Raw genomic sequence first — 132,081 nt, 5'->3', positions numbered from 1 at the left:
TTGGGGTGCAGAGAAAAGAGGTAGAACAAGTGGTCCTTTATTTTCTCAACCACAGGACATGGGTGCTGTGCTTGGCAGCAGCTGCAGCAGGCCAGGCTGTCTGCAGCACCAGGAGTTTGTTGTCCCCTCCTCCTCCCCATTAACCAGTGGCAGATGAGTGAAGACCCAGGCTATAAGAGCTGCAGGATGTGGGTCAGCTTGACATGCAGTACCCAGCAGGGAATTGTGTTTTCATTAAGGTTTATTTTAACCCATCTTTTGTAGTCCCTTGTGTGTGCCTTTGCAATGTTCTATGTCCCTCTATCCCTTGCTTGTATGCCCACTCCCACTGGATTATACAACTGTTTCCCCTTAGATGGCCATGTTGCTCCCAAAAAGGCAGCCATGAGATTCCTTTCTGGCCACTGTAAAGGCAGGTCAGCTATGGAGTCAAACTCTGCTGGGGTCTGACCTGCTAAGCTCCTGTTTGGCTGCACGTTGCAGGGTCAAGTCCTTGGAGTGTTTTGTTATGCTAGTGGAAATTTGTCTCTTTAGAAAATATCAGTTATGAAGAATTCTTCCCTTTTTCTATACAAATGTGCAGGTTTAATTTCTCTTCTCATTTCTTGTTTCATTGTTTGCTAAAGCATGGTACTCTAATGTGCTCAAAGCTCAATCATATTAATTAAACACAGCTCCCTAGCAAAGGAAAGTGGGAGCTGTAGAAGGAAGAAAGCTCACACTTCCCATGAGTTAGTCTTTTGAGAAGCTCTTCTAGCTTCCTGCTAAGTCTAGGCAGGTTTATTCCCATCTATAGCGTGTTCTGTACTGGGGCACTAATAGCCTTCTCTGCCTGGGAGCCCGTCCTGCTGAGACTGAACTGATTGGTAAATTTAGGTTGGCAGGTAGGCTCCAAGTTTGTTGGCAGAAGGCCATACAGATAAGTGTGTATCAAGACTGTGGACACACTGTCAGACATCAGGGTTGAAAGTATAAGCTTTCTATTTTTTAAAAAAGAAAAAATGGAAGACAGGAGCCTAAGCTTATTGTCCTGTGCTACAGCATGAAAAAAACGTTCTGGCAAGCGCTCACAAAGTATGTTCTCCCTCTACTAAAGGTTAATTCTGTAATATGGAAGATACAGAGGACTCTTCTTTTGATTAGAAGAAATTCCATTTAATTAGGCAAGCTCTACGACTCAGAAGACTAGTCAAACCCTTGTGAGCTCACACAGCTCTGTTCTGATCAGAATTTTTATGGAATCAATTTTCTTTCTTTGGGCAGTAAAGTTTCATTACAAGATGACCAGGTGAATTTAAATCTAATGGATACTAAATGGAAAATGAACAAAATATGAAAAAGCCTAAGATTCATTAGAAATGTAATGAAAAAACAGGTATAGCCATTGAAAATTAGAGTTTCAATGTTGATATCCTAATCTAAATGAACAAAAGATATGGGGTGGAGTATATAAATTCTTAAATGTATAAGTTTTCCTGAAAGTATTTGGATAAATATATTGAATCTAGGGGCAGTGTCTCCTCTACACCTTGGCTGTTATCTATTTCTTTCTCTGATTAAGTTGGTACTGATTTATTTTGTGTGTTCTTACTTTCTCATATATGTTTCTACAGCCTGGTACTCCTTCTTTCTCTATAAGATGGAAAGACAGATAGACTTTTGTGTGATTGACTTGTAAAATAAAAACTGGCAAGAACAGTAAAAGAAAGAAGTGGTATATTATGTATTTTTACTGCATGTAACTGTAAATATTTTAGATGTAATTAAGCTCAGAGATCAGTTACTAACATTGGGAGGCTTATGTACAATTTGTCATATTTATTGCATTTTATGAATGTTAAAGCAATGCCAAATTAATCAGAAAAGAGAAAGCAATTGAAAACTTTCATCGATAATAGATAAAGCTGGTAGCTTTTTGAACATACCTATTTTTGTGCGAGACAATATTATTGCTTTAAAATAAAAGTATTTATTTAGAGTGATTATTAGACATAACTCTTCTGCAGCAGTAAATGCAGAAGAAATTCATGGATTAAAACCACTGACTGCTCCTCACTATGCAATCTTGTATTTTTTTAAGCTTTGCTTGCTTATCCTTCAGCTGAAGACGCAAGTCATGTCAAAATGATTGTAATTTGCAGTGTTCTTTTTGCCTTTGCAGATAGAATGATGCGAAACGCTATTCTTTGGTGGAGCAGCTTATGTGTCAGACTGATGTTTGTCTTCTGGCCGTTTGCATCAGCTGGAAAGCAATGTCATATCCAAAATGAAATGGCTGACTGCAGTCACCTAAAGCTGACTCAAATTCCCTCTGATCTTCCAGACAATATAACGAGTTTGGACATTTCTCATAATCAGCTAAAACAGCTAGGTCCTGCAAATTTGACCAAGTACAGCCAGCTGGTTTACTTGAATGCAGGCTACAACAGCATCTCTAAATTGCAACCAGAATTGTGCCAAAATGTGCCCCTGTTGCAAATTCTAAAGTTAGAACATAATGAATTGTATAAGCTCCCTGACAGAGTCTTTGCTTCCTGCACCAACCTGACTGAGCTCAATCTAGGATACAACAGACTAAATATAAAAAATCATCCTTTCAAAACCCTGAAGGTAAGAGTTAGAAATGCACCTTTTCATGTTAATAAAGTATAAATGGGAAATTTACTGTATTTTCCGGTGTTATACAGAACTGCTTTGTTGGTATCTCAAAATACCCAACATATAATCTTTCACTGATTTTTGCTGAAGAAGAGGCCTTGTGGCTTCTTCTGTTATAGCATGTTGGAGTCTCAGTCATCTTTGTGAGTGAATGCTCTCCATTCCTCTTTCTGTATTGCATCACTTTGAAGCACCTCTCCCATGCAGGATGTGTGCTGAGCCAATAGCAGCACCAGATGATGAGAATATTGAAGTGGATACTGTGGAATCTGAGCTGCCGGGGTAGCTGGTAGCCTCAATTCTCAAGGTTGAGGTTTAAATATTCAAACCAGGAAGGCCAGTGCTTAGGCTGAATGTATCTCTCAGGACTTCAAGAACTGAGAAAGAGTAAAAATGTTTTTATTGTACCTTTGCTTTCTCTGCTAGTTTACATGTGGTTAAATATTCTTGTCTGTGGCAGAGATTGGGGGACCACCACAGAAAGCAGGAAAGGACTATTTCACTGTCTTTGTACCAGGCAGGCCTCATGCAAAATGAAGAGCCTAAGGATAAAGAACAGTAAAGTAAGGACAATGTGTAGGTGTGTTCCAGTGAGTAAGCATGTGGTTTTGAGTAGGTCTGAACTTTCCTGCTAAACTCAGTATTCCAGTTCAGTTGCATGAAGTGTACTTGCTTGCACTGTAGGACCACTGGCACAACTAAATACAGTGAGTGCAACCACCTTCCATGTTCAGGGAACTTCACCTTCCTCATTCCATTTACGGGGCTGGACCACGCTGAAAAAGCACAGAATGCAATGTCTAATCATGCAATAGTTGTAACTACAGCAACCTGTTGGCTTTTGCATTTATCACTTTATATGAGTGAGGGCCTTCAGTGAATCAAGGACCGTTAACTAAATCTACTTTGGGTTGCAGTAGATACTTTAGCAGGTTAATACCATTAATACCATGAAAGTTACTGGTGTGAAAAATATAGAATACTTCTTTCAGCAGGAGCTTGAAAGCTGCCATTTCTGTATTGCAAATTTATTTTAAGTGTAGTATTGCAACTAATTTTTAATCAGTTGTACTCTAACAAAATATTTCTAAATTTTTTGTGTATTACATAAAATAAAGATTAAAAATAATTTTATAACTTTTTTTCTTGCATATTCTCTCCAGAACTTGAAAATTTTGGACCTATCTCATAATTCTTTGAAGTCAGCCAATTTAGGATTGGAGCAACAGTTGGAGAAACTTCATGAACTCATGTTGGGGAGCAACCAAATCACTGAGTTGAAAAAAGAAGACTTCAGTTTTCTTAGCAACACCTCATTAAATAGTCTTGATTTGTCATCAAATCCACTAAAAGAGGTAGGAAGTATTTCAACAGAAATTTAACAGGTGTAAGTATAAAATGGAATTATTCTGATTTGCCCTTTATGGTTGTATGGTATTTACATTACAATTTTGATCCAGTGAGGTCCAAAACCCATTTTATACAGCATTCCTGCTGACCTCCAGCAGTGATTTACAGAATCACTATTTTGCCACTGAAATCGGCACAGGCTGGTTTCATATGGGCTGGTTCCATGTAGATCAGAGGTCTCAAGCAAGACCTAAATTGAGACGCTCTTAGAATCCTTACCAGGTATTTTCTCTGCAAAACTATTTTCACACAGGCTGAAGGTGAAGGGCTGACACACATTCTAAGTGGATATAAATTGTGGTAATATGCAAGTCTAGTTATACAATCTAGGTTTCACTTCTCAGTTAATCAAAGAGAGTGTTCAACTTGTGGCTATGGGAACATCAGAGAAATAATCATTCCAGAAACATATACCTATTCTTGAAAGAAAAACCCACATGGGTGCTTTGTCTTCCATCTGTGCTCTCTGACCTGCTTCTCAGTGTTTCGATTCTTTGAAGAGTGATGGTTAAGTGTGGCAATTCTAAACTGGTTGACTCTCAGCATACAAATACTGAATATGCATTGAATTTCCTTGGTTCGTTTGGTTTTTGTTTGTTTCTTCTGCTTTGTTTCCCAGTTGATTGATCTCTAAAAAATATGTACACTGAACCTACAAGAATATTTTAAGGTGGTATAAGTTTGTATCCATGCTAAGAATGAATCCCACCATCCTCTTTTGCTTGGCCTCTTCATCCCTCCCTCTTTCTGATACCAGCTTTTATGAGGCTTTGTGCTGGATCACTGAGGAAACTCTACAGGTGTTTTGGCTTGGTTAGCTTGTAGTCACACTGGTTCCCTACCTGGTTCACTGTGTGACTGCAAGTGGGGCTATTCTGGCACTAGGGCACAGGGTGTGGATAAGTAAATGGCACTACTCCTTTCTTGGGCACTGCTACTTTGTGCCAGTTTCAGCTGCTCTGGTTTTACAGTACTGCTATCTAAAAAGCAGCCTTATGCATTTGAATCATTCTGAAAAGTGGAGTATTTAATCCCTCAGCTGATATGTTAATCAAGATGAGGGGCCAGCACTATGATAAAAGTTTGTGATCCATATTGTGAAAGCAAGTATTAGGTTTTATATTAGCTTCAGTTTGCACATAGAAACTGGGTTTCTTCTTGTCTGTCTGCAGACCTAATAACTAGTAGATTAGTATACCTAGCAGATATCAATAAAAGAAATTTGAAAAAAGATATAAAAAATTTTAAGATACTTCTAGAGAAGAAGTTTTGGTTAGATTGAAACTTGCATCCCACTAAGCCACTTTCTGTCTTCTAAAATAATACTACTCAGATTTATGATAATCATATTATAAGTGATAGAACTATTGTCACAATAAGTGTAAACTCCATAAAGTGTTTGTCTGAACTTGGCTGTGAAGCAATCTGCGTGTAGGAGTTCTATTCTTCTAAGAAATTGCATTTGAAAGCCTTTCCAAGTTTTCGTTTTATTGGTCAACTTCCTTACATCTTTCTTGTTTAGCTCAAGTTTTTTTTTCTTATCCTTTCAGTTTCATACGGGATGCTTCCATACAATTGGAAATTTGTGGGGCCTCATACTGAACAATGTTGAACTTAGAGAAAATCGCACAAAGAAACTTTGTACAGAATTGTCAAACACAGCAATTCGAAACCTCTCACTAAGCCATGTGAAACTTTCCTACATTGGCAAGACAACTTTCCAGGGACTACAAGGAACAAATCTTACAATTTTAAACCTTTCCCAAAATTCTCTCTCTGTCATAGAAAACGATTCATTTCAGTGGCTTTCAAGTTTACAATACTTAAACCTGAAGATTAATAATATTCATGTAACTTCGCGTTTATTTTATGGATTATCCAACCTTAAATATTTGAATCTCATAAACTCACTTGCTGGGAAAATTGAAGATTTTTCTTTTCATTGGCTATACCGCCTGGAGTACCTTATAATGGATAATAACAATTTTCCAGGAATTACTGCTAACATGTTCACAGGTCTGAATAACCTGAAATATCTGAGTCTCTGCAACTGCAACATAAACTTACAAAGAATAACTAATAAAACATTTTCATCACTTACTAATTCTAGCTTACAGGTTCTCAACCTCACAAAAACCAGAATCTCTACAATAGAAAGCGGGGCATTTTCTTCCCTGGGACACCTGAAAATTCTTGATCTTGGTCTCAATGAAATTAGTCAACAGCTTACAGGTCATGAGTTTAAAGGTCTCAATAATATACAAGATATTTATCTTTCCTATAATAAAAACTTGACTTTGCAAAGTGAATCATTCATTTTTGTCCCAGGCCTTAGAAAACTGATGCTGAGGAAGGTAGGCTGCAGTAATCTGGCCTTTTCTCCTTCACCTTTTCATCCTCTACGAAATCTGACTGTCCTGGACATCAGCAATAACAACATAGCAAACATACAAGAAGACTTGTTTGATGGACTTGACAAACTTGACATCCTGGATTTGCAGCACAATAATTTAGCCCGGCTTTGGAAACATGCAAATCCGGGTGGCCCTGTTCTTTTTTTAAAGGGTCTTCCCAATCTGCAGATTCTTAATTTAAAATCAAATGGGCTTGATGAAATTCCAGTTCAGGTTTTCAAGGGTCTGTTTCAATTAAAACACTTGGACTTAGGCTCAAATAATTTGAATTTGCTTCCGGCAACTCTGTTTGATGACCAAGCCTCTCTGAATTCGTTGAACCTTCAGAAAAATCTGATAACCTCAGTTGAAGAAAAAGTATTTGGTCCACCTTTCAGGAGCTTGAGAAGACTAGAGATGGATTCCAATCCCTTTGATTGTACCTGCGAAAGCATTGCTTGGTTTGCTGATTGGCTTAATGAGACCCAAGCAGATATACCTGGATTGAGGTCCCAGTACATTTGCAACACCCCACCTAAATATCATGGTAGTCTGGTTTTGTATTTTGATAGCTCAGCCTGCAAAGACAGTGCTCCATTTCAACTTCTTTTTGTGATCTCTACCACTATTGTGACACTATTCATTTTTATTGTCCTTACCATCCATTTTGAAGGGTGGAGAATAGCTTTCTACTGGAATGTTTTAGTCAATCGAATGCTTGGTTTTAAAGAATTTGAGAGACAACAGGAACAGTATGATTATGATGCCTATGTTATTCATGCAAGAGAAGACAAGAATTGGGTGTCTAAAAATTTCATGTCTCTGGAAAAAAATAACCACTTTGAAATTAAGTTTTGTTTAGAAGAACGGGATTTTGAAGCAGGTGTATCTGTATTTGAAGCCACAATTAACAGCATAAAAATGAGCAGGAAGATTATTTTCGTTGTGACTGAACACCTTTTACAGGATCCCTGGTGTAAAAAGTGAGTAGGATTTGAAATTTTATCTGTAAGAGGAAAAATTTCTTAAGCGATATTAAAAAATTTCTTAAGAGATATTTTACCAAGATAATTATTTAGTTGTAATTTAATAAAAAAATACCATTTAATGAAAAAAACCAACTCAAAATCTACTTCAATATATTTACCTAATATATTGTCATGTCAAAATAATTTCTAAGTTAATAAAGTTAATTGTTTCACACATACAGTAGTGTACATTTGAATATCTAAGTCAATGTTTTAGGCATTTTCTTGGGTGTTTTTTGTGAGGTTTTTTGTTTGATTTATTTGTTTGGGTTTTTAGGTTTGTTTTTGTAGTGGTTTTTTGGTTGTTTTTTGTTTGGTTGGTTTGTTGGGCTTCTTTTTGCTTTTGGGGCTTTTTGGGAGGGGGAGGGGTCTTTTGATTTGTTTTGTTTGGTTGGGGTTTTTCCCAAAAGTCAGGCTGATACCCTTGCAAATTACTTTCCTTAAATCACACGTTTGAAGAAGAGCAACAATGAGTGAGACCGCTAGGACTGAAAGTTGGTTTTTTTTTCCCTTTAAGTTAGTCTTTTCACTATTCTTATATAGTAGACTCATAAAGAAAGGGATTTTGCTAAATAAGGCAATATCAAGACAGTACACTTAGGTTATATTTTTAGAGCGTTCTTTTATTTTTTTTAGTTAGAGGCAACTAATTTAAGGAAAGTAATAACCATTGTATATCACAAAATAGATACTAAGATCCTGTTAATCTTTTCTTTCTCTTTCACATAAAAGAAAACACTGATTTTTGTCTTATTTTTGCTTCAGTTTCAAGGTATATCATGCTCTCCAGCAAGCCATTGAACAAAGTCGGGACTCCATCATACTGATCTTTCTTGATGATATCCAAGATTACAAGTTGTATCATGCACTTCACCTGAGAAGAGGAATGTTCAGATCTCGCTGCATCTTGAACTGGCCAGCCCAGAAAGAACGAGTCAGTGCATTTCATCAGCAATTAGTGATGGCACTTAAATGTAGAAGTAAAGTGCACTGATTTTTGAACTAAAGATTTGAATTATGGGGCCATTTCATTGTGTACTTTCTACCACTGGAAAACTAGCAAGCCTTCATGAAGGTCTGAAAAAGTTTGTCATCCTGTAAATATATGTAAGGGGCACTATCATTTAAATTTATTTGTTTATAATCCTATTTTTGCTAATATTTTAATTCAGCTGCACTGAAGTGATGTTAAAAGAGATCATGGTGGATAGTCATTTCAATCAATGTATTGAAAATGTGGTAGAAATTCTCAAAAGCAGTAAGAATCACTGATGTTCTATGAAATGATGTAGGATAGAAAATGACAGACTCTCTAAGGGGATATACAAAAGAAAATGCATTAATGATAAAACAGCAAAATCTTTATAGAAGGTAGAGTGGACACTAGTTCTTGCTTTTGAAACATGGGGGATTCAATGCCTCCAGCTGGAAAGCTTTCCTTGTGAAACACATTAAGCAACACAGAAAATTACTTCTGTAATTCAAAACAAGAATTTGCAGTTCAAAAGTGAGTTTCAAAGTGAGCAGCTTCAAAGTGGGTTTTAATGTGTTTGTGATTATGCCTTCTGGGGGGCTAATTCTGGTTGCTATCAAAAAGTGACTTTCAGGCTGATGAGTCAAATGATTTAATAAATTTGGTATCAGGAAAAAAATTTTTGCTCTTCTCTGGTGAAATTCAGAGAGCTGGCAGGACATTAACACTGAGAGATGTCACCTTGATTCTTAGAATGCACACAAAACTGTATGCAGGCCTGTACACAGAACTTGAAATCAATGTGAAACATGACTAAGGCACAACTGCTGCACCTATTTAAAATAATAAAGGCACAGATGTTTCTATAATATAGCCAGAAGACAACTTTGTGGAGAAAGTGGTGCTACTACAATTTCATTCCCAAAAAATTTGTTAATGGTAAAGCAACAACAACAAAGGAATAATTTTAAATAGTATCAGAAACATTATTGTGACCACAGGTAGAGGTGGAGTGGGAAAAAAAAAAATTCAGCAGTAGATTAATTTCAATTTTTTTGTATCCCTTTATACACAGTTTTGCCTTTGATAGCTAAAAACAAAACTGTAAAAAAATCAGATAGAATCCTGTAGTTTATTTCTTGTATATTAAGCTAGTGTTTTTCCTGAGCATATTTTACAGAAATGTGGGCTAGATGGCAATTGCCAGTACATTAAGCTTCAAACATATGGGCTAGTAGCTTGATCTGGAGAGAGAGCCGAGGCTGAGCAAAATGTGCTTTCAAGAGTGTTTATAATGTTTAACGCTGGCTAAAATGATGGTGAATCTGAGCACAAGTTATTATAAATTAGGCACAAGTCAGTCATTTGTATAGTTTTGTTAATATTTAATTGCTACTGCAAGGACCTTTAAAAACTTTGTCAGCTTTTAGTAGGTCTGTGATCCTTCAATAGCTCAGGAATATTTTTAAATTGCTTTTTTCCCCTAGCATTTCCCTCATCAACTTCAATACCACTGTTGCTACAAGAATGCTGTTTTACTGCTTTAGAAAACAGTTCTATACTTCACATTTAAAACAGCTTTCTCATTATTTGCTATATATGTAGATGAAAAATTGGGTTTAAATAGGTTTCCTATTGTCCCACGATGATAAAAACCTAAACAAGACAAATAATTAGTGAAATAAAATTTTTTTCATGCACTGGAATAGTGAAGGGGGTGCAGATGTCTTCACTTGCCTGGGAACTCCTGAGTGAAAACAAAACAGGCTTTGTTTACAGCTGAAGTGATAGATGATGATTCCCTAATTACAGTAATAGGATTATCCCCATTGTGATGCTTTCATCTCATCTTTCTCACCTTTTCAGGTGAAGTGACAAATTCTTTCTTCATGCTTAGGCCATGAAAGTTGAGGAGGCAAGTTGGTAATTATGGTGTGCCGGGTATGCACGATATCAACTGTTCTTTCTCTTATTTAAAGACTAACATGTGACAGGGTTCCTATCCTGAATCTGCAATGACACATAGCAGCACAATTTCTCTTTCCACATTAACATAAATTGTTTAGAAAATGCTAGTAGTTCACATGGATATTATTAGTATTCACACGGATATTAAAAATGATGTAAAGATGAAGAGAACACATGGAGAAATGCAGCGGTGAAATGTGATACAAGAGGTCAGACTAGATTATCTAATGGTCTTTTCTGATTCTTAGAGCCTGACAAATGATAGCATGTCTAAATTCTTAAAGATTTTTCTAGTTACTACAAAAGTCTCCAAAATTGGTTTCAGAAGAGTTAAAAAATCTTATAAATGCTTAGTTTTGTAATACAGCTAGGAATACAAAGAAGTACTGGGTGATGAATGAAAAATCCCTTTAAATTATAAAAATATGATGAATACATTCTAACCAGTTACTTTAGTACATAGATGCAGTTTAAAATAATCTACCACAATAATAGACATTATAAAGGTTCACAATGTATAAAATAATAAAAAACCCCAGTTCATAATGTAGAAAAAAAAAGGCACAAAAATAATAATCACAGGGCCAGTGGTAATCATCAGTTATACCAGACCTAAAATTTTCCCATAAATATTCCCTGTTTTTCTGAAATTTACTTCTAGTCTGCTCCTCTTTGTTTGACAATTTTATTGAGATTAAATAAATGGGCTTAACATGGCTAAGAGTTGTAAGTGCTTTCAGTATTCACAGTCTGTGTCTGAGCTGGGCAGTCTCATTACAGTGAGAAGCATGATTTTGTATTATGTTGATTTGCGGATGAGTTAAACACCAAATAAATGAAAAGTAGTTCCAAACTTGTAATATCAAAGATGTTACGTAAGACTAAAGAGGAGCCATTTGTATTGAAAGCAGAATATACAAAGGACTTGAGTGAGGTAGAATGCTCAGGTCTGGAGATTTGGAGTGGAACCTGACTGTTTCTGCAGATCTTGAATGACAGGGTGTCATGGGTTAGGAATACTATTCCCCAATTTAGTATTCTAAACTGTGTGCTGCTCGCTCACTCCTCCCTCCCCCTGGCAGGCTGGAGAGCAGAATTGGAGACACAAAAGGTGAACATCATGGGTTCAGATAAGAACAATTTACTTGAAAAAGCAATGAAACAAAAACCAAACAGTAATATGAACGACATTAATAACAAGAGTGTACAAGAGAGGTGATCGAGTCACATGTGAGTTCTTACCTCATGGAACACAAAGGACCCCTGCCCCTCGCGGTTGATGTGAGGAGACACAGAATGACCTCAGGGTCCTAGCCGTGCCCCTCCTTGCTATTGCAAACATTAACCCAGTCCTAGCCAGAACCAGGACACAGGGAGTAATGAACAAGTTACAGGTAGTGATGTTCATATATATAGCTGAGATGAATATACTACCCTCCAATGAGCTCAATTATGCTACTTTCACTGTGGCTTAGGCAGGGCTTTTTACCTTGGTAGGAATAAATTCAGGTTGTGTTACTGTTAGATTTAAGTGCACCTATTCCATAAGGTTTTGTCAGAACATATCCTGGTTTGTAAGAAAAAGGCCAGGAATACTCCAGTTTCAAATCTCAGTCCTCTACTTGGTGGTCTGTGTGCTCTCTCTGCCACCTCATTGCTCTCCTTGATGTGCTAGGAAGACAAGGCAGACATAAAATTCCTCACTTTGTACTCCTGGTTGTTGTGGACCAGCACCTGCCAACTTAACATCGATACTACAACTAGTTGGTCGATGTACGATCCCAGGGCTCACATGTATAAAGCAACTGGTCTAACTTTCAGCCTTCACTGTTCTCTTGGGCACTCCAAGGGCCACGTAACCTGTCATGTTCTGAGCTGGCACAACATTTGCCTTGTCCATAATACTAAGAATTACAGTGTTCCCAAACTGCTGCTGGTTGTTCATATTGATCTTCAGTCAGGCAGACAACCCAGTGTTGGAAAGCCAGGGCAAAGTTAATAATTCCCCACTGTGTGCCCTCAGCTGACTGGCTTGTGCCACTGTCACCCTCTAGTGCTCTCCAAACTGCCTAGGATGGCTGGGAGCGCCTTTAAAAGCCCGCGAGCTGTTGCTTCCCCACAGCTCCTTTCTGCATCTGCCTGCACGGTGATAAAGATGTACTGGCTTGGGTCGCTCTCGCTCCCCACTTCTGGTTAATCCCTCCCTACACACAGGTGTGTGAAGAGGGCCCTGCTGCCCTGGCAGGTGGGCTTCGTTTTTGCCCCGTAACATTAGACGGAATTCTAACTGGAGGGGAAATGTGACGCTTTGCCGCGGCCCGGCGCCCCGCAGGAGCGCAGGCCGGTCGGGGCTGCTCCCGGGCCTTCCGCCGGCGCGGTGCTCCCCGCCCAGGGCGGTGCGTGCCCGGCGGGGTTTGTTTCGCTTAGCAACGCCTGCCGGGCCGCAGGCAGCGGGCAGCTCCCGCCGGAGGCCGCCGGCCCTCGACAGGGCTTGCGGCGCCGGGAAGGGGCTCCCGTCCCAGCCTGCCATGAAGGTGGCGGCCCTGAGGGCGGGCGCCCTTCTCTCCAGGCTGCGCCGCTCCCCGCCAGCCCCCAGCCCGCAACCCCCGTCCGGCGGGGGCCGCGCCGAGGGCAGGGGCGGCCGCGCCCCGCGCCCGGCCCCCAGCGAGGCGGGCAAGGAGCCCGGGGGGCGGGCGGCGGCCAAGGGGTTGTTCGTCACCCTGCCCGACATCGGGGAGGAGGCGGTGGCCGAGGGCGACGAGGCGGCCGGCAGCCCACAGCTTCCCGTGTGAGTGAGCGCCCCGCGAACCTGGGTACGGGGGAGGTGTGCGCCCCTCAGTACTGGGGCTTCCTTCCACCTGGCTTTTTCTGCCTCTGGGCGTCCTGAGAGGTACCGAACATCTTCGTGGGCAGGGTTTTCCCTCCCCCGGCAGTATGTCAGAGGCAGGGAAGCGCATCTTCGCGGGCAGGAGCGGTGGCTCGCACCGCTGTGTGTGTGCGGCGCCGTGAGGAACGAAGAGCTGCAAAACGCTCGCGTGGAAGGGACCGGAGTGAGAGCCCGGCCCTGCACGGAAAATTGTCCCGGCCCCTCCTGGGGATGCGCAGGGAGAGAAGCCGAGGTGCAGAGGGCGCGCAGGGGATGGTGAGCTTGAGTAGGTATCGTAAAGGTCCCGCACGCAGGTGTGCGAGTTGTATCAAGTTCTGTCCCGAGGCTGCTACTGCGCATCAAAGCAGATATTTCAGTCACTGCCTAGTGAGGTTCTAAAGTGACAGTAACAGGTGTGAAACTTGGTTTGGATGCTTCTGTGTTTAATTTTCAAGTCTCACCTTGAAATATTTAAGGTTTGCTGCGTATAAAAGAAGCCTGTTAAATATGTGCTTCCATTTGGTGCTATTTTACTACAGCAAAGGTATACTGAAGTGGTTTCTTAGTGTATTCAAACCACAGGAATTTATAAAAGTGAGCAACAGTTGCATTACTGTATAGGTGGAATTTTTCATACTATTATAAAAAAATAAAAAAGGAAGGTTCTGCATATATTTCATGGACATCTATAAATGCTGCTTTTGTAGTATTAAACTGTGCTAACCTTTACAACTGACAATCAGAAAGAACGGTAATGTTTTGTTAGGTGTTGATGGGAATGAATGTGTATTTAAGTTTTTAACTCTAAAGGACTGGAATCTCTTTTAGTACACTTAAATCTTCAGATGGATTTTGGACATTCTGCTTTAAGTTCGGTTTCCATGTAGGATAATATTTAAAGTAGGAGCACAAATCCTCCCTGATGTGCTTCTTTTATTTCCCCCTACTCCAATCTAGAGCTTTTTATTTTGTTTCAGAACATATTGTAAGCTCTTTCAGGCTTAAAACTTTTACTGTATTTGTAAAATAGTAGCCTTTTATGAATAGGGAGGTTAATCTGGTTTTATGTGTAGTAATAGAGCTCTGTTTCTAAGATGTTTGGTGCTTTACATAAACAGTGCCAGAACGAATCAGTGTTATGTCCATGTAATTTCCCCCTAGCTACTTATTTTTTTCAGTACCAAAAATAAAGCCGAGTAAAATGTCTATGACTTTTATCATTAGAAAAATCTAAAGAATGGAATCCACTCTTAAAACAAACTGATTGTATTGGGATGAAGAATAAACCCTATTATTTTAAAACTGATTGTGTCCAGCAAAATACTCATTTTGACTTGCTATTGAACCACTTCTAATTGATATCACCTTATTATCCCCTAACTTAAGCTTTTGTATGCATGGTGGCATTTCAAATATTTTATTAATAGCAGTCAAGGTTATACTGATAAGGTATTGTCTGTCTTCAAAAAACAAAACCAAACCAGAAAGAGGTAGAAGAAGGAAAAAAATACATCACTGACAAGGAAAGTCTATACCTCCACATTAGCATTTTTTTAATTAGATGGTTTCACTTAAGCTTTTAGAAGAAGCATCTTAATTAAATATTGAAAACCTTAGCATTCCTTGCTTAGAGTTGAGAATTTGTGAGTTACAGAATATGATAATGCATTATTGATAGTTATACACAGGAAGCTTTTGCTTACATAAGTAAAATTCCTTCATTCCAAGTTTTATTGCTGTTTAAAATCATTTAGAAGACCCCAATGGCCAGTGTATTTTCATTGATAGCAATCTATGATGAATAATTGGTTAATGAAGGAAAGGATCCATTTTATATCTTAAGTACATGTAAGCTGATAGCAATGACAGTACATGGATAGTGCAAAATTGTGAAAATCCAGCACTGATTTCTTTCTGTCTTTCTCAGATATACTAAATTTTCTGATTTCCACAACTACAAACTATTTGTTCTAGTAGTGTATAGGGCTAAACTATGGCAGTACATTGTGAGATTTAACATTTGCTATTTATTTACATAGCAATTTCCTGTTCTTCAAATTGGAGGATTTATAATGAATAAATCTTTTTCTTCATAATGGAGAAAGAAATTCACAGTTTTTTAGTCTTATTTGAAAGAAAATATATTCTGCTAAAAAAGACCATGATATTTCTTGAGATAATATGAAGATGCCTTATGCTACACTTGCAACAATATGTTAATGTACCAAGATACACAGATTCCTTTTTAAAGAAACATTATTATTGCTATCCTAACATGTTGCAATAGGTGAGGTGAGATAACAACCCCTACCTAATTTAAAGATAAACTGGGCAAAGCTTAAGTTATGTTGTTTAGGGTGGGTAATATTTTGTAGAAACTAATTTTGCTGCTCCCTATTTTCAGAATGGTTCTGACATATCGAAAAAAATGTTTGTGAACTAGGTATGAAAAGTGTAGCTTTTTCTGTGATGTACCAATGTCATTATCTTTTGTCAATTTTTATTTCTTGAGGCTGAAGCTTTGGGTTTCAAAATTACTAATTACTAACTTTGAAAATGTGGATATAAGTAACCTGATGAGCTGCAGAAGAGGGTGGGAACTCTGATTTCCTGTTTTACCCACTAAAAGCACTAGATCTCTTTCACACTGTAATGCATACTAACCTAGATGGGGCATTGGAGTGTTACCAAGCTGTCACTTCCCTTATTGTACTGATCTAAAGGAGTAAATACAGTAATGTGGTGGTTTGCTATGGTCTGTTTTTTCATTGCAATTAAGTGCACAAGAACTCAGAAGTAAATTTTAATTTCTCATGGTGCTACACATTCATCTGCACTCTCTAGATGGATGCAGCTAAAAATAATTACTAACGTTTAGTAATATTGTATATAAACCTCAGTTTTTGGAAAATGTTAATGGACTTCCAACAATGGTTTGGGTTGCAAGGGACCTTAAAGATGATCTAGTTCCAATCCCAATGCCATGGGGCACCTTCTACTAGACTAGATTGCTCAAAGCCCTGTCCAATCTGGTCTTAAACACTTTCAGGGATGGGCCATCCACAGCTTGTCTGGGCAACCTGCTCCAGTGCCTCACCACCCTCAGAGTAAAGAATTTCTTCCCAGCATCTATTCCAAACCTGCCCTCTTTCAGTTTAAAGCCTTTCTCCCTTGTCCTACCACTGCCTGTCTTTGTACAAGAAGTCCCTCTCCAGCTGTCCTGCAGGCCCCCTTTAGGTAGTGGAATCCTTCTCTGAGGTCTCCCCTTTTCTTCTCCAGGCTGAACAATCCCTGCACTCTCAGCCTGTCCTCATAGGAAAGGGGTTCTGGATCTCTGATCATCTTCATGGCCTTCCTCTGGGATTTTGCTCCCAGGGGCTGACATCCTTCTTATGCTGGGGGTCCAAAAGCTAGATGCAGTACAAGCTAATCAACTCGAGAATAAATGTGGAAAAGAAAACAAAAGGCAACCACCGAGCCCTAAAACCCAATGAATCTCATTTTAGCTTTAAGTCTTTTAATTGTTCTTAGATGCAAAGCACTTGTGTTGTTTGTTGGAAACTAAGATGATATGTTTACAACCAGGCATTTTATTTCTGATCCAGTGCTCAATAAACAGGATTATTAAGTCAACCATGAAAAGAAGAGGAAGAACCTTCAGTCCTCATTGTTACCTTCAGTCTTCATTGTTACTCTTAACTGTTGTGAACTCCTCTAAAATTTTGTGAGTTAGGGGACTATTTTTTTTTAAATTGTATTAATGTGGAATTCAACATGCATTGTTCATGGGAGTCATGCTTTTAGTTAAGGTTTGGGCTCATAATGGGCTTTTTTTTTTCATCAATATTTTGGTAAGGAAGAAGGTTCTTGGATAATGCAGTAGTTTGGTGGAAATTTGTGGTCTTTTCAGTGGTGAGATAATTCCTCTCAGTTTTGTCAAATGCTAAAGGAATTAGAGATTTCTTGTCTCATAAAATACATGACTGACTGAATCAGTCAGGCCTTACTCACTGTTGCTACAGTTTTGTTGGAAAAGTTTGGATGTGGTGTGAATGTGTACTTGTGCATGTATGAACACTATATGGATAACAGTGTGGGGATTTCTGTGCTGTTTGGACTCCTTCACTTGAAAACATTTGTTTGTGATGTTCACAAGTTGGCATGTGATAGTTTTTACATCCTTACTCTAATGACTTCTGTCTCCTGAGTAGATGCTGTGTTTTGGATTCAGTGTGAGAATGATGCTGATCACACACTGATGTTTGGTTGTTGCCAAGCAGTGCTCAGCCCAAGTCAAGGACTTTTCAGGCTCTGCCAGTGAGGAAGTGCACAAGGAGCTGTGAGGGAGCATGGCCAGGACAGCTGGCCTGAACTGGCCAAAGGGATATTCCACACAGGTGGTGAGCAGTGGTACTGTGCAATTGCTTGGTTTTTATTTGCATTTTATTGCTCCGTCTCTGTCTCTCTCTCTGTTTTGTAGGAGAGGAGTTGTGGTTGTGGGATGAATAAAGGATCGTTATTTTGTTTTTTAGTACTGCCTTTCTTCTAGTACACCACCATGGAAGTCACACTATAGCAAGAATAGAGGAAAACTTTCAGGTCCTCAAATCTGTTTGGCTACATAATGGTTTAGCAATATGATTGCACATCTTGACATCTCAAGCCAGGGGTGTTTGTGGTTAGTATGCCTGAGCTATGCAGACTAAGGTGTCCCCACAATTGCATTGTTTCACTCTGTGCTATAGAACTGTCAGATTTCAGATTATTTTTGGGTTTTTGTTTTTTTTTAAATTCTGAGAGGATAAAATTCTGCAACTGTTCTCAGTGACTCATTATATGTGCAATATTCTTCAGAGATCAACGAAGAGAAGGGAAAATGTGTTCCAATCTCTATGATGTTATGCTGCCCAAAGAAGTCTGATTAAAAAAAAACAAAAAACATTTACTGGATTTCCAAATTTACATAAAAAGAATACACAGGGAAAGTCTTGTGGATCACTTCCAAGTGTTTTGTTAGGGCGCTACTCTGTCCCTGTCTGTTCAGTCACTTGATCCTGCAGCAGTAAATGCCTCCTATCAGATCCAAAGAAATAAAACACCTTCTCTAAGACACTAATTAGCATTCTTTATTATTGCAGTTAATTAAGATGATAGTATTTTTCTCAATGTTGATTCATAATTTATATTAAAAAGTCAGATTTACTTCTACAGTATCTTGCACTCAGAAATTGCTTATATTTCCTATAACCAAGAATTATACTTGCAGTAGCATTTTCACAGTGAATCAGAATTACAGCTAGATTTAAAATTATATATATAATACCTTGCAAGCTCATGCCATCTTGAATGCATTTCAAAATTACAAAGCCTTTAAAATTTGCAGAAGAATAAAATTACTATATACAAATAAGCCTGTGACAGTTTTCACAGGGGGTCTTGGACGAGGGAAGAGATGAGAATGTTGACTGTATGTTTAGAAGGCTTGATTTATTATTTTATGATATATATATTACATTATAACTAACTAAAAAGAATAGAAGGAAAGATTTTCTCAGAAGGCTAGCTAAGAACAGAATAGAAAAGAATGAAAACAAAGGCAGCTGGCTCGGACAGAGAGCAGGAGCCAGCTCTGCCATGACTGGTCACCAAATCTAAACATCTACAGGACACCAATCATGGATCCACCTGTTGCATTCCACAGCAGCAGATAACCATTGTTTACATTTTGTTTCTGAGGTTTCAGCTCCTCAGAAAAGAAAAAATCCTAAGAAAGGATTTTTAGTGAAAAGATATCTGCGACATAAGCCTGTCTTAAAAATTGGAGCAGTTTATCTTACTTTGTTTTATAAAGATAGGAGCAGAACTCAACACAGATCATGGCTGGAAAAGCTTTAAATCTGTTTCAGGATTCAATATGAAAATGTCTAATAGGAGGCATTGCACTTAAGTGTATGTACTACAGATAGATGCCTGAGATTCTGTGTTGTGTGCACACAGATTGAAATTGTATTAAAAATGATGGCCTGCTTTCAGTGTTGTCAGTGATTCAAGAAAATAATTACATTACTTTTTTATTATTTTTCTTCACTCCAGATGAAATACTTGACTCTAAGGGGAAGCAGGTGTTGGGTAAAAGAGGTGATTTTGAGTGCGCCTAGTGAGCACTCTGTGCAGGAGGCAGCCACAGAGGACTGACAAACTGTAGATGGTGATGTAGGCAAGCACAGAGAAACTTCCATGCTTTTGTTCCAATGCTACCTACTTTTTGAACCAAGTGAGGCTTTTATGTTTATTTACAAATAGAATTTTAGCAACATATGAAGAAAGTTCACATTGTGGCAAATTATGGTAATTTTGTCAGATCAAAAAGGTAGACAAAGGAAAAACTCACCGAGAGTGCAACTGTACAAATGCTCCCAAGGTAGTTTGATCATCAACACATCAGTAACCCATACACAGCTTCAAAGACAGTAAGTGACATTTTTGTAGGAGGAAAGGGCCAATCAGGTGGTGTCATTAAACACTATCAGTGGAAAGACTCTGATAAAGATTTGTATTTTCATGCTTCAGATATAGTCAGTTCAGATATATATTTTCATGCTTCACATATAAACAGTGCTTCATTCATTGACCAGCAACCAGATGACTTGAAAGCACTGAAACACTTCTGGCAGTGCTTATTAATAAAGATGAGAACAAAATGAAAATTATCTCCAAGTGACACTCTCAAATGGGGACGTACTATAATTTTTGGAATGTTCTTTTGCTAGCTGTCAAGCCTCTGGCATGTTCAGTAAGAGTAATGATAAAGATGTGTTGCTAGAAGTTAAGATGATCAGCATTTACTGTATTACCTTTCAAGGCAGGTTTTCTTTTTCATTCTCCTTAATAAGCCATGCCATTTCTAAACAAACAAGCCAAACATAATATAGCTGCCTTATAAAATAATTTACTGCAGAAGGCTAGATGAATGTTCTATTAAATCTCTCATAATGCTGTTTAATTTACATGCACCTACTGGAGTTACGTCAGCTAAACTATTCCCAGGATGCTTTTTCAAGATATGCCACAATGAGCCTGATTTTGAGAAAGCTGAGGCACAGGGATTATAAGCAGGGACAGGCATTGTTGTCATCTACCTGGATTTTCTTTGTATTGCTGCAGTAAGTGATTAAATGCTGAGCCAAATGCTGACTGCTTTTATGAGCTGTAAAAGTCACTGGATATGTCTCATAAAAGGTCCAGACCGCTGAAGGAGTGTCGGGTTTTCTCGGCTGTTTGAGGGGCCTGGAAAGGCCCGAAGTGGCCTTGGGACAGCCCGCGTATCGAAGGACGAGAAGAGGCTTCAGTTCTTCTTTCGGTTTTTATGTTTATTAATTGTTTATCTAAAAGATGTTCTTTCAGCCGAACAGAGATCTGCTCAGCAGTCAGCCATGAGCACACTGTCTGCCCTCCGGGGCAGCCACGTATCTTTATACCCATTGTTACGTGTACAATATTTATCATTTTTCCCCAATACCATTTATTCTTATTGCTGGGTGCACTTTCAGTAATAACCAATCCAAAAGTGCCACCATGGCCAAAGAAGATGGAGGAGAAGAAGAAGAAGAAGAACAGGACACACCCCAATTCCTCCATCTTACTTCTCTAAACCCCCCTGTACATAAATCCTAAACCCTGTGTCTCACCCTCTAATTAGCTAATCTCTTCGCCATTCACCCCGGTGATGTCCTCTTATCTTCATACAGGTGTCGTCTCCCGTGTAGGGTCAAAGTCCTGCCACCAGACACTTCTGGCAACATTCCAGGACTCCCGGGCCCCCCAAGGGTGGTCTCGGTGGCCCGGCATCTCAGGACTCAGATCCTGAGATCCCACAAAGGAGGAACTTGGTGCTGCTGTATTAACCAAGTGTAAGCCCTGGCACAGTTGTTACAGCAGTCTTCAGATGGTACTACCTCCTCTGGGCTCTGCCAATGACATTCAATCCTGTCTGTTATACCTGCAAGTTTGTGGTCACTGAAGTTGTTACAAGAGAGTGAAAGTGCTTTTCCTAAAGATCCTCTCAATCTTGAAAAAGATGTGTTTTGTCAAGCAATAGAGGGCGAGCTTACCATGGCTGACTGCAACCAAGTTGGACAGATGACTGCCTGACCTAGAAGGAAAAGGATGTGTGTATTTCTTATGAATTTTGTATTTTCTGTGGTATAAACATTCAACTACAATACTGCAATGCATGACTGGAATGTTGTACATTATCAATGTGGAAAGTAGCCATGTCATGTCTGTTTCTTGCTTACTCTGAAGATGGAGCAGCATTAGCTGGTGAATGTGTGGAAGGATCATTTTGTGCAGTGACAGTTTTTCAGTGTTGTTTGCAACAGTTTGTACGTTCTGCTCAGTGAACATGATACTGACCAGGAGTGTCTATTCACTTCCAAGAAAATGCCCCTGACAGGTGGGTACTGTGTTGAGTGAGCCTTTAAAGAGGAATATTTGAGCAGGCCGGATTTGTGGTGTTACGCTTCTGTTTGCTGTATCACTTCAAAGAATAAGAAATAGACTTCCGTGGTAATTGTCCCAGACCAGTTTAAGAAAGATTGGTGTGATTTCAAAATCTGTTTTTCCTGCAGATATATTTCCACATTTATGCTAGAGAGAGCTTATAGTTTAATTTCTTTTTTTACATACTCCACATCAAAGTTTTATAGAAATCTGGCATACAAATAGTTATGTCTTGGTTTTACAAACCAAGAATGGGATAGACAAACAAGCAGAAAGTGAGAATATGAGTGAGATTAATAAAGAGACTCATTAAGGTTGGAAAAGACCCCTAAATCATTAAGTCCAAGCATTAACCCAGCAATGATGTGTTCTCTGTTAAACTGTGTCCCCAGGTGTCACACACACTTCCAGAGTTGGTGATTCCACCACTTTGCTGAGCAGCCTACTGCAAGGCTTGACCACCCTGTCAGTGAAGAATATTTTTCTAATATCCAGTCTAAACCTCCTCTAGCACAACTTCTGCTTATCCTGCCACTTGCTACTTGGGAGGAGAGAACAACCCCTAGCTGGTTACAAACTCCTTTCAGGTAGTTGTAGAGAGTGACAGAGTTGTAGAGCGTTCAGGTCCCCCTGAACCCTCTTTTTCTCCAGGTTTAAGTGCCCCAGCTGTAAATGGTAGGTTAAAAGATAAAGATGTCTTGTTATGAGAACATGATGTGGTTAGTATGTTTACATTTGTTACAAATCATACTTCCAGAATAGTAAAGAATGTGTAAAGATGTGAAATCTAAGAAAATTAATTATTTCAGACAACAAGGCAGCAGCTTAATTAGAAATTAGGATATTATACCTTGTTGGCAAGGGAGCAATGCATAATATTTGCTATTGGGGCTGTGGCTACAAAACAGACTTTGAATCATCTGTGAAAGAGATCTCATAGCATGTGTGACAGATAATAAAGTTAGCATTTTTCTCTATTAATTGACTTTTCTAAGCTCCTTTGGTTGAATGTCTTTTGGCATGTCTTTATTAGTTCTCTCCAGTTACAAATTAGAGTGATGGAAGTAGTGTTAATACTAATAATATACTCCTACACAATTATTTATCCATATAATTATCATTGTGTTGGTTGGAAAGGAAGAAGGGGCTTGGTTTAGAGAAATGCAAATGATATTGTGGGGTTTTGTGGTGGTAAGGTGTGGGGATGACCACTGGCTGAATCTTGTTGCTGCAATGACAAAAAGGCCTTCCCAAACGGTTGCACAAAATTTAACTCTTGCTCTCCACTGTGGAAATATAGGAGAAGGTGGAAGGTTTAAATTGCATTTTCTTAACCAGGACATAATTTTCTATTCTAGATTTCATCTGCTCGGGTAAGATTTTCTTAACAAAGTACTCTTGTTTTTGTGTGTGTGCATGTGTCCGAAGCGTTGGACAAACCTGCTCCTGTAGAAGAATGATTGCTAAGGACAAGGAAAGTTGTAATTATGTGTGCAGTTTCTTAATGATTTACTGACACGGAAGAATGGGTCTTTGAAGAATATGGAACTTTCCTTACTGAACAGGTTAAAAAAAAATTATCATCAGAGAAAAAATGCTAGACATTTTCTGTATGCCTTTCTTAGCAATATTTTGTTTGGTTATGAAACTTTAAATATCATTTAAATGCTGCTGTTTGATTTCCTGTAAGGTGAGGCTTCATATGTCTTGCTTTTTCAATCTTAATTTTCAGCATATTTAATGGTGCCTTTATTTTTATTTTCTCGTATTTTCTTTTTGCTTATAAGCATATCTGTTTCCTCCTTTAAGAGATGCTTTCTGCAAAATACATAGACGCCAGAGTTTTTATGTCCTGGAGCTAGAGATGAATGAAGCTAGTGGATCACTGGAGCTAGTGTAAATCTGCAGCTGACAGTCTATGCTCTGCTCTGACCCATGCTAAAGAAGATCGGTGACGTGCACAGAGGTAGTTCAGACAGGAACTCAATTAACAAGGGAAAATCTTTATGTAGTTGGCCAGCACAGCATAACCATTGTTCATCTACGAAGGCGAGGGAAACCTCCTCTGGTCAGAAAGACCAAGCTCGGCGTTCTTTGGCTGCGTGTTGCGAGGCGAGAGATGGGGAGATGGCACAGCTCCCGCCCAGGCTGAGGCTTTACCTTTTCGTGGGGAGGCCCGGAGGGGTGCGAGGCCTTGCGGCGGGGCGTGGCGTGGCGAGCCGCGGGTGGGCGCTGGCAGCGGGCGGTGCGGGCGGTGTGGCGCTGCCGCCGCCGGGGCGGTGCGGGGGGCGGCCGCCGCGCCCCCATGCGCAGGGCGCGGGGCGCCGGCCCGCGGGGCGGCTGCGGCGGGGGGCTGCTCGTCCTGGGGTGAGTGTGGCGGTGGGGCCGGGGGCGGCTCCTCCCGGGGTGAGTGTGGCGGCGGGGCCGGGGGCTGCTCGTCCCGGGGTGAGTGTGGAGGCAAGGCCGGGGGCTGCTCGTCCCCGGGTGAGTGTGCCGGTGGGGCCGGGGGCTGCGGCCCGTGGCGGGGCGGTGTCCGCGGCCCGCCTGTTCTCCTGCCGGGGCGGCGGGAGCGCTGCCGCGGTGTTGTCCCCGTGTAATGCCCGTCGTTGCGGAGCTTTCGGTGAGCAGCCGGGAGCTGCTCCAGCTTCTGGTGTTCGCCTGCCAGCGCAGGGGAAGTGATGCTATAGATGTGCTGGGAGGGGTTTTTCCTATAGTTTTATTTTATTGCAGTGATCTACCGGCACGTCTAATGGCGTGTGGTCCAAGGAGTCAGGAGACGTAGTACAATAACATGCAGTGGAAAAATGTGGCAGAAACACTACTTTGCTCCAGCTCACATCAAGAGAACAGGACACAGCCTGAAATTGTGCCAGGGGAGGTTTAGCTGGGGTATTAGTAAGCAGAAGGTAACAGTAAGTGGTTTCCTCCTCCAGTGATGTTTCATGGGAATCCGACCAGGGCAGTTTGAGCAGGTAAAGAGCAGTGAAGCGTTAAACCTTGGTGGTGGTATTACGTTGTGAAAAAATACTAAGAACAAGGGTCAGCTGTGAAAAAAATTGAAAGACCTTATAAAGCTCCCTGAACAATAAATAACATGGCAAATGTTAGCCAGAGAGGGATGTACGGGAACAGAAGGAAATAGCATTCCATGTAGAAGAGAGACTGTGGGCTCGCTGTTACTTCCTGGGAGATAGATTTTGGTGTTAGGACAAAATGAGACTCAAGTCATGGGACCGGACTTTATGAATATTCATTGAGCCTCCTGGTGCTTACTGGCCAAAAGCAGATGCCTAGGGAAGAGATAGGATATGAAGTGCAAACATATGGAAATGCTTTCCACTGCTGTTTAACCAGCCTCGAAGAATTTTAAATTTAAGGTCTTCCCTGATGCAAGTTCAAGCTGATGGTAGGTTTTGTTGTTTTCTCAACCAAGACATAGCAGTAGGATGTGTGATGTGGTCCATTTGAGTAGAGAGTTAGATTTTGACATATGTGTCTTTGTAATATGTGTAATGGAAAGATAAATCTACAGTTCTTGTCTAAAAGAAATGAAGAAAATTCTTGGAACTGTGAGCTGTTTTCCTATAGTTACTCATTCACAAATGTACTTCGATGCCGTCATGCTGCTGTGAGGGTTTTATGGCATGAAAATAGGTGAAGCAATCAGTTGTTCTAAGTGCTTCCAAGGAGCACTTTCACACATCTGTGTATGTTCTGAAGAGCTGGGTTTAACATATTAATGACCCAACTTCATGCATCGAATGTAATATGTAATTATGAACAGTTGTGTAATTATAAACAATTTCCCTCTAAAAAAACAAACAACCCCCCCCAACAAAAAGCCCTGCCCTCCCAAACAAAGAAAAAACATTCCTTCGTTAAACTGTTCTATGGGCAATTACCGGTTTGTGCCTTTGCTCTGTTGTTGCAGTAGTGAGGTGCTGATTCATTTGTGTGTGCTTCTTGCGAAGTTTGAAGTGCAAAATCCAAGGAGGATGGAAATGGAATAAAGCAAGTCTCAAAAGTACATTTTTTAAAACACACTTTTGTAAGTAAGGCAAATAAAAGCTATTTGGTTGCTTCAGGCAAATGTTTGTCTTGATGGATAGGACTGAAAAATGGAAAAATTCAACAGAGTAGCTGTAGTAGTTGTCTTCCTCCTCCTTTCCCCTGCCCTCCTCACCCCTACCTTTCCAGTGGAGATGTGAATTAACTTTATTTAAAACTATGGGATGTTATGTTTCTGTGTTTATAGGAAGGGACTGTCCAGAGGTTCCCCAAATCGGTGTCTCTCTGGAAAAAGTGGAGTGTCTCTTCCATCAGTTTTTGCAAGAAATGTTGAAGAAGCCATTGACAATTATACCTGGTATTCATGTACTTCTGAAATAATGCTTAATTAACTTACTTTTGACTTAGATATTTCCAGATTGGAGTTAATTTTCACTAATCATTCTTCCAATAATTCTCATGGATAATAACTATTGCACGATATAATCCAGGATACAAATTGACCTAACCTGCTGTTTAAAGGGTTTGAACTTTATTCCTGGTTTGTGATATGGATTTAATTATTTTAAGACCATAGTAGAGGGCACTGATTAGGTCTGGAAGGGAAATCAGACTTCATGATTAAATTGAAATCATGCTTGCCCATGTCGCAGGTTAGTTAACTTTCAAGAAATTTTATTCCAGATGACACTGGTTAGGATTTGCCTGCACATCCAATTACCACTGCTATCCCTGCATCCTGGGGTGGGTGGTAGCTGGAAGGGACCAGCTACAACTTTGGGGGCTTGGGTTGCCGTTTCTCAAATTTTAAAGTGCGCCAGATTTAGCAACATAAAAAGTGCTGCATAGGGACATGTAACTCAGTGCTGTTTGAAACATCTGTAGAGATCTTGTGCTTAGTTTTGCAAAAGTTTTCTTGTGGAAGCTTCTAATGTGAAAGAGTTAAAGAAACCTTATGTTATCTTCCATCTGTTTTTCATGTGATAACTAGCTAACGTGGAGAAACCAAAATAATTGTTTGTGCTCGAAACATAGGTACATGCATATAATTATATTCAAATACATATGCACATTCAAATGCATATTTGACTGTCATACAGTTGCAATGGTCTAAATGCATGCAAAAACTTAATAGTGTAGAAGGAATTGCCTTTGAGGTAGTAAATAGTACTAATGGGAGCATGTATTCACTCTACTTTAAACTATCTGCTTGCACCATTTACTTGATTTGTTGCTTTATTTAAAAGATGTTTATACAGAAAATACATGTGTTCTTCATTTTAATTTGTCTTCTTTTCAGTGAGACACTTTCATCCCTTTCACCTAGTGATTGCACAACACCCACGGAGCTGAATTATTCTTGGTCTGGAATAAACAGCTATACTACTAGTTTGTCTACTGAAAGAAGTTCGATTTACTCCTGGAGGGACGATGTATGTCACAGAAACTTTTATATTACTCTTTCTCTAAATATTGTAGAAATACTAGTTTTTCACTGATGTTGGACATGCAGCATCTCATCCATAACAGCCTAATGAATAAGTGTATTAATTGAATATTTAAAAAATAGTTTTATTTGCATGTTGGTATTGGTGCAGCTGATGTGTAACAAAGGAAAATAGAATAAAATGATAAATGATGAAGTTTGGGAAAAACAAAGCTGTTTTACTGAAGAAGGTAGGCTTAGGTTTTTGACTGCAAGCCAATTATAAAACATGTCTTTTCAAACACTGTATAGTGCAGGCAATGTCTAAATTCAACTTTTCTCAATGTTCTCAGTTATGAAGTACATTCATTAACATGCATATAAATTTCCCAGTCTTGGTAAACATTTAGCTCTTTCATGAACTCAGTTATTTTTTGTAGATGATGCAAAGAGAGGTCCTACTGTTACAAAGGCTGACCTCTGAGGCATACCTGGTGCAGGCTGGAAGTTGCAGCACTGCAGTTGCTGCCACTTTCATTTCAGAAAACCTTCTGTGGCTGGTAGTGGTAGTTCTGCCATTCTTTCTGCATAATGCCCTAACCTTTAGCGTATTGACCTGACCTGTTGCTGCCAGCCCTTCAGGAGAAAGCCTGACTCTGGATATTACAGTAACCTGTGTGAGAGTTATTTTCTCATTCCGTGTGATCCCTTCTGTGGCCTAAAGTGCTTGGAGGCATTCAGCTGGAAGGGAACAAGCATAATTTGGTCCTTGAGTTTTATCAGTTTTTTAGTGTATCAAAGTGTCTAAAGTACATGGCAAATGTCATTACAAATAGTGCCTAGCTGAGGAACCCTCAGCCAAGTGCTTGTCTCCCCATCACTGGATAAAATCAGGCATTTCTCTACTATTTTCATTTGCCTTTGTGTTTACCTACTATCTAGTAGCACTGAGTTGTAGGTTTAGTGAAGAAGTATGGAAGGGCATTTCTCACACTGACAGCTGTTTCCTAAGCCCTAGACTAGGTCACCCAGGCATAAGGTGCTCCCTCTTTGCCCTCTTAGCTGTTGTACTTAGGAAGAAAGAAGAGCACTTCTTGAAAGAGCAGGGTGCCCTGGGTGCTAGAGATGCAGTGTGTGTGCTTCACATTGGCACAGAGAATAAGCTGTGAGTCTAAACAACTTAAAATGGTTGTTTCTTTTTTTCTTTTTTTTTTAATAGGGCTAATTCTAGGCAGCTGTATGTTATATGTTAATGTCAAAGAAATACAGTCTTGTAGTTCCTTTTTGCTAAATCATCTTGTTCAGGCCAGCTGTGTGGGATTTTTTGGGTGTTTGTTTTTTGGGTTTTTTTCTGCATTGTGGTATATAAATTGTGTCAAAAATACATAGTCTGAACATGCATTTTGACATGTTCAGTGAAGTTGATTCATGTTGTTCTGTTCTTTAAATATCACAGAAATTGTAGTATTCATGCATATTTGCTAACAACTGTTAACTTAATAATATATAGGAATTTGATAAAGCCAACACACAGAGAGTGCAACAGTTGTTTTGGGAGATTGATGAATTGCTGTTTGAAGGAAAAGTGACCTCAAAAACAGAGAACCTGCAGGCAGAATGTGCAGATTGGGTTGAACAATTTCCTCATATAAGGTAAGGAAATTCTTGCTAGTGGTAGTTTAAATCAGTTATCATTGTAATTTGAGTTTTTGGGATAACCTCTTATAGTTTGGGCATCAGCAACACTTGTGCATTCAGATCTCTGTCCCTGGGACTGAGCTGTGCCATAGCTGTCAGTCAATCTGGGCAGTGGTGCTTTAGCAACTGATGCCCTTCATTTTGATTATTAAAATGATTGCAGGCAAAGTTGTTCAGAAATTATTTTATTATATAATTTAGTGTAAATTTGTTAGAGTTAGTTTTAACCTTTTCACTCTTCCTCTCTACATTATGCACGTTGGAGTTCACACATTTTCTGAACTTTAACTGTAGCCTTAACTTTCCATGTAAACACTTTTGATTAGCACTTTTACTCACATTAGGTGGATACTGGAGTTGGATAAGTCAAGTCACAGATGTTGTCTTCTGCATCCATTTTAAAACGTATCTTACATAGTTTTTTCATAAGGGAGGAAGTGTGTTTACTTTGTCTGGCTTTAGAACAATCTAACAAGTTTTACTATTTGCTCTTAAAATTTGTAAACTAGAATCTCATATTGTGTAAATCAGCTTAACTTTAATGACTTAAATAATAGGCAATATTAAGGTAACACACAAGACTCTGGCCCCTCAAAGCAGATGTAAGTTGTGCTTTTGCATTGCCTACTGTTTGCAGGTGCTTATATTCTGGATATTTGCATTTGGCTAAGGTTTCCATCTATGACACTGCTTGTTCTCTCCTTTTTATTCAGGGTTCTAGGAAAGCAGCTCCTAGTGCCAAAGGATGAAGGCTTTCAGCATTTTCAGAGCAGAAATGATGCCCATGTAGATACTAAGTGCGTGCCTGGCCTGCTTGAATGTAGTGGTCATACAAAAGAGTATGTTAATTTTTTAAAGTTTTCGTTTTGGTCTTCCCTTCAGAAACATGTACAAATATTACTTTTGTATTACTGAAACATGTCAGTATAATTAAATATGCACTTTCTCCTTTCTCTGAATGTTTAATTCTCATTTTCTTGATATTTTTTTCAGGCTCTGCATCTCAGGCTCTAAACTGATCCCAACAGTATCTCCAATACACACATCACTTCATTCAAGTTCCAATAGGATTTCTGCACCAGACTCAGCCATGTATTCCTTCCTGGAAGAAGAAATTTATGATGAGGATGGAAAAATAGAGGAATATCTTGCCTTTGACAACAAGGAACTGTAAATAAGAGATATATGTATTTTTAAAGAATGTAATGAAAAAATATCAATGAACTGAGTCAGGGTTACTAAACTGTGCTTCTCTTCTGCCCCTGTGTTCGGTAACGCAGTGGTCAGGAGACTCACTGGGCATGTGGAAGATTAAGATAAGTGGTTTAAAGCTCACATCTCCCATTTCAGAGGAGTGTCTTAACTAGTTGTTTTGAGGTATTTGATGCATGGAGATTCAGTAAAATGAATATTTAATTTTAAGATTATTTTAATTTTGAGGATGAAGGCATCCCTTCTCCCCAAGTGAGTGCCTTGATTGTCAGGGTGTTTAGTGTCATTACACTGTTTGTGCTGTCACTGTCTGCCCTAATGAGTCTTAAATTCTTTCTGTGCGGAGTACAGCAGCTTTGTGAGGAGAGCTGCAGGTTACAGCCCGCATTTAGAGCACTCTTGTGAGTGACGAGTCATTCAGTCATCTTCCTCACAGTGCAGCCTAGGTTTCCTGTGAGCCAGTTGAATGTTCCAGCAGTTAGGCTACTGGGTGGATGAAAGATCATCATGTGCTGTTTTCTAAAAGGCCTCTAAAAGGGGAAAGCTTTGGTAGCACTCACTGGGCACAAAGCTTTTTGTGCTAAGGCCTTATCCACACTCAGAACAAAGACATGTTTGAGAACCTGAGGAACTTTTCAAACAGAGACCATTTCAGTGCTCGTTTTGAAAGAGAAGGCTGGGATTGCTGCCTTTTTAGGAAGCATTTAGGTTTAAGAATGCTCTCAGTAATTTTCTCTGTTTTAATAAGTAAATAAACTTAATTTGGGAGGGAGATTTGTCTGAAGGTATGTTTCTCTCTTTTGTCTCTTTCATATGCTTTTTGTTTCCTTCAGTTGTGAAATACCTTGTTCTCCATAACTAAAACATTAGGTGTTATAAAGCATGACAGGAGAGTACCATGGTCATTTTGTGAGTTGGACTAATCAGCCACATCTCACAAGTTAAGAATTACACAGTGTGGCTTGAGGAAGAAGTGAAGAAGTGACAGAGAAGAGAAAAGGAGGTAGTAGAAACCAGTAGGAATTTGGAAGCATCTTTTTCATCTCAAAAAAAAAAACCCAAAAAACCCCTTTCCTTAGGAACAAATACAATGGCATTAAAAAAGAAAAAAATAAAACATTCTTCCTGAGAGGGTGTACTAGAAGACCAAGTTAGGAGATGTTGCTAAAACATATTTCCCTAGAAACAGAGGAAACAGAAAAAAAAATTAAAAAGCCTAACTGTTCTTACTGTAGTGCATAGGAAGAAGGTATGTGCAAGGCTATGGGCTCTATTATTCTTGTCATACTGCAGAAATCCTTTAAAGTTGTTCCATCTTTGATCAGTGGTGGAAAATTGCAGATGTGTGCAGGTACATAGGGCATGCTGAGAAAGAAATTTTCATGTGAGAGTCCTCTTGACAAATACAACAGATGTTGCCTATTTTATTGTAAAAAGCATAGGATTTAGTCTCAAATGACTATGTGCCACATACAAAACTTTTTCCTAGACCTGTAGACCTTTCTGTTGTAATGCCTTAATGGGATTTTTAAATTTTTCAATGGCAAGCAAATGAAAAAGAAATCAGTATATGTATTTGATGGGTTCTCTTGCCTTACGTGAATTTGAGTTTGGGTTTTTTGGTTATCTCCAGCTGACTGCCTTTTCTTCCATATGTCTGTTTCTCTGTTGAAGGAGGGGGTGGGGGCAGGAAGTCAATTCCCATGGGAATTCTTTTGAATTTGTTTCCTTTATTAGTGAGGATGAGATTTGGGAACAAAAGAAAATGCGTCTTTCTGAGAAGAGGTGTAAGCGTGGCATTCCCCCTGTTTCTCCCAATGCCTGTATCAAAGATGCTGTGGCTTCTGAAGTGTTTGATCATATCTGGAGCAATGTCATTGGAATATTGGAGGAACTGATTAAAAAAAATTGGGAAACTAGTATCCCAGGTATTTGATATTTTCATTTGAAAATACGGTATTTGTTGAATCTAATTCAGAAAAGTCATCCTTCCCTATCTGCTTAAATTAAGCAAATGTTCCAAGCTTTAGTTAAGATAACCAGTGCTGTAGAACTGTAACATATGCAATGCCTTGCCGCAAGAATGCGTGCACACACATGCACCTAAAATAAAACTTTCTTCCTAATTTTCAGGGAGTTTTGTAAGAGAGATGTAAAAACAAAAATACTGAAATAGCTTCATTGCAAGAGAGTGTGTTTTAAAAAATAAAAATATTACTCACTGGCTTGAAGATGCAAATTGAGGCTGTTGGTCATCATTAGTCAGGGGATCACTGACAATGTGATCTGGAACCTAGGAATCAGAGTCTCCTAGTCCTCGTTGTTTAAGCTTTAGAAATAGAAAGAACCCTTGGGTGGTCAGAATGTTAAAGTGAGATAGACAGTCTTGCTGATGTGCAGGAATTCATGACTTGACTATAGGAGGAAGAAAAGGTGACACATGTAATTTTATTTTATGTTTTCATATTCTAACAGACTGTAGTGAGGAAAAGGAAAAGCTAGGAAAAATAAGTAGAAGTGAAAATCTATTTAGTGTGCATGTGTTATCTCTGGAGGCTGAGGGGAATTTCAGTTCTTTCAATGTATTTTAAAAGGACAGAAGTAACAGAAGAATAACTGAGGGTGGATTTTGGAAGTTACCTCTAATGTAAGGTACACCTGACCTCAAATATAAGAATACAACAAAGTAAGAAATGGCAAAATTTTTCTGAATGCTTGCAGCATCAGAATGCAACATTTCAGGTTTTTCTGTAATTTAAAAGTTCTTTTGACAGCGCAGGTGGATTGTTTAGCTCTCTGTATTATAGTTTAGGGAGGATCATTTAGCAGTATTATGATAGGTTTGCCCTTTTATATTTTTAAAGGTCATATAGCTAGTATTTAAACTAGGAAGGAAAAGAATTTGAGTTTATAATAGAAATGAGATGGTAACATATACCCAAAAAGAAACAGTGTATAGCTGCTGTCAGACGAGGCTGGTATCAATAGACTTTTTATTTGATACATATTTTTATTTTTTTTTTACTACTTAGAAAGGAAAAGCTCTGGGGATTTTTAGACAGCATTTCAAAGGTCTTATCTGTGTTTTCTTAAACAACCACCTCTGAATCTACCTGTATAGGCCAGCTTGTATGTCAGTGTCAGAGAAAGCAAAGACAAATGGAAATGCTTTCAAAAACCCATAATATATGTTAGATTTTAAAATAGCATGGAAATATAAAACTATGTGCAACTCTTTATTTACTGTGTCATATTGCTTGAACCCCAAGAAATGATGGCTGGTAAACATAGAAAATACTTCTTGTTCCCTCTACTTTTTTTGCTGTTGTGCAGAGTGTGACCAACAAATAGAAAAACTGAAAACTGTTACAGCAAAACTGCTGCATTTGCCAGCCATTCATATTACAGCAGATGTTGGGACCATTCCACTTTCCAGAGGCTCTGAAGCACAAAGTGTATCTTTTGGGGCTCATTTGGTTTCATCACAGGTAAAAATAAAGCAAACCTCTCTGTCAGATGTTCTTTTTTTTGTCAAACCTTGGACAGTCTTGAGTGAAACTTGAAAAGGCTCTTTTTCTTTGTTTCCTATGTTTTTTTTTTCTTCTTTATACCAGTTAGGGGTACTTTAAGTCATCTGATTTAAAATGAGGTTTAATTCAATGTTCATTTTTTGTTTATTGTCAATTGTTTTTCTTTGGTGGTTCTGAAAGGTACAATTTACCTCTAAGGTATTGCTGCCATTGATTTGCAAAGTATTGTTAAATTCTTTTCTGTCCTTAAAAATTAATTATGCTTTTATTGTGATCCAGTAATTTCTTCATGCTAGAATTAAGAAGATAAACTGGGATGTGAAGTTGCAACCTGAAGAGCTTTTCTCACAACACCGCGAGTTTCAGAGTCTCCCATTCCTTCTCTTTTTCTTTGCCTCTTGTGAAAGGGGATTCTGCAGTACATCCACTAGCACGCTGGCACTAGGCCTTACCTGTCTTTGTAGAAACTCATGCTTATATTGATCAAATGTCCTGCTTGCTGTCTCCTCCCGCTGTCTCCTGATTAGTGTATTGCACATTTGTTTCCTTTTTCAGCCACTGCTTCTGTTTGTGGTTTTTTTTCTCTCTTGTCTCTCACTACTGAGTTCAAGTGACTTAATTTTCTTCCATCGGCTCTTTTTCCATGCTTGCTAAAGAGTGAGATAAGGAACACAGGAAAGATTGCACAGCAGTCTTGGTTCTCCCTGTGGGTGTGCTTTGTTCTGTAGCAGTCCCAGCAGCCAGGAGAAGTAAAATCCTTTGATAAATCATGCCCCTGTGCTGAGGGAAAAGTGAAATAACTTGAAAAGTTTGAAGAATCAATCTTTGGCTTCAACTGAAATTTATATTGCAAATGGAGTTGCAATTCAGTAACTAAATTACACAAATTTTGTTTATAAAAATATGTTGAAGATAAGCAAAAGAAAAAAGCATTGTTGCCCCATCTACTCCTGAGAATTATACTGAACCATCTTAAAAGGAACTAGAAATAAAAAAAACAAGTAAAATGCCTCTTGACTATGTGCTTTTTGAGATCTTCCTTCTAAAAAAGTAAAGGTTAACACATAGTTGTTGCTTTTAATAGGTTTACCGTTTCTCCAGCAACTTCTGCAGTGATCTGAGTGGTGTGATGACAATTCAAGCAAAACCACTCCAACAGAGGCATGCTGCCGTGGCAGAAAAACACCAGTAGGTGACATTGACATTTTGAAAATACAACATAATTAACATTATACACATAAAAAATTTTTGCAATTAGAAAAAAAATGGTAAAAAAGGCAGTGATCTTGTGTGATCTTGTGATCACTGATATGATAGTAATTTGCACAGGTAAAAATGATGCACTGTTAAACCCTTGTATTTCTTGATCCTAATTCCTTATTTCTTTTTCTTTCCCTAGGAATGAGCAAGAAGACAAGCAGCATACCAGTACCTCCAGCACTCCAAATTCAGCACATGCTAGGTTGGGGAGAATTTCTGATAACAGTGTTCTCTCACCATCTCCGGCTCTGCTGGCATCTTCTAGGAAAGTACCAAGGTTACCTTCTCTCACCTCTGACCATCCCTGCTCAGAAGTTCCTAATATGCACAATGATGAAATCCGTAAAGGAAAAAAAAAGTAAGTTTTTCATTTTATTCTTTTCTCAGAATTTTACTGAAATTTCACCACTGAAGGATTTTGAAAAATACTTGAGAACTAACCCATGATTTATTATTAATTGTAGAATTCAGAGGAAGGAAGAAAGCAAACAGAGCCATGATTGTTTTTGAGGAAAGGCATTTGTTCTACTTCTTTATTGCTGTATTAGGTGCTGTTACTTTCTGTAGCTGAGCTTTATAAAGAAATCTACTACTTAATAATTTAATATTACTTCAATGAAGAAGTCTGTAAGGTGAATGCTCCTAAAACAGGAATCCTTAAAATTCTGTAGGGTTGGCAGTAGTTTATCTTCTGCTCGTGCACCTGCGACCCGGAACAAGTTACCACCAATAAACTCTGAGGCTGTTGAACAACATGTTTCAGTACCTCGAATGCAGCAGAGCCCTGTAAGTTGTGTTCATTAAAGTAAAGAACTTCAAGCTATTTAGAAATAAATTATCCTGTGTAATTTGTTGAAGTGAGTAAGTTTACAGCTTGTGTTGGTTTGTATTTAATACATAGTTTTAACGTGCTAATGTGTGTTACATTGGGGTGCAATTACAACGCAAGAGGAGGCAGTTCAAAACGTTAGATCACAGAAAGATCATAGTGGAAAGTCTCTGACAACAGAAAAGTCTGGTTAAAAAAAAAAGCTAAGAAGAACAAACCAACAAGATGACAGGATAGTAACCTTGCTCTTCTATGCATCTGGATTTAAATAGCTCTTTTCATTGTTTTATTCACTAATATTAGGGGTTGTAAGAATTAGAATACTATGCTGACTGAAGTAGAAAAGGCTAATAACTGAAAAAAGTCAGATCTTATATTTTGAAGGCTGAGGCAGTAATAAATCACGAGAATGAAAGTAAATTTACATGTTGATATATCGACATGCCAACATAGAAACAGTCTTGCATCTGTTTAAAAAACAGGCAACACTTAAATTCGTGCTTTTGGTTATTGAAAACATATTTTTCTTATCTTCTTGTAAACTTTTTATGTCAACAGAAAAAAATATTTTAACTTACTCAGTTGCTGATTTCTCTTAATGCTCTTCTTAATTTTCTCAGCATCAAGAACAATATACTCAAAGCAGAGTGTCAAGTGCAATGGCTGGCAGGGCAGAGCAGCAGCCACTCAGAGAAAGAACTGTTACTGTTGATCAGTTTCCAAGACCCAACACAACTCATACATTCAGGGTATGTTACAGTGTAAGGGGAGACATGGAGAAAGGGAGGAGGTTTTCTTTCATGCCTGCTGTTGGTTTACAGAAGGCCTTGTTTCCTGACTTCTGATGTACCGGGATTCCTGCTATCTGTAGAGAGGATGATGCTAAAAGTCTTGGGGAGGATGTGGTACAGTTGTATGAAGAATTTTTTTTTCAGGTTTTGAGGGGGTGTGTGTGCTAGAAGTGTGCAGTTTTAGTGCTGTGTTGAGCTTTGCACTTTGGTAAGATCCAGTCTGCTGGACTAGATTGTAAAACCATAATCGATCTCTTTCCATAGATAAGTGTATCTCACTAGCTAAGAGTATATCTTTCCTTTGTACAGAGAGACACACCTCAGAAGAAGTCACTGACTCCCGTGGATTTTGCTAACCACAGAAGGACTGGTCAAGGATTTTTGATAACAGGTAGGCAAAGGAGAATGACTTGAAAGGTAAAAGGCCAGCAAAAGTTATTAACCCATCATACTGTCAAAAAGTCTAGTGGCTCTCTCTAGGGACAGCCATTTCAGCATAAAAGAGCAACAGGTTTTCTTGGCAGGATCTTTTGAGTTCGGTTCTGAAGTTTCTTCTCACTTGTTCTGAGGTAGTCCTAACTCTTATGGGTAGGAATCCTTTGAATCTTCTTTTTCTTGTTATGACATGAAAGGGAAAAGGAAGAGGAAAAAGATTCAGTCTCATAATCTCATCCTTTTTTTTTTTTCAGCATTTTGCCATATTTACAACTATAGCAAGAGTATGTGGTATACTGGCAAGATATATTTGCAGCTTCTACAGTAGTACCACACTTGCATGCTGGTGAACTGCTAATGACAAATTTTATTTTAGGTCTGAAATTAATAAACTTCTTTTGTGTAGGAAAAGTAGATTTGAAAATGTACATTTTAAATAAAAATATAAAGCTCTCATAAAAAACAAATTAGTATTGATTTGCATCTCTGTCTTGAATTTACAACCCCAAAAAAGAGGGCAACCCTCATTTTGTTTTATTTTTACAATAAAGCTGACTATCTAGGTTCCAGGTGTATTTGAGTTCTTATAAGTAATCTTTACTTGTTTGGAAGTTCCTTGAGTTTAAATAATTATATCATTAACAAAATTATATAACAGGTGATGTAAGAATAAGGGCAGGTTAGCAAATATTGATCTGAGCACATTGGTGGAAGTAATTAATATATAGTGGAAATAATTAATGTATAATCTTGGAGTGTCTTTCAGAAACTACAACAATTAGCAATGTTTTATATTTTCCAGGTTCACAGAATTACTCCAGATCCTTTCAGAAAAATCCTCCAAACTCAAAGAAGAGATTTCAGATTGCTTCTTAGCCTGTTTTAGGAAGAAACAGAAACCCTCTGCACTGACTGAAAGACTGAAGCACTAAATTTGCCACTTAGTATCTTGTGTAACAAAGAAGGTGTGCATATGCTGGTGTCTGCTGAGCCTTGCAGTCCTCAGGATGTCTGCATTGCCTTCTTTAAAATTATTTGACCAGAGCTTAGATTAAAACTTATAGCAAAAGGAAATAAATGGTTGAGGTGTCTGCTCTGCAGTATCAAGAGACTGTGGCTGCACTTTCTTCTCAGGCATTCCTCCTTTTTATGCCTTTCCTAGTGAATTATTTTTCTACCTATCAAATAAGATACTTTTAGAATATAATGTGCTGTTCCCACTTTTTTGTTTCCTTGAAGATGTTCTAGTCTATCTAAATATTAGTCATATATAAAATTTATACTTTTAAACAGAAGTTTGCAGTACTTCCTCTTTAACTGTTGTTTTAACATTTCTCCATTTTTCAGTCTGTCTGCTTATTATTATATTATAATATTTTATCTCTTACAAGTATTATCTGTACCAGCCTTTTTTTCTTCCTTTAATTCTTTCAAAATCTCATTTATTGCTGTTCTGATCATCAGTAACCACAGGAACTGCTTGGATAAACTTGTTTACAGCAAGTAATATTTTTCCTGCCAAGCCAAGCATTTATAGATGCTGAGCAATTGAACCACATGCTGACAAATCTGTAGGACCATTCTCACTTTTTGTGATTTCTTGTACAAATGAAGAGAAGAGCAGAACAATAAGCTTCTGTGGCTTAAAAAGAGAGATTTGCTAATTACTAGAGCAGCAATGGATTGCTCTCAGATGGTAAGAGAGAGGAAGAGGGATGTTACTATCTACCAGAAGTATATTAACATTTCTCCCTTTTGGTCAGTCTTTGGGCACATGACAGTCACTGGTCATCTTACATCCTGATAATCGTTGTAGACTCATTCCAGGTTGGAAGGGACCTCAAGGATCATCTGGTCCTGTCCTTGCTGGTGAAAGCACAGTCTGGATGAGTCACCATCACCCTGTCCCTGCCGAATCTTAAGTCTCCAATGCTGGGGTATCCACCACTTGCCACATAATGGAGAGATTATTCCAAAGGCTGATTATTCTCCTTGTGGAAAGTTTTGTCTTGTGTCCAGTTGGAATCTTCCCAAGCGTAACTTGCACATACCACTCCTCACTTTTCCATAAGACTCCTTATGAAAAGGGAATCTCCAACTTCTTAGTAGACACCCTTTAAATACAGGAGCACAGTAATAAGGTGTGCCTAAGCTTATTTTCTCCCAGCTGGAAAAGTCCAGTTTTCTCAGCCTTTCCTCATGTGACAGGCTACCCAGTAATTTGGTCATCTTTATTGCCCTTTACTGCACCTTCTCCACCCCGTCTACATCTTTTTTGTATAGCAGGGACCAAAACTGAACACAATATTCAGATGTGGCCTGACCAGAACTGAGTAGAATGGCATAGTTACTTGATTTCTCCTGGCATTGATGCAGCCAAGTCTTGTATTGGCTTTCTTTGCTACAGCAACAAACTGTTCACTCACACTGACCTGCTTGTCCACCAGGACCCTCAGATGCTTGTCCATCGAGCTTTTCCTTAGCCAGGTAGATCCCCAGGCTGTGCTTCTCTCCTGGATTATGTTTTTCCATGTGCAGGACCTTATATTTGTCCTTACTGAACTTCATAAGGCTCTTATTAGCCTAATTTTTTAGCCTGTCCAGGTTTTCCTGCAGGCTGGCTCTCGCTTCCAAAGTGTCCACTGCCTCACTCAGTTGGTATCACTGACAAACTTCATCTGAGTATATGAAGTTGATCCCGTAATCCCAACCACTGATGATGATACTAACAGCCTTGGGCCCAGTGTTGTTCCCTGAGGGACTCCACTTGTGGCAGTTGCCAGGGTGAGAGGGAGCAATTTCCCACCACCCTCCAGGTGTGGCTGGGCAGCCAGTTTCCAGCCCACTGCATGGATCACAGATCCACACCATCACATACACATTTCTGTAGGAGGAGTCCATGGGAAACCATATCAAAAGCCTGGGAGATACCCAGGTAGACAGCGTTCACTGCAGGCTCCACATCAGCCAAGCAGGTTCATTTGTTGTAAGAAGCAATCAGGTTTGTTAAGCAAAATGTGTCCTTGGTCAATCTCTGCTGGCTTTTCCTAATCATGGACTCCATTTGACTTGTAAGAGCACCCAGGAATATTTTTTCCATAGGTTTCCCAGAGAATGAAGTAATACAGATGGGCCTATAGTTTTCTGAGTCCTCTCTAAAGTCCTCGTAGACAGGAGTGACATTAGCCTTCTTTTAGTCTTCTTGGATGTCCCCCAAATACCACAACTCAAAAATTATGGAGAGTGCCCCCACAGCTATATGGGCCAACTTTGCTTGGTTGGATACTGTCAGAGCACATTGATGTGTAGAGGTCAAGCTCCTTTAATAGCTCACACACCAACCGTTCCTTCACAGATACTGGGTCTGTGTTTGCATCAGCCAGGATTTTTTCACAAGGCTTGAAGCTGATAGAAGGACAAGGATGAAGAAAGTGTTGAGTACCTATGCCTTTTCAGCCTTGTTGGTGACTAGTTAATCTCTCGTTAAACAGCAGGAAAATACTTTCCTTCGGTTTCCTCTTGTTTACATACCTATCCTGGTTTCACCTGGCATAGAATTTATTTTCATCCTTGTACCTGGCACAATGCTCTGTTTTAAATTGGTATGAGAATAATGTTGATTACACCGTAATGTTTTAGTTCTTGCTAAGTTGTGTTTGCCCAACAGCAAAGACTTTTCAGTACTCCATGCTCTGCCAGTGAGAGGCTCCACAAGAAGCTGTGGGAAGGCATGGTCAGGACAGCTGACCCCAGCTGGTCAAAGGGATATTCCATACCACAGAAGGCCCTGCTCAGTACATGAACTGGGGTGGGGGGTGGTTGGAAGGGACCTGTTGCTGCTTGGGGCTGCACTGAGGTCAATGGTGGTAAGGAATTGTTTTGTGTAATTGCTTGTGTTTCTTAGGTTTTGTTCCTCTCTCTTATTTTCCTGTTTTCATTTTACTTTATTATATTTAAATCATTAAACTTTTCTTATCTCCACCCATAGGTTTTATTTTTTCCCTGATACTCTGCTCTGTTCCACTGGGATGCGGTGTATGCATGGTACTTTGTCATGGTCTAAGCCATGATAGTACTTGCAGAACTCTTGTAGTTTTTGGCATCTCACAAATTTCCATTTGAGCTGAGGTTTTGCTTTTCTAACTTCATCTCTGCACACACTCGCCATGGCCTTATGCTTACTTGGATGTAATCTTGAAACCCAGAAGATGCACAGAGAACTGTGACAAGGTGTTTGGTAAGTTTTCCATTCCTCCTTTATCAAGATTGAAGAAATTGAGATAGGAATGCACCGTGGGGCCATTCTAGGGTTTTAAGTAGCCAGAAGTGGCTGGAATGGGTGCTGCAATGTCTGTGGGAGAGAGTGCTTAGAAAGTTTTACAGTTAAATGGAAGGGTTTTTTCTCTTTTTTATTTTATGGTAAAGCAGTTATAGATAGCCACCTATTTGCTGTTTTGATCCTTCTTCCTTTCCCTTTTCTCCTAGGTGAAGGATATCAAGTATTGAATGGTACAAATATTCCTGGTATAACTTGTGCCCTACCGAGATTTTCCCTGACCTGGAGGAGTTCAGTCCTGAGTGATTCTTCCCTGAACATTATAAGGAAAAGTACCTGTATAGTTCCCAAATATTTAATGTTGTTGACAGTTTTCATGCATCCATCACTTTGTAACTGACATTTCTGGTTTCACTAGGGGCTGATGTGAAGAATATTTCACCCCTATTTTCCCTTTCAATCTTGTGATTGTTTTCATGGTAGGCTTTTCAGCTGAGTGGAGATGTCATGGTGTCAGTAGCAGGGCTGCTGCTGGGGTGGCCTCTCTGAGAAAAGGCTAGAGAGGAGAACACAGTTCCTGCTGGCTCCACTCTGGATCCACTGCAGGACAGAGCTGAGCTAAGCAGCCAAACCGGTGGCACTTCAGTGAAAAAGTATTTACAAGTGTACAAAAAAAAACTAAGAAGAGAAGTGTGGGGAGGGAAAAGAGAGGGAAACAGCAATGCAAACACCAAGCTCTGAAGGAGAAGGAGGGAATGGTCCAGGTTCCAGAGCAGAGATTCCTCAGCAGCATGTGGAGAAGCTATGCTGGAGCAGAAGAAAAGAATGAGGAGGGAGCAGCGGACAGGAACTTTTGTCTTTGTTTTTAGCTTCCTCATTATCTGTTTTTAACTGCCTGTAAATTAAATTGAATTTCCAAATTTGGCTCTGTTTTGCCCAAGATGGTAACCAATAAGCAATCTTTCAGTCTATTTTGGCTCATAAGCTTTTGTGTCCTGTTGAGGGAGAGGAGTGAATGGGGGGTCTGACTGCTGGCCAAGGCTAACCCACATCAGCTTCTAAGAGGATGTACAGCTATGACTGTGTTATGTGCATGCACATGAAATGTGGACAAAGAACTTCCTAGAGCAAATACTGATACCAAATCTTCCATGCTGCAAGAATGCAGGTAGCAGATTTGCAGTGCTGTGCTTCTGTGCCCCACAAGTTTTTCCTAGCCTTAAACTGCCCTGTTTATTCATTCTTCATGACTTCTGGCTCACTTCATGTAGTGTGTTGCATGCTGCTACATGCTTTCTTTAAACTTGCTGGAGTTTAGCAAGGGAGGCCCTGTACAATCTAGCCAAATCACGGAGAAGTGGGCGGAATCTTCAATTGTGACCTTGGAGGAGTTGTGATCATCCAGCTTGGGAGTGTGTCCTTTCTTGGAAACATTGATAAATAAACACAGGTGTGGTGCTTTGGTAGCTACTTAGTGTTGTCTATTAGTTATGCAAACACAACTAGCACCTTATCAGAATTGCTGTGAAACAGTAGTCCATGTTCTGGGGCATGAGTGGTGGTCTCTGTTATTGTAAGTCACAATTTTATTCTGGTAGGGAACATTATGATTTCTTAGCGGGCAGGCTTTTGTATTCTGTTACGGATAATTCATTCATGTAAAATGTCTTGTAGTGAAGGAGCAAAACAGTTGCTGCTGTACAGTGAACCCTAGATTGCAGAAACCAAGCAAGGTATGCTTGATGGAGTTGGCATCAAACCAATCAGTGTCTCTGAAAAACAGCTGTGGTCTCTGTCACAAATGCTGTTAATGTCCTTTACCTGTGTGAGAAAGCGCCCACAGAAGGATTTGAAGCTGGAGTCTTCCTCAGGATTTGTTCTTGGAAGACTAAACTTCGGGTGTGAACCTTTAGTAGCCTTGTTTGGGCATGAAATTTAGTATCAGGTCCTAAAATTCCTCTCTGAGGACTGGGGAGATCTCTGAGCTCTCCACCTGTCCAGCTGATGACATATTTTTAAATGGAGACATACTGTGTTACGTTTTCTTTGTCTAGGTGATGGCTATTGATGTCTACATATAGCCTCTTTATTTTAGAGTAGCTTTCTGCATAAGGGTTAATCATGTTGCAATGGTGTGTGTTTAGAAAGAGAGAAGCTCTTGCTAAGAAAGCCTTAAGAAAAAAACAATTTTTCAGAATGGGTTGTGTACTTTTCTGTCCAGCTTGGCTGCTGATCTATTCAGCTTGTACTTCAGCTTGGCTGCTGAGCTCAGCTATGGTCTGCAGTGGATCCAGAGTGGAGCCAGCAGGAACCCCCCCTCTGTTGTATCAGATCCGCTTTAGACTTGATTTGCTTTGATTTTGTTTTGTTTTGGTTTTTTTCTTGCTGCTAATGATGATTTTATTAGTTTTTCTTATTGAAGAATCCAGGCTTCATTCTAGGGACCAGCAGAAGCCTGTGTTGTCATTTTGTTTCATGGCTGACACAGCTGCCTAACAAGTTGCTTGTCTTCTGCCAGCACAGGTAGATTGGCTTCCATTTAGGCAAGAGGCTGAAGAAGAGAAGGTTTGCACTGTTACAAGCATTTATAAAAACAAAGATTCACTAACCAGTGGAGTGCTCACAGAAATCCAACACTGAACAATAGTTCCCAGGGTAAAAAGGAAATGCTGATCACAATCTGGTAGAAAACATTTCCTACAGAACATCCTCCAAGTTTTGTTGTGATTCCAGGTCTTGGTGACATAATTAGGCCTCAAAGATGCTAGACCTCTCATTCCTTGTTTGTTGGGTATATATCTTTTATGTCTCATTCCAGTGTTTCTGCTGTTTTTTATTAACATCATCACTGTTGCCAGCTGCTGGCAGGATGCTGCAATGTTTGCTTTGCAGTGTTCCCTACTGCTTTCCCAATGCCTTTCCACCTTCTTGCTGCTTCACAGGGTTTTTTGGGGTTTTGGTGTTTGGGTTTTTTGTTTTTCCTGTAGAAGGAGTAATCAGCAGTTAGAAGTACAGATTTTTGACTCAGAAGCACAGATAGTCACTTAATCTAATTATTGGTGCATTTAAGGCAAATTTAAGGCAACAAACTGCAAGACTTTTTGTAAATATGAGAGTATAATTATTCAGCTGATCTCTGTGTTAGAAATACAAAAGGTGAGTCTCTTTGTCCTGGGTGTTTGCTTCCTTCCTAGGTTGTCACCTGAACAAAAGATGGGACTGATGGTTGTCTAACTTGCCTATGTGTTTGCAAGACTGGGCATATATCTGCTGCTTTCTGTCACAAACCATTACAAATAACAGCAAGGGTAACAAAGTTCATTTCCAGCTGTTTACTGTGCAGAAAGATACAGCAGTCAGCGTTTATGATAAAGTCTCTGCTGGGAGATTGCAAGAACAAAGTGCCAAAATTTACTCTCCTCTGATGCCAAGGGTCACAGAAGCTTACTTAACTTCTGATGTTCTGAGCTTTCTGTTAGTTTTTATCTTAGTTGTTTTGTTTATGCTATTTGTTGATTTGCTAAAAATGCTTTTGCAGTCAGTGCAGTCATTTTTGGTACAAAGCAAAGAGGATAAATGTGACTATGGCCATACACACATACCATTTGTGCTTTATTTTGAGGGTGAAGTTTTGTGAATTGGCTGTGAACCATGCTGCCTCTACCAAAATTCTGTTTGACTAAAAGGTTTCTGAGCACCCACTTTGAGAAACAGATGCTGAGTAGCCATGCAGCAGTGAGAAGAGACCCTGGATCCTCCTGAGGCAGGAGGGGCAGCAGTGTATATGGTGGGTTTGGTACTGTGAGTACCCAGGCACTTTGCAAGTTGGGGCACTGGTGCTGGTGCTGCCAGTTGTTTTACTGGTACCCTTTAGCCTGTGCCTGCCTGAGCATTCAACAATGAGATCAGTAAAGGCCATTTGAGCTGAGAAGCATCAGTATGCTTTGAGGTGCTGCTGTTGATCAGGGTCTTTATGGGCTTTGGTTTTTGTAACCCTTTGAAGCCATCAAACCAGCTGAAAAAGGGTATTCTCTATCTGGCCCTTTAGTTATGTTGGACAGCACTGGAGCAGTTCTGTATGGCAAAATGGTGTTGAGCACCTGAGAACAGATTGAGAAAGATGATATTGAGAAAACTCATCTATCCCAAATCAGCAAAAAGGTGTTTTTTTCTCTTGATGGTACTTTGTTTTTTCCTTGTGAGGTATTGCATGGCCTGCAAAGAAGGTTCTTGCTCATCACTTGGCTCGAACCGACTGTTCCCTCTGGCTTGCCTGCCACCAGGAAATGCTAGAATGCAGCGTCTCCGTAAGAGTGTCTTTCAACTCTGTTTATTTTCTTGGCAAGAAGCTACGCCAGTGGCTTGTGGGGTGGCTCCGCCTCCTGCTCTTCTGGCCAACTTTTCTGCAGTGCCGAGTACAGGCAGCACCAGTTTCGCAGCAGGGATCAAGGCTCAGGGCAGGAGGCTGAGAGGTGATGATGGATGTCGTGGAAGGACTCTCAGGGAGACTCCAGCTGCTGCCATGGGGAGCTGGCATCATTGCTCTGCTTGTGACAATAGTGACTGTGTGCTCCCTGCCCTCCCTGATGGAATACTGGAGGCAATGGCGGATGCTGAAGTCCATCCCGGGTGCCAGCCCCTGCTATCCTGTGCTGGGAAATGCCCTACTCTTCGAGCGGAAAGGAGAAGGTAATGCCAGCTCACACTGTAGCCCAGCTGTGAGGTCCCTGCACTGCCTGGGCTTAGCTGGAGGAGCCAGTCGTGGTGAGGTGCTTTTATGCCTGAGCAATGGAAGCAGACTGGGGTATCAGAGGATGTGCTGTTGCCTTTTGGTCTCTCTGGGCAATGTGCTGAGGTGAACAGTATGAGGAGTGGGCAGTGAAGAAGAAAGGAGAGGAACTGCATAAATGTGGCCTTATTAGTCTCAAAGACTAACTGGAGGTTAAATCTGACAGCAGCTGCTGCTGGGCTCAGACTGTTAAGTTGTTGGTAGGGCGGGGCATGAACGCTGTGGAATGTGTTTGAGTGAGAGGGCAGTGTGCTGTGGGCTCTTGCAGGAAATGCTGGTTCACAAAGTTGAACACTATGTTCTCATGACTTTTTTGGATGTGATCCAGACAAAGCTTGAAACAATTACCTTCCCCCAAGCAAGCATGTGCAAGGGACTTTAGCATGCCAAATTGTTTTTACCTGGGCTCACTTCCCAAATCATCTGTAGCTTAGATTTATGTGTTGAGTGTGAAAGAACTTGCTGAGCATTTATGGTGCATCACAAAAAAGCAAATCCTTTTGTTCTTGAACTGATTAATGGGACCTTCTTTTTGCCTGGCACATGAGAGAGCACTAATGTGCTGGATGTTCCTTTTCCATTTGGTACTCATATTTTAACAGGAACATATATCTTAAGGAGTTTGTGGTATGGAAGTGTTGCTGAGTCTGCTGCCACACTCCTCTGTGTGTGTTTGTGATGCCTGTGTATGCCAGTTCTGCTCTGTGCATGTGTTGCTGGCTGTGCTGCTGTGTATGCTGCCGGAAGAGAGACTAATGGGTCATGGGAGCATGGTGAAGTCAAGTGAGAGTACAGCACTGGAACACAAATTGCCCAGTGCTGGCCCATGCTGAGACACGGTGCCTCTGTTCACAAGGCACACTGTCATATCTTTCCTCTGGGTCCAGTCCCACATCTAAGGACAAATATGAGACAACTGCGGTGGATGTGAGGGCAGGCAGATTTCCGCAAAGTTGACTTTGGGGAAGCAGTAGGAGGATGATAGGATATTTATATAAGCTGGACTGAGAGATTAATCTTTTTTTTTTTTCTTTCTTATCCTCTTTTTAAAAAAATCTTTAAAAACCCAAAGCAAACTGGAACATTGCTTCTGTCTCCAGCAATTTGATATGAACTCTGATCTTCAGTGTAGTCCCTAATCTCATTTGTTAGCAGAAACCACATAGCTCTCGTGTTTTAGTTAAGGAATCACATAGCTCCCATGTCCAGCCTTCTTTGTTCTTGTTTATTTATGTAAAAATGGGTAAAATTTGTGGTTTATAATAATTTTTATTAAAAATATATAAAAAAACTTTTAAAAAGGGTAGTGTTCTATAACAGGGATGAAAATAGCTTTTCATATGATGAGGATTTTTTTAATTGGAATTGCTAGACAGTTGCTGGAAGATGGGCTATTTTAATCACAGCAATGTTTGGAAAAATGTTTTAAAAATAGTAAAATAATCTGACACTGAATCGTGTTGAATGAGGTGTCATTAGAACTTTTTGTAAGTCTAGGGAAAGCTGTATTTGGGCATCTATTAGGAAACTATCCTTTTATTTTTCTTTTTTTTTCTTTGATTTGGGGACCTTTGAATTTTCAACTCTGCAGAGGCTTGTAAAGGTATCATTTGTTTAAGCTTGTTTCTGAAAGGGCAAAGTGTTTAATCCTTGAACATCCTGAGAGTAGTCCCCACTCTAATATTGTGGAATGAACCTGATTGTCCTCCATGATGAGATAGTGTCAAAGACTTTTTTGAATTAAATCAAACACCATTGACTCTTTACCCTGCCAACAGATTCAGCTGTCTCCAATGCTTTCTCTATAGCCGAATGTACAAGATATGGAGTGGATAATTGCAAAAGAATGTGGGAGGAGTATTTGCTGGTTTGCTGAGCTCACTGGTGTGAAGTCCAACTGGCAGCTGGACAGCAGTGGTGTCCCTCAGGTTGATCTGTGGCATAAATGGTGTTCTTCTGTGCCTGAAGAGATTAGGATACCTGAATTTTAAAATCCACAGGTGTAAAATATGCTGCTAGATCACAGCAGCAGGTTAAAACTACAAGAAAATCACAATTGCAGGGCTTGGGGTGCTGGAGTTCATTACAGAAGCCTTGCTTATTTTGTAAATTCCCCTTGTTGAAGCTCTACTCTGATTTTCTATTCCAGATTTTTTTAAACAGATAGAGTTTTATACTGAAAAGTTCAGAAGTTGGCCACTGTTCAAACTTTGGATAGGACCAGTGCCTGTCATATTTTTGTATCACCCTGACAGTGTGGAGGTGAGTATGCTGGTCTCCTGTGTATTCTACTGGGATGCAGAGCAGTGCCCAACATGTTACTTCTATTACTCAATGTAATTTTTGTTAAAAGGGGCTTGGACTGATTTGCTTTGGGATAGTCCTCTGAGTTAGTGGTAAACAAAGGCATAAAGTAAAGGAATATAAAAAAGCATAGTCATAGGGCACTGGGGGGAATACTGAACATGACCTGCAAATGAAAGCATCTAAGAAGCATCTCCTTTAGCTTGGTTTTCACATGTGTGAAAGCTTCTACTCCCAAGATTGGAACAAACAAGCAGATTGCAGGGAATATGGGACCACTGAAATAATGATAGAACATTATGAAATTCAGGTTGCAATGCTTGTGTCTCTTTGACAGACTTCTGCATTAAAACTTAGTGGGTCTGTTTTGATGCTATGAAATGTAGTCATAAGTTTTGCTGCCAACAGTGATTGTCCGTGATCTAGTGAGACAGTGTTGTTTGTCTGTTGGAGTGTTTATTGAAGAAATAGTGAAGAAATCTCTCTCCATCTAACAAGTAATATTTTTTTCTCACTGTTAATTTTTCTGACAGGCTATTCTGAACAATTCAAAACATATAGAAAAATCATACCTATACAAATTCCTACATCCATGGCTGGGCACTGGACTTCTGACAAGGTATAATGTAAAATGAAGTGAAGGTGCACTGCTACCTTTTTGAAATTTGCAGGGTATATGATAACAAGAGGTCTTGATGGCAGGAATGCTGTATGTATTTCTGAACAAAGAGATTGTGTGCATTGCTTATCTCAGCTGGTCATGTTGCAGACCAGTAGGATAGGCCTGAGGTTGGCGATGCTTTGGGGTAGGATCGGAGAGTATGTGCACCCTTTCCTTTATTTCATTCATGAAGTAGAGAATTGTGAGAAATGAGCCTGGGTAGGAGCATAAATCAGGAGTGGAGAAAGGAAGGAGCAGCGGTATAAGGGTTTGGTGTCCTCCAGTCTTGGAATGGGAAAGGAAGGATTGGTCTGGATGATGCAGATATTCAAGAGTCAGAGCAAGGTAAGTATAGATTGTCTTTGGTACCTTTGAGCCTCTTCTGGGTTTTTGAAAAAGGTCCAGGTCCCAGTGTTAGTGGTTAACTTTGTTGCTTGTTTGGAGCCCTCAAATGTGGACTCCTCATGCTTTATGATGGGACCATGGTATTGTAAAAGCCAGGTGTGATCATGTGGTGTGGGAAGTACAAGTTCATGGAATAGGACAAGGCATGCATTTTATCCTGAGTTTTGTTCATGGCCTGTAAGAAGGCAGTAATTAATCAGTAGCAGAGTGCAGAGGTGAAGTCCACGAACATCAGGCATGGTGTATCCTCACTGTTCTTCCTTACTGGTTGTTTTGTCTTTCATAGATGTACAGAGGTATTTTGACTTTCTTGTGCTTGTACAAACATAATGGAGGAAAATGTTCCAGTCTCTGCTGATTAGGGGCAGCTGTGGCAGACAGCAAGAAAATATGCTGGCCTGTGGAGTGCCCTAATAGCAAATTAACAGGGACAGTGGTGTGATAGTTTTACCCTGTAAGCAGAAGTGCCAGCTAGGGCATGTTATTTAGAAAAAGTGAACAGGAACCCCCGGGAAGCTGGTGACACTCACTGTGGCTCCATGCTTGTCACCGGCATGTGGGAAGTGATCGCCTTTCTCCAAGGAAGTAGACTGTAGCCATGCCTTGAGGCAGTCATTTTCATGATATCTCTAGGCCCTAGTTCTCTGCAGGCCTCATTTCATGGTCAGTGGATGGAGGCAAGCACAACCACTGATTCAGAGAGAGGGTGGGGTGGTTGAGACTTGATGCTGAATAGCTGGTTTGGCCTCTGGCTGGCTTCTGCTTGGTCCCTCTGGGCCTGTGCACTGACTAACAAGGATGTACTGTCTGGAGGCTTTTTGGCATCTCCACTGGTTGAGATCAGCTGGAGAAATGGTGGATTCTGCTTCCAAGAGACCTAGAGCAAGAAATATTTCCATTTGCTCCTTCTGTGGGGTGCTATGAACAGCTTGAAGAGACATCTACAGTGTGTCCATCTCTTCCAGGCTGCAGTATTCACTGGGGTACTTCCTGTAGTGGTGAGGATATTATTTTTGGCTTGGAGTGTTTTAGCCTTCCTTCTCCCTATTAATTTTATAGCACTGGAGACAAGTGGCGGTCACGGAGGAAGATGATAACTCCCACATTCCACTTTTCAATCTTGAGTGACTTTCTAGAGGTCATGAATGAGCAAGGAAATATTTTGGTGAAGAAACTTGAGAAGCATGTTGACAAGGAGCCATTTAATGTCTTCATGGACATCACTCTGTGTGCCCTTGATATTATTTGTGGTAAGTCTTGTTCAGTTATTGTGGTAGAATTGTGAATGATGCAGAAGATCATGAGTTTAGTGGTGCCAGTTTGTGTAACATAATTGGAGAGCAATGTCCCTGCATATTTTCTAAATACATTTCCATCTTTGCCAACCTTTTCCCCAGGATTTACTACTTGCAACTGAGCAGCTGAGTTTTGGCACTGGCAGGACAGAGGTGGCACTCTGAAGTGAGGTTTTCTTGAGGAGCAGGATTCCTGGGCATGGAAATACAAAGAAAGCTAATTCCATGCAAAGGGATATGTGTATTCAGTTGTCAATGGGATGGTGGTGATAGTCAGAAGCTGGGAGTAGTAGTAACTCACTGTGTATACTGCATTTCACTTTGTACTTTTGTACTTGTGAAAAGTTGATGTTTTCATCCTAGAAACAGCAATGGGCAGGAATGTGGGTGCCCAGAAGAATAAGGATTCTGACTATGTTTCTGCTATCTACAGGTAAATGCACATTTTCCTTAGTTATTTTTCAGTTGAGCTGGAATTAATGCTGGTGGTGTCAGGAAGAAAGGCCAGAGAGTCAGAAGGAGGGATGTAAAGCATTCAAAGAGACTAACCCTGAGTCACTAAATACCCTGGAGGTGTTTGATAAGACGTGTTCCTGCGGCACATAGGGTGTAGCAATGGACTGGATTAACAGTAGGCTAACAGTTGGACTCGATCTACAAGGTCTTTTCCAACATAAATGAATCTGTGATTCTATGATCTCACTCTTAACTTTTGATGGAGCTTGTTGAGACAGGTATGATAAAAAACAGGGGTAGGTCTGAAAGGTTTGATTATCATCAGTTCCTTGGCCTTTTCCAAATTGTAGCACAAGTGTGCTTGAAGTCAATAATAATTACTCTGCAGCTAAAGCATGTGCAAGAGCTGAATTGCAATAACAATCAGCCCTTCCAAATGTACTCTACTTGTGTTTGAGCATACTTGAAGTCTCATATTTTTAATTTTAAATACATTTTAAGTCCTTTAATGTGCAGTCTGGTGTCTGGACGTTCAAGTAGGAACGCAATGCTCTCAGAAACTGTTTGAGCTCTTGGGGCAGATATTTTGGGAGCCTGGCCTGAGTAGTCTTTACAAGACTGTCAATGCTTTGCTGAAGTGGGGTGTGATGGGATTGGATGACTTAATAGGACTGTTTCAAGAGGATTTGGACTAAATGAGAATATGCTGTCCTTCTCAGATATCAATACTTAAAGAAATAAAACATGGTGAGGCTGGGATAAGTAAACAGAAATTTTGAGATGGTGTAAAATCAAGACGCACATGTGAATGGCCTTCCTTTCAAATAATGGGTTTAAACCTACACAATATGTTAAGTTCTACTTCATTAGGATACATAGAAGTTTTGTTTTCTTTTTTGTTTTTTTTTTCTTTTGTTTGTTTGTTTGTTCTTGAAATGTGCTATAATTTGGTGTTTTTGTCAAGTAATGTTACATGATATAATTGTTTTGTCCCTAGGATGGGTGATCTAATCCAACGGCGACAGATGAGCCCTTGGCTTTGGCCTGACTTTTTGTATGTGTTGTTCAAAGTAGGAAGAGAGCACAATAGGAAGCTCAACATCCTTCACAATTTTACAGATATGGTACAGAGTCTTTGAAAGAAAATATTACCTATAATATTTATAATGATAATTTTCATTGTTGGATTAAAGTTTTTCACACAGATCTTCCAAATGGGGATAAGGTTCAGCCTCCTTGATATGCTGTCTCTCTATTGTGATGCTGAGGAATTCCCTGAAAAGAAGACAAGAGCTGACTTCCCTTTTAGTATCTCTGCTGAATTTAAACAAGAAAGTAGACTACTCCAGGGGAGTGGCAGAACTTGCAGGTCCTTGAAAACTGAAACAAACAGCAGAAATTCATTGAACTCTTGTTCTGCCTGAAAAGCACCACATCTGGGTGACTTCCAACAACTCACTTCCAAGTTTGGAGCAGTAAACATAGGGATCTGCATGGTAGTGCCACTGGTTTCAGCCCTCAGAAACTGAAGCCTGTGTTCATTTTCCCCTATTCAGAACAGAACTGCTGAGAGGAGCAAACACATGCTGGTCCTCACATCAGCAGTGAGGCATTATGATACAGAAATCATTAGGCATGCATTACTCACTTGGCATAAAATAAAGTTTTTTCTCACTTTGTTAGACTGTGGAAGTAACAGCCCTTTCTCTCCCCAAATAATTCCTACATTATTCTTACCAAAGTTTGTCCTCCCAAATCTCTTCTAATAAGTATCTGATGGTATCTCTGATGGTATCAGAGAGGCTGCTTTCCCAATGCATGTACCCTATGATGTCATTGTATCAATGTCTTTGACAAAGGAAATAATCTTTGATCTTTGGCTACAGATAATGAGCCACATTGTGGGTTTTTTTCTTGCTGCCTTTTATTGGAAATTGCAGCAGTGAGTCATGAGAGAGGCTCTTAACACTTGTACTCTTCCCATGCTGGGCTGGTGCACTGAAGAATATAAACAACCAAATCATAGAAGATGACAAAGGACCATAAATAATAATTGCATCTATGTAGGTGCTGAGAGCAAGCACTGAGGTGAAGGATTAGTCAATATGTGACACACATGCATGTTAAATGAGGAAAACAATGTGTGTGCATGGAACTGTACGATTTTTCTGCCATTCAGTGATTCCTCCAAACAGAAATGCATACTCTACACCCTTTTAAATTATTTTGTTGTTTTTAAGAGCAATGCGAGTTTATTGAAGGGTTCTGTTTTGACTTTGCAACAACAATGGCAACAATAAGAAATTTATGTCTGTTACTGGGTTTGTACTTTGGCCTAAAAAAGGGAAATTCAGCCATTGCTTTCATACTTGGGAAAATTTGGGAAGCTTTAGTGTAGTGGGTTCGGCAATACTGTGTGTAGCCTTGACACATGGTTCTGGGATCCCCTGGCTTCTCTTCAGTTTTCTGAGTTTTTTGGAGGTTGGAAGTGAGATCCTTCCTTAGTTCTCAGATGGGATAGAGAAGATCTTATTGGTGATCACAGTGTGGTGATTTTTTTGATATGCTGTTACCACTGTTGGCATTCATTATTGGTGTGTTCCAGATACTCTGGCTATGTTTACACTTCTTGATGGCCCCCAAGTTGTTTATGTAGCTTGGCTATTTTCTTGATTGCACAAAGGCTGTTCAAGGTTTATTCTTTTGCTTGGGGCAAGAAAGGTTGGTCGTAATTCACTACTAAGAAAAAGTCAGTTAAATTTCATGACCTAATGCTGACAGCTGAGCTAACTAGCTCATGTAGAGTGCTACAGATGGATGTTGTTTTGATAAGTTAGGACAAAACTGTATGAGGCAGACAGTGCGCTTGTGCTGAATTCATCACATCTGATGCAATGGTTCTAATCTCAGGTCATTGCAGAAAAAGCTGAAGAACTTAAAAACACCCAGCAAAAGAAACATGATAATGATGGTGACTCTGAAGAAAGTGGTTCCAAAAAGAGAAAAGCATTCCTGGACATGCTGCTGAATGCAACAGATGATGAAGGGAAAAAATTGAGCTACAGGGACATTCGTGAGGAAGTGGATACTTTCATGTTTGAGGTAACCAAGGAACCCATTGGTTTATTGTTCTTTTGTTGTTGTTGTTGTTATTTTGGAAGGTTTTATTTGCTGGGGTTTTTTGTTTGTTTTTTTCCCTCCAAACCCAAGATTCAGAATTTTCAGGTGGTGACTCTTGTCTTAGTTCAGGATGTTGTTTTTAGCATGATGTTATTTAAGCCCTGGAAGCCTAAGAGAATATCTCAATGTTTCTATTCTACAGGGGTAGGATAGAAGCCTTGGTATGCCCTGGAAAAACTTTGGACAATGCACATGTGGCAGACCCTGCCTGTGTGAGCAGGGTCTACTCATGAAAGCAGGAGAGAAATGAAAACTTAAAGGCTGACATGGACCACGGGCTCTTGCCTTTTGTTGCAAGCTTCATTAACACTGAGGAGAGCTCTAAATAGTTTCACTGTTTTGACTTGCACTTTTTCATGTCTCCTCACATTTTTTCCCTTGCTACATTGCCTGCAGTCTTCTGGTTTTGTAGTCCACTGTACATCAATGCTTCATCTTGTAGAAACTTGTCCTAGAATGGCTTGGGTTGGGAGGGACCTTAAAGATGGTTTAATTACAACCCTCCTGCCATGGTCAGGGATGTCATCAACTAGAGTGGGTTGCCAGGGCCCATCCCACCTGTCCCTGAACACCTTGAGAGATAGGACATTCAAAACTTCTCTAGCCAGCATGTTCTTCACTAATCTCTGAGTAAAAAATTTCTTCCTAACATCTAATCTATTTTTTTCTCTTTTAGTTTACAATTATTCTCTCTTTTCCTATAAGTACCTGCTCATGTAAAATGTCACACTCCCTCTTTTTTTTTTTTTTTTTTTTTTTTTTTTTTTTTTTTTTTTTTTTTGTGTAAGTCCTGTAAGTCCTCTCTAAGTACTGAAAGGCCACAACCAGGTCTTCCCAGAGCCTTGTCTTCTCCAGGCTGAAAAACTCCAACTCTCTCAGCCTGTCTTCATAGGAGATGTGTCCCATCCCTCTGATTATCTTCAAGGCTCTTCTTCTTGTCTGATTCCCTAAGGGAGGATCTGAAGATTTCCACAAGTTTTCTTCCATTAGATGGACCTGAATTCTCTCAGAACAGCTTAATTCATAGCATCTTATTAATACTGTTGTAACCAAGAGAAACTCCCTTCTCATCTTGCCATTTCTGTACTACAGTAGCATCCTGAACTTCACCACAAGTGTGCTTTTTTAGTATAAAGATTCTATTTTGGTCAACTTTTCCCTTTTCTGGTCCTCCCTTTTTTATGTTTTTTTTTTCTCCCCTTCTTTGGTTCATGTTTTGTGTCTCCTTTCTTTTCCTCTCCTTCCAACAGTGCTGGGAACTAGTAGTTGATTCCGTCCCCATAGAAAACCAAGTATTTTCTTCTATGGCTTCTGTATTGTGTCTCACAAAACCATTTTTAGATACTTTTGAAAAGGTTGCAAGTTGTCTCCATTGTATCTCTCCTGTGACAGTCACTGGCCCCCATAGATGTTGACTGGAGAGTAACCAAAAAGATGAATATACATCTGATCCATTGTGTAGATATTGATAGTTCATGCAGCTCCTGAGAATCAGAAGAGAAGGGATTTTGCTTGAGTTGTTTCAAAACTTTCCCCTTTTGTCAGAACAATTGTGGATCACCTTTTATCTTGATAGTGAGTTGAATCATTCACTCTTGATTCATGTTTTTATCATGGTGATGGGACTGATAAGTCTTACTTTTCATACCAACTGCACACCTAAGTATTTACAAAGCCCACTGGTACATGGGAATAGAGTTGAAATGAATGTCTTTGTAAATCTGGACCTGTAGGGCCATGATACAACAGCAGCTGCTATGAACTGGGTCTTGTACTTGCTTGGACGTAATCCAGAAGTTCAGAAGAAGGTTCACAGGGAATTGGACGAGGTGTTTGGTAAGTCTCCATTCCCCCTTCTTTGGGGTTTTGCTGCATTTGTGAGTGGAAATGTGTTCAAAGCCTAGAAGTAGAAGGGAATTTAAGAGCATGCCTTGTGGCCCCTCTAGAGCTTTCAGCAGTTAGAGGTGCTTGGGATGGGTGTGGGAAGGTCTGTTTGGGTGTACAACCAAACTTAAGTCTTTGGGGCAAGATATGCATGTTTAATATATTTGTAACACCTTCTTGTATGTAGTCTTGGTGCATGATGAGAGTTTCTGAGGAGATCCAGGATGAGTTTGTTTAGCCAAAGACGGGGAGTTTTGGTCTTGGTCATCCCTGTGTTTGTTTTTGGACAGACAATACTGAACGTCCTGTTACAACGGAGGATTTGAAGAATCTTCGATACCTTGAATGTGTTGTGAAAGAAGCTCTTCGTCTCTACCCTTCAGTTCCCATGTTTGCTCGTTCCTTGAGAGAGGATTGCTTCATTAGTAAGTGGTGTTCTGTCTTTGCCACTTTCTCTTCTGTTAGCATTTCTGCAGTGGAGATGTTTCCCAAGAAAAGGACAGCATTGTTTTATTTTTTACTGTTCTGTTGTGTATAGGAAGTCACTTGTTGGTTTTTGTTTTGACTCTTCTTCTCCCCTTCTCTCCTCTCTTTAGGAGGATATCAGATACCAAGAGGTGCAAACGTCCTCGTTTTAACTTATGCCCTGCATAGAGACCCTGAGGTCTTCCCTGACCCGGAGGAGTTCAGGCCTGAGCGATTCTTCCCTGAAAATTCTAAGGGAAGGCATCCATATGCTTATGTGCCCTTCTCAGCTGGTCCCAGGAACTGCATTGGTATGTGTCTGGAGAGGAAGTCCTTGTAAGGTTCTGCTTTTGAATGTGGTAACTGAAACAGCAATGAGTACTGTTTGTATAGTGTTCTTCCTCATTCCCCACCTCTGAATCTGGGCACTGTGTGTCCTGCAAGCCACACACTTCCATTAGATAGACCTGAATTCTCTCAGAAGAGTTTAGTTCATAGACTCATATTAATGCTGTTGAGCTACCCCATTTGTTTCTTCTGAGGCATTTCCTATCTTCCTAGGGACAAGTGTCTATCCTGTTGATGTTTCTTCCTCACTGCTGTGCAGCCTGGCAGCATGTTTTTGGGCTCCTGTGTTAGGACATGATTGCTTCCTAATTTCTGATTCTCAGTATCAGCAACACAGATTAAGAGAAGACACATGTCCCACACCTGTTTTGCTCTGGAAACAGTTCATCTGTCTCTCTCAGGTTCTGAGCTGGATGTCCAAAGCATGCAATCTGCAACTGATGTATTCTTTCCCTATTTCTGACACTGTAGTTGATTTGGTGTCTTCTCTGTCATCCCAGAACTCGTCAGCACTTTCAGATGCCGTTGAGGTGCTTGGCATTTATCTGTGCTTCAAGTAGAGGCAGTGTTGTTTATATTGTAGAACATGTGAAAAGACTGTTCCCTGCGCTGATTTTAAGTGCAGATGCAGAACGTCCAAAAGTTGTCATGCTGTTACGATAATGGGAAATATTACTTCTTTTGGTTTTTTTGGTTTTGTTTGTTTGTTTTGGTTTCTGTTTTTGGGAGATACAATTGGTTTGTTTTGATTTGTCTCAGTGGTAGTAAGTGCCCTTTTCCATGAGAGCAGTAAACTAGGTCTTTCCTTGTTCCAAAGAGAAATTTAATTTAATCTAATTTAATATAACATGTCTAGCTAGTTCCTGAGTGTGCAGGAACATGTGCAGGAGAGGTGGTTCATAACTATAATTGCAAAAGTGCATAGTGTGTACATATGTAGGGACTTCTGTGTATATAATACAAAGGGGAGAACATAAAAAGTTCTCAGCCCTGTATTTTGTGTCCCATCTTCATTTTTTAGTTTTTGTGAACTGCCTTGTGCCACTTGATTTGGTTTCCCTCATGTTTCTCTGTTCTCATGTTTCTGCCTTCACCTATCTCTGGATTGTAAATTGAACTTTGCCCTCTGTGTTTCCAAATCATCAGTGTGTGTGAGGCTTAATGATCACTGAAGGAATCAGTGGAAGGTCTGTCTGTCATTCCAGTTGCATCTCCTTTGCTCCTCTCCACATATATGGAACCATGAGATTTTTCTCTCCCCACAGAGCCTGTGCTGCATCTTCTGCTCTGGTCTGCTATCCATCCCTCCTGCCCAGTCCTTTCAAGAGACGTGACTACGCTGTGTTTTGTAGTAGTTCCATATGAAGGGTTGACTTCATATGGAAGTACTACATGTTGCTGTTTGAGTTCTGTGTACTATGGGGCGGAGGACGGACTGTGGATTGTCCCAAGAAGGCCAGAGTTTTCATGCAGAGAAAAGTGCTAGTGTAACTTGTATCCATATGACCTTGATTTTGGCCTAAAGCTAGTTCTGTTCTTAAGTCCTGTGAGCATGCAAGTGCAGCAGCTGTTGATGCAACTTGACAATAACTAATTTTTTTCCTGCCCTGTAACTCATAGGTCAGCGCTTTGCACAAATGGAGGAGAAAACTCTTCTAGCCCTCATCCTGCGGCGCTTTTGGGTGGAATCGTGTCAAAAGCCAGAAGAGCTTGGTTTATGCGGAGAATTGATTCTTCGTCCAAATAAAGGCATCTGGATTAAACTGAAGTCTAGGAGACCAAATACTGGATCAGAATAAAAGGAATTTCGAGAGTTTACTTCCAAAAGTTTTCAATCTATTTAGGCTGAGACATATTTTAAAATCAAATATTTTGATGTCAGTCCAGAAATTTGTTAAAACTAGTTGCTATTGTTTTATTAAAGAAGATGCAGTAATAGCCCTAGTTGCTCTACTTTTATACTGCTTGTGAACTTCATGTTAATCTTTGAAATGCAAGCCTTTAATCCTTAAATTTTAGTGCCTTATCGGCTCAGATGAAACTTTTCTATTGCCACAGTGCCATAAAAACTAAGCTATGGTAATAACAGCAGCAATGCCTGTGATGAAGTGATCACCTTACATGCCATAGCATTTTCCAAGTAACTGGGAAGTCTCAAGTGTTTGTAAGGTTTTCAGGTTTCTTTTTTTCTGAAAAATACAAGGGATAATCCTTCTTCTTTGCATTTTTTTTTTTTTTTTGGTGATGATTGCCTCTGTAAAGACCACACAAAAATCTGTGATCATTTCACTCCTTCTTGGAAGCATTTAAAGTAGTTTGTAAGAAGGGAGTGGTCTGAATTATTTTTTAGCAAACTGTACCAAAAGGATTAACCATAGCAGGAACTAGACCTTATGCAAATTACACACAGGATTTCATAATGACAACAGCAATGTATTATTACAAATTTTGAGAATAAACTCATACCATGCCTCAATGTGGACTGAAATGGTACCTGTTGATATTGCATGCCTCTGTGCAGGTAAATTGCTGATGAATCATTGTTTTTAGCATCAGTTCCTCTAGGGTGATCAATCAACTAGATTTTACCATGCTGGTAAAAGCCAGTGTGCTCTTGCCTTCTAGTGCCCTAAAGGCAACCTACAGAGTTTTTTGCTAATTGATGTTGAAGAGGAATTACAGTGATGGAATTACAGTGATAGAATGAAGTGCCTGTCAAAGTTTCTGATTGTACCTTCATGACTGATCAAAATCTGCTGCAGGCCATACAGCTGGAGAACAGACTCTCCATGATTTTTGCAAGCTCTGAAGAAAAAGCTGGTGCTAAACCAAGCTGATGTCCTCTAGCTGGTGTGGCTTTACTGGTCCCCTCTGTTTTTGGGGCTTCTTTTGACTGGTGTGTGTTGCTCCAGCATGATACCTGGCGCTGTACAAAGAGGGGTGCCCACCAATAACCACACTCGTGCCTTGGCTGTTCTTGCCTCTTGGTGCTGAGGGCTATTGGTGTGTTGTTGCCTTTATGTTGCTCTTGGGCTGTGGGCAGCCTGCAGAGGGGGACTGGATGAGAAGCTGGGGGTCAGAGCTGATAAAACTAATATGGACTGGTCCAGAAATGATTAATGTGTTACAAAGTAGGAAAGGAGTAATCTGTTCTTACTAATTTTCTTGACATTTACATATTTTTTTCTCTTGTCTGTTTCTGTTTCCTTTCAACAACACTTAGTCACTTAATACCTAGGATACTGCTGTACTTTGCAGAATATCATAATACTGACAAAATAATTTATATTTTTTCCAAATAAATTAGAGGTTTCCTTGAACCCGCCAAACTCTATGTATTCTGATAAGCCTAGGTTTTACCTTTTTCTGAGGATTTACTAAAGAGAAAGTGTGTAACAATTAGTTTAAAAAATGAAATCACAGATCTTGATGAATAGTCTACAATCACTATATTTTACCACTATGACAAAAGAGCCTGTAACAATAGTAATACTTGCATTCTTCGGTCTTCTTTTTCAAAGATAGGTTTCATTGCTGTATAATAACAAGAATTTCAGTTTCCAGCGCTCAATCTAAACATTGTCTTCTTTATAATGAGATAACTTTTGAGACCACCTCCATATGTTAATGGATATAATACACATGACACAAGTTTTCCAAAGAGACTTGAAATTAAGGAATTATTTCATGGTTTTATATACTTGGCAGTGTGAATTTTCAAGGTAAATAAGATTAGTACCCAGAATATGTTTTCTCAGGAAATTTGGCATGTAGTTGAAACCTGGAGAGGTACCTCATGTCTTAAGGTATGTGCTTAAGTTAAGGACTTTGAAAACAAATGGAAACTAATATTACTTCCTTTCCTTCTGTGGGATGTTTTTTGTAGAAAATATTTGTAAGATAGACCAAATTGTAACTTTATTTTTCCATAAGATAATTCTTACGAATTCCATCTACACTGACCAATATTTTTTCTTGCACTGTGTTTTTTTCTTGTACCATGCTCTTCTCATAAAAAGTGTGTGTATCTCCTGTTATCTTTATACTCTTCAAAACGAACAAGACAAAAACTGGATAAAACTATAAAAAGAAATTCATTATGAAAAGTGCGTGGGCTCAAATGCTGGCACGAGGATACCAATGTGAAAAATCCCTATTTAGTGATGCAAAAAGTGTCTTTGCCAAGATGAGCACTGATGTAATCCTATAATCTTTGTGTTGTGAGCTGCTCTGAAATGGCAGTGATCTCTTATCTTCTGTTGTGAAAATTGGTTCTGAAGCAATCTGATGCTGCTAAGGAAATAAATATTAAATAAAACAGTACTGAACACAGTACTGAACATACTGCCAACTTCGTGCCTGTTGGGTAGATGTTAAATACCTTGCATTGTCTAGTGTGTTTTTATTAGGTTAAATCATGTGGTGTGTAGCTGTTGGTAGTGGTCAGCAGCAATCCTCTGGATGTGGGGGTTTGTTTGTTATTTTTGTGTGGGTTTTTTTTGTTTGACTGTTGATTTGAGGTTTTATTTGGGGGATTGTTCCTGTAGGATTGTGGCATGCAGCACGGCATTGTGGGTTTCCTGTTAAAATAATGGGACAATAAAATATCGTGTAATAAAAATTGCATGTGCATAGTAGCTGTTTGTGATCTTTTTCCAGAGTTGTAGGTATCTGCTGTGGTATTAAGGTAGCAGCTGATCTCTAAACCAAAAGATTACACTGTCTATAAAGATCCCTTTTGTGCGGTGTCAGAAAGGACATGACTTTCTACTGGGATGACAGAAATGGAATGTGTGAGTGTTTCTGGATCATGGTTTACTGCTGTTCCAAGGAACACTGACAACAGACAAGGTGTGACCTCCCTCTGTTGGGAAGTTCTGGTTGAGAGCACCTGTAGGTGCCCTGAGGCACTAGAATTTCCCAGCCACTTTTACACAAACTGCTTTTTGGTCTCGGAAAGCTGCATGTTTTGGACACATACAGGAGGTGGAATAGTGGTGTACACTAGATATCCACCTGCCTTCCTGAATTTAATCCTCATACTGTAAAAGACAAAAACCTGATGTATAAATGTTAGTATGCTGCTACAAACAAATAATTTTGCCATGTTTGATCTCATGTGTCATCTTCTTTTCCAGCAGCTAAAAGAGTCAGAGAATCCTACTCCAATTTTCTTCTTAAAGGAGTATTTGTGCCACACCCTGACAAAACTCCCAGTATAGAAGCACCTCAGTTTATAGTCAGGTCATATTTAGAAGATGACCTTCATGGTCTGCATGGATTAAAAGATTATAAAATAAATTAACTCACTTTCTAAACCAAAAAACTGCATACATCTGAGATTCTTCTGAAATGAGAGTCTCTTAGTTACACTCTGCTGAGTAAAACTCTATCTTTTTTTCAACAAATGGACTTTTCTATTTGATGCCTGGAGTATAACTTGTGGAGATATTAAGTGTTCATTGAAATTGCAAAATATTTTGATCAAAGAAAGGCAAAAGTTATCAGTTAGCAAAAGACTCAGCATTTGTTGTATCCCCAAATGATCTCATTTCGGGCTAGTAATTGACACACAACATACAACTTGCCCAAGAATTACTGTTTGGCAGTTTACAGGCCTTGATCAAGATACTTGGGCCCTTCAGTGTATGTTGAAATATCCTGTCTTCCCTAATACCTAACAATAACCAGCATCAGGTGCTATAGGTCCAAAAAGGAAGGCCTTGGGCAGTGATGTGATTCTCCATTTTTTTAAAAAAGTGGAAAATCTGAAAGAATCACAGAGGACTTCTGAAATAACAAACCCAGTAGCTATTTGTTGTTTAATATTTGCAACTGTCTTCTATTTCTTTAATATTATCCTGAATTTTGTTTGCATTGATTTCTTATTTGACATCTGATTTGCAGTGTTTCCTGGGCTCTATTTCAAGCAAGACTATTGTTGATGTAAAATTTCAGCATATGGAACTAGTAAACTGGTTTTAATTTGATACAATACACAATGCTGCACCATTCAAAAATCAGTAAATTATTCTATCCATCTTTTTGCAGCCATTTGAGGTGGTGTCAAGTCAAACAGAAGGTTCTGCCCTAGTGAGACAGTAGATTCTTCACTCAGATAGTGGCATCCTGAGTCAGATGAAAAGGCTCTAGATTGTTGATTGTAAGAAGAAAAGATTGAGATTTAAATTTAGGGTTTGTTTTAGCAGCATTTGATATTTTATTTCTCTATCTCCTTTGTCATATACATAATGATAGCCATGAAGTTGTTCAGAATATTTTTGGTTGGTTGTTTCTTTTCCTGCTGGAGCATTCAGGTTCATGAAATTATTATGGTATCCTCATTCAAATGGAAAGGGTGTGCATAAAGCAAAATCAAAATGAAAATTTGGGGTTTTCCTACCATACTGGTGCCTTCCTTCCCTCATTTCCTCTGAGAAACTTCTCCTCTTGCTCCACATCACAACCAGCAGGTGTTGTCTCATCACAGAGAGTAGATCCTCTTCCATGTTGAAGCGATTTTTTGAATAGGACTGCCATAAGAAATGTGGGATTTTGTTCTGCCAGGCATAATTAGACCTAAATCAGGCTAGAATCCAGTAATTTATTTCCTGAGGTGAAACAGTTTGGTAATTCCTGCCACCTTTGCAGGAATGAGATTTGTGCATGGATCACAGTGGAAATCAGCAGAAAGCAGTGTCAAGCAAGTGCACTGCCAGGGAGATGTCATCCTGAAGAACTGGCTTAGGTTGCAGCAGGTTTTGATTTTGTAACTACCAAGTCTGAATGAAGCAGAGTCAAACAGAAGCAAAGTCTTAATTGTATTGTAGATTATTCAAATAAATTTTGAACTTTGATCATCAAAAATGTTTCCATTTATAAAAATGCTTTGATGAGCTATTCTTTTATTTCTGCTATCTGAATTACTGAACCCTACATGCAAGATCCTGATATAGCTAACATTTAGAATATGGACAGATAAATTGATGCAATGAGTGACTTAAGACCAACAGTAAACTTATGTGTTGAGCCCGTATGACCTAAGAAGCATTAGATGGTTTTGGCATTCTATGCACTTTAAATTTCTGTCTCTTCTCCTAGTTTAAATCATATAATCTCTGGATTTCAGAGAGGCTCAGGGTACGTATACCAGCAGAGAATTTGTCTCAATTTATTTTATAATTTTTCCTATAATAAATATGTCCTATAATAGACAATAACTCACTCATCATCATAGAGTCCATAATACATTTTTTCTCTGTACAGAAGAATAACTTTGGTGGTTTGAGCAACAGCACAGAAGTGCAAATGGGAGTACATCATGTGAGTAGCAGGTCCAGTGAAAGAAAATGCATTTATTTTCCAAAGTCATCATGCTCATTGTGATTCTCTTTGAACAGCATTTCTGCCTTATTTCTGAACTTCACCATCAAATCCAACTAATGTCCTTACAAATGCAATTAAAATGATTGGTTTTAGAAAGACTGATGCCTACATTTGAGAACTACTGCTTTAAGGAAATTTTTTTTCTTCCCTTTTCTTTTATTCCTCAGTAGGTTGCTTCTGAAACAGCCATCAGCAGAAGATGCCCCTTTCTCAGACAAAAATCTAAAATATAGACAATGTATTATAAAAATGAAATGTTACAGAAGCTTCTGATGAGTGTGGGTATGACTACATGTTGCATGAATGACACACATGTTCTCGGTAAAATTTATGGTCAAGCTGCTCTAGTTTTCTGCTTATTTGAATGGTATACCTTATTTTTCCAAAAGTGTATGATTGGAGGTTTTTTTGTTTGTTGGTTTAGTTTTTTCTGGTTTTGCTTTCTTGGGGTTTTTTGTTTTCTTGTTTTTTGCTTGTGTTTTTATTAGAGCAGTAACAAACTAGAATAACTGCCCAATATCTGAATAGGAAAGGCCAGATAAGAAGTGAAAACGGAAGAAACTAATTTCTTGGACAAAAGTTCTAACTTGTTTGTGCCACCAATTGAAATGTGCACACACGTACACAGGCAAAATAATTATTTTATTTGAATACTAATATATGTCAAGCAACACAAAAATTGGTCAGTTCAGCATACTTTGTTTATAAATATTCAAATGCATCCAGGGACAATGAAAATTCCATAATTTGATATAGAGGTGAAAATTTATCCAGGAGTTTTGAAATATTATCATAATTTTATAGGGGAGAAAAGAGAGACTATGTTGCATATGTGTGGTTATACAGGATCAATTCCAGTGCAGTGTGGATGATAGATGTGTCCCAAGGTCAGTAGCAGTATTGACAAAAACAGTACCCGTTCAAAGTAAACATTAAAGATGAGTTAGCATTGCAGGAAGTAATATTTAACACAAAGTTTTGATTTTTTTTTTTTTTTAGTAGAGTGCAAACCTGCTGCATGCATCCAGACTTATTATGTGTTCAGGTATGTAATCATTATTGCAATAATGCACTGGTATTCAGTGAAAGGTTTTCATAGCAGCAAGACGGTGCAAGTCGGAGTTTTCATGGATTGTATTTTGTGGTTAACTTATGTCACAGATTAAGTTGTTGCATGTGAAATAAATCTTAGAATTCTTATAGCATATGAAGCAGTGAGTGTTCAAGTTGCTAGCTTGATAACTGTATTTACTAAACTATCTGGAGAGTCAGTATTAGTAATGTCATTTCAGTGGAACATTGTTCCCAGTCTAAGCAGGAATGAATATTCTGCTGTTAAAAGGTATGCCAAAACAGCCTGTCACAGCTGCAATTGTAATTTTCAATGTGATTTTGAATTAATGGTGAAACAGTACAAGTGTAAATCAGTGTTAGGCTTAGCAGTGCTTAAAAAAACTAATTACACACCGTTTATTGAACATATCCTAAAGAATGATTTTGTGGTTTTCAGGATGAATTGGATTTATGGGACTTTTTATTTCATTTTCTTACTTGCTTCCGTTTACAGTGGTAAGTTAATATATAATTCCTGAGATTTACAAACAGCATAGAGAAACTCTTGTAGGAGGGGAGAAGATCAGTAACTGCAGTCTGCTCTTGAGAGAGCTGTTTATTCTGCTGGATTGAGTTTAGTTAAGTTTGTGTAACTGGCATAACCCTATTGTCTGACATGGAACTTTCGAGTGGGGCTTTACTGACACTGTCCTGCCACCCCCTGTGCTGTCACCTCCCCCAGCACTCATGGGACCATGGCATGTAGCTGTGAAATTGGTGTGATGGTCCCTGTTCTGTGCCCCATGGCAAGGTCAGTAGCCTGAGCAGAAGCTGGGAAAGGAGGCCCTTTGGGGGTACAGGAGGCAGAATAATGTGTGTCTTGCATGATGAGTTAATGATTTACTTTATTCCAGTAGCAAAAGTTAAACTACAAAAAGCTGCACTGTGCTCCTCTGAAATTCCCTTTCCTGATAAATTATTACTAAGGACTACCACAGGTATATATCCAGTAATGTATTAGCTGTTTTCTCAGAGAACAACTAGGTAACAGCTTTTTAGCAAAATCAAATAGATAAATGAAATATTATTTAAGAAAAGGTTTTACCTGGCTTTAAGTCTCAGAAGAAAAAATCTTGGAAAATTTCGGAGGCCTAGAAAATATTTTAATTAAATTAAAGTGTTCAGAACTGGCACAGTTCTACATGGTGCATAGTTTTACAACATAAATAAAATTTTTGTGTTAATTTATGCTAGAAGATAAATAGGATCCAAAATATCTGATACAGTAAATAATTGCAATATTCTTTTCTTTCAGCTTTAGAATTCACTTGGTGTATTCTAAGAATTGAAAATGTTTTTAATGATGAGCTGGATAAAGAAAAAGCTCTTTCTCTAAAAATTGTTATTTATTATTCTTAGTGTTGGCCTCTCTCAGGAGAGGCTTCTGCTGTTCCTGAGATTTGCCATGGGAAGGTACCTTCCCCTCTGCCATGCAGATCTGCCTTGTGGCCCATCCAGCTTCTTGGGTTTCTACCTGGGCTCAAGCTGCCCTGCTCCAGCATTGGGTATGAGGCAGAGAACAGAGGGAGACACCCTAAACAGTATTATTTCTGCTGGAGTGAAAAAATGAGACTCACAGAAGAACTGTGCTATTCATCCCCCCTTACTCACTTTTCCTGACAAAAGTTTGGCTTAAAAGCAAGGTTAATGATGAAGAGTAGAAGTGGCTCTCCTGGTGAATTGAGTGTTCCTGTCTCTAATAATTGACAATTTTGTTATTCCATGCCAGAATGTGTGACTCAGATCTATGAAAATACATTCTTCCAAGGAGGAGACCTCACTACAGTTTTTACACCGAGTGCCAATTACTGCCAAATAGTGTGCACTTACCATCCTACCTGTCTGCTCTTCACCTACTTGCCAGCCACATGGACTACAGATGTTGCAAAAAGGTAGAACGTTCCCGTACTTGCTGGTCTCCTGTGATAATTTCAAAGCCTGGTAACATTTTGACATAACACAGGCATGCAGGGAAAGGTGCAGGGTTGCCATAGGAAAAAATGTCAAGTAACTCTAAAACTGTTGATCTCAGAGTAATTGCTTGAATTCAAAAGGTTAAATTTGACAATGCCCAGTTTTTCACACTCATACACTGGCCTTTGAAGGAAAGAGAAGTGACTCTGCACTCCCTCCTTGAGGGCACGTATTTATTGTTGAGGGACAATATGAATAATTTCACATCTCCAATGATCCCCTGTACTGTTCACCATCCTTGCTATTTAGTATATTTTTTCTCACAACTAAGAATTTCAGTAGCCTGAGAAAATGAGGTTGTCTTCTCTCTATGCCCAGTGCATTTCTGTCCTCCCAGCCCTGGGCTCTGCTTCTTATTTTGTTGAGACCTCTTGGAGCTCCCACAAACGCAAAATATTCTCATGTGCCACAAACTGCCAACAAAGTATGTGAGGCTTGACCCTATTTTTCTTCCAATTACACTTGTCAAAATTTTAATGTTGAGGGATATTGGACAGGCTGCATTTCACCTGAGAAACAGTTATGAATGTCTGTGTTGTACTGCCAAAGCTCTGAATTGCTGCATTTTAAAACACAGGTTCTCCTGCTACTTAAAAGACAGCGATACAGAAATGCTGCCAAAAGTGGATATGAAAGGAGCTATCTCGGGACATTCCTTAAAACAGTGTAACGAAATTAGTGGTAAGATATGGTTGTTCACATGCATATATTTTATGCTCTGCATTGCATAGCAGCTGTTAAAAAAATAGCATTTTGGGAAGAGGAATGGAATCAGGGAGGCAGCCAAGCAGTAATTTCTGTGTTCTTTGCCAGACCACTTTCAAACACAGGTGACAAAATCTCCACTGGTTTTACTCTTCAGGCCCACCTATCCACCACTCAGGGTCCTGAGAGTAGGTAACAGGGAAATCATGTTCCTGCAGTCGCAGTTTCTTTTGCTAGAGGCCGATGGCAGCCCTTGTTTTAACTACTGGTTCCAGTTCTAAAGATTAATTTACTACTAAAATTCCTGTCCAGAAAGTGGCTCATATGGCGTGTGTGACCCTGTTTTATAACTCTGAGGTGCAGATGCTCAGCAAAGCAAAAGTGCACTGTCACAAAGTGATGCTAATACTTCTGTGATTCTACATAATAATTTTTTTAGCAGCTGTATCTTTTAGGGTATATGTGCTTTACATGAAGACCTAATGTCAGCATGCCATGCCTGCAAGTTATCATCAGGCATATCAAAAGCCTATTAAATGTGTTATTTTCTGAATGTTTTAAATTTGCACTGTCACAGTGATGTCATTAAAAGGAGATCAACTTTAAGCATAGTGTGGTACTTTAGAAAAATGGAATGAGGAAGAATATAGTTATTCACTTCCTGACTTGAGGACAAGTAGTGTCTTATGGATGTCAGGCTAGTTCTTTAGTTGTATTGGTATAGCAGCTCAAGATGGCAGGACTTAGTGGGTTTTCATGCAAGTTCTCCACTGTAGCTGTTATCAATAAGTTGTGCTTTCTTTTGCTTGCCACTTGCCCTTCAGAGCAGTCAGGCCCCTTAAAACTCTTTCCTGCCAGTAACCCTTCATGTTTGGATTTCTGAGTATCTTGGAATAGAAAGAAATTTCAGTGGGATATTATTTTTTATTCTATTTGGACTAATTAATATCACTGAATTACTCTAGAATCAGACTAAATGAAAATCTATGCATACATGTTTAAAAATGCCTCCAATCATTGGCTGACTCTTCTTCTGTGAAATGACCTTCATTTCAAGCCCCATAGTTGCGGTCCTCTCTCTGTGAAGTGTAATATTCTGACTCAAGTGGGAAATGTCTCTTGCTTTTGAGGCCAGAATATGCCATTTAACCTGTTCTATGAATGTGGAACTGGGAAAATACATTTTAATATTGATTCTGAGTTCTTGCTTTGGTGAGTGCCATCCTGTTCTCAGTCAGCCACAGTGGTTAGAGCCCCTCTCTCATGTAGGCAAAGGCACTTTCAAAGTCTGCCAGTTTTTCCCCTTGCCACAAGGTACTACACTAAACCTACATTTCTGATTTGGTGCTCGATCTGTGTATAAAGTCTGATGTAACTGAAGTGAGCGTGGGATGTGGCATCTGGATTATGAAGGATGTGTCATAAAATCTGCTATCTCTTGGGCAATTTGGGGCAAGGGATGGGGAAAAGAATAGAAGTACATTTTCAGAAGTTGGTCTCTCTTTCTTCACAGCTTGCAGCCCAGATGTCCATGTAGGACTGGATATGGAAGGGAATATTTTTGATATTTCTATGGCTGACAGCTATCAAGAGTGTCAAAAACGATGTACCAATGACAACCGTTGTCATTTTTTTACATATGCCTCTGAAAATTTTCACAATGCAAGCTTTTGGTAAATACAGGTTGGATTCATTCCCCTGGACAGCCCTGTGCCTAAATAGATTAAATCTCAGAGCACTCTAAGGTGCAAGAATTTACTCAAGAATATTCAATTTATTTCTCCTTGAAATGTTTGTGCACACTTACAGGTAGGAAAATATCAATTTTAAATTGGCTTTCATTTATCTGATGGTGAGAAAGACAACCTTGACTATAACAGCCTTGAAAAAAATCCTAAAATTCTCTGAAGATACTGAAATGCAAATTATGTTGATACCTGTGCTGCATTTTTGCTCTGTTCGATCTTACTCTGCTTATTGCTCTGAAAATAGCATCATCAGAGTATCCAGAGAAATTATTTCATTTTAACAAGACCTATTTTTGAGCTCTTAGTCTGCTCAATTGTGGAAGTTCAACATTGTTCAGCTAGCTCTGTTCATCAGTTGAACTCAGTTCTGGAGGCTGGAGATTGTTCTGGCCCATGGCCAGACCATGCACAATGGTAGGAATTGCGGGTTCAGGAGGATGGTTTGGTCCAAGGAAGAAGAGCTGTTTTCTTACCACTTTCTTTACTTTTTTTATTCAGTAAAAAATGCTTGTTGAAACACACCAGTGTCGGAACTCCAACCAACATAAAGGCACTTGATGGGGTTGTGTCTGGATTCTCTCTAAAGCCATGTCAGCTTTCTGAATTAGGTAACTATTTAAAATATCTGATTCTGATTAGTTTTAAGGGTCATGTATCCTGAAATGCAATCTATCACTCACATGTAGAAATGCTTCATTATGTAGAATAATTATAAAATAATCTTATTCTTAAAATATATTTCATACACTCAGGGACAAAGAGGTTCATATCTTTTAAATTTTTCATGTTATCATTTGTCTTACAGAAACAGTTCCCTTCTTTAGAGATCTAAAGAATTCTATCATAATGTTAGCTTGATGAAATAGTATGTTATCTTTGTATCATGGATAAAAATTAAAAATAAAAGCCCATCAGATTCAAAGATCAGGGGAAATATCTGATCTTTCTACATTCTGTTTGTATACTGTGTATGCACTTGAAAATTTTTATTGAAGATCTGCAATTTTAATACAGCTGGCTAGTAGGAAAGGATGTAATATGCATTTTGTGGGTGATTTGTGATGAAAGGAAAAAGTCTGTGCTTGTTTCTGCAATCATTACTCACACAAAACTCTCAAGTGTCTAACATCAAACAGTGTGTATGAAGAATTCTTATTCTCAATTGAAACATCTTTCCCTTTTTCTTTTTTTCCCTTTTTTTTAAAATTCTATTTCCACTTTGTCTTACTCTGTGATATTTTCCCTTCTTAATGATGTTGAGGTTTCTCTGCTTTCATTTAGCCTTATTTTGTCTCACAGATAACCTAGTTTTCCTGTATAAATCACATTTCATAGAGATGTGTATCAATATATTGCTTTCTAAAATCAGTGCTTGGTTTTACTGCTGGGCAGTGCTGGCACAGCATCAGCACTCTCTCCCCAACATTCCACCCATCAATAGTCTGGGGTGGGCAAGATCCTGTGAGTGAATACACCTAGGTCAGCTGACCCAAGTTAGCCACGGGGACATTCCATGTCTTATGATGTCAGCTCAGCTATAAAATCTAAGGAAACGAGGAAGGGCAGGCATTTATAATTTGCAGTGTTTGCCTTCTGGAGCAGCAACTACTTGTGCTGAAGCCGTGCTTCCCAGGAAGATCTTCCCAGGAAGTGTTTGGATATCACTAGCTGGTGGGAATAGAAAATAAAAGAATTGGGTTTGTCCTCTGCTTTATTTCAACCTATGTGTCATTTTCCATCTTATTTTTACTCACCTGTCCAGCTGGGAAAGGGGAATGATAGAATAAGTTGCTGGGCACCTGGCATCCAGACAAGGTCAACCCACCACAGTCCTTTTTGGTGCCCAACATGGACTTTTCCTACAAAACAGTTTTTACCTGAAACCTCTAGTTATCTGGCTTTTACCCTTCTGGTCCTCTCCCTGGTCTTTCTGGTGGGGGAGTGAGTGAGTGACGGCATGGGGCTTGGTTGTTGGCTGGGATGAAACCATAACATCATGTGAAAATCAATCTTGTTCCTCCCTGTCTTTCCCTACTTTCTATGTCTTGTGAAAGAGGCAAGAGCAGGCAAGAGAGAGAATAAATTGTGTGATCTTAGAAGCCTAGACAACACTACTGCATTAAGAGGTCGTCTAAGGAGGTCACCTGTCCTAATCTCACACAGATCATCTGTACCTGTCCAGACAGAGATTTGTGTAGTCTTAAACCCTCAGTAATGTCTTCTGCCTTGTTTTTTTGTCAACATCTGAAATGGGTTAATTTCAATATTTGGTCGAGGTTTTCTTCTGAATTTATTAAGTTTATTCCTTTCTAGGTGGCCTTTCATTTTCTGCCTTTGCCTCTCTGACTTTATTCTTGTGCACACACACTACTATGCATGCATAGCAATTTGTCTTTTTTCTGCCCTTTGCAAAGTATCTTCCTGGGCATCACTGGATGTTGAGCAAATAATCACTAACATGGTCCTTGATGTCATGGGTTAGCTTCCCTTGAGTTTCAGATCCACATTTTTACTTTAAATATAATTTCCTTTGAAACTATCTGTTCTTCTGAAGGCTATTTCCCCTTAACATAGGATCTTAACTACTAAATGTGAGAGTTAATTTACTCTAATTTTCTACATTTCTGATTATATTTTTTACTGTTCTTATTGTGTAATTACTTCCCAGTATTGTTGTCCTTTCTTGCCTATGTTTTTTGAAAACCTCATCAAATTAACAGGATTTGGAGTAAGCTCTGCCTCTTCTTAGTTTCACTTTCTGAAGTAAGATGTTCCCAATATGTTTCTATAACACACTGGGCAGTATTGACTTGGTTGCTGCACTTTCTCAACAGCTCAAGTTCTCTGCTGCCACCAAATCCTGTCTTTTGAATAATTTCACTATTTTTACTATCTCTGCAGTTTGAGGTTCAAGAAACATCCTCTGTGCTGATGCTTCCAGTTTTTCTTTTTAAATTCTTGCACTAGAATTGTAACTGGGACTTCAAGTATATCTTTGAAAAGGATACTCATTAATCTCTTTTTAAACATGCTAGTATTTCCTGTAATCTCTATGCCCATTGTCTGGTTGTGTGAACTATCCTGCCAAGCCTCTGTTGTGTTTTGATATTTTGGCTATGTCAGAGGGCAGCAATCCTACTTACTCTGCCTACTTTTCAAATAGTGAAAGAAGTGTTAAGAAGATCATCACCTTATTTTTTTTCTAGACTTCCCAAGAACATGATACGCCCATTGAAAATAAATTTAAATTTTTCCCTATTAGATTAGCAAATCTCTACTGTAATACGTAGTTTCTCTTTTCCTCTATATAAACCTTATCCCTGTAGTGCTCTCCATGACTTTACATATTCAAAAATATTCTTGAGAAATAGTTTTTAGTTAAAATGTTGTCTTACCTTTCCAGTTTACCAACCACAGAAGGAAAATGGGGATAAAGATAGAAATGAATAATCTGTAAATCTCAATATTCTGATGACATACTAAAGTTCTTTGAATTTTGATATTTTGTTCTTGTTTTATACAGATTGTCAAATGGACATTTTTGAAGATCAAGTGTTTTCAGGAATTAATGTTACAAGTTTTTTCACTCCTGATATTTCTGTCTGCCAAACTATGTGTACATATTTTCCAAAGTGCTTGTTCTTTACTTTTTTTACCAGGAAGTGGCAAATAGAATCTCAAAGGTGAATATGACATTTAAATGATATTATCCATGTAGATTATTTAAAATTTATTTTTTAAAAATACAAAGTCTTTTTTTAAACACTAATTTCTTATACATATGTAAATTTATGCTAAAAGGCTATTTTCAGTAAAATGCAGCTTCTAATGAGTTTTGTTCAAAAATTTGTAATTTCATGCAGGCATTTCAACTGTTTTCCAATGTGATAAGAACTTTTGTATTGTGGTTGTGTATCTGGTCTTAATCTGAAAAGAATTATACATGTCAAAAATACAGTGAGCCTCCAGATTGTTTTAAAGACTTAAAGCTGAATTTTATGGCATTATCAAAAGAGCCATCTGGTTTCCTGGCAGGGCAAACTTATTTTCTTGAAAAAATTTTTCAATTAAGTTAATGGCTTTAAAAATATTTCTATTTTTCTTTCTTCTTTCACACTTAGTAGTGAGAATAGTTAAAAATCAACATTGCACACAAATCAGAAGAATAGGGTCTCAAAGGAATTTCAGGGAGAAGGAAAGCTGAGATGGCATGCATCTTCTAAAGTCACCTCTTCTATATATGTGTAAATACTGTACCACTTTTAGTAGTATACTTGTATGGCATTTCACAGCACAACTGATTGCCTCAATTTAGTGTGAACTAGTGAATCTAGGGAGTGCATTTTTGTATGAAATACTTCTACAGATTGAGATTTGGGAGAAAAGAGTGTATTTAGGAAAGAACCTTCTTTTACCAGTACCTAAACAATTATGTTTGGAATGTGAGAACAGGTTTAGTTATTGTGAAAAATATTTAATTTTAGAAATCTTTGCCTTCTGAAGACATCAACAAGTGGAATTCCAGAGGAGCTCATATCACAAGAAAATGCTGTATCAGGCTTTGGCCTCCTAAATTGCAGAAAATCTTTTCCTGGTAAACAATAAATTACAATAAACCCGCTAATTTTGAATTAATCTCAGTAATAACTTTCTGATGCTTTGAATGCAATCATTCTTACAGCCTGCAATTCTCGCACTTACATGCAGATGGATTTTTTGGGAGATGAACTTACTGTCACTTATGCTAAAGGACACAGAGCCTGTCAGCAGGTTTGCACAGACATGATCCGCTGCCAATTTTTTTCCTATTCTCTCCTCCAAGATTCATGCAATGAAGAAGGGTGAGATATATTTTTTAAAATGTTCTAAGATTGCTGAAATAATCATTCCAGACGTGGTGGGTGAGTTAACGTATGTGTTGTTCAGTGAAAAAAGTACAAGCAAAATGTTTGCATTAATTCATTGGCAGAAAGTGTGAGTGTCACCTAAGAATGTCCTCAAATGGATCTCCAGTGAAAATAGTACATGGACCAGGAAGTATCTCTGGATACTCACTAAGATTATGCAAAAAAAAAGCCAGTACTGGTAAGTACAATTTTTTAAATGAAAAATAGATGGTGCTTCCCTGATTTCAGTGTAGGAGGCCAAACCATATTTTTTTTAAAGTGGTCGCGCTGTCCCAGTGGGTGATCTGGAAAAGTGTGTTCTGGAAAAGTGAAGTCAGTCAGGTCTTCACATAGTTGTCACCACATTTCTCTTCACAGAGAAAAGCAAGGCACAATTCTTCCCAAGAATATTTCTGTGCTTCACATTCTCTGAACCTCAGAGACAGGAAAGACAATTCTAAACATTTGCTGTGCCTCTGTTTATGCAAAAGTAGAATGCAATATGAAGATTGTTTACCCAAAGTGATGGTGTTTTTTTTCCTTGGCCTATCAGGGCCAAGAGTGTGCATGTGTCAGGACTGTCAGATGACAGTCATGAGATTCTGTGCAGTTGTGTGCAGAGTGGAGTGCTTGGCAGATTCAGTTTAGATTTAATGTAATATAATATTGTATAATATAGTATAATAAAGTAATTAATTAGCCTTATGATATCAATGTAGTCCTCCTTATTATTCTCTCCCCTCATTGGGGTTGCCTGCAAATTTAATACGTAGCAAACCCTGGAACAGCACTGTGAATTTTATTTTAATAGACTTTATGACCATAACCCATGAAAAATGCATCATTTATCACCTTCTTCACAATAGGTGGTGCCTATTCAGTCATCAGCAGTAGTCTCATCTTCATTTTTCATTGGTGAAGGCAAGTTGTCTTTAAGCTCAGTTTTACATTACTTCTGCAATTTAATAGTGTGTATGCAGCATTCTGCAAGCACCATCAGGATCGTGGGTGGGACAGACTCCTCCCCTGGTGAGTGGCCGTGGCAGGTCAGCTTGCACGCCAAGCTGTCCCGCCAGAGACACCTGTGCGGGGGCTCCATCATCAGCAGCCAGTGGATCCTCACCGCTGCTCACTGCGTCGCCAGGTGAGACCTGAATGCAAATCAGCCTCAAAGGTTAGCCCAGCATGCAAGGGAAATTGAGGCCTACCTTTCAGGATCATAACAATGAGAACTAGAAATAGATGAATTGCTTTAATGCAGCCAAAAGATGAAATTTTCAGGTAGACATTGTTTTCTTAATGTAACTGGAAGTCCATATTTCTCCCTTTTTAGCACAGTATTGTACTGCTGATGCTAAATTATTTTAATGAATCTAGAAGGTGAAATTCTAAAGCAGACAACAAATACTTGCAGAACCCTAGACATTCTCATGAGATACGAGTTTTTTCTTACCGTAATACTGCATTAGGCTATTTAGGCACAGACTGACTGTTTGCCTTTTCCCCTCAGTCTAGAGAATCCCAACATTTGGCGTATTTATGCTGGCATTTTGAGACAATCAGAAATAAATGAAGATACACCCTTCTTCAAAGTGGAAGAGATTATTGTTCACTCTCAGTATAAATATGCACATATTGGACATGACATTGCTTTAATGAAACTCGCTGAGCCTATGAATTTTACTGGTATGTAGCATATTGCAGAGGAATTGTGAAAATGTGCAGGATGACACAGGGCTGGCATTGCATTGCTATGGCAGTGCGTGACACCTGGGCTGGCTTCCTTTAACATGCAGTTAGTGGGGTTTGAGGAGAATCTGTTCTGTTGGCTTCAAAAAGAAAATGGGTGGCTCTAAGTTATGTGCTGGGAGTCGCACGTAGTGCAAGGGACAAAGCATACATGGAAGCTGTTGTCAAGGGTCGTGTGGGTGAGCCCACAAAACCTTCCGTTACAATTGTCTCTGCTGGACAAACTAATATTTTCTCTTGTACTTTAGATCTTCAACTACCTATCTGCCTGCCATCAAAAGAAGACACCAACATATTTTATACTGACTGTTGGGTAATTGGATGGGGTTACAGAAAAGAAAAAGGTACAGAGAAATACTTTTAAACAGTGAATTTTTGTATTTTTAAAGTCAATGTTTTTGACAAAAAACCTCTCCTTCTCTAAAAAAAGGAAAATTATTCTCTATTCTTAGCGACCACTATTCCTTCTAGACAGTACTTTAACATAATTCTTTATTAAATTTGGTTTCTAAGACACCATAAAACATAAATGAAAGATGTATGAAATTATCATTAAATAGCTCCATGCTCTGACACAATAATTAGTTTTATAAATTGGTTCAGTAGTTTGAAGTACTTGAGATTTCAATCCTCTACATACATCTAAATACATCTTTTACAACACTCAAATACCCTTCCTTAGATTGTAGTTTAATCTACTGGCAAACCCCAGTACATACCTGGGTTTTGCACACTCTTTTTTATTTTTTCCTAGCAGAAAAAAAAGGCAATAATTTTATCATGGAACTGTTTTGAATTACAGTCTGCACATAACACATGGTGTTTTTTTATGTGATTGTATTCATAAGACTTTAGAAGTATGTTGCTTTTCTTATTCTGAAGATTGATTATAGACCATGCCAATGACTTGTGTTTTGATAGTAGATGAGATTTGAACTCCTCTGATTTTATATAGAAGTAGGCCAAAAAGCTCTTAATTACTAAACTGTGGTTTTACATCTCTTTATTATATTTTTAATATGTTTATATAGATGTATATGCATCTCTTTAAAGAGAGACTTTTCCTTTATACACGTGCCTATCTGAAAGTTATAGTTCAACATGAAATTTAACAAATTTAGGCAGTTACTGTACAGACAAATTTCTTCTGTTAATTCCTAGAGAAAAAGCTGGTTTTAAAACCTTTTGTTTAGTCTATGTGCAATTTTCTCCATCTTAAAAACTACTGTGGCAGAGAGCAGCACAGATTTGGCAACTGGGAGATTTCAAACTTATTGCAACACTTTACCAGGAAATAATAGTTACTAACACAAAGCAACGCTAACAGCAATGCTCCAAGGGGCAATGTCCTGAGAGCCTTTCCAATATGAGGATTTGTTGCACATCAGAAGGAGTTTTGAAGCTTTTCCAGCCATGAGAAAGAAGACGGCATCATAAAAGCATTTAAATTAGAAGACAATTCACATTGTTCGCTAACACAAAGGAAGGAAAATCAGTGTCATGAACATCTATTGATACTCCTGAAGCAGTGACACTGTAATATCAGCTTATGGGGATTTCTAGAGTTGAATTTTAACCTTTATTTTTTAGACCCAAGCATTTCTCATCTCACACTGCCTTCCATATAGGTCGGGTCCAAGATATTCTTCAAAAGGCTCCTGTTCCCTTCATGTCAAAAGAGGAATGCCAGGCAAGGTACCGGAAGCGCAGAATAGGAGAAAAAGTGATCTGTGCTGGCTATGATGAAGGAGGAAGGGATGCTTGTAAGGTAATGACAAATAGCAGTGTATGGTTATATATTCCAACCATATGTTCAAATATGTAAATGGATAATGCAATTATTTTTAATTGTTATCAGAAAAGTATGACTATCAATAGAGCTCTTGATTAACTTGTCACTTTTGGTTGTCAAAAGCACTGAAAACCAAGGTATATGGAAAATATTTCTTATACGACATTGAAATCTTTAGGGCTAGATTCCATGGATAGGAAACTCTGAGTGTGGATATATAGATATCCATTTAGGGAATAAAACAGTGTTCCTTCAGGCTATCAGAAATCCAGAGAGCATAAGTATAGTACCTTGAAGCATTTCTCCACTAAGAGCAGATTTCCTATGTAGTTTCTTTTTTTTTTTTCTATTTCTTGGTAGAAAATAGAGTGCCTAAAATCTTTTTTAAAGCATCCATTGTGTATAAACCAGAAGGGAGGGTGCTAGTAATGCTATTAAAATGCATGGGGAGTAGAAGGCTGAAAACAAACAGTAAAAACAGCTCTGTTCATAATTAGAGTTGAAAATGTCACAACAGTATGAGTTCCATGAGCCAAAGTCTCTGCTCAAGAGTAAACTCATGCACTTTCGCCACTTTAAATATTCTGAGTTAATTTCTGCAAGAAAATAGTTTGATTATTAATATTAAATTCTCTTCTAAATACAGTTTTCACTGCAAACATTTAACGCTTAATAATTGTACGCTGAAATGTTACTATTGCTATGGTTAGTTAGGAATAAAAATACTTGGAGCTGGGATGTAATTTTTCCTCTATGCCAATTAAGCTTTTTCTATCTGATACAGAGTAACTGAATATGGAGATGCTGTTTTAAAAAAATACACTTGCTGTTGTCCTAACAACTCATAACAGCTTCTCTTAAGAATCTTATATTCAGAAAGCAATAGAAAAGAAAACACAAAGGTGTTTTATTCTGAGTGGGACAGAGTCACTCAAGCAGGATAAGGCATGTAGAGAACTGACATACTAAAAATATGGTCATAAGAAAAAATATTGCCAATACTACATACAGTCTTAAATCACTGTATGTAGATAAGGTGATAATGATAGAAAGAAAGTAATATAAACCAGTAGTTTTGAACCTTTTGTTCAATTGTTTGCAATGACTATTTAGAAATCAACATACTAAACAATCAGAACACCTGCTTCAGTCCTCTGTTAATTAGCTGTAAGTGAGAGTGACTGAAACCTAGGCTGTTATGCTGGTGGTAACATTGAGTTATGCTGATTTTATTTGCAGTTTTCTTTGTGATAGAAATACTGATGAGGCCTCTTCCTTGCACGCTCTCTCTTTTTCTCCTGTGGCACAGGGAGACTCAGGAGGGCCCCTGTCCTGCAGGCACGAGGAGGTGTGGTATCTGGTGGGCATCACCAGCTGGGGCGAAGGCTGCGCCCGCCCCAGGCAGCCTGGAGTCTACACCAAGGTCGCTGACTATTCTGACTGGATTCTAGAAAAAACTACACAGTATGAGCCTTACTGACTCACTCAAAGTGTTGCTGTGGAATAACAACCCTCAAATGGGATAAAGTGTATTAGTGCTTTTTTCAATGGTGTTTTTTGTTAGCCTGGAGTGTAAAGTACTTGTTTTAAAATGCAGAAAAGCAGGAATGAATGAATTTTCCTATTACTAAATAAAAAGCAGTACTAACAATAAACTCTGTGATCACTGATTTGACAGAAGAAAATATGGCTGAGCCACAGATTTCTATTCTTGCTAGCATCAAACAGGAGTGGATGAGGTTGCAGGACATGTATGGACCTTGAAGCTGGGAACTATTTTTGTTTTAGGAGGCTGCCACACAGCAAAAAGAAATTCCCCTCTCTTGTCTGAATGTAGTTAAAACGGATGAACCACTTACAAGCTTACTGGAGGGCTGGGGGAAGGGAAGCTGAGGCATGGAAATGCCTACGCAGTTGCATTCTCCTAGTATCCTTGGGGAATTAACCAAAAATAGCCAGTCCTAACCAAGTAAACAAACCCAGAGGTCTTGGCAGAAGGACACACATGGGTGGAGACACCACCAAGCCCAGTTCATGCTGGAAAATCCCATCCTGCTGTTCCCAGCAGTCTGCCAAGGGTTAGCACAAGTGTGGTTTACCATCGTGCTGTAATCTCCACTGGGCTGTGATCTTCTCAGGACCAAGGCAGGGAGCTCGAGCCTGACCAAGTTATCAAACACCCATGTTATCTATACACAGATGTTCTGGAAGCACACAGAACACAAACAGTGGAAGGCATAAAATACTTTTTTTTCTACGTTGCTGCTCTCCAGACATTTTGCCTTCCCAGCTGCAAGGTCACTTGAGTGTGTTTACAATCCCCACCAGTCTTCCACTTTTAACCCATTGCTCCCAATGAGCTGTCACCTACAGTATTCTAATTTATGCGGATAATTTTGTGATGAGAAGCTTAATGAGGGTCTACTTCTCTTGAAGACTATCCAGAAAATCAATAAAAGTATCCCCTCTCCCAATATATATTTTTATTTTCCAAATACTTAACTCTGTGATTAAAAACCAGCTTTATCCTGTTCTTATATCTCCTTGTTTCCTTTTATAATTTTTTGTTACTTTGTGTTAGGTATCAAACATATTTCATGGCTGAAATTAATACTAGTGTGAGAAACAGGAATCAAAAATTAATTACTTCCCCAAAGAAAGAAGCAACATTTCACCCTGCATCAGCAAGGAGAGTAGAGTACCAACACTGTCTTTCCCAAACTTTATGAGCTTGTTTCCTAATCATCTACATTACCATAATTGCTGAAAATATGTTCCAGAGTGCTACTTATAATTGCTTTACACCACACTGGGAGGTAAGCAGCAGGAGTGTCTCTGCAAGTAAATGAGGTCATGAAACTTAGGAATTAAACATCAAATTGTTGGGAGATAAGAATCAAGCTGCTGAAAATTACTTTTGTCTTTAATTTTTTATGCTTTATTTGTAAATAATACTGAGGGGAAAAAAGTGTAATTCCGTGCTACAAGCTTGTTCTCCTATCTGTGTCTGGAGTCAGGGTGTGCAGTGCTAGGCTGACTGCAGTCAACAAACCTGAAACCCCAAAGCTATATTCAAAGGCTGGGGAGTTGATTTACTTTGTTTGCATGTTTATTTTTAAAGTAGAATTCAGAGAAGGGATGAAAACAGTCCAGACTTAACAGGAGAGGAGAGGTAATGCTGCTGCTGCAGGCACATCTGGGGAAAGGTGCTGCCTTCCCTCTGCCTTGTGCGGACTCCTGGTGACAGGGGTTGGAGTCACTGGGTGCGCAGTGCCAAAGGTTCCATGCCCTGGGAGTGCTGAGGGCAGGATATCCCTGCTCAGAGAGCCAGCAGGAACAGCCTGCTGTGTGCTGGGGGAATTGGATCGAGGGTGAGAGGGAAGGCATGTGGGATTTTTGCCAGCACTGCAGAAGCAGAGCAAGAGATATGGGAGGGGGCTGATTTGGTCTCTTCATGCTCTGTTTAATCCGCAGCTGGTTTAAAATAACAGCAAACCTCAGACATGCTGTCAAAAACCTAGAGAGTTCAATAAGGGACTGAGAAGGAAAAAATAAAAAACAGGAAAAAAAAAAAAAAGAAAGATTCTTGGCATTCAAGTGTGATTTTGTCCTCGTGGGGAAGGAATGTAGACAGCTGGAAAAGAGTTGCTGACGGAAAAAAGGAATTGCTTCAGTAGGAAAACAGAGGCTGAAACTCTCTAAATAAGAATCATCAGGAGACTATCCAAAATACTTGTCTCTAATACTCAAACTGTGTAGGCTAAAGAGTATATGCAATGTCAATCTGACAGCCTTTAATACCTTCTCATAAAAATCCTGTCATCAGCTTTTTCAAATGCACAAAAAATGTGTTATTCATGTTTTTATTTTCTTTTTTTCCTTCCCTCAATTTTGTTTGTTTATTTGTTTGTTTTTTCTGCTGCAACTTTTTGGTTTGTAAGTACTGCAGTAACAAGAAGAGGAATGGCAGTCAGTTGTGCTCTGTAGACCTCTGGAGCTCCGTGTTTTGTTTCTCAGAAATCTTCCAGGTGACAGCAATATGCCAAAGGAAACTCAGCTGTTCCTGTGGAAAGGACCAGTGATCTCAATGACTACAGACATCCTTCATGAGTAGCTGTTAACCAGATAAAATACCTTATTGCAATATATTTTTACCTACAGCAGATATCCTTCAATGACAATTTGTGTTATTTGTCAGTCCATCTGTAATAAATTCCTGATGGCTAAAAGTGAGTACCAGGAATATCTCCCAGATACGTGGAGAATGCAGGAATTTGTGGTGGCTATATGACGTCCTTATGACTTTGTTGAAGATGAACTACATAAGGGAATGTCTGATCTTTTTGTGGGTTTATACACCAGCGTGATATGTAATTCATTGAGACCTTTAGACTCATAGATAGAAGTATATTGGTGTTATTAAGTGTTATATTGCTTGGGCTTTCAGGTATCAATAGGTGACTTACACTAAATGAGAGGGAGTTTATGACCTTTGTTTATTCTCCCTTCTAATCTACCTCCTTGGGGAAAAGTGATTTTTAAAAACTGACAACCAAAAAACCCATCTCAATCTCATTAAGGAAAAGCCTGGTCTTATACTTTAAATCTTCCTCTGCTCATGTTGGAACAGAAGATAAACATCTGTGCTTTAGTTGTTACTCTGATTAATGACAAGTGTCTCTGGTTGTCCTGAAAGTCAATAAATCTCATATTATTACTCAGAGATATAGGAAATTTGGAAGGGGCAAGGGCCATTGTTGATGTATCTAATAGCAGAATTAGTCTGGCCTGATTTTTTTAGTACAAACAAGATCTCTGATCCCAGAAATTTTCAAACTTGTTCAGGTACAGATGAAACACTTCATATGTGCTGTGACAGTCTGGAGAACAGTTAGTTTAGCATAAAGTAAAGACATATTCTTTTGCTGCTCAAATGAACTCAAATTTTAACTTGTAATAGCTTTCTCTGTAATCATTTAAATAGAATTGCAAAGTAGAAAACCCAGTTTCCCATTAAACTGGCAATGCAGTGCTTCCCACCACTGCTGGTGATTTGCCCAATGTCTGAGTTTGCTTAATGTCTGACTTCATGAAATTGACCTGAGCTGTGAACAAGAAGACATAAAGCCTCTCATTTCTTCTCGCTGGGAGAATTCAAAATCCTTGCAGTGAAGATCTAGAGAGATCACCTAGTGAGTCCATTTCCTCTGCTTTCCCAGCAGAGGGGAGTGGAACTATTTGGTATAAGCTCCTGGTGTAAGTTTAATTTGTTCTGTAAAAAATTATTATTCTGCTGTAATGAAAAATGAGTCTCTGATGCTGAAAACCAGAAAACTGTATGGAATTAAAATAATTCAAAATGGCACTCCTCATAGTAGGAGAATGGTGAATTCTAATTCTCAGCGTAATTTCCTATATGTATGGAGGATTCTTTGAAAAATTATTTTTAGATGCTTTTTTAAAGTGAAATATCTGCATTTAAATACATTCAAATTGCATTTCTACTTCAAATTGGAGACAACATTATTTTGCCTCTGAGCAATTATAGCAGATATGCAATACTACATATTAATAGTGAAAGATTTCCTGGAGTAGTAAATTGATTGTTTTTCCTGTGGTCTTTGTGTTGTAAATCACATTATCGTTATGTATAGATGTGGTAAAATTACTGGGGATTGTTGAATGCTGCAAGAACTTTTTTTCATGTCTTATGCAGTGGAGTTTGGGGTTTCCTTGGTATTATAATGGGTTTTGGTTTTGTTTTGTTTTTATTTATTTGATTGGGGGTTTTTGTTTTGCTTTTTTTCTTAATTTTAGAAAATTTTCTGCAGTTATTCTTCATGTTTCTAATACTTTTTTTTTGTAGGGGGATAGAATGTAATCTTATCCCCTAAAGAGTTGCAGCTGAACCAATTACCAAAGATTAGGAGCAGGCCTGATGTTAACAGGCCACACCTGTAACCAATCAGAGGCGTGTTATAAAAGAGTGAATTGGTGGGAGATGGAGTCAGTTGGCTGCTGTGAGGATGAGGGTGAGTCAGTGCCTAGAGGAGCTGCCTATGAGAAGCATCAAGGAGGTATGCAACTCTAGCAATATGGGACCCTTGCTATGTAATGATAATAGAACTGTTGCAATATAATGACGACATTTTTTCCCATCACAATGTGATGTTAGAAAATACTGAGTCAGTTCCCATAGTTTTGTTAGCTGGTTTATTTGTGGAGGAGCAATGATACCAAAGGAAGAGGCGATACCAAAAGAAGACTGCATGCAAAAGTTTAAGAGGAGTTGGTAGGAACTAAATCAAAGTTAAAGTGAGTTAGAACAAAAAACCAAGTATCAATGCAACTTGAAGAAGGACCAGTGTGGTGGTTTGACCAGGAAGAAGTGGGAATTCTGGGAGGCTGTGGTCAAACCAATGGATGCTCGGAGTTTGATATTGGCACCTGGTGTGGCCAGTGGGGTCTGGACACACCTCCGAGAATACACCGGGGTTAAAAAGCAGAGCTTCGGCCCTGAGAGGTCTCTCTCTTGGGACGTCGAGGAGAAGAGGTCGGATCTCCCTCCCCCTGTCCAGCTGCTGCTGCTGGGTGGGGGAGGGGCAGCCATGTGGTAGGCCTGGGGCCTGGACAGAGATGGGGGTGAGAAGGCCCTTGAGGATGGAAGGGTGGAGGAGCCCCAAAAGACAGCCATTGGGCAGCCATTCCCCCCCCCAGGAGAGAGAGGAGAGCCGGCGTCTGAATTTGATAGCAGCCAGCCCAGGAGGAGAAGGGAGGGGAGAGTGCAGCCCGGCTGGAGCAGCAGCAGCGCATGTGGGAGTGCCGGAGTGCTCCGGGACAGACAGAGACTGAACTTTTAACCCTTTTGCTTCATGACTGGGACCTTGCAAAAAAAAGCTGATCCTCCTCGGAGCTGAATAAGAAGGGAGATAAGAGATGAGATGAGACAAGGACCTGGCCTGAAGGACATGGAGAAGTTTAACTAAATGGGGAGAGAGGATTGGAGTGGCCTTTTGGCTGGACTTTTCTTGTGTAGCCATAGACTCGGTTTGTTCCTGTGACACAGAGACTGCACATGGGGGGAAGCAGTGCCTCGGAACCAGGAGGGTTCATTGTGGGAACCCCTCGGCCCCAGGGGGTTGGAAAAATATGGGGCGGATAGATGTCCCAAAGCAGAGACTGTGCCTTTTTGGAGTGAGACAAGGCATCCTTAAAAGACAGCCCTAGAAGCAGCTCTGGTCCATGCACAGTGGTGAGAGCACTGGGCATGGAAAGAAACTGTCACAAGCGGCAAAAGGACTTTCTGGGCGGTGCCGAAGTGACATTGGAAGCACACGAGGTTTCAGCGTGTTTCCAGGGGAAGCCTATGGTGCGAGAAGGACTCCTCTCCTCTTCATGGACTGAAGTTTGAGTATTCTAAAGGGTGTTGCCAGACTGGGCAGTTGGTGATTTGGGAGAATGTATCAGATTGGGAAATTTTGGTGGTGGGGAGGAGGAAAGTATTTTTTGTAAGGTTTTCAATTTTTTTTTTTCCCTTGTAGTTTTTCCTATTTTCCTGTAGTTTAGGTAATACAGTTTTCTTTATGTTTAAGCTGGAGCCTGTTTTGCTTATTCCTGGTCACATCTCACAGCAGACCCCAGGGAGAGGGTATTCTCATGGGGGCACTGGCTCTGTGCCAGGCCCAAACCGTGACAGATACGCATCTGGGGGTGTGGAACTGAAAATATGATGGAACACCTAGGTGTCCTTTGCAGGTCCACAAAACTGCATCCCAGGACCTGAAAATAGAATTCCTGTATTATACGTGATTTATTCTGTGCTAGGAAGTGTGAAATCATCTGAAGTGCAGCACTGCCCTAACATGATGGTACTGTGCTCTGACCTGAGCTTATTATCACACAACTCTGCTGTGATTTGCTGCTCTACATTGAGACACCAGATTCAATTGTCAGGCTCATATCTGTACTTTCACTCCATTTCCACTGACTGTACCATCTGGTAGATTCTGTCTTCCAATAACCTCTTTGCTTATTTTTGTCCCTGCAGTCATTGCAGGAATTTGGAGAATGGTATGGTTGTAATTATCACAAGAGATGTATGGGGTGTTATTGGGTGATGAAGTCTTCCTGAGGTTTACTGTGTTGCCCATCCCTAGTACAGCATCATTTTTTGAATGATTCTTGTTGGTTGAGTGCTGCTAAGAGAAAGGTGCTTCTTGAGGAAACACCACCCGTAACACATCTGAAACTTTTGTGTTTCAGCGCTGTGATTCCATTTTTCTGTTCATGGTTCACTATTTAAGAACTTTAGGCATGAGCATTTTGGTTTCGACCTTGTGCCCAACGTGTTGAGCAGGGAACAAGCCATACCATAACTCACTCAGTGTCACTGGGGAAGGAGGGAGGAGCAGTGCCACCCTGTGGGGAACAGAGTGAAAGTGTGGAAGGAGAAGGACAAAGGAGCTGCTGCTCCTCTCTTTGGGGCTGTTTTGGCAGATGACTTGATGCTGAACTCTATTTGTTGGAATAAATAGAATGAACAGTGAATAAAACATTTATACAATTAATACTGAATAAATCCACACAATCCAAAACTTTGGACTTCAAAGATTCTAAAACTTTATGATGGGCAGGATGGACTGGTGTGAGCAGTAGAGTTTCTGTAAACACAGAAAATAAATGGGAAAAGTGGTTTTATAATTATTTCTAGTATATTTATTGTTCTTATTACCAGGAAGTTTTTTATGGCTCCTAGTAAACCTCTGATTTCTTTAGCTTTCACTAAAATTTCAGGGGAAAAGAGAAGCTTTTTTCTGTATTCTAAAATAACTTTCAGTAGCTTGTCACTAGGTGGTGCTTTAGCTTTAATTTGACTTGTGTTCAATGGCTCTGATGAGAAAAAGACCATCTAAGAGGATATTTTTATTTCCATAGCTGAGAATAAGTAATAATAAATAATTAAATTTCCATCTTCATTTGTAGAATTCAAAGGCAGCAGATATGTTTAGCTCCACATTTCTTCATGGCACAGGAACATAAAAGACTTTAGGATATGGAGGCTGACCAAATCAAGTTAAACACAAGCCTTTTGCCCACAGTTCCCTGCCTATGGAACCCCACAGTATTTCAATGTTAATAAACAGGCCTAAAGCCACTGAATGACACAGGCAGGGCCCTGAGCACATCTGCTCTCTCTGGGGGGCTTGACTTGTGGCCAGATTGCCTGGCCCTGAATCAGGGAGCTTGGGAGACAGAGTTGGGGGAACTAGCTGGGGGAGCTATGTGTGAGCCTGGCCCTCACTACTGTGCCCTATATGCTTAAAACAAAATTAGCCTGTCCTTTAATAATATATGAATGGTTCCTACAGCCAAAACCATACCCATCTGTTAAAAATTCCTTTGTGAGGTTTTAATATCTAGAAAAGCCTGTAGTGAGATTGTCTGAAATGGATAAATTGCTCAGAATTGGGAAGAGATGATAATCTGAACTATTAGCCTCCAGCATTACCCCTGAACACAACCAAAGGGAACCGTCTGGAACAATGTCCCAGGTACTACATGTCCTTGAGCAGAAGAATAAATAGTATCTTACTCTTCTACTACAGCTCTGACATTTGAAAGTGGCTGTTGATCTTAGTAAATCTTGGACCACTCAGACAGGAGGAAAGAGATGTTCGTTCTGTGCATCAGTTAACAAAATAAAGATTTAGAGTTATTATTATTGTGGATTAAAGAACATGTGACTACAAGTTGTACCAAGAAGGATGCTGAAAAATCTGTTTGGAGTAAAGAGAAGGAAGTAGTGGGTAGGGGGCAGCTGAGGGTGCTCTGGAAATTCCATCACTGGAGGACGTATTTAGGGCTGGGTGGTAACTGGTCATGGTGCAACAGGCCCTACCTTGCACTTGTGATGGACTGGACCTTCCAGCTGCTGCCTGTGATCATGAATAGCAATACAAAATAATGGAGTTTGGTTTTTTCTAGAATACATATGTATTTTTGAATATTTTTATATTTATTTTGCATGCCTGTTCTTTAACTTTCAGTTAAGGACTGAACAGCTGGTTCAGTCCTTTCATTCTCTTGCGACAACCCAGATTTTTTATTATGGGCTTAGTTTTCTTTTGCTTCAAGAGAAGTTGTTTTTGTTTAGAAGACTCAAGACCTATAAAATAGGCCTAAACATTACTACTATAAAGAAATTACTTAATTGTGCTGTCCTGTTCAATGTGATTTTGCCACTAGCATGAGAAAACACCAGGCTTTGTGCTGACCTGGTTGTGCAGGGACCCAGCACTTGTGTGTGCCTCAGCCTAAGCTGTGAGGACTTGGTTTAACTCTGTGAAGGGGTCAGGGGCTGCTGCCTGGCCTGGTTTTGGCTGGAGTGATGGGAAACTGTGTGTGATAAAGGCCAAGGAGAGCCATGGCGAAACAAACAGGGTGGCTGGGGGAGCACTGTTCAAACTTGACTGGGAAGTAAGGAGAAACTCACCATGATAAAACACATAAAAAGGTAATTTCAACAGGATCCTTGGGGTACCCAGCAACAACATCATACTTCTCTCAGGGAAGGCCTGAAGATGTGATAGTTGCTGTATGTACAATATCCCTCCCCATCTAGCAGAAACCTCACAGTGGCGCCTGAAACCGTCAACCTCTGGATGCAAGGGAACATAGGAAGGGCAAGCACACACCAGAGAAAAGGGGTATGTAGTTGGAAGGGCTATTTTCTTTCTAAAGCAATTTTTCCTGTATTATTAATGAAGGTTTTCTGTGTTAATTGGACAACATGGATTACTAAGCTATAAAAGCATTAGCTGTAATGGCAATATATTTTGAACATTCATTGTGGTGCATTCCCTTTTGCCCAAATAAAGATTTTTTTCAGTGGAACATAAAGCAAATGGAGATTTACTTCAGGTTATGGAGACACTCAAAGGAAGAGTAGAAAACCCTTGAAATTTTGAAAATGCCATCCAGCTCTTTCTTCAAGTCGCATTGGCAAGTTTCCAGGACCACTTGAATGTTTATTTTTCTGTTTGAATCTGTAATCATAAAACCATAGAATGGTTTGGGTTGGAAGGGGCCTTAACGAACACCTCATCCAACCCCTAATGTTCAGGTGCACCTTCCCCTAGCTCACATTCCTCAAAACTTGATCCAACCTGGCCTTGAACACTTCCAGGGATGGGGCATCCACAACTTCTCAGGGCAACCTGTGCTTCAGTACTCTCTTTGTAAAGAATTTCTTCCTTATATCTAGTGTGCATCTCTCCTCTATAAGTTTAAAACTGTTTCTCCTTGTGCTTTCACTGTCTGCCCATGTAAAAATTCACTTTCTCAGCAAGCTCAGGTGTGCATATCAGGCAAACTCAGGAGGCTTCTAAGCAGTAACAAGAAATCCCAACTTTTCAATCACAACATGTGTTATTTGAATGCCAAAAAATTCTGGGGGTCGTACCTTGAAAGAGCTAGCCATTGATGGGGTTAGGCTGGCTGGTTATCTCACAGTCCACATGAGAGCAGCTCTCACCCAAGGTGCAGATGGTGACACTACGGGCAGCTGTACAAAAAGGAAAAACCTTCATGCCACACTTAGGTGATCCATGTGGAAAGTCAGGTTCCAAGTGCATCCATCAGGTCTCAATTTTTTATTTGGTAAATAGAATTCTTAAGCCATTGTGGTCTCTGATGGGTTCCCTTCACTATATATAGAATGCAGTTTTAAGAATACAAGCCTAAATAACCACATTAAATAACCTTTCATTTTTGTCTGCTCTTATTTATCATACTTCCTCCTGGCACCAGCGCCCTCACTTCAAGGACCACTTTTTGAGATTTCAAACATATTCTCTATATCATAAGGGCTAAGTTGCTTTCCCCCTATGGTGTAAGTGTACAAAGAAAGCAAACGTCATAGCAAAAATCTTTGTGTAAGATGATTCATTATCTGCGGGAATAATTGCTTTTTGAAGATAAAATGGGAGGTCAGAAAACTTTGGCATCAGAAAAGGGGTTAGAAGAAACTGGAGTATGAGCTGGTGTTAAGCAGTACAGGTACAAAGGCTGGACCTTCCATGGCAATTTTAAACCACAGAAAAAGACTCAAATTTATGACTCAGGGAAAGATTGATGAAAGACCTTATGCAAAAAAACCCCAAAAAAAAACTGATGAGAAAAAACAGGGATGGACTGGGAGAGCTAAACACATTTTGGCAGTTGACGCATGCAAATATATAATAAAGCAAGCAAGAGGAGTAAATGAAGTATTCTTAGATTTTGGACTTCATTCCATAAACACAAAACCCCAATACTTTAAAAAATAAATTAAATACAAAGGGCCATTCTGTCCATCAGCACTATAATGTAATATATAAAAATAACTAATGAAAGAGTAGCAGTGCAAATTATAGTTTGCTGATTAATGTTCAAAGTCCAAGGAAGCATGGTAAGGGTTACCACAATTGGTGGTAATTCTGGCACTTTTTTGAAAACTGCAGATTCCAACTTGAACTGTCCCAGCTTTATTTCAGCGAGGGTAACATTTACATTCTCCTTATCTACCTTTGACTTGCAGTTTCTTTGAAGAATTATCCTTTCCTTTCCTGTCTCAAAACCAGCCTTGCTATGTTGCAAAAATGAAATGGATGTCATGGACTCTTGACCCTGAGGGTCAGAGCACTTCAGACGTAGCTGAGATGTTCCATACACATTAAGCAAAAAATTCCATCTGGAGTGAACTCGGAGGTAAAGTCCTATGATTATAAAAGTAGCTGATGCTCAGTAGAGCAGCTCAGGACTCACACCAAGGGAAGGGAAAGGCTGGTCCTATTCAAGTTGGAGAGTAGCTCACCTCTCTCTTTCGTGAGGCCCGAGCTTCTCTCTGCAGGATATCTTCTCTAGTCTACCTCCAGGGCCATAGAGTGGTGTTAGCAAAATGACTTCTGAAAGCTCTGCAGGAGGGGGCTGAGAGCTGTGTTCCTGTAAGTGATCCCTGAGCCTGGATCTGTATGAGCTGGTGTGTCCAGGTGGAGCTGTGGGCTGCCAAGTGTGCTGCACAAGATCCAGTGGGGTCCAGAAGCAATTCAGTGTTCTTCCAGAGTAAATTAGCTCTGCTCATAGCAAAGCTAATTAGCCTGGATTCAATACAGTCCTAATGCAAGAGTATTCTTGCTCTTTTTGTGCTTGTTTGGCACTGGGGTGCTTATTCATGGTGCTAAATTGCCCTGTTCAGATGCCTGCAAAGCAGAACATTCCCTACTACCTGCATAAGTAAGCAGGAACTTCACTTGGTAAGTGTCTCTCTACATTCCTCAGTGGTGTTATGAGTTGTTTTTGTCAGCACAAGAGCTTTTATCCTTAGTGGTGACTATTGTCTGAAGGTAGCGACACTTTGGTTGCTTCACTGGGCTGAAGCTCTGTTATTTTATAAGGCTTAGTCACTGTGTAATACAGATGTAACTTTTATTATCCTGGGAACCATTCAGGATCTAAAGACATGCGTGTTTCTCACAAAATGCAGAGGTTATGTCAGGTCTTCAGAACAGAGGGGAAAAAAAGACTTGATTTTTATTTTTGGAAAGATAATCATGTATTAGGGTGACAACAGTAAAGCTGTATGAATAATTGTTTTTATTCCTTGGCAGATGAACCAAACTTAAAAGATTATTCAGGTCAAATTTCAAAGCAAATCTATTTGGTGAATTAATATGTTTCATTTTCATGTTGACCATTTTTCACTAAATAAGGGAGCCAGAAAGATAAGTTGCTGAGAGAAGCTGCTGACCTTTCACAGAACAGAGAGGAGCAGAGATTTGATCTTCTTGGAAGTGCTCCCATATCATTAGACAATTATCAGAGTATGGCTTTCTCTGTCACCTCAAGCATATTCTACATAAAAGAAACATATTGCAGGGAAGAGTTGGAAAACTTGATTAAGGCTCTTGCTTGTGGTCTGACCTTCTATGCATTTTACATTCTTGTCTCTGAGCTTGAATAGATAACACCACTGCACTCAGGTATTTTGTTACATCATTATGCCCCCTGGTTTTTATGCAAGTGTTCCATTATAATGAATCAAGCTTAGAGAGGTACTGATAATAAACAGTGAGAATTTAGGGTAAGATTTCTTTCATCTTATGATGCATATGGCTTATGGTGTTCTTGCTTAGTTTCAATCTTAGTATTAATAAACTTATAAACATTCCTACTGGCATTTAGACACCTAAATCTATAGAATTTATAAGTTCTGATGAAACTGAAGGAACCTTGTTCTAACAGTCTCAAATAATTATTTTCAGTGTTTTCCTGAGGTGAAGGAGACATGGTGCTATTTTTTTGCAAGCTTTTTAAATGCATTCACCTTAAACTGTGTCATCTTCTTCAGATCTCTTTTATGATCAGTTTCAATTCCCTGGGAATCATGCACTCAGTATATTAGCCAGTTTTGTAATCTGTGAAGTCTTCAGTTAATATTTGAACAGAAAGAAAGCATTTAATTTTTTAATAAGAATTTTTGTTTTTTCCATTGGGAAAAAACCCCAACATCTTGTGTTAATTTGGAAAATCCTGATTCTGTTCATAGTCTGCTGAAAAGGCTTCAGATTTATTTCATACCTCACAGGCACAACTGAAGTGCTAAGAACAGAGGAACTACCATCTCACTCATTTGACTCAGTCTGTCTCAAATGCTACACTAGGGATGCAAAGTGGCTGCTACTTGGCCTGCCTTGCGCTGGGACTGAGTAAATAACACATTTTCTCAAGCAAATGTAGCACTGTGGATGAAGAACTGCTCTATTTTTGAGGCACACTTATAATACTGGTTTTACAGTAAAGGTTTTTGGGAGAGGAAAGGTGGATGTTAAAACATTTATTGTGTCTTTTGTTGGATTTTAGATGGAGTAACAGATTCTGTCTCATTGCATATTTAATTTTTCTACTGGCATAGCAAAAGACAGGAAAAAATGAATCTCACAGGTTTTGCTTTAGCAGTCTTGAGACTTTAGGAAAAAGAGTCTGGAAATTTTAGGAAAAATAAATGTTAAGACTCTTAGCCACTCAGCCCAGCAAATCTAAAATTGTCTGGACTGCCCTCACACTTTTCAGTCCAGTTGCTTTGAGGACCGACCACACAGCTCAGTTTCAAAGTGAGTGCAGCTTTGGCCTTTGGGAGCAGCAGAGCTCAAAGCACAAAGGTCTCTGACCTTTTCCTTGTTGCATCAGATGCTTGTTCTCACCTACTCTCTAAGACTTTGGATTCAGAAGACTTCTGCTCTATTTTATTCCTTGCTACTACACTCTCAGCTTTGAAACAGAGAGGAGAGAACCCTAACTTTTGAGGACACCTTTGTGCTGCTATGCCCTGTTAGAACAATTTATGTTAAATAATGTAAAATTGCATATTGAGTGCATCTGGTTTGCTGTTCACTGAATGGAAATAATGTTACACTAAAGCTAATAAAGGAAGTATGTTTGTACACAGTTTGAAGTATTAGGAAGGACTTGAAGACGTGGAACCATGTCCTGTTTGCAGGATTTCTTCTGTGACAAGGGAAAGATAATCATGCTGCAGGTGTAATCCTACCTTCTCCCAGAGCTGGGATTTTGACTCAGGATTTTACCTGGGGAAACAGAGCTCTTTTTGTTGTCTTGTTCAGTGTAACACCAGGTCAAATAGATCTGATTTCCAGCTGAATAGAGAGAGGTGTGGATCAAAGGAAATGGAAGGATTTGCATCAAAATGTACAAGGTCTAGCAGACAAAGCTGATATAAAGCCAGGATCAAGAGAAACCTTAGTTTTGACGTTCTGAAATTCTTGTTTTATCTGAGTATTTTTAAGCTTTGCATGGTCTAAAACCAGATTTAGTTTACCTTCTGGAAAAAGAAGCTTCTTGATTTGATCCCTAGGTGGCCAGAGTGCTTCTTGCTGGATATTAGAGAGGAAACCAAAGGTGATATTTTGCAGTGAAGATAAAAGCATTTTCAGTATATAATCCAACACTGACAAAAACTGGCAGAATGCATTACTTTCTAGCCAGGACTTTTTCTGTCCCTGCACCAGAGAGAAAAAGGATGGGAAGTGTTATGGTGTTACCTCATTTTCCTGCATGAGAATTGACTGAAACCTCCTCCATGAAGAAGCATCATGCTGTTTTTTCAGTTATAGGCACAATGCATGAAGGCACAAAGGATTTAACAATGACACATTTAGCACTTCAGGCCATTTCTGCTATGGATACTCTGAAATTCATAAAGTACTGAGGAAGTGCTTTCCCTTAGTGCTACTTTGAACCATCAATAAATGAAACATGCAAAATGTGTGTAATGACGAAGACTGTGAGTGTTGAATTGAATGGTTAAACTGTCTAAAGCAACTGTTATTAAAGTTTATATATATATATATTTATAATTGAAGTGTATTGATTCATAGGTGGCAATATAAAATGGTGAGTTTTTTAATTTTGTAATTTTGCTGTTAGAGTGTGGCAAGTAATGAGGGCTCCCAAAAAGTAAAGTAGGTGGAATCACAGGCACTGATACATGCACTTGGAATTTATCTAAAATAGCTAGAGTGGGACAGTGAGGAATCAATATAGGTAAAGTGCTCTATTGAATAACTGTGTACTTAAGGTTAAGCAGATGTCTGAATGGTTGCTGCATCCAGTCCAAAGGACATGAGCTATTTGCTGCTGATTTTTGGTGTAAAATCTACTATTGCTGCATGAAGAAAAAAAAAGGGGATGATTTTTGCAACACCTTTCACTTTTCCAGCAGCTGGATTTTATTCAGTGCAAGTCACCTTGCACTGCAGACTGCTCCCAGGAGAATTTTTGGAATTGTGATGCTCATGCTCTCTATCCTGATTAAAAGGTGGCAAGGCCAACCAAAATTTAAATCAAAGCAGAATCTGATCAGTAAAGTTTATCCCAAAAGAGTAGAAGAAAAAGGAAAAGAGAAAAGACTGGGAAGAAGAAGGGGTAAATATAAAAAAGAGGAGAAAGTTGGGAGTGGATTTTGTAGGTGCTTACTGGGGAACTAGAAAATCTTTTGTTTTAGAAAAAAAATCAGTAGAAAATATCACTTCTTTAAAACTTTTTTTTTCCTTTTTTAAAACTGAATTTTCAGTTTACCATCTGTGTTTTTATGGATATGATCACTGAGAATTTTTGCTTTAAATAACAGATATTAATGTTACAGATGTTTTTCTTTTCTGGAGAATTAAAAATGAGCACAACTCTAAGAATTTAGATATTTAATATACATAATTGCATGGTTCTGACCACAGAGAGGAAATTTTATTCTGTCTTCAAAGGAATACTTTTTATCCAGTAAGATACAGATGACGAAAAAAGAAAAAAATATTAATGGCGTTTCATTCTGGTGAATGAATAAGTGAAAGTATGTCCTATAAGTCAAAGGATGACAATAGAGTACATCTGCTGTACTTCCTGAGTGAATGGAGACTCTTTGGTCCTTAGTAGCACTGTGTAGTTCATTTTCTCTTTGTTCTACTATTAAGTGCTAAAAATAAGCAACTGAATACTATATAGCTTTGGAATGGAAAACAGAAAAAATGGACCAATTTCTTATGAGAGGAAATACATTTAAGTGTATTGCACTGGCTGAATGCTCAGTAAAACAGAGCTGGAATCAATGAATCAGATCTCTCTTTGAAAGTGCAATGAAGGTCAGCATCATAGTGATGGGAAATGCAGCTGATTATTCCCTTTTTTTTCACTTCTGGAACTTAAGGCTCCGTATCCTAGAAAGGCTGAAGGAAAAAGGAATTTGTAGAATGACTCATTGAAGAGTCACTTAGATGTTTCAAGTAAATGTCACATTCTGGTCTGTTTAGAGGTTTGCAAAATGAAAAGAAACTTTAAGAAACAGGAGATTGATTGTAAAGCCTCTGATGGTGCAAATGGAGTCAGTCCAATTCTTAAGAGTCTCCCTGCCCCTATTTTGAGTTGTAAATATTCACTACAAAATGAATCTCTTGAACAGCTAAGTTTTCTCAGTGGAATATTATGGAGCACAGGCTGTGTGTATGTGAAGCAGTCAGTTTGCTCCCACATGATGAGCACAGATCTTAATTACCACATTTTGTGTAAATCTGGCAGATGAGGTGGTTTAGTCCATTGTGTATGCATCTCAAAAATGTTGTTAGGTGGTCAATTTTTTCATTTGAGTTCTATTCTCCATGTTATTTTCCATATTTTTACAATGTTTTACCTTTCAGATGCTGTTGGAAGAGATATTATACTTCATGGGTGTCACTACAGTTATAACTCAAAATTCTGATGATTCCTTATAGAGGTTGTTTAAAGTTTACCTACTTACTTTACCATTTACTTACTTACTGTGATTTTTTTAATAATTATTGAAAAACCTAATTGACTTTCAATAAGCACATTTTTCCTCCTTTCTAAGTACATGTATATTCATACAATATATTTTGAGGTGCGCCTACATCTAGATGTATATAAATAAATACATGTGTTCATTTTTTAAAATGTATATGTTTATGTAATCTTTATGTTCTTTTATCCAGGAGTTCAATAGATAATTCTCTACATGGAATTCTCTACATTTTTCCTCTCAAACAGATCAAAAGAGGATCCACTTAGGTACAAGTGGCCCTGCAGAACCTACAAGGAGATGAAGTGCATTAATTATTCCAGGAAATATCATGGAGAATGGAATTAATGTGGCAACAAAGCATAATTTTTCAGTTGTTTCATTGATGTGACAGGTAAAATTTAACATAGCTTTGGTTTTCTAATTTGGATCTGACTTGTTACAATAGTATGAGTTGTATAAAGGAGATATGTCAGGTGACCCTAGTCTCATTCTAGTAAAAAATACAACATCGATTCAGTAAAGAAGTGACAATTAAATATGTATAAATACACATGTAAATTCCACTCCAGATTTCATTGCCTCAATTATGCTAGAAAGAAGTTGATCTAAAGTAAACATATGAATTTTGACAAACCTTTTACACGTTTGCCTAAGAGGCAGGTATTTACATGTGACGTCTCCATTTGATGCCCTCTCTTGAGCAAAGAGTAGGATCTGGATTTTTAGCTGAAGAAAACAGAAATCTGAGAGTGAGAATTTATTCTCTTTAAAGTGACTTGGTTGGCTCATGCCCTGAAGAGTGATGTTTGTATTAGATAACAATAATTGGCTTTAACAGGCCATTTAAAAAAAATTTTTGTGCCAGACAAAACCATTCACCATATCAAAGTCTGACAGAAGATCTTGAAACAAAGTGTGACCAAAATAACTTTTATGCTTTGAAAATCTATTCTACGAGATGCAAGGAAATTATTTTCTTCTCGGAGATGTTACGGCTCATATCTCTAGTCATAGAGAAATTGTCCCAACCATTAGGAGTGTAAGTCACAGACAGGTTGGGAGTTTCACTGTGGTATCATTCACCCTGTGCCATTGATTACAGCATTCAGATTTATGTTCAGGTGTCTTCAAGAAACACCTATGTGATTTGAGAAATTGATGATGTTGGATGTATTTTGAACTTGATTTGCTAACAAAAATGCAGAAGAGTGAGAATGGCAGCTAGGTAGGAGGCTGTTATAACTCTGAAATAACTTACAAATTTCTTCAGGCTTTTGATCTATAGAAAGGGCTCCTCTTTAGAGCAGAAGTAATTTCAAATGTATTAGCAACAGAGATTCAAAATGAGCAGTACTGAGATTCTAACCTGTGAATTCAAAGCATAAGTATATTTATTTTCAAGTTCCAGTCCTGGATGAAGCAAATATAAATACAAAAATAATGACAAGATTTTTTAAACTTACGATACACGTTTTCATCAATATGTAAATGAAAAATGTATAAAAAACATAGTTTTGGAGAGAGATTTTGGACCTAAGAAGCAGAGCTGTTTATTTTCTGTTAAGAATGAAGAAACAAACCCTTTCTAATCCTCACTGCCTTTGCTCTAATAAGCTCAAGAATTTGCTAGAACGCTGAAATATTATTTTTAGTTTTAGTTTTAGTTTTCAACATACATACAAGAGATGTATTCATAATTAACAACAGTAATATTCAATATGACTTACAGATGTGTGGCATTGTTTTTGACTTGTATTGTTGCTACTGTTTCTCTTGGACTGCAAATGTTATGCTCAGATCAGTATAGAACATCTTTTATGCTTTAGTGCTCCAGACATGAAGCTGAAATTGGAGCTGTTTTCTCCCCTTCCCATCCCATTCTCCATTGCTTCTTCTCATTCCTCTGAAAAGAAAAATGAGGCAGAAACCTGGGTTTGTGATATTTCAGTCAGAATGTTTATATGGTGCCATCATATATCTCGCCACCAGAATTAGATGTCAAACCTGCAATGAACTACAGAATTTAACTCTTTTAACTTAGCTGTTGTTTGGAATAGGCTCTGTGGTTGGTGTTTGTCTATCTCTGTTCATGTCCTCACCCTCACTGTTTCCTGGCATAGGCATGCATTTGTACCCCAGTTAATTCTCCACAGTCTTAAAAGCTATGGGAAAAGCAAGGGTCATTTACCATGTTACCATTACTACATTCTAGTAATCCTTACCCAGGTGCTTTAAGGTTCTTAGGGGCATTTTTCTGTTACAGAAATTAAAACATACCATGTGGGGCTGTGAAGAATATTGGCAAGAGCCCTTCAGCAGTTTGACGTTTGAAGACATTATTTTCTTTTAGTCATGTGCACTCTATGAATTTTCACAGCCTTACAATTAGAAAATTGTAGTTGGCCATAATATTTTCAACAATGATTAATGTATAGTTCTAGAATTATATTACAAAATACATTTTAAGGTGTACTTAGACCACAAAAAATACCTTTTTTAATGGAAAACACATTGAAAGTAGTTTTAATTGAGAACTGTAGAAATAAAACAGTGGACTGATGATGTATTTAATATGTAAGAATGGTGCAAAGTTGGATTGCAAGTAAATCTAAGGAACAAGTTAGTCTAAAAGTCAGTTATGATCTTCTGCTGAAAAGTAGTTTGATGTTTTTTGGGGCAACCTGAAACAAATTCTCTGGTGCTTTTAAGAAAGAAAAAGCAAAATTATTTCTGAGATGCTCTTGGGCTTTTATTAAGTTTAAGATACTTGCACACTATGCAACTCCTAAGTATTTTTTTTTTCCAGAAGAACAAGCACAACATGCTAGATGAAATATCAATTAGTTTTGTTTCCCTCCTGCATATTTTTAGCAATGCAAGTCACTCTTGAGGAAAAAAACCTTAACTATAATGGCACATCATCCACAGACTCTGAATGAGCAGAGTATAATGAATGATTAATTGTGAGGGCTCACTACTGTAGAGGGAAGTTCTGCAAACCAAAATATCAAAATTTATCCTCTCATATTTGCAGATTTCTAATTAATAAATGAAACCCATAAGTGAAATATTTCTCCAGCACAAAAAGCCCTCTGCAGTTCTTGATAGACAGGAGAAAAATAGAAACCATGATTTCAAATTTATCTTGAAGGCTGTGCACCTGTGGGCAGTGGGACAACGTTTGTAGCTCCATCTGCCTTGCAGCTGATCTAACTATCTGCAGAAAACCTGGGGTACGTGAAAGGCTCTGCCACTGAGGGTCTTTGAAACCCAGACAGACTTGGTGTGAGCGTGTCACTGGCATGGCAAGGAAACGCACACAGAAGGAACACTTGAGTGCACCTGCAGATTCCAAAGAGAACACGGCTTACGGCGCTGCTTAAGACAACCATCGGGTGAGATCAGTGCCAAGCTAAGAAAATTTTATGGAGAGATTTGGCCAAACAGTTCATGTACCTTGTAGCTGAGGACACCTAGAACAGAGATCCAAGAGTCACAACCCTTCCCCTTCAATCTAAATTGCTAGCAATTATTCTACTTTATTTTGAATCAATTTCTTTTTCTAAAATTTAATATATGATGACTTTCATTGCTATTAAGTGATTTTTCTACATTAATTCAACTGCAGAAAGAAATATAAGAAAAAATTTCTATTGTCATCCAAGTATATCCTCTTTAATTGTACCAAGGAAGGGCAAGGAACAAGTGCTCTATTTCTTTTTGTTTCATCTGGATTGCTGTTATTATGATTGGATATCTTCTACCCAGAGTCAGATATTTTTGTGTTTACACTGTGATATTTTTGATTGTTTCTGAAGAGCATGTTTGGCATTTTTTACATTGTGACATCTAGTTTGACTCTTCAGACCTTATTTATAAACAGCAAGATTGTCTCTACAGTCCCAGGAATATATTTTGTACTTGAAAGTACTCAGATATTTTTTCTTTTGGCCATCTGTCTACATCTGCTTACTCAAGTCAGTGTAGCCAAGGTCATCTTACATTTCTTGTCTAAGGCTGTCAAACTTATTTTCAGCCTTGTCAAGTTCAGCCTTTGCTTTTTATCTTTGTGCTAAGGGGACATTTAGTGTAAGTGTGGTTCTCTTGGCATTTCTTTTTCAGTCCCCTTTTTGACATATTGCTTTTTGTGCCATTTATTGCTCTGTGACCATTCCTGGTTTGTCTTAAAACACAAACTATTTTCTTTCTCTTCTTCGTTGTGTTTCTTACAACCTCCAATGCAACCTTAAGCCCCTTTCAGCCAAGAAAATAGTTACAGTATTTGGTTTGCTGTTATTGTTTCATATGAATGAAACTCAGAAATCTGATCAGAGTACCTTGAAAAGCAAATTACATAGCTCTGGCTCAGACGGTGGGAACAGTTCTCAAATATCCCTGAATGCTTGTTTTGTCTCTGATTATTCTTGTATTTTTGAACTACAATAAAAAGTCGCTAAGAAAAAAATTCTGTACTCTTAAGCATCATAAGGTATTTAAAAATGCTCTACAAAAATGAAAGTTTGTGCATCATGATTAAACACACATAATTTGTCTGGTTTGCCACTGTCATGCTTGTATTGTGCTATTTGTGCTGGTTGCCTACGGACAAACTAATCAAAGCTTATCTATACCACTGTGGAAGTGACTTACTGCAATTTTTTTCTCTGGATCTCTAGATTCAAAATGAGGTTGAGCCCAGGTGCCACATAGAACTACAATGACTGGCACACAGACTTGTGCAGTGCTTGCCTGCTTCTTGGGCAATGCTTAAGGAGACATGCTGGTTGCAGTAGTTCAGGCTGTGCAACAAGTAACTAAGCAGAAAGGTTTTTTCTCCTTGCTTTGGGGAATTTTTCAGGAATATATTCCAGGATGCTATTTCACCCTGAAACTTTCAAATGGTGCATTCAACTAAAAAGTACTTAGCATTTTGTACAGCTTATTAACCCCCTTGTTATAAATTTCAATAAAGAGTTTTGTTCTTGTTGACGCAGAGGCTACATCTTTCTTTTTCACTTTTTTTTTCACAATATAATATTCTGGAACTTTGTCACTGACCTTGAAAATGTGGTTTTTCTTTCTCCTCTAGGGAGCTTTTGTCACTACCTCAACAGACAATTCAAGAGGTGAAAATATGGAGTTGTTTCAGCTGCTCTCTCTGTCATTTGCACTGCCAGGAAGGTCAGATACTACTTACTGCTGATGCTGTCCCTAAGCAAGACCATGAAATGGAGGAGGGACACCCAGGCAGCAGAGTTTTAGGGATTTGAAGGCACAGATTGTGTCCTCACTGCACCAAAGGGCTTTTGTCCCTGTTTCACCACCCTAGGTAGTCCAACCCAAAGTGTCTGTGCTCCAGGGCACCTGTCATCCCATCCTACCCCACTCCCCCACGGGAGCACTCTGATTTCCTACAGCATTGGGAGACAAAGCGAGGGATGAAGAACAGAGATGTACTGAGAGGGTGTCGTGGTTTGACCAGGAAGGAGTGGGAATTCTGGGAAGCTGTGGTCAAACCAATGAAGGTTTTGGGTTTGAGACTGGCGTCCGGTGTGGCCAGTGGGGTTTGGACACACCTCCGAGAATACACAGGGGTTAAAAGCAAGGCACTGCCCTTGGAACTCTCTCTTTGGGACATCGTCGGGCGAAGAGGTCAGATCTCTTCCCCGCCCAGCCCGCTGCTGCTGGGCGGGGGAGGGGCCGGCCATGCGGTAGGCCCGGGGCCGGGACAGAGATGGGGTTGAGGGGGCTTTGGGGGGCTTCGAGGATGGAAGGGTGGAAGGTCCCAGAGAGTCAGCCCTCGGGCAGCCAGCCCCCCCAGGAGAGCAGCCAGCCAGAAGGAGAAGGGGGAGGAAGACTGCCCGGCCGGAGCGGCAGCGTGTGGGCAGCGTGCGTGGGAGTCGCTCCGGGACCGACAGCAGAGACTGAAAACTTTTTAACCCTTTCTTGCATGATTGGGGCCTTGCAAAAATGCTAATCCTCCTCGAAGCTGAATAAGAAGGGAGATGAGAGATGAGATGAGACAAGGACTTTGGCCCGAAGAATGTGGAGATGATTGGATGGGGGGAGATGATTTGGAGTGGCCTTTTGGCTGGACTTTTTCTTGTAGCCATGGACTCAGTTGTTCCTGTGACACAGACTGCATTTAGGGGGAGGCAGTGCCTCAAAACCAGGAGGGTTCATTCGTGAGGACCCCCCAGCCCCAGGGGGTTGGAAAAATATGGGGGGGACAGATGTCCCAAAAGCAGAGACTGTGCCTTTTTGGAGTGAGACAAGGCATCCTTGAAAGACAACCCTAAAAGCAGCTCTGGCCATGTCTCAGTGGTGAGAGCACTGGGCATGGAAGGAACATGTCACAAGCGGCAAAAGGACTTTTTTTTTCCGGGCGGTGCCGAAGTGACAAGGAAGCATCCGAGGTTTCAGTGTGTTTCCAGGAGAAGCCTATGGAACAAGAAGGACTCCTTTCCTCTTCATGAACTGCAGTTTGAGTATACTAAAGTGTCGTGCCGGGCTGGGCAGTTGGTGTTTTTGAGAGAATGTATTGGATTGGGAAAGTCAGGTAGTGGGGAGGAGGAAAAGTGGTTTTTGTAAGGTTTTCAATTTTTTTTTTCTTTTCCTTATATTCTTTCCCTATTTTCCTGTAGTTTAGGTAATAAAGTGTTCTTTATGTTTTAAGTTGGAGCCTGTTTTGCTTATTCCTGGTCACATCTCACAGCAGACACCAGGGTGAGGAATTTTCATGGGGGGCACTGGCTCTGTGCCAGGCTCAAACCATGACAGAGGGGTGCAAGGCAAGACAGTTACACTGTTCCCAAAGGCAAACAAAAGCCGTGCAGTGGATTGATCATGTAAACAGCTTGCAAATCCCTGAAGAGCAGAAGAGTGAAGGAGGGCATGGAAGGGATGAGTTTGAAATGAGTCTGGATTTTGCTCATGGAGCCACTTGGGAGCCATCTCCTGGAGCTGGGCAGCCCCATGAGGCAGATACACAGCTGCAGCACTTTGCTCAGCTGTGCCTCTCCTATGCCTCTCTTCCCCCCCTTAGGCTGTCAGGGCAGAGATGGAAAGGCTGTGTGTGCAGCCTGGAGTACTCTTGTGAGGCTTGGCTTTGTGCTCTTAGAAACTGGCACCAAGGTGGGCTGGTGTGTTGGTGCTCTTGGAGACAATAGCCTCATGCCTAATTCCTTCTTTGCTTGACAGGAGTGATGTCTTGTGTCTCGCTTTCCTGAAATGGTGTTTTGAATGTTTGTGATCAAAAAACCAGGAGGAAGAAAGTAGCCTGTGTGCCTGAGACCTTCAGATTGAAGAAGTCAGGGGAATTCCTGGTGGGAAGCATGGCAGAAAATTGCCTGGGACAGGGACTGCTCCTGTGTTTGGCATCAGTGAAGAGCTTGAAGGTAACTGATCAGCTGTCCAGGCAGCAGAGCCTAAAGTTTGGAATTGCTTTCTCTCAGTCAAATGCCCTGAAAACTGGAATTCTGGGTCAGATTCGCATTTCTTTTCCAAATGGCTTTTTGGTATTCTTTTTGGTGTAAAGGAAAACCTCCTTTAGTTGAATAATCTGTAGGGATTTGCTTATTTTTCTAAGAGGAGGTTTGAGGGGGATCAGAGATCCTGCCCAAGACCAGGTGTCCCTTTGTACTCATTGGTCTTTTTTTACCTCCCAGGGCTGCAGAATCTCCTGGCTGCTGTTCCAGGACACAAAGAGCACCCTAAGTTGACTTTCCAGTCATTAGGTGATAGGGATTTGGTTTTCTGTTTCTTTAGGGTTTTATTTTGTGAATTTGTGGCTGCTATAGGATGAGAGATTTGCATCTTTTGCTTCTCTTATTGTCTCCTGAGAGAGAGTCTCAGTCCCCTGGGACTTGTGCTGTAGGGAAGACTGGATTTTTATATTAAGGCATGTAAGTTTAGTAACTAATTTTGTGGAGAGACTGTTCCTGAGGCCTGCAGGTAATTAGCACTATGTTTTCTTTCTGCTTCAAAGCAGGATAGCCATGTCCAAATTGGATGTTGGTAAGAACCACCGAATCTGCTTTTCCTGGAACCGCGCCCAAGTATTTTCATGGGCCAAAATTATTACAAAGAGTATGTTATCAATTAAATAATGTGGGCAATTGTGGCCAAATGTCTTGATGCTGTTTAATATATTAGTGCAAAATACTGCTATCAGTGTGACTTTGTGTTTGACTACTTAACAGATGTTTATTGCTCCTGCTTATGTCCTCTGTATTGTGAAGAACATCATGGCTTTTGGAAAAAAATCTAACAGGGCAGCTTCTAGGTAAATTGAAATAAAAATATTTTCAAATTTTATGCCTTGGTATAAAGAATAGGAAAATATTACCTTAGAGCTAGAAGCACATCTATTATTTCAAGAGGAGTTTCTGAAACTGCAAGAGGAGTTTAAAGGCGGGGGAGTAAGACAAATGGAATTTAAAACTTGATGCACTTTTGTTAATGCAAAAACGGGCTTCTTGGTTATGTGTATTTAAATTCAGTTACTTTAAAATTAATTAAACTGTGGAAGATTTAAGATATTTCCACCTAGTTAATAGCATAATTTAGTTGGATTTTTAACTTAATTACTTAAGTTGTATCGGTGTACACTCACTGATCAAAAGCTAAAGATCTCTTCCATTAGGTAGAGCATTTTGGGGCTCACTACCTGTGGTTAAACACCTCTATCATTTTAGCAGAGAAAGTCTGTACAAGCCAGAAGGCCATGGAATAGCACATCAACAAAACTAAATGGAAATTGTAGCAATTTGCTCCAGAAATTCAGTGGTGACTGTCAACCTGTATAAAGCTGTTAAAACTCTGTCCTCTTGGTAATTTCCTTTTTTAACTAAAGAATGCGTGCAGGCACTGCTAATTCATTCTGAAATTGTTCTTTGCTTGCTGAACTGAAATGGGATCCAAAGCTGGGGAATTGTATCTAAAACGCATCCTTGTTTTTGTTGTGAATTCTATGGTGTCTGCAGCACAGCTTGAAGATTGCCACCTGGTTAATTTAAAGCATTGCTGGATTTATTTGAATTATAAACAAACTAAGATATTCTTCTTGTTAATGTCACATCCAATGGATATGTTGATTATAATAATCATTTAACTTCACAATTTTAAAGAACTTCTTTTCCTTCTATTTATATACAGCATCCAAAAATTGATCTGGAGTGTAAAATTGCGTAGTCTAATGCTTGCTTGTTTCTGTGGAGACTTAACTGGTTTCTCATGTATGCTTTGGAAAGCACTGAGCACACCTGTGGCATTTAAATTACTTGATGAATGTAGTGTTAATGAGTGAAACATTATTCACTTACACTTCTGCCAGACAGAGTCTCAAATCTTCAAAATTTTGAGTAATTTCTGTCAGAGCTGGTAACAGCCTTTTTCTGTTGATCTGCTACTTTTGCCATCCTTTAGACATCTGTATATTTCTCAGGTATGTGAAAAGCAGCCTCAAGAATAAAAGGGCATAGATCATCTATGAGCAGAATTTGCAGCTGTCTTCAAACCATGTTCCTGGAGCAGATGGATCAAGAACCAAATTCTTAGATGGTGATTTATTTGTGGCCTTTGTCAAAGGGAATATTTTGGAGCTTGGGCAAATTTTTTTGAAGGCAATCCTGAAATTTATAGATACAAGTGAGAGATGAGTTTTCAGACATATTTCAGTATAATTAAGAATTGAACACACAGTTCATCATTGAGAGATATCCTGAGTATTTTTCATTCTCCCTGAAATTTCTGTTTTTCCCAACAGCCATTTCCACCACAATTGCGTCCTGGTAGTGTATTCTTTATTTTCAGTATGTAATGAAATGTGTAAATAACCCAAATCTGCAGTGACAAATAAAAGTCACTTCTTGGAGATGCTTATGATTAAGTCAGATACCTTTCCTCTTTTCAAAAATATTACTAAGGAGACTTGTAAGAAATAGGCTTTCATTAGAGGAGTGGGAAATGTGCCCCTTCTGCAAATGAATGAACATCTGGTTTAGAACATTTATTGGTTTGATTTTTCCATATTGTCATCAAATTCTTTTTCCATTCTCATTTCATTCTGCAGTTCTGAAAAGATATGCCAATAATTCCCTAGTCATTACCTTAAAACTTCATGTAGTGAGAGCCTGCCAAACTGGTGAGCCTTCAGAAGCCTCTCCTCATGTGTTTGCCTTGAGAAGGAAGGTGTTTTCACACTGTTCTCTCATTCCTGATTGTCCCATATTTGCTAAATCTCCCTGGAGACTCAGGCAGTCATTTTGTAGCTGTACCAAGTTGACAGTTGACCTTTCTTTCTTAACTGCGGAAAAGAAATTCATTATTCCACAGGAGATAAGGGTGCATGTATAGATCCACATGTTCATGGTGTTGTGTCACTCCCATATTTCTACTTGTTCAAGGCTCAGAACTTTGCTATTATTTTGAGCAGTTTATTTCCAGGAGTGCAAGCCAAAATTGTACAAGACCTGGTTGTTGCAGTATATGACATGTTTTTGTATACCTGGAAAAAAGTGTTTAGGGAGGTTGCACTAGATGATCAAGATGACAAGATTATGTCGAAAGGGAACTGCAGTAATTTCCCTAACCCCTGTGCCACTGACAGAGAGGGGTAGGATGTTTGGCCTGGGAAGAAGGAAGAAGTAGGGGAAAGAGTAGTTAGGATTTGGGTTTGTTTATCATTATTCTACTCTGATTTGATTGGTAATGAAGTCTGTTTTTCTCATGCCCATAAATCAGTGTGTAATCCCTCCCTGCCCTTATACCGACCCATGAATGTTTTGTTATGTTTTCTCTTCCCTGACTAGATGAGGAGGGGACTGACCAAACAACTTTGGTGGGCACCTGCATGTCTCTTTGAAATTTCTTTTAGCAGAGGTTTGTTCAGAGCACTGTAATGGGTCAAAGAGATAATAGTGAAGCTAATAATTTGCTTTCTTCTCTCCAAAATGTGGATTACAGCAATTAAGAATCCTTCAAGGGATGCCATAAATAATTAATACACAAACTGCTCCTCACTCAGCACTTGCATGAATACTTTGCACTGTGAAATGATATCTTGGTTTTCTAGTACTGAGAACAGAACTTACTGAAACATATCTAGTTATAGCCCAAAAATGGCACAGACAACTTGCAATGGCAAAGTTGTAGAATTAAATATTTCATTATCAAGGGATTACCAAAACATCTGAACATAAAGTATTTGACACTGGAAAAACTGAATAATAGTCTAAAACTAGAATTTTTCCAGGTAAATTGATAGATTATATATTAACACGATGCTCAGAGTGTTGACATTATTGACATGTTACACATGCACACAGGGCTATTACCTGTTGCCTTGGTAACTGTAGGTATTACACTGGTAGCATAGCAACATAAGTGAACATGCATGGCTTTGAAGAATCTAAAGCAAACATTTAAGTAAGTGGAGGGAGTCAAGTCTGAAGGAAATGCATTTTTTTTGTGCATCAGCGAGAACTGAATATTGTGCCTTCAGGAACCATTTCAAAAATAATAGATTTTTTTTTTCTATATGTTAATACCCTCTATATTGATCTCATAGTTGGAGTTGCAAATTTGAAATGCAGTTACTTTTGGCATTCATTGTTTTCCTCTCTTCCTTCTAAGTATATAATCAAAAGGTAAAATTTCCTGAATGCTTTCTAAAATAACAATATGGAAAAATAATTGAAACCTAATAGCCAAGCCATGTTTTGGGCAGTTTTGTCTATGGTTTCTTGTTTCTAGTAGTCAAACTGCAGTAACAGCACTTTGAAAGAGAGCTATATAAGAAGGGTGTAGTCCATAGAAGATTAACTTCACCAAGTCAGTCAGTTTTAGGTACTGGTGATAAAATAGTAAGAAGAAAATAAATTGCTCCCTATGGAATAGGAACCTGTATTTCTACAATGCTGTGCACTTGAGCTTTGTGGTTTGAGCAGTGTGTGACTTAGGTATGGACAGACTTCTGTGAGCTGTTTCTTACTTTAGAGACTTGGGACTAGAGCTGGGAAATCATCTCTGTTTAGGCCCACGTAAATTCAATTTGGCAAATTCAGTATTACTCAAGCATGTGCTTAAAGCTCAGTGCATTCTTAAATGCTGACCAGAATGAATCAGGTCTGAACTTTAGGATAAAGAGATGTCACCTCATGAACCAAGGACAAAGACAACCAAGTCCTCTTTTCTGCAGTGCACTTGTTCTCATTTGTGTATGTCCTGTCCATGTAAGGCTGTTTAAATGAGAAAGATCAGGAGATTGTGAATAGCATGCAAAAGAGTAAGGAATGGTAAAATATCTGTACTACCCCTCTGCTTATGCAAATTTTTATTGCTCAGTATTTTAGTGATTTAATTTCTGTACACGTAAATCCCACTGTGTTTCTTTTGTTCCTCATGAGATCACTGCTATGGAGATGTTCTTTATAAAACTTCAGCAAATTTCCATCTGTGTAAAATTACACGTTCAAGTAGGTGTGAATTCCAAAGGAAATCACTTACTATTACTGCAGTCCCCTTTTGACACAATGTTCTCATTTAATTCGTTTCACTCTATTTTCATCTCTTGATGCTGAATGGGGTTATATGTGTGGTAGAGACAATATGTGAAACTTGTTATCTGGGTAGGTGTGAAAAGTATTTATGTAGCTACATCCAATTTTTACTTTACTAGGAAAAGACTGTATGTGACTTAAAAGCCCTCACTGCATCTAAATTCACTCTGTGATTATGTGTACCCATCTGAAAAAACTTTTAATACAAATTTTAATTCAGTGTTATTACTCTCAATTGTTAGCATTGTTTGTTGAATCTTTGTTTCATACAAATAAATATTTTGTCCCTTAGACATCATACAAAGTTGTCAGTTTCTCCCCCTATATTAGGTTTGAGGTTGCTGTGATTTCTTGTGCTTGGCCAAAATAGCCAGAGAAATAAAAGACAAGCAGTTTGTGATACACAGATGCTTTCTACTGTATGCCCTATATTTATACATTAATGCCAACAATCAAACTTCAGTCTTTGCTCATTCTCCTCCCCTGACCTCAGTTCACGTGCCATGTGTTCTTGATGTGTACAGTTCTCTACAGCTTCGTTGGCTGGGGGAATTTTCACCTTAGTGGAGGCAGAATCAGGAGTCAGGAACATGCCAGTGCTACAGTAAGTTCAAGTACATCCACTCCTGAGAAGAGGGGGAAATTAGTTTCTGACCTTTGCAGAGCACTTCAAAAGCTCACATTGCTCAGTGACTTTTGCTTAAAAGTTCTCTTGTTTCAGTAATTGCCATTGACAGAAATGTGAGCAAAGCGTGTTTTGATAAGGAATCTCAGCCCAAATTGTTTGGAAGATCTTATAGCCCATCCTGGCTTATAAAAGCTAATAATGACTTGTCCTGTGGAAGAGCACCCATTACCTGTGCAGACTTCACAAGATGATGTGAAATCAGCTGTCTTTTAGAGATGTGTTGAAGTTTAAACTAATCAGAAACCTTCCTCACACCAAAGAACATCACTCAGGATGCTGGACTGAATATGTCATTTTTAGAAAAGCAGGTGATATGATGTAGCTGCATAAAACCAGGAGCAGCACCCATTACAGAATTACTCTCATATCTTCCTGTATTGTAAAGTGATTGACAAGGAGCAGAGGTAACAAGCTAGAGCAATGCAAATTTTGAGGGGTTTCCTGTCCTAAATACCCTTCAAGCTGTGTCTTCTGTCACCTTTTGAAGTGATCATAATTCCTTCATATACATCAGAGATTTCCAATATAACCCTTAAGTGAAACTAAGTTTATTTTAGTTATATGATGAGACAACAGTCCCTATTAAATCACATAGGTCCAACCTGTCAAATGGCTTGGGTTGGAAGGGACCTTAAAGCTCATCTCATTCCAACTCTTCTTCCATGGTCAGGTACACCTTCCACTAGGCCAGACTGCTGAGAGCCCATCCAACCTGGCCTTGAATACTTCTGGGCATGGGGCATCCACAACCTCCCTGGGCAACCTCTTTCAGTGCCCCCCCACACTCACAGTAAACAATTTCTTCCTGATATGTAAGATAAACTTACTCTCAGTTTGAAGCTATTCTCCCTTGTCCTGTTACTAAACGTTTAGATGAGTTTTACCGCCAGAGTGGTACTCAACTAGAGGAAGGAAACAGTGGGAAATTTTCAAAAGGTAATAGCGAGCAGCAGCTGTAGCATCAGTGAAAGATGCAGAGTGGTGTCACAACTGTTAAGGTCATTAAATGATATATGGTTTTATAAGATTTAAAAGAGGTGGGTTTAGTTCATCCTTTCTGTGTCACCTTGGACAAGCTGTTTATGCTGTTGCCTAGAAGAGAAAGTGAGACTTATCTGCATACGTCTTTCAATGGAATTACAGGGAGTTGTGTTCTAAAAAAGTTAGTTAATAAGGGCAGATAGAACCTTATGTAGAGTGAATTCTTTTTTTGGCCAGTCTGGCTGTTTTTAGGCTTATCTCTTGAAGTGCATATCCTGCACGGCTGCATCCTGTAATCCTAATGCTCTGAATGGCTGACCCTCATTTTGTCTGATATTTTTGGAGAAAATACAGATGCATCAGAACCATACTTAGGTTTTCTTTCAGCAAAACAAGGGTATTCCAGAGCCTTCTCTAGCCTATGAAGGCCATCAGCATGAAGCTTCTTTCCCCTGGCTATACGCTCCACGTGGGGGTTTTTTATACATTTTCTTAACACAGTTTGCTTCTTTCTTGTGGTTTCCCAGCAGATGTTTGAAAGTTGCCCCCAGCCTCTCCCAGCTGTGTCGCCCTAGATGACTGTTCCTGGCACAGTGGTTCCCTGGGACTCTCAGGTCTTGAAAACACATGGTTTCCCACCACTCAGACTGGAACAGGGTGGGCAGTGGCCCCTGGCCCTTGTACAGCTGCAACAAGAAGCCTCAGCCAGCTCAGACTGAGTCACAGTGCGCTGGGTGCTTTCTCCTGCTGATGTCAAAGATCAAGTTTGCAGTCTACGTGGTTCTGATGCCGACCTGGGACTGCTCCTGAGTTTCAGCTCTGATCAGAAACTTGAAAATGTTCTCAGCTGTTGTAGGTTGCCCGTAGCCTCTTTACTAACCTTTCCTCTTCTGCAGTGATAACAGCAGGCACATATGAAAACTAAGTGGATGTGTCTTGACTTACTTGCAGTCAGTTAAAAGGCAAATGTTCTAAGACTCACATTTTTTAAATTGCATTTAGCTGATCGTTGCTAAAAATTCATGAGAGTCTATCTACCAAAGTTAACTGTAACTAGCCATAATTTATCTGCTAGATACATTAGATAATTTTGATATACTGAATATTAAACATCAGGTGCTGGACTTTTCTTGCCAAATAATGTTCTATCAAGGAACTTAGGACCATTTAAGATGTTTTGGGTCCAATGGATATCACTATAATAATGTGTGTCAACATCCATACCTAAATAGATGACCCCGAATTAGTAAAATTGCTAGGGATTGGATTCTGGTTTTGTATTATGTAGTGTATGATTTCTATAAATATTTTTTTTTGCTTTTGTAAGAGGTATTGCAGATGCCAGAGTCTTTAAAATAGCAAAATTTATCTAAAAATTGATTGCAAGATGACTTGCTCTCTTTTTTTAGTCTGATACTCAGTTAACATAAGGCAACAGTTCTCATCGTTATTAAATTGACTCTTTTTTCAAGTTATATTACATCTCAAATTTTTCATTTATTTCTGAAGAGCAGCCAAGAGAAATCTGTTTAATATTGCAGTGTTGTACAGTAGAACTCCTAGCCTGTGCCCAGACAATCCACTGACTCATGCTCATGATGGCTGAAGCAGGTCAGATCGGAGGCTGCAATATATTAGAAACAGAATACTGAGATCTGAGTATCTCAGTGAATTGCTGGGATCATAACCTGTGCATTTGCTGCTCTTAACCTTAGACATTCCAAATGTCTAGGCACCATTTGAATTAATTTTCACAGATTAATTTCATTTTCACATGGGTCCCAGGATATGTGTGGCTCTCAGTCACATCCCAAAGCCCTGCACCTGAAGTGCAAATGTGTGATTTCATACTTGGAAGGTACAAAGGTTGTAATCAGCTTCAAGATAAAGAAAAGCTTCCAGATATGTTTTATATTAATATTATAAACAGAAAATAAAATTGAATCTAAAATAAACAGCCCTTCAGATACCTCATGGTAATCTACCATTGAAATGCATAGTGTTAATAACATTTCATTATGAGAATAGTATTGGGCTTGACATTCTACTAACAGTGTTAGAAGGAGCTCCCTGGAAGGTGCCTAAAGGAAACAGGATCATGTCAATCTCTTTTAACTCCATTTAATAAAACAAAATTGTCTGGTGTTTCAGGCGCCAGAGATGCATCAATACAGATGCCACTACAGAATGAGCTGTCACTGATTATCACTGCTTTTAATCTATTTTGTTAATGAAATCATTAGTTATTTTCATGTCAGCTAAGACAGAACTATGGCAACCTTTATTATTTGACATTGATCAAGTGAATGTTCATGCTCCAGAAATCGATGAGTGATGATGTGTCTCTTAAAAATCCTGGGTAGCACTAAAAGAAACAAGGTATATCAAATTCTTAATAGGCACTTGTAATGCCTGGGCAAAAAAAGAAAAGGAAGTAAAATGTACAGAGAAGTTTGGAATAAGTTGTCATTTCCCACTGTACTTTATATTCTTTGCTATAGATATGAATGTATTCCAATATTAAACTAGGAATTCTTAAGCCCAAATATACCATGACTTGTGAATCCCTCAGTCTGAACAACTATTCACTCCCTATTGGAGCAAATCAGTAAAAGAGCTCGTGCCTGAAGAGCTGGAGCAGCAAACTGGTTACTTGTCTTTACTACCTGCTGTTCTTCTGCAAAATAGCATGAATTATCTCCAAAGTAACATCATTCACAAAGATTATTTCTTCTTAGCACATGTCAACTGTGTATGATGACCTCTACAGATGTACTGCTCTCTCAGTAGGTAGATTTGTTATGTGTATATTATTTTTATTTTTTATGTAGATTGGCATTTAATCCATTTCATGGCATGCTCTGAATTTCCATTTTCTAGGAAAAAGAAAAGCCTTTTCTTTGCTCTGGTAAACCTGATTTGGCCAAAAAACCAGCCAACCAGGCAAACAAAAACCCTCTGGCATCTTCACCACAAGAGTCAAACTAGTGTCCCAATCTCAGAATTACATGATTATTTTTGTGGCCTGAGGTAAAAACTGACCCACAAAAATATTGAACTGTATTCATGTTATTTATAGGTAACTCTTTCAAATACCAAGTGAAAAGGCTTTCGTTTTCAAAATATTTCAAATTACTTGTGTAATTTTATTTTTAATCTAACCAAGCATCATAGCATTCACAAATTAGTAGGCTTTTTCATTTATTTTCAGATCAAACTGAATTTCTTTCATTTTCTCAATTCATCGACTGGTACCTCTGGACAGTAAAATGGCACAAAATTATGATTATCTGTTTTTGGGATAATATTAACAAACCCATTCACTTTTCATTCTAATTATTAGCTCAATTAAGGCATTTCCTTCTAATTATTAGCTCAATTAAGGGTCTATAATTATTAGCTCAATTAAGGCAAAGCAGAAAAATATCACCTTGTTTGACAATTTACTCTCTCTTGTCTGTGAATTCATTCATAGGATCATAGAAACATAACATCATTAAGTTCATTGATTTGAGGCAAGTCCACCAGTAAATCAAGGACTTAAGGTTCCACATCTACATGTAGTGGAAAAAGTAGAAGTCTAGCATGTGAATTTTGGAAGAGCAAATTTAATTTATATTCTAAATGGGAGTTATGCCTCTTTATTTAATGAAGGTGCCTAACAGAGGATTAGGGATCTCTTGCTGCAGAGTTAAATGCACCTTCAAACTTTTCTTAGGTCATATACCCAAGGCTTCTGCAGTCTGGAACACAGATAAGGTAATTCATGTACTGAGGAACCAGAAAAAGCTGGAGATGTTTCCAGTGTTTTGATTTCCCACTTTGTCGTTAACTACTCAAATTTGTATTTCTGCATGTTAGGGGCCCAAAGAGACCTTTGGCATTATGTAAGCTAAGCGACAAGGGATGGCACTGAGTTCCACCCAGCAGTTCTTCACGTGCCCAGTGGTGTATCTGACTCATCCCTCAGTTCTCCCTTTCTCAGGGCTTTCTCTGACGCCACCAGCAGCAGCCAGGGACTGAATGTGTTGGCCCAGCTGTGCCCTCCCCAGGCCATAAGCAGTGAAGAAAAGTGCACAGGTCCTGCCTGTGCCCTGCCTTGCTCCTCACTCAAGCTGGAAATGTTGCGTAGGAATCAAGAGCTCTCTTGGGCCTGTTACTCCCCTGCAAGTAAAGTGCCTGGTTTTGCCTGGAAGCAGGTAGAGTAAAACACTTTGAATGCATGTCACAGACAAGGCTTAGAAAAAGGCTAGAAAAGTCAATGCTGCTGTAATTATTTTAGTAACAGTCTCAGCGGTGGAGGCAGACACAGACGTTGAAAGTGCAATTATGGCAGCTACTGTGGTGATAACAAAAGCACTGCAACAGCAGGCACCCACTTGTCTTTTTCCTTCCTTTAAACTGAGGCATCAAAAGAAAGAAATGGCAATATTTCTGAGGTGAATAAAAGTATTTTCATTTTAATCACACATCCCCTTGCCTTTCCTCTTTCTTAAAATGCAGCACTAGGCACAAAATGGTCAGAAAACTAGAGAGGCTCTGTTGTCATAGGTAATGCTGCCATATCGAAAATTCCAGAGAAATCAGTAGTGTGAAGAAATACAGAGAACTTTATTTGGCTAACTCATTTGTAGCTTTTGCTTTTAAGGCATTACCATGCTCAGTCATTTTGGTGTCTAGATGAGGGTGAGACACGCATGAAATGAGGCAGTCTTCATCTACTAATACATTGGGTTTCTATTTGTAGCTAACTGGCTTTGGGATTTTCCTTCTAAGTCCTTTCTCTAGCTTTCTCCTTACTGTTTTGGATCTGTGGAATGCAGAATCAGTTATTCCTTTGAGGGCAAACAAGCCTTAGGAAGAGGAATGCCTAAAGTCCAAAAGCTCAAAGAAGGAATAGGAAAATAAATAAATTTCCTGTGTTCATCTTGTGGAATTACTCAGAATGAGAAGCGATATCAAAACATGCCATAATCAGCCTCAGCAGTACACCACAGGCCTAATCCTGCTTTAAATTCAAGAGCAAGAACAAATTTCAGTGTGTACTGTGTTTTTTGTGGAAACTCTTGTCTCTTACTAAGGGGTTGGTGCTTTGAGGCAGCTACTTTTACACTTTGGAAGGAGGTCAAATTATAATTAGAATTTGATTTTTCCAGGAAATGTGTTTTAAGAGCTGGCAGATTGTTTCCCCCCCTTTTTTTTTGCCTTTTTAGCTGATTGTTTCCCCCCCTTTTTTTTTTGCCTTTTTAGCTGAAGAACTGCTTTCTATGTACATGAAAGAGGTAACAGTCTGATTGTCTGATCGATTTTCATTAACTATCGAAGAACTTGCAGCTTCCTTAAGGAGAAAAGAGAGAAGTTGTAGCTATAAATAGCAGCTGACATGCAAGGCCCTGGCAAGCTGTGAAAAAGAAAAGGAGATGAAGCAACCTGTCTGGGGCAGGACATAGCCATTGTAAATGCAGCTTGTAGAGAAGTAAGATTGATTATTTATAAGTATTTGACATGCAAGTTTAATAAGTGGTGTTTGTGACTGCTTGATTAAATGCCTTAGCACCTTGATGGAAAGAGTTCAACATGACTTGTTGGTTTGGAGGATTAAGATTGTAGCTGCATTAATGATGGGCTCCAGATATTGATCTCCATGGGTTTTGTAAAGTCTCACCTTTTTGGCAGTGTTCTAACATAATTTTTTGTTATGTGGGTAAAATATAGGGTCCAAAGAATCCTGCAACCTTGCATTTGTCCTTTTTGGGACGTCTGCAAGTCTTCATGAGTATGACCAGCATTTAGAAGTGGATGGTTCTAACAGAAATTTGGTTACAAATGTAGTCTGAATTGCTTTGAGGATTTTCTTTTTCCACCAAAGGAAACTTACAGGTGCATAGCAATTCAGAATACTAAAGGAGGTGTTTTTCAGAAGTAAAGACCATTAATCACGTGAATATTTTTTCCATTTTGGAACAGAAATCTCTATTAACTTTAAAGATATCCATGCAGGTGGATTAATTTCTATGATCCCATTGTTTAACACTGAATTCAATAAGAACATTTTTATTATGGATTTTAAGAGGAATCTCAGAAATAATGTGCAGTATAGGTAAGAGCAGAATAAGCTGGTTTTAATTCCTGATACTTTTTAAACTAGTAAAATAGTTGAAATCTTGCATTTTTATCCCAGAAATTGTTGTCCCTGTTTCCTGTGGTAAGATTTTTGTTTGTTTTTGTTTGTTTGTTTTTATTGTTATTATGACAGGGAAATCTAATCTAAAAAATCATTTGGTTAGAAGAGGAGGAGGAAAATATATAATTCTCATTGTTTTTATAATAGCACAACAGATAAACTGGCAGAAATAGGAGGCAAATGAATTAGACACAAAAAATTTTAAAGAAAATGAATGCAAATATGGTGAAAAAATTTAAATCTATTGTTAATGGCTCCCTCCGTGAGAATTATATGTGATTGAAACAAAAACCTATTCCAGTAACAGAGGCTAATCAAGTAAGGATTGTACTTACTGGCATCATTCAGTGACTGGGTAGATCAGTATATCTGTGATTAATTTACTAAAGACACTGTAAGTAGTAACTGTTTAAGTGCTACAATTCCTCAGCATTAATCACATGTTAATTTGAAATTGATTGCAAAAGCAGCAGCTTCAACAAATTGTCCTTTTTTTTTAATCAAATAGTAACATCTAACCCAAGATTGCAGTACTTCAACTAGTGTCATACTATTTAAATGTATAAACAAGTGCCCATGAAATTTTGTTTTAAAATCAGTGTTTTTATTCACAGCACTCATTCTACTGAAGGCACTCTGCTGCACCTTTTCTTGTGAACATTGCCACTAGCCCTGACCTACAATAGATCTAAAGCAGCACAGAAGGCACTTCAAAGCTGAACTTTAGACACCCAAGATACCTGGTATTTGGCCTGTTCAGTCTCACCTCTACCAGTTCCTGTTTTTTTAGAACCTTGATATGCAGTGCCAATGTGCAACTTCATTCTTGTCTTCGTTTATCCTGACATGAAATCTGTAGTATGAAATTCCAGGGATGAACATCTAGATGAAATGTATGAAAGTACATTTTTTGGGTAGTATGAAATCCCACGCTTCCCAAAAAAAAGGCGCCAGAATTCCAGAAACTCCTGAGTTCAGTGGGCTAAGGTGCCATAAGCTCAGTTGCTACTCCAAAATTGCCTGTGAAAAGGGCCATGAGTTATGGGATAAGGAGACCAGCAGTGTATGATGCCCAAGATGGGGCTTGGCTGTGATGATTTTGGGATGAGAATGTTGATTAGAAAGAACTTTTACATGATGGAAAAAAGCACGCACCTTGAGACAAATATTTTGTTATTCTAAACAAAAATGAAAAGCTCTTGCTGTGACTAACAGGTTAGATGCTTGTTGGTGTCCTTTTTTTTGTATTGTGGGCAGGTTTGATCCATCAGCAGACCTTCTGAATGGACACTTTTAAAGAGTGTCCATCTTGCTGCTAAGAAGTGTGGTTCTGGAACTTGTTGTCTGTCTGTTTGCCCATTCAATCATATTTTGAGGTGTTACAGAGAACATTAAAGGGTTTAAGGAAAATATTAATTCTCTTTCCTTGAGCTGGTATTACATTGCTTAAGTGAGGGTGGTAAGGGATTTGCACTCTATCTGGAGCAGGCCAGGAATTCACCTTGGTACTAAAATTTGCACAACCATCTGATTGCCATAGCTTTCTATAAATTATTTTGTGTTACATGCAAGAGTGGCAGTCACATGTTTGTCACACTTTTTGCTTTCTTAAATGAATGCAATTTGTGGAGAGAGGCATTTTTCTGAGTTCCCGTAGGGAAAGTAGAGGATAAGGTGTCTTCTTAAATTCCTTGTCAGTTAAAAAAACCTTAATCTGGTAACAAACAATATCTTCTTGTTAGGGGATCAGTCAAGACATTCAGGCACAGATTTTACCTAAGGGCCAGGTCTGAGAGTAGATTTATGTGACTGTACATGGGCACCAGAGGCAATTACCAAACAAACTTTTTAGCTGGATTTAATTGCTCACTTCTGCTTATTGCAGAGATGCTGCCTTGAAAGCAGATTGTGAATGACATAGCAAATGAAGGAGAAGGATAGAAGCCTGTAGATTTTGCTCTGTTCATGGGAGTCTGCCTTGTGTAGCCAGGGCTACAATACACCAAATAAACAGCATGCTTCTAGAAGTGAGAGATAACAGGGAGCTTTATCAGTCAGCTATATCTGAGTCACAGGCCTTTACATGACTTTCTTAGGGTGACAGAGCAAAGCATAAGGCCACAGGGATAAATATAGAACAGAGTTATTAGCCTTGGGCCTTTTCCTGCATGGTGTGTGCTGTGCAAGCTTTGGGGCACAGTCTGTAGGGGGATGTCTTTTTGCTTTGATAACTAGCACAGGGAGCTGCTCTAACCCCTCAGAGGCTGCTGCAGCAGTGCAATGAGTCTGTGGCCAATCCATGCTGCGCAAATGAAACAAATTTTCTCTCTCAAAGACTGCCTGCAAGCCCACCCAGGCAGAATGTTTAAAGGCTGATTTTGGCTTTTGGACACAAACAAAGTAAGAGCTGATTATAAATTTCTTTCTTCACATCCTTTGCCTTTCCTTTTCTTTTTCTGCTCTTCCTCATAACATTTTCCTTTTCCTTTTCCTTTTCCTTTTCCTTTTCCTTTTCCTTTTCCTTTTCCTTTTCCTTTTCCTTTTCCTTTTCCTTTTCCTTTTCCTTTTCCTTTTCCTTTTCCTTTTCCTTTTCCTTTTCCTTTTTTTCCCCAAGGAAATACTTCTCTCAAACATTTCTCTGTGCCCCTAATGGTCTTTCTGGAGCTCTGCTAAAGAGATGAGTGGATGCTGAAGAAATTTATCAATATTTCTAAATGGCAGAAGGGAGTAAAAAGCAAAGATATGAGTAAATTATAACTTATGCAGAAATCTCTAAATACCATCTACAGGGAATTAAATTAAAAATTCCATTGAAATAAAACTTCACTGTACAAGAATCAGTAGATATATTTCTGAGCATATAATGTTTGAGCCGTGGATCAAGAATCTTCTAGTGTTATTGGTTATACACAGAAAAAAGCCACCCCTTTCTGGAGAAATATACATAAAATCCCACTATGTTAAAGGCTTTGTGTCTTGAATAGTACTTGTGCATATGTTGTGCTGTGGGTAAAGGTTGTATTGTAGATGCTGCTGTGAATATTGAATATTCATGGTCCATGCCCCCAACAAGAAAGAGGTGTTCTTTTCCAGGAAGGCTTAGTGCTGACCTCTAATGACGTTTGGGACAATCATCTGCAGTCTGTCTAAACCAAGAAATTCCCTGTAGCATTTTAGGTTCTGAAATTATTGCCTGTTTTTAGAATACTATACTTGGCTCCAAAGGAGCAGCTCGTTTTTTTTTGCTTTTAAATAGAACTCGTGTTATTAATTCAATTCATGTACTCCTTTTTTTTTTTTTCTCACTCTTCTATGTCTCCTTTTTGCTGACTGCAGAACTGCAGAATACAGAATTCTTTCAGTGCCTTCTTGGCACAGTGTCACTGCTTTCCAAAGAACGGAATGTGGTCCAAGCATTACTGAACAAGGGAGCCTAGATGATATTATCTAGCATTCTGTCCAGTCATGTCTTGAAAACCTCCAGTGATGGGGACTCCAATATTTCCCTGGGGAGGTTTCTCCAGGGATAAATTTTTCTTATTATGAAAATTTTTTTTCTCATATCAAGATAAATCTGCTTCTAAATGCAGCTTGCAGTCTTTGCCCCTTGAGCTCTTTGCGTGGCTCTGTTCTTTTTGGACCCACACATTTAGTAATAGAATATTGTGATGAGACCCTCAAGTTTTCTCTTTTCTAGAAAGACGAGATCTTACTCCTTCAGTCTTTTCTCACTAGGCAAGTTCTCCAGACTTTTGGTTATTTTTGTGGCCCTTCTCTAGACCCCCTCTATGTCGTTTTTAGGGACCTGAACAGGAAACAGAGCTCCAGGTGCAGCCGGACAAGCCCTGAGGAGAGTGGAATGATCACGCCCCTAGCACTGCTGGTGATGCCCCTGTGCTGCACTCTGGGCTCTGCTCTGCCTTCACTGCTGCAGTGCTGCTCACTTGGCTCCTGTCCCACCAGGATCCCTAGGAGCCTCATCCCAGAGATCTCAGACTGGACTGGGCTCTTTGATTATTTGGGCCAGGTGCAGGACCTTGCACTTTTTGTTGTTAAACTTCATGCTGTTCCTGACACCCCACCCTTCCAGCCTGTCCAGGACTCAGTATGCGATGCACATCCTGCTTGCACAAATGTACTAACATATCTTTCAACATGCTGGAGGTCTGTTCTGGGTTTTCTTAGAATCCAGAAACTTCCTTCGCCACTTGAAAATTAACAGTAACACAGTTTTGGGATTTGTAAGTTTTATTCACCAGTGGCAAATGATCAATCATTGTTGTAGAGTTAATTTATGTACCTCTTCTGATCACTAGATGGAGGTAGGCAACCACAATGAGGGCAGCTTTCCCTAAGTTTTGTATTATGAAAGGAAAGTGATATATTCTGTGCTGATTTGGACAGCAGGGAGTGTATTTTATCATTAGAAATACTATTCTTGTACAAGGTTGCTTGAGGATAGGATGACATTTGCACTTGCCAATCTGTAGATTTCCATCAAAGCAAACTTTTTCACTGGGATCTATTTTAAATGAAAACTAGTCTGGGTATAATTTAATCTGATACATTTTATTATCAGTAATCCACTTCGGAATTTAGATAAGCATGAACATCGTTTAGATTATGCATAGATGTGTTTCTGTGCAGAAATTACTGCATGACCTAAGAAAAGAAGAGAAGCACAATAACATAAACTTTAATGTCTACTATACCCTGGAACTAAATAGATAACATATTATGTACATCCTTTTATTTGCAGTTATCAAATACAAAGCTGTAGTTTTAATTGTGTTTGTGTATTCCCAGCACACAAGGAATAAAAATATAAACAGCAGTTTCAGTAACAGCTTTCAGATGTTGCTCATTTATAGTCACAGTTTTGGGATCTTTTCAGCAAGATCCTACTTCATCTTTACAGCTTAAGTTGCTGCTTCTTGTTGCTCAGTTTCTAAAAAAACTATTAATTTATAGGGACATTTTGGAAACAGTGAGAGAAGGAAAAATTCTGTTCCTTCAGCTACTGAAGACAGCCACAAACCTGCTCTGTGCAGACGTGCACAGCTGTGACAATGAAGTAAAGCTTGGTGTCAGAGCTGATCTAATGTTCCCTGTCACACATGGAAGAGCTGCAGTGTTGCACACTGAACTTCTTGGGAATTACTAGATTTTACTTTTTTAATTTTGTTGATGAAAATAGTCTATATGTCTCTCTCCCCTATTTCATACTGAAATGATGAGTTAAGAAACATCCTGACCTTGCAGAAATAGTAGTGCATTAATTCAGGTGGTGCAGGTTTATATGATTACTATCTGTTTTCTACAGAGTTAAGCAGGCTGTGCATTTGCTGCAAGATTATTTAGAATGGGGTTTGATGAACTGATCATCAGCACTTTCAAATACAACATTGCCATCTTCATGTTCTACCGTTCCCATCACTGTCTCCCACCTGGGGAAGTGTCCCTCCACAGGGAGTTAAACTGGCTGGTACAGATGGAGCTGAAGGGAGAGGTGTGTTGGTCAGTGGGAGAGGGGAGGAGGCAGTGGCATACAAAGGATTGTTGTACTAGATGAAAACACTGATCAGCTTAGCCAGCTTGTCTCTGCTCTGCACGTGCATGTGGGTGCCTAAAAATGGGTCCTTGGGACAAGATTACAGCAGTTCACCTCTTGAACTGGACCTGTCCTCTGACCATCTGTGACTGTGGTATTTTCTAGGTCCCCTGTCAGAGGAGGAAATGAATGAATCTGACTCCATGTTCTTAGAAGGCTAATTTATTACTTTATGATATGATATGATATGATATGATATGATATGATATGATATTATATTATATTATATTATAGAATACTATACTAAAACTATATTAAAGAATACTATACTAAAACTATATTAAAGAATAGAGAAAGGATACAGACAGATACAAAGAATGATAATGAAAAACTTGTGACTCTCTTCAGAGCCTCGACACAGCTGACAGTGATTGGTCATCAAGTTAAAGTAATTCACATGAAACCTATGAAACAATGACCAGTTGGTAAACAATGTCCAAACCACATTCCAAAGCAGCAAACACAGGAGAAGCAATCCGATAATTATTGTTTTCATTTTTCTCTGAAGCTTCTCAGTTTCCCAGGAGAAGAAATCCTGGCGAAAGGGTTTTTCAGAAAATATGACAGTGACATGTGAGGGTCATGATTGTGAGGTTGTATACACAATTATCTTTTGTTCTTACAGGCTTTAATTTAAGCATTGGGTTTGTGGTGGGTTTTTTGAGCCTTTAAAAAAATTCTTTTAGTCCTCGCAGGATCCTGTGGCAATGAGGTCCATTTATTGCTGTACGTAGAAATACAGCCTTCATCTGATTATTTCCAGTTCTCACACTGTAAAAAATATTAAAGTTTTTCCCCATTCACCTCCTTCATCCTGTTCATTATTTCATATTAGAGATGGTTGGAATATAGGAAATGCAGAGAGATGGAGAAAGCATTGTCAGTGGAGCTCCCTTATAAATTTTGGAAAAGGGATTCAATTGAAATTGCTCTGCTTGGCCACTTGAGATGTGTTTGCCATTGTAGAAGTTTGCATTCTGTATTCTCAAGGACATTAAGTTGCTTTCTGACTTCTCATGAGTATAGAATACTCTGTATTTAGGCAATTTCTGTAGATATTAGTGATTTAATGCTGCTGAAATTGTTGAGAAATGTTTTTCTTTTCCAAGATAGAGGCCTATATTTAGTGGCCTGTGGGGTGCTGCTGCAGAGCAGAACTGCGTGCACAGATTTTTTATGAACTATTATAGAGAAGACTTGCCTGCTCTTCCTCCTACACATGCTGCTCCTTTCAAAGCCTAACATGGTTTCACAAAGCTACAGATGTTTCTTACCAAGTTTTCCACCTTCAGTGCCAGCAACATGAACTCACGTGGCAGCGAATGAGACTTACTGCCTCCTTCTGCTCCCTTGCTGCCAGGACATCTGAAGAATTTCTCTCAGCAGCCACCACTGTCTGCTTAAGGTCTTTTTAGGTGTCTTGGAGGGTGTAAATATTTTTCTTTTTGGGTTTCTTATTTTTTTTTCTATGTAGTTTGTTTATTGTGTGTTTGTTTGTGGTTTTGTTTTTGTTTGGTTTGGTCTAGACTCTGCATTTATTCTGACACACACAAACGTATGCTTTAAACTCAAGTTACAGTTTTTTAATTGGATATGGAGAAATGTGGAATCACAGGTGTCCTGGTTCAAAATAAATAGCTTGTACTCAAGGGGTTGTTATAAGGAACTTGCTTCTTTCTTTTCTCCTCCAGCTTTTCTTTGACTTCTCTCTGACTGCTGTTTTTCCATTTTTGTTCTCTGTGCCCCTCTGTCTTTGCCTTCTCTCATGTAAGTGGGGTGGGTTATTTCCATCACACAGCTGAGCACGTGCACACAGGGATGGGGGCTCCTCAGCCTGGTGTCTTGCAGAAGTCCCTGTTTGATAGAGCAACACTGGGCTACAGCAAAATTGTGTTCATTCTGCTGGGGGGCTACTGCACTGTAGGAGCTGTTGAGGGGAGGGACTGAGGACCAGACTTGGTGCAAAAGACAGTGCCAGGGAATTTGACTTTCAGTGTTTTACTAATTACCATGTATGTACAAGGCTTCATTCACAACATGTAAACAATACAAATGTTGGAACAATGCATATTTGTCTAGTTTTTGGGAACTGGAGTCTAACCGGGTATTACTTGAAAACATTGACTTATTTTTTTTTTAAGACTGAAAAAAAGAGGAAGTTTTTCTTGCAAGTAAGTGGAAGGACAGGACATTTTCAATAGGACTTTGTTTTCTGTGAATAAAGTAACACTACAAATTGTCAACAGCTACAGTCATGATAACTCTATTGAAATGGAAATGAGCTCATCATTAATCTCTGTGAGCTTTGGATTTAAGTTTTAATTACAAAAATAGCCATTATGAGAGTATAAGTAGAATGCATTCTGTAATTGCTTTAATTAACCCAGTACCCCTCTGCAGAGCTAGCTGTGGCCTGACTGGCACAGGGAAAAGTCCTGCAAAAAGCTGTTAGAACTTGTAAAGTGTATCTAGTGAATTATGTATGCTTGAAGACTCTGCCAGAACGTGTTTTTGTTGCTACCTATGGCTTCTAGAGTAATGCAAGAAAGGACTTCAAAGAGGAAAGTCTTTGGAGGCTTTACCTGAGGGGCTTAAGCATCAGCAGAATTCAGCTAAGTGTGTTGATTTCAGTGACCTTGTGCAGACCTTGTAGCAAGGCTGGCCTTTCTTGCTCCAAAACAGAATTGGATCAGAGAAGCAGGGTAAATAACAAAGCTGTGTGCTGTTATGACCTCTTTTAAATTCTGCCCTTGTAATCCTTGTATGGTCCATTTGTATGTGCAGACCCTCTTGCTCTTTCCAGTTTCAGTATTGAAATGGTAGAGGTGTTTTCCTTAAGCAGGATGGAGGTCACTCAGTGTTGGTGGTCCTTCCCTCAGCTGTCTCAGCCTGAGTCTCTCTTTGCTCCTGAGTCTGTGTGTAGGTGTGTGAGTCAGGAACTGGCATGTCACATAGTGCAACACATACTGAGACAAGGTATGGTTTCCAGCTTTAACTTGTCCTCTTAAATGCCACGCTTTCATTCTGTATTATTAAATAAAGTAACAACCTGACTGGGTCAAAGACCCCTCTGACCTGCTTTCCTTAAAAGAACAGCCTTAAGTCCTGCTCTGTGGGCAATATCCAGGGTGTTTCAGTGCTCAGCACTTTGGTGCTGAGGCCAGTGTGTGTGGTGGATGGAGCTTTATGTGTGAGCTACTCCCTGCAAGGAGCAGTGGCAGTACTTACCCTCCTGTGCTGAAGCTGCAGTTCTCATTATAGTCTGAAACCTATGAACAGCAGGTTCTACAGTCACTTTTCACTTAGGATGCCTTGGTTGTTTTGTTGTTCACGACTTCTTCAATATTGGCAAAGTCAGAAAACTTCTCTTTTAAATATGCTGTAACAATATTTTGAAAGAGAATTGACTTGGTCTGGCTAAAATACTGCAATCTTTAACACCTTCTACAACAGTTGTTGGGGTTTGATTTGCTGCTGTCATAAATTCTTCCTTATTGTCTTGAAATCTGTGACAAAATATTTGCAAGCCTTCTGCTGTTCCATCATTCAAACCTCTAAAAAACTATTTAGCAGAGTCAAACCAGGGTAGAACTTAGGACTCATTTTGAAAAACTTAATCCACTCTGATGGTAAATTATGTGTAACTAGTCCTCCAAAATTTTTTGTTGTTCAGTTTTGAATTTACCCTATGATGTTTTTTGTTCACTGTAATTTTAAGTTAAACACAAAATTATAATCTGGAATTATGTAAAAAACATAGCTAATACCAGCATGTATCCTGTTCATTCCTTACTACTTACCCAAAAGGCTGCTCTGTTTCCCTTAAGATTCAGTTTTTTTAACCTAAGTTTTAGGTTAAGAACTGAAAAATCAGCACATAGTTTAATGAACAACTCTCACACATTGTAATTTATTGTTATAAGTGTTGATTTTTCTCCATTTCATTATGAATTAAGTATATCTTTAAAAAGTAAGAATATGCCACTTTTTTTTTAATTAACCTTTATGTTGTCAATAATTTTAATTTTTTTCTCATTTCCTTTTTTCTTTTCCTGTCCCCTAGTTTTTTATCCAAAGAGTGTGTCTTGGATGGACACCACAGCAAATGTTGAGAAGAGAAAAAAATTTAAAATGTCAAAAATACCCCCTTGTTTACTATTGAAACACCATGTGAGAAGGAAAAAAAAAAAAAAAACAGTGAAAAACTTCCTCTTGCAAATATTTGAAATTAAATTCTATTCAAATTAAATTCTAAATAGTCTCTTTGGCATATTGAGCCATTGCTGCTTTACAGGAGCTTTTCTCTCCTGCCAAGACTTTCCATCCAAATTACTCAGTTCCAACCTCTTCTCCTGCTGCTTTTCTTTGTATCTCAGCAGTTATTCCTAGTCATCTCTGGCTGGCAGCTTGCCTACATATTAGGATTTCAGTTTCACCTATGCTTGAAGTATCAAAGGGCTCTTTGCCCTGCTCAGACAACTTTGCAACTTTTGTGTATAGCATTGTGTGTGTTTTGCATGTCAGAATATTTGAGAATATTTTGTTATGTGCTTTGGTGTTTCTTAAATGTTATAGACATTCTCTTAGACAGGAAGGTTAAAACATTTTTGAGGTGATACATTAAATGCCGGCACCCGAATATTTATTTTTTTGTTCGTTGTTGTCTGATGCTTTTACCAAACAGCCAGAGTCGGTCCTCACACAAGCAGCTAGGCTGATGCATCTTATTTATGTCTGTTTGGATATATTTTAGCTTTGCTTTTTGTATTTTCTGTAAAACTTGACTTACTGTTTATCTTTTGATATTTATGTGTGGGTATTTCTTCTCCTTTAGGGCCCAATTAACATTTTTAGTTGAACTATAGGTTAGCTTATGAATATTGCCATATCTTCTTTTTTTAAAAAAAAATTTCACTTTCCTTTTTTTTATTAACATATCTGAAAGCATCGGAGACCTGCTTGGGTCCCTAAACCAGAAGTCTTATACTCTAAATTCAAAATGCACTTTGATGACAATGCACTCTGTGTGCCTAGAGCAGGGTCTCTCTTGTGTCTACATTAGACCTCAGAGCTCTTGAATTCCAGATTCTTTATTTTCTGCTGAAACAATATATCAGCTAAGGCAGATACTTTGCTTTCAATGCCTCATTTCCTCAATATGCAAAATTTGGGCAAAGGAGCTACTGTTTCCGTTTGTATCCAGGTTCCAATATGTCCAGAAAATATTCTAAGCACAATATTCTAAAGTACTATTTTCTTAGCTGTAGAAAACCAGTTTTTTTAATTTTTTTTTTTTTTTTTGAGTTCTTATCTCCCACAGTGAACATTTACTCTCCAGAATACATGGGCTCTAGTGACCATTGCACTGATTTTTAAGTTTATTTCTTTTCATTGCTGTTTGGGGCTTGAAACACCTTGTAAATATTAAGACCTTAAGCATGATCAGCCTTCAAAATCAGAAATTTTTTCTCACTTTAATTCCATTTTATTGCTTCTTTGCCTCTAATCTACCTTCAAAAATGCTAACATTCGAAAATATCTTTGCATAATTTTTTCAGTTTGCATTAGTATTCCTTGTACTTTAAGCTATGACCAACATGGAAGAAGTAGAAGATTAGAAAAAAAAAAGCTGAAAAAATTTAGATTTTGTTCACCAAATAGGAGTTCTTTTTTATGCAGTTTAATTCCAAATTTTTCTGAATTAAACTGCAGAAAATTTATCTGCAGTTTAATTTAGAATTATAATATATCACATTATATATTCCAATAGGATCCAGGAAATTCCGGCATTATGAGATGTACTTTTTTCTCAATAAAACATGAACCACAGAACACATAACTTGTTGAATATTTAAGCACACTTAACACATCGTTAAGGAGAGACCCAGGTTTGAAGGAAAAAGGTAAAATTAGAAAGACAAGGGATTTAAGATAATAAAAAGTAATAAAGAAGGAGAGGTAAAAAAGTATGCAACAGATAAGCCAGCAGTGTTTACAGCCTGTGCATCTGTGACCTACCTCAGATCTGCACCATTTTCATTCTTGGCAGCCAACTGCCAAACCATCCACTGCTTCCACTGAGAAATGCCTGATCTCATGTTTATTACATCCAGAGAAGAGATCTCCACACTCATTTGTAAATGTTGTTTAATCTTCTTATTTATTTATAGATCTTTGAAGTTTGTGCAGCAGGAAAAATACATTTCTACATTGGAAGGAAAATAGGATGTTTATACCGGATGTTACCTTTATTTGAAAAACTTGAAGCATCTATACATTATAGCATAGACAATAAATCAATGTACAGAGCAGATTATCAGTGCATATTGAGAAGAGTCAGGAGCTCTTGGGAGAGTAATTACTTTGTCATATCCTATGGAGTGCCATCCAATTTACCAGGATTAATAATTCTCCTTATGAGTCATTTTATACTTATCACCTCTCAGCTATTCATACAATGCAAAACCCCTGCATAAAAAGGCAAAAGATAAAATATTACATTGGTGGTTCTATAAAACAAATGGCAGTCAGAGAACTTTGGTCTCAACACCATAATCAACATTATTAGCTATATTAGCTCATTTTTCTGTGTGGCCTTTAAAAATATAGTTTCTGAAGGAGTGATAAAACCTCAGAGAGAATAATGTCATTGTGTGTCAAATAATCAATACTTTTTCAATGGTAAAAAGTGCTCCAGTTTTGAGAACGATAGTTCATCTTTTCCATTTGAGTCTGTGTGCATGTACACAAGACTGTGTAGTCATGGAAGTGATGGGAAGCACTTCTTTTTGCTCCAGGCACTAAACTTCTCTACAGAATCTTGCTGTTGTCAGTGTTTGGGAGGAGAGAAAGGACACAACAGAGGAAGTTTCAGACAGAGCTTCTGTTGTGTTCTGCAATTCTTGTACTTTGCAGAACTGGTCATTGAGATTTAGCATCAAACATAGATTTCTGAAGCTTTTTCCTTTACAGATGATTCATACAGGGACTTAGTGGAATACAAATGTAAATTTCCTTTGGAATAAATGATTCAAATCTGGCTTGGAACAATGGTTTTTAACTTCATTTTCAGACGCAGAAGTTAATACCCTTTATTAGTTTATAAATGAATAAACTGTGTGTGCTTTGTAGTTAGAGTATTTTAAGACTTTTTCTATAACACATAAATTTGTAAACTTGGATTTAAAAAGCCTTTTTAGACAGTTTTATCTGCCAGACTTTTATCAGTCCTTTTACCGGCTAGGCACACAATAAATCTGTTATTTAGTTATTTATTAGTCACACTCAAATACCACATACTTCTGGTGGACAAGTGAAATATTTAGGCTTTCTGTTTTTCATGTTTGCATAGTTTAGCTGTAATTACAATTACTAGTATCAATGTTTATGATAGTAGTGTCCTGGTTTCAACTGGGATGGAGTTAATTTGTTTCCTAGTAGCTGGTGTGGTGCTGTGTTTTGGATTCAGTGTGAGAATGATGCTGGTAACACACTGATGTTTGGTTGTTGCCAAGAAGTGCTCAGCCCAAGTCAAGGACTTTTCAGTGTCCCAGGCTCTGGAAAAATTCATCCCAGTGATGAAGTGCATAAGAGGCTGTGAGTGATCATGGCCAGGACAGCTGACCCGAACTGGCCAATGGGATATTCCACACCCTGTGGAATGTCATGCTCAGGACATAAACTGGGGGGTATTGGGTGGGTATTGCCAGTGGTGGCTCAGAATTGGCTGGGCATTGGTCAGTGAGTGGGGAGCAATTGTACTGTGCATTACTTGTCTTTTTTGGGTTTCATTCCTCTCTTTGTTGTTTCTCATTTAATTCTATTATTATCATTTTCATTAATATTTTATTTCAATTATTAAACTATTCTTATGTCAATCCAGAGAAAAAGTTTTTCCCTTTTTTTTTTTTTCTTTTTCAATTCTTCTCCCCATCCTAACAGAATGAGGGTGGGGTCAGTGAGCAGATGTGTGGGACTTAGTTGCCAGCTGGAGCAAAACCATGACAAGCAGCAGAACAACACTAGACTACTTTTTATAGTTCTGGTCACCATAACTATTTATAGTTCTGGTCTTTATTTAGAACAATGTGGGGAAGAGCTAGTTTCTAAGACCACAGAGAGCATAGCAAGTTCACCTTATGAAAGCAGAACAAAAAACTCTTCGCCTTTTTGTTACACAGAGCAAATTAGGAAAGGACAATAATTATTATGCCTGTCGTGCTTGCAGAGGGTATAAACACAGTGCAGGTATTTTTAAAACTTCACAGCTGGATTTCAATAGGGGAAGAAAATTAAATACACTGAAAGTGTTTGGCAATGACCTAATTCCACTGTAGAAAATCAATTTCTTGGTTAACTAATATTTGCTAGCATGACAAATAAAACTCATTAAAATAAAAAGATTGAATTTTTTTATCTTGGCCATACTGTACTAAGATAAGAAAAATCAACATTTATTTCAATTAAAATAAGCTTGGTTATTTTAAAAATATATTTTATTTTCTAATATTGAAAAACATTTAATATTTCCAGCAAGTATTTTTCCATATTTACCAGCAATTCAGCAAAACAAAGTTAAATATTACTTACTTTATACTTTAATTGATGTCCAATGGAAGCTCTGGTGATGTATCAAGAATAAAAAAATATTTTTCTCCCAAACTGGAGTTTGAGCCAAATTTTGCATACTCCTGTAACTCTTAAAGTAGCTTTATCTTTCTATGTTTCACTTGAAACAGGATGCTTAAGGTTGTGCCAGAAATGTGGGAGGACTCAGGACCTGAGTGCATGCCTTGGTTACATCCTAATCCTACGCTGGGATGAAGATCACTGTCACACACCAATGATCTTCCACCTGAATTTTATGTGGGAAGGAAAACTGAGTCAAAGTGTACTCTGAGAAAGGTTTCAGTAAGGATTTAATCCCTCAGTGTCAGCAGGCTCCAAGGCAGTGCACAGCCATGCAGCTGCGACTACAAGAGTTTCATGTGCAGCTGCCTTTGACCTGGGCTAGATGAAAAGTTAGGGTGAAATTCAGTCTGCAGGAAGAGCTCTCAGAAAAAAAAAAAAAAAAACAAACCAAAAAAACCCCCAAAAAACTTGTCTAGAAAGCTGGGGTGCTGTATGTTCATATTTGTGTTCAATCAGTGGAAGGATTAGATCATAGACTGATTTATGGGAGGTAGGGCAGACAGACATGCCAGATAATTGGAATCTGAGGGATGATGGTCTATTATGAGAGGATTGAATTCTGCTTAATCTTCTACTTGATTTCCACAGCCAAGCTGAAA

At 39.0% G+C, this 132,081-nt stretch overlaps 4 protein-coding genes across 7 annotated transcripts in view; all 4 read left to right on the top strand.

Moving 5' to 3' along the window:
- Positions 1 to 9,408, top strand: part of TLR3 (toll like receptor 3) — a 10,143-nt gene extending 735 nt beyond the window's left edge. The window contains exons 2-5 of the mRNA XM_064712229.1: positions 2,162 to 2,610; positions 3,822 to 4,013; positions 5,619 to 7,444; positions 8,255 to 9,408. Coding sequence (XP_064568299.1) covers positions 2,167 to 2,610; positions 3,822 to 4,013; positions 5,619 to 7,444; positions 8,255 to 8,483 — 2,691 coding nt within the window. The 5' untranslated portion in view covers positions 2,162 to 2,166 and the 3' untranslated portion in view covers positions 8,484 to 9,408. The remainder of the gene's footprint in view (positions 1 to 2,161; positions 2,611 to 3,821; positions 4,014 to 5,618; positions 7,445 to 8,254) is intronic.
- Positions 9,409 to 12,943: 3,535 nt separating this feature from the next.
- Positions 12,944 to 38,090, top strand: FAM149A (family with sequence similarity 149 member A). 4 transcript variants are annotated; one of them, XM_064710495.1, is made up of 14 exons: positions 12,944 to 13,218; positions 26,054 to 26,164; positions 27,107 to 27,239; positions 28,743 to 28,885; positions 29,644 to 29,769; positions 29,924 to 30,100; positions 31,880 to 32,070; positions 33,476 to 33,630; positions 34,757 to 34,860; positions 35,072 to 35,290; positions 35,604 to 35,718; positions 36,382 to 36,510; positions 36,862 to 36,943; positions 37,790 to 38,090. In XM_064710495.1, exons 1-14 carry the CDS (start codon positions 12,959 to 12,961, stop codon positions 37,861 to 37,863), a joined length of 2,019 nt encoding a protein of 672 aa, XP_064566565.1. In that variant the 5' UTR covers positions 12,944 to 12,958; the 3' UTR covers positions 37,864 to 38,090. The 4 variants fall into 4 exon arrangements, with proteins under 4 accessions (XP_064566565.1, XP_064566566.1, XP_064566567.1 ...); XM_064710497.1 differs by lacking the exon at positions 12,944 to 13,218 and adding an exon at positions 24,045 to 24,165; XM_064710496.1 differs by lacking the exon at positions 26,054 to 26,164.
- Positions 38,091 to 45,652: 7,562 nt separating this feature from the next.
- LOC135446563 (cytochrome P450 4V2) lies at positions 45,653 to 58,985 on the top strand. Its single transcript, XM_064710494.1, has 11 exons — positions 45,653 to 45,952; positions 48,202 to 48,314; positions 48,890 to 48,975; positions 50,482 to 50,672; positions 51,081 to 51,150; positions 52,171 to 52,297; positions 54,084 to 54,275; positions 56,087 to 56,189; positions 56,528 to 56,662; positions 56,834 to 57,013; positions 58,671 to 58,985. The coding sequence occupies exons 1-11, from the start codon at positions 45,739 to 45,741 to the stop codon at positions 58,847 to 58,849; spliced, it is 1,590 nt and encodes a 529-aa protein (XP_064566564.1). The 5' UTR covers positions 45,653 to 45,738; the 3' UTR covers positions 58,850 to 58,985.
- Positions 58,986 to 65,439: 6,454 nt separating this feature from the next.
- KLKB1 (kallikrein B1) lies at positions 65,440 to 80,058 on the top strand. Its single transcript, XM_064712228.1, has 15 exons — positions 65,440 to 65,481; positions 65,947 to 66,005; positions 67,279 to 67,441; positions 68,101 to 68,204; positions 69,742 to 69,901; positions 70,475 to 70,584; positions 73,500 to 73,659; positions 74,461 to 74,570; positions 74,658 to 74,817; positions 74,946 to 75,061; positions 75,832 to 76,006; positions 76,373 to 76,548; positions 76,860 to 76,955; positions 78,240 to 78,379; positions 79,713 to 80,058. The coding sequence occupies exons 2-15, from the start codon at positions 65,948 to 65,950 to the stop codon at positions 79,881 to 79,883; spliced, it is 1,899 nt and encodes a 632-aa protein (XP_064568298.1). The 5' UTR covers positions 65,440 to 65,481; position 65,947; the 3' UTR covers positions 79,884 to 80,058.
- Positions 80,059 to 132,081: the final 52,023 nt, after the last annotated feature.

The sequence above is a fragment of the Zonotrichia leucophrys genome, chromosome 4 (assembly GCF_028769735.1).
Source record: "Zonotrichia leucophrys gambelii isolate GWCS_2022_RI chromosome 4, RI_Zleu_2.0, whole genome shotgun sequence".
In the NCBI taxonomy this organism is placed as follows: domain Eukaryota; kingdom Metazoa; phylum Chordata; class Aves; order Passeriformes; family Passerellidae; genus Zonotrichia; species Zonotrichia leucophrys.
This window is presented reverse-complemented; position numbering and strand designations above follow the sequence as displayed.

What these genes read in the sequence shown, in the direction of transcription:
- FAM149A (XM_064710495.1), top strand. Translation starts at nt 12,959, where the DNA reads ATGAAGGTGGCGGCCCTGAGGGCGGGCGCCCTTCTCTCCAGGCTGCGC. An exon ending in GCCGTGGCAGAAAAACACCA is followed by an intron (nt 34,861 to 35,071) that starts GTAGGTGACATT and finishes TTCTTTCCCTAG; the next exon opens with GAATGAGCAAGAAGACAAGC. An exon ending in ATCCGTAAAGGAAAAAAAAA is followed by an intron (nt 35,291 to 35,603) that starts GTAAGTTTTTCA and finishes AAAATTCTGTAG; the next exon opens with GGTTGGCAGTAGTTTATCTT.
- LOC135446563 (XM_064710494.1), top strand. Translation starts at nt 45,739, where the DNA reads ATGATGGATGTCGTGGAAGGACTCTCAGGGAGACTCCAGCTGCTGCCA. An exon ending in ATCACCCTGACAGTGTGGAG is followed by an intron (nt 48,315 to 48,889) that starts GTGAGTATGCTG and finishes TTTTTCTGACAG; the next exon opens with GCTATTCTGAACAATTCAAA. An exon ending in TGCCCTTGATATTATTTGTG is followed by an intron (nt 50,673 to 51,080) that starts GTAAGTCTTGTT and finishes TTTTCATCCTAG; the next exon opens with AAACAGCAATGGGCAGGAAT.
- KLKB1 (XM_064712228.1), top strand. Translation starts at nt 65,948, where the DNA reads ATGAATTGGATTTATGGGACTTTTTATTTCATTTTCTTACTTGCTTCC. An exon ending in GATTCATGCAATGAAGAAGG is followed by an intron (nt 74,818 to 74,945) that starts GTGAGATATATT and finishes ATTCATTGGCAG; the next exon opens with AAAGTGTGAGTGTCACCTAA. An exon ending in TGAGCCTATGAATTTTACTG is followed by an intron (nt 76,549 to 76,859) that starts GTATGTAGCATA and finishes CTTGTACTTTAG; the next exon opens with ATCTTCAACTACCTATCTGC.